Consider the following 139,834-nt stretch of genomic DNA (forward strand, 5'->3'; position numbering starts at 1 on the left):
TTGGTTAATCATCCTAAATGCAAAAGACAATCCATTATATCCTACCATGGATTGGCTAGAAGGTAAGGGAGGAGTCAAAAATGACGTGTAAAGGAATAAGGGTGACATTTAACTAGACTTAGTTCTGAGAGCTATTCAGATCCACCGGGGGTCACGCATGCACAAGACTTGGGGTTGAATCTTCCCTGCCTAGATCAAGCTGGCAGATTTTAAGCTGGAAGGTGGAAAGAGGAGTAACGCCGCCTAGTCAGCGCCTATTACATCAATTGCTCCCTGACATCCTATGGTTTCCTTATTGCGTGTGCCTGGAGTCACAGGGTGTTCCCTGCTGAGCCTGAGTGTGTGTGTCCTTTAAGCCAGTTCAACCTTGAAAAATCCTTCCCTCTGGGCCTTTCCCATAAGTACATTCTTACAGGAGTATATAAAAGACCAACTCGTCTAAGCAGAAAAAAGTTTCTGGCTGCCACGGGAGGTCAAGGCACACTGCAGGTAAGTCGTGTTAACCTTTCCTGCTTCCTGCAAAGTGGATGATGAAATCCCAAGACTGGAGAACATTTAGTCCTTAATTTGGACTTGTCTTCCTTGGGCATTTTCCGGTGCCAGATTTAACTATGAATCGGCAACTTTTTGCCCTGTCCTTTAGGGGATGACTAAATCTGCCGCAAGGCAAGAAGCCTTTTCTGCCCCTGCACACCAGGCAGGACCACCATTCATCAACTGTCAGGACTGGAAGGTCCCATGAAGCTTTCTTGTCTGTACGATTTAGAAAAAGAGACCCAAGACAGGTGTCCAGGGTCACTCAGAAAGTTGAGGAGACAGTTGTTTGTTGAGTTCGGTGTTCTTCAGACAGAGCTGAAATGATACTCCTCACTGTAGTAAGGTGTCCCTGTCGTGGGCAGGGGGTGGGGGTGGGGTACCTAAGCCAGGGCTCTCAAAGTTTCACCTCCTTCATGCCTGTTGGCTGCAGCAGATCTGAACAGCTGGTCAGCCCTGATAATCTAGTCACTGTTTTAAATATTCTGCAATCCTCTGGGTCTCAACCAAGTGCCAGACCTGTAGGTACTAGATGGGTTTCATCTGGGGAGAGCTGAGGGGTTAAGTTGTATTGCTTTTTATGTAACTGATTAAACTCAGCCCATACCCAGTGAGTCACCTCCAGCTAGGACAAAGGAGTCTTTTTTCCTAGGGGCGGCTTGATAAAAGTCCCTGAGAATATAGAAGGAAAATAAACTCAAATCTCAGACTCAGTTTCTTCTATCAGCATGTCACAGCCTGCTTCTGACTCGAGGTCTAGGGAAAAATCCCCACCCACCAGCAAGATGCACTGGATAGCTGGATGCCAGCTGGGTGTTGCTAATTCCATTCGGTATTGACAGTCTCTACCTGGAGATATCAGATCTCACAGGTGGAATGCTCAGTCCCCGAGAGTGAACCCTGATTTCAGAGCCAGTCACAAACTCCAGGCTGTTCTGCCTAGGAGTCTGACAGCCTTCCCACAACCCCTCTTTAAACTTGACCAATTTGCTAGAGATGCTCACAAGACACAGGGGAACACTTTGGTTATTTCAAAGGACACAGGGCAACGAGGTATGTCCAAAGGAACGTAGGGTATCTCTGCTTTCTCTGGGCATATCCCTTCTAGCAAGTTCCACGTGTTCGATCATCTAGAAGCCCTCTGGAGTCTTATAGCATAATACAACCAAAGCCCAGACAGCCACATAGACCTAATGTTAATAGGCTGAGTGGGAAATCCCAATAAGGCTCGTCTGTTGAGATTCTTCTTAGCTTCTCTGAGCATCATTCCTCCCTCCCTCCCAGACAAAGGGCAGGATCCCTACTGAAATGGGAGGGTTATGGTTTATTATCAGATGACATAGTTCAAAGAATTTCATGGTCCACACCAATACAGAAAGATTGTGTGTGTGTGTGTGTGTGTGTGTGTGTGTGTGTGTGTGTGTGTGGTGGGGCATTGATTAGAATTGATTAGAGAGTTTGTCCTGGGGGGGGGAGAAATCATGGTTTTTATATTTTAATTTAGGGAAGGAGCTTTGAACTAGGAATTACTGTGGATGACAATCATGTGTGGGAGGGATGTTGGATATGGGTGTGATCATATATCAAATGAGATTTCTAATATATGAAACAGGGAGCGATATGTCACCTATTGTAATATCACAGTTCTTGCCTCTGCATCCTCCTCTTTATTCCAGAGCTGCTTGAAAGGTCAAATACAGTGTTCTGCCCGGGGATGGGGTGTTCACTGGCTTTCCGGTTGGCTCTTTCCACCATCAACCTCAACAGGTTCTTGCCGTTGGTGGAAATGAATTCCAACACTTCCTTCCCGCTCAGTCTTTCGACTTGCAAGTCTGAGAGTCAAACTCTGGAAGGTCACAGTACTCAGTGTGGTCTTCCGGGCAGCACTATTGCCCAGGAGCTTGCTGTTGGTGTAGACCCAGGGCCACCTCCCACCCCGTGCTAAGCCAGAGTCTGTACTCTTCCAAGATCATTAGATGATTCTTACACGCACGACCGTATGAGAAACTGACTAAGGGCTTATCAACTGGCCCTGTACAAACTCCAGAAGTTAAACCTCTCCTTTCTGTCACTCATTCAGTATATGTTCAGTGCTAATTTGTACCAATGCTGAGCTTAGACACACACACATGCACACGCACCCGCACACATACCCGCACATGCACAAACACGCGCATGTACAAACACGCACACAGGCACACAATAAAGCATTGGCTTCCGGGAACTCATGGCCTTATTTGAAAACAGGCATGAAAAGACTCAAGTAAAATCCTGAGGTAGGATGTGATGGAAATAACCTAACTTTGCCCAGAGAAACCTGTTAAATGTTACGAAGAAGAGGATAACTGGCTGGGGTTTTGAAAGCACACAGGCGTTCATGAGGCAGAGGGGACATTGCTTGAGAAGAGGCATGGACTTGCATCTGTGCTTTCCTCTCCCTCCTCCTCCCTAGACACAGGAGGAGAAGAGGCTGTGGATCTCTCTTCAGAGCATGCTCTGAGTCTCAGGGAAGGGCTTGGGACATGCCTAAACTGAATGTGAGGCCAAGAAGGTAGGTAAATGCCTTAAACATCACAGAACTCCAGTATTCTGTATGCTTTACCCAGGCTGCCTTCAGCTGCAGACAACGTCTTTCCCAGACGACTTGCTCAAACCTATTTTCCAGTGTCAGGACCCCACGTTTGCCTGGCTTTGCTTTCAGCCCCACACCCTTGCTTCACACCAGCCCGGAACATGGCCATAACACAGAAAATAATTCAGCTTTGGCCTTGAATTCTTTCTTTCTCTTTTTAATGAGGGGAGAGAGAGAGAGAGAGAGAGAGAGAGAGAGAGAGAGAGAGAGAGAGAGAGAGAGAGAGAGAGAGAGAGTCAAAGTAAAGAAGAAATGAGAAGCCAGGTTTCCTAATCAGATATGGCAGAGGGAATGGGAGGGTTGGTGTTCCATGGGTCAAGCGCCCCAGTTTTGAGGGAGGGGAAAGTCCTGTGGAATTTCTAAGGAAAGGTGTGCTGTGTTCCCTCCCCTGTGCCACCCCAGCGGAGCCTGGCTATCAGGAAGCAAGCTATCTAAAGAAGGAGGCAAAAGAACCCCTAAAACTTGGGAAATTTTCTCCTGTCTGTGACATAACAAGTCCAGGCTCTCCAAGCAGAATGGGACATCTTGGATCATTAGACCCTGCCCCTTACTGGCAGGCCGGTGGCCCAGTGTTAAGAAATTTGCCCAAGATCATGGGGTGGGCAAATGCAGAGCTCTCTCAGGTCCTCAGGCCCTGAAGCCCCTTCCCTCCTGCGCCTTTCTGCCTCTCCCAGCCTGTGAATACTGTGAGTTTGTATAGCTAGGGCATCTGAGTTTGCCTGGGATTTCCCCGTTTTCTGAGATTCCATCGCTCTCACTAAGGCTTCTAGTATACGACCCTGGTCTCGTTTCAGTGATGAAAGTGCTTCTGCATCTCCCAGCCCTCCTGGCTTCCCTGACCTTGCTCCAGACTGCGGCATCTGCCAGCAATGGTAAGCGTCATGGTGTATTTGTTTCTTGGACTAAGACAAGGTACCATAACCTGGGTGGCTGAAATCAATGCCGATTTATACTTACACGGCCCAGAAGGCTAGAACTTCAAGACAAAGGGAATGGGAGGGCCATGTTCCTCCTAGAGACCCTAAAAGAGGAGGCTCCCTAGCCTCTCCTGGCTCCTGGTGGCTCGAGGCAACTTTATATCATTAACTTGTAGCTACCCTGAGTTTTACATGCCTTCTTCCTGTGTCCTTTCCTAAGCCCACCAGTCACTGGACTTCAGGTTCATGTCCTCATCCGAATTAATCAGATCTGCAAAGCCTGTTTGAAAATAAAGTCACAGGCTGACGATCCAAAGGGACACTGCTCAATCTGGTGCAGTCTCCTTGCCCAGAAAAGAGGCAGCCTCTCATATTCCACACCCCAACCTGGAGAGAGCAAGACGAGCATCTCTCCTTTCATGTCCTGGCTATTGGCTGGACACTGATGGGCTTGTTCAAGGGATCACAGGACCATCTCACCCGATCCCAGGCAGCCCAAGCTGCGTGGTCACACTGAATGCCCTATTGTCCTCTTCCTGGGCTCTGTACCAGAATCCCATAGGGCAAATTTGACATCTTGCTGAAGAGCAAACAGGTCGCTTTCCATTCTGTTAATCACCTACCTTTAAGGCAGTGGTTCTCAACCTGTGGGTCTCGACCCCTTTGTAGGGGTCATTTGACCCTTTCACAGGGGTTGCCTATCATCAGATATTCACATTACAGTTCACAACAGAAGCAAAATCACAGTTAAGAAGTAGCCACAAAAATAATTTTATGATTAGGGGGTCACCACAACATGAGGAGTGGTATTAAAGGGTCCGCAGCATTAGGAAGACCGAGGACCAGTGCTTTGAGGACTTTTGTAGTATATCTTAATCTTGAACCCCTATGAGTTAATGGCTGCTGGGGTCAGGGTGGGGGACTAAGATCTCAAAGGAATGGTAATTGATACCCTGCTTCCTGCTTTTCCCTCCCCAAGCTTCAACTGTCGAAACTGACATCATCATCCACAACACAGTGGAAGAGGTCAAGGTCTGGGTCAACAAGGCCTTCCTGGATTCCCGGGACAGGTAAATGAGACTCGTGTGTGTTACCTCCCCTTCCTGTTAGTGGCAGGTGCACCTTGACCAGTCCCAGCAAGCCATCGAGCCAAAGCAATTATAAAACGTGCCTTTCTACCACTCTCCACCCGCACCAAGAATGTAGCAAGCAGGAACAATTAGCTTCCGAGTTCTAAAAATTCCAGCTTCTAAAATGCCTGGGGGGGGGGCATCTAATATAATCTGATAAGGACTTCCCCTCCATGTGGCCCAGGGGTTCCTTTGGTTATAACCTACCAGATATAACAGAAAGTTTTTTCATTCAGTTAATATAGTCCGACTTGGGTCAGGCTCTCTGGAAACAGAACCGTAGGCACAGAGTCGGTGCGGGTAATTTGAGAAAGAAGTGCTCTCAAGCAAGGTTACCGCATAATGCGACATCGAATGTGGCTTGAACTCCAGCCTCAGCCTGACTGCACTGCCACCACCCACCCACAGAGACCCAGAGTGTAAGGTGCACTTCAGAGCCTTGTCCCACCTTAGAGCAAGGAAGTAGAGCTTTCACATATCCACAGTAGGTTGACATGGCCCAGGCTTGAGGCTCCGGTGGCAAGTGTTAAGTGTGCTGGTTTTACTGCTGGGAACTCTAATCAGGCAGTGGCAAAGGCTTGGGAACAAGTGACAAATAAGGCTACAGGGGTGAGCCTAGAGGCTGTACCTACAGCAGCCAGCCAAAGAACACAGAAACCCTTTTTGATGGATCTGAGGAGGCCTGGATCAACTAAGCCACCCCATGCAGAGGACTGAGGCTCATGAAACAAGCAATCCCATGATTCTTTTGGTGACTTTTAGATTGCTTTTAGTCTCCGGAAAAGTATCGTTTCAGGAGGTCAAAGATCAATCTAAGGAGGCAAAGTCCCATGCGACTGACTTTCTTGCTCTGTAGTGACAAAAGGGGCTGGGGAAAGGGGGGGGGGGGCGGGCGGCAGAAGTCCTCTCCCTTGCTCTATGATAGGCTCCTCCCACCCCACCAAGTCCTCCATAGGGCTGAGCGGAGAGAGGAGCAGGAAAAACAGGGGTGGCAAATCCACCAGTCCTGAACAGCTCAGTGCCTCAGTGGAACCCCTCTTTGGGTACTTTTCTGGGTACTCAAAGATATCTATTACCAGCTCAAAGACCTGGAAAAATTCTCTGGCCTACACTGAGAGCTCCAACCCTGTGCTTAGGGTATCTAACTTTAGACGTGAGTCCTGGGCTACTGAGCTATACTGTCTCATAAAAACAGCAGAAAGCTGGGTGTAATGTTGTGTGGCTTTAGTCCTGGCACCCCAAAGGCAGAGGCAGACAGAACTCTGGAAGTTTGAGGGCCAGCCTGGTCTACATATCCAGGCTAGCCTGAGCTGGGTTGTTTTTTGTTTGTTTGTTTGGTTGGTTGGTTGGTTGGTTTTGGTTTTTTGAGACAGGGTTTCTCTATATAGCCCTGGCTGTCCTGGCACTCACTTTGTAGACCAGGCTGGCCTCGAACTCAGAAATCTGCCTGCCTCTGCCTCCAAGTGCTAGGATTAAAGGCGTGCGCCACCACGCCCGGCTGAGCTGTTGTTGCATAGTAAAAGCTTATGGGTTTTTGGTTGGTTAGTTTGGTTTGTTTGTTTTAAGGTAGCAAAAGACAGCATGACTTTTGATATATCCTGGGAGTCTTTAGGGAGGTTAGGCTGAGGCTAGCCCTCCTGAGCCTTTTCTCTCATGTCCCTTGGACTAAACCATGGTACCTACCAGCACTTTAACTCGAGCTAGTGGCCTGCTGTAAAGGACAGGACAGGCATTACAAGCAAGATTTAAACACAACCATGAAGGCTGGGTTTGTGAGAATCTGAGCCATACTTCAGAGACTTGGAGACAGGGGCCTTGTAGATAGATCTTCACTCACAAGAAAACTGAGGCTCAGCGAGGCAACAGAGGGGTCTCATGCCGCTGGCCTCTCTGCATTGTCACAGGCTTCAGAGTAGAAGGCCTTAGAGATTCTTATTTTGCACATAGAAGATACAGGACTAAGGCCGAGCTTTCCTGAGATGTTCGGCGTAGGCTGGGTGCTTCCAGACACAGACTCCACACCAATTCTAGGCCCAGATGCACGGGCAGAACTGGAGGTCCATGTGTGTCCTCGTTCTAGAATTCTTAGGCTATAAGGCTCGGCAGTATACCAGGAGTTCTCAAGTCTGGATTCATCCATTGTAGGACCTGGGTGGTCTTAAGGCGCCCAGTTGGTTCTGACATAATCAGGCCACAAACAGCCTGGCATTCAGGAATCTTTTGGTCCATCCGCCAGCTTTACTTAAGGCCAGACTTAATGTTCCACGGCCTCTGTGGCTGAAGAGGTTTTCCGTCAGTATCAGAAGAGACAAGGGGAAGATGCTGAAAGCCCATGTTTACTCCTCAGAACCCTTGTGGCTTTCCCTGTACAAACACTACTACCTTGTGCCTCTCCCGTGAGCCACTGCCACACTTCTAAGGAACCTGCTCGCTCATGATCCCCATTGGTTCCTAGGCTGAAGAAGGCCATGACAACCAAGACACATAGCACCCGTCACCTGTCAGATTATCTCAAGCATGCCAAAGGCCGGACACGCACAGCCATCCGGAGTGGGCAGGTGTGGGAAGAGTCCCTAAAGAAACTGTCTCAGTTTCTCACCAATGTCACAGGTAAAGAAAACAGGCTAGACATTTATTTATTGATTGATTGATTGATTGATTGATTATATGTAAGTACACTGTAGCTGTCTTCAGACACTCCAGAAGAGGGAGTCAGATCTCATTACGGATGGTTGTGAGCCACCATGTGGTTGCTGGGATTTGAACTCCAGACCTTCAGAAGAGCAGTCGGGTGCTCTTACCCACTGAGCCATCTCACCAGCCCCCACGGGCTAGACTTCTAAAGAGAGGAAGGGATCATCAGTACAGAACAGAGGCCACTAAGAGCTGTTGGGGACTATTTACACAGAAAGACAAATCCACCTTCCTTCCTAAGCCCAAAGGACATACTGGCAAACCTCAGCGGTCCCTTGGGGACAGTTAAGCCAATGTCCCTTTTGCAGATGAAAGAACTCCTTGTGACAAGGTTATATTGCCAACTGATGGAGAAGGGACATCTGTGTTCAGTGTGTTATGTGTGTGTATGTGTGTGTGTGTCTGCCTGGAGGAAATACCAAAGTCAATAAACAGGGTTTCCTACCCCAAACCAGTGTTCTCGCTCCTGTAGATGAAGCCTCCGGTGTCAGATAGGTTTCCTGAGAGTATGTCTTAAGAGATGAAACTTGTATTCTCTTCTGGGTTACACCGAGCTGCCATCTCTAGTTTGTTGCCAGTATCTCTGAACTCCGACCTGTTTGGGGTTCTCTTTTGTTTCAGGTCAAGGCCTGGATTTGACTTCGCTCTCTTGGGAGGCAGGCTGTAATCCCCCTGCTCCAACAATGACTTGCAACATAAGTAGTCCTTACCGGACCATTAATGGATACTGTAACAACAGGTGACCCTAACACCCACCACCCCTACCAGCATCTTTGCCCCATGGACACTGCTGACACAACTCCTGAGTCCCTCTGAAGACAACGTATCTCCAGTGAGGCCACTTGTGACCCACTGGGAACAGTCCTTGCCACTACTCAGACAGTCCTAGGTTTTAGGGTTGGGAAAATTCAGAACCTCACAGTGCAGAGGGCCCCTCCTCCACATCTGCTTTTCCTCCCGTAGAGCTCAGGTTAAGGGATGCAGGATGAGGGCGGCAAGCCGGAAGGCCAAGTGCTGAGGCTGAGAGCCTTCTTATTGGGTTTCAGGAAGAATCCAGCGCTGGGATCCGCCAACAGGGCGCTGGCTCGATGGCTGCCCGCAGAATACGAGGACGGGCTCTCCCTCCCTTACGGGTGGACTCCGGGGAAGTTGCGGAACGGCTTCCCTCTTCCGCAGGTGAAGGAGGGCGGGGTATAGGATGGGAGGGAAAAAGCCACACGCCAGAACATTGCACTCTAAAAAGGAAAATGAGAGGCGCGACTGAGATTAGGATTTGCGCTCGAGCGATATGTTCCCCAAACTGCCGCGAGGGGTCAGCAGAACCCGGGGCCTAGGCAGGTGGTGGTGGTAATGTCCCAACTGTCACAGGCTGATACCCTGGGGTCTCCCAGGCAGATGGTTTCTTTGCACTATTCTACTTGCGCCTACTGTGTCCCAGCCCCTGGAGTGCACCAGCTGTCGTTTTCCTGTAGATCCGATCTGTTGGCCTCGTCTGAATTGGCAGCCAGTCTCCAGGGTCCCTCGTCCCATATCCAGAAACCTGGCACTTCCATCAGAGGCAGTCAGAAGCAGCTTGTCTTTGTTTTCCCTCTCCATAGTAAGGCTACTTGACTATTGTCGAGTCATGCAGACCCAGGTTTAATCCCATCCCTGTCGCCTTGCAGCTGCAGGACCAAGAGCATCAGCTTCCACTCTCTAACGTTCTATGTCCTCAGCTACAACGTGTTATCATGCACCCAGTACCTCACAAGCTCCTCTTGGGACTAGATCGTAGGTCCTCAGCAATCCGGTGTTGACTTTTAATTCTCAGCGCATGCTTTCTTCCAACCTGACCTCCCCGCTCCCTCCATGTGCAGCCCCGGGAAGTCTCTAACCAGATTGCAGCCTATCTGAACGAGGACGTTCTGGACCAGAAGAGATCCATGCTCTTCATGCAGTGGGGTCAAATCGTGGACCACGACATGGACTTTGCCCCTGAAACTGAAATGGGGAGTGATACCTACACCAAAGCCCAGTGCGACGAACACTGTATCCAGGGAGACAACTGCTTCCCCATCATGGTAGGCCTCTGCAGCCAGACGCTGTCCCTGACCACTCTCCGTGGATCACGTGTCCCTTGCAACTTCCCACGTAGCACGCATCCCCAGCCGGAAGATCAGGATCTCTTGATAGCTTTGGATGCTGCTTCATAGCTTTATATCCGTTCATGGGCTCAGCCATTCACTCAGTAATTAGACAGTAAGAGTATTTTATGTCAGGGAGTGCAGCAAGCACTGGGGATTCATGGGTGAGGCACTGTTCTTGCTCTCAAGGACAAAAGGCTGGCATGAAAGTGAGCGTGTGAACCTATTGACAGAATCGGGAACTCTGTGGAGGGTTGTCTGCACCCCCACCCAGTGGGTTCTGAGTCTCCTGGGGGCTGGTTAGAAATGCAGACTCTCATGCCTGACCACCAGCACCACCCCTGCCAGGTGTTGGGAGATGTAGTCTGCATTTTTATCAAAACACATCCATGCCGGGCGTGGTGGCGCACGCCTTTAATCCCAGCACTTGGGAGGCAGAGGCAGGCGGATTTCTGAGTTCAAGGCCAGCCTGGTCTACAGAGTGAGTTCCAGGACAGCCAGGGCTACACAGAGAAACCCTGTCTCGAAAAACAAAACAAAACAAAACACCCCCAACAACAACAAAACACATCCATCCATCCCATGCAGCCCCCTTCCAGCCAAGGGATTCATCCTATACTTAGTTTGTGAAACTAAGTAAGTTCCCTGGAGGATGGCTTCCATTAAGGCGCTTCGGCAGAGGCGAGGAGTGTCCAACAGCAGCGCAGGGGAGAGAGAGCGGCTTGAAGTGGTCTCTTCTTAACCATAAATTTTGTACTTAGTCATTTATTCACCCAAACAACAAATCGAGAGTCTGTGCTGTGGTATAAATTTAAAAACAAAACAAGACATCTTTCCCTCCTAATTTGTGGGTGCTGAGACACGTTAACCTATTGACCAATTGAGACCATTCTCTAAGGTGTAAAGGACTTGGCGGTCTGACTCACAGGCTCTTTGAGGGCCAGAATGAGATGAAGTATGCATAGTGAGTGGCTGGCACAAGGCAGTTCCAGGGTCAATATTTCGGTAATAATTACTAAACCTCATGTCATATGCCGCTTGCCCCGTCTCAGGCTCTCGAGAAATCCTCTTTGCCATCTCTGAGCGCTTACTGTGAAAGAATGAATTATTGCTTTCAGCTCTTACACACCAGGATATAATGAACTTTGGAGTATCATGGGCCCGGGAAGTGTATTGTCAGTGGGAGGCATCTAGGGCCAATGTCTGGCCGGGAAATCACCGTGAGCATCTTTTCCTCCAGCCTGACCCTGGGAAGCAGTGCCCGGGCATAGATATTTTGTGTAATCACCCCCAACCCATCTCTCTACAGTTCCCAGCTGGTGACCCTAAATTAAAGACTCAGGGGAAGTGCATGCCTTTCTTCAGAGCTGGATTTGTCTGCCCCACACCACCCTACAAATCCCTGGCCCGAGAGCAGATCAATGCTCTAACCTCTTTCCTGGATGCTAGCCTAGTGTATAGCCCTGAGCCAAGCCTGGCAAATCGACTTAGAAACCTCAGCAGCCCCTTGGGCCTCATGGCTGTCAATGAAGAAGTCTCAGACAATGGGCGGCCCTTCCCACCTTTCGTCAAAATGAAACCCAGCCCCTGTGAGGTCATCAATGCCACAGCTGGTGTGCCCTGCTTCTTGGCAGGTGAGTCTAGCCAGGGAGGGGAAAAGAGGGTCTAAGGGACAAGGGGATCACCGAAGGAGGAGGCGCCATCTCAGGATTTGTCCAGAAAAATGTTCCAAGTCACCTCTGTCTGTAGCACTAAACTAGGAGTAGAGTAGGGGCCCCATCAAAGAACAAGTGTTCACTGTAGAAGAAAAGAAGGAAGTCCAGGAAAAATACAAAGAAAATCCCTATGATCCCATCATCCACCGGGATTGGTTATTCACGTTTTAATATAAACGTTTCTAGTACTCTGTCACAGGCCCAGTTCTAGACAAGCTTGGTGGCACAATCTATAATCGCACACCATGCTTCACTGCCCATCTGGTTCTCCACCTCACTTTCCTTAGTCTACCTTGAAGGAGGGGCTTGGGAAAGAGTCGGGGTGGGTATCATCTTTCTCTGTGCAGGTCTCCGGCTCTGCTTGCTCAGAGAGAACGCATCTTCCTGTCTTTTGGGCTTCTAGGGGACTCCCGAGCCTCAGAGCAGATCTTGCTGGCCACATCCCACACACTCTTTATCCGGGAGCACAACCGGTTGGCCATAGAACTAAACAAACTCAACCCGCATTGGGACGGAGAGACGCTCTATCAGGAAACAAGGAAAATCATGGGAGCCTTTATACAGGTATGGAGGCAGGAGCCACCACTGGCCATCTTGGCTCTGTTTAGTTACTTCCGGCTGCATGCCCTCTTCCCGCATTCTGCCTTGCTCCTCCTTCTCATGTGCTTCTCTCCAAGTGTCTGACAGGCTCTATTTTAAATGTATCCCCATGTTCTGAATGTGGGGAGTTGTCCACATGTGGTCCCTCTGTGAGTCTACCCTGTCACCATCACTGAGGTTCTCTCACTCCTAGATCTGCCCCCTCGCAGTGACTTGAGCTAGTTTGATTTCTCTTCCTTTGGAATTCTTTCTATATAAGCTACACGCCATAGAAGTACTTGATTTTGGACTGCTTTCTCAGCTGAGTTAGAAGGGTTGAGTGTTTGTGTGTGTGTGTGTATTGTGTGAGAAGTGTGTGAGAGTGTGTGTGAATGATGTGTGTGTGTGTGTATTGTGTGAGAAGTGTGTGAGAGTATGTGTGAATGTGTGTGTGAGTGTGTATTGTGTGAGAAAGTGTGTGAGAAGTGTGTGAGAGTGTGTGTGAATGTGTGTGTGAGTGTGTATTGTGTGAGAAAGTGTGTGAGAAGTGTGTGAGAAAGTGTGTGAGAGTGTGTGTGAATGATGTGTGTGTGTGTGTGTGTGTGTGTGTTGGTTTTAAGACAGAGTCTCACTTAGTCCAGACTGGCCTTGCTTGACCTGCTGATCCTCCAGCCTCTACCTTCCAAGCGCTGAGATCATGGGCATCCAACTCTGTATCTGGCTTCTTAGAAGTTAGATCTTTAAAAAATAAAAATAAATAAACAAACAAATAAACAGCTGGGCATGGTGGCACACACCTTTAATCCCAGCACTTGGGAGGCAGAGGCAGGTGGATTTCTGAGTTCGAGGCCAGCCTGGTCTACAAAGTAAGTTCCAGGACAGCCAGAGCTACACAGAGAAACCCTGTCTCAAAAACAAACAAACAAGAAAGAAGTTAGATCTTTTATTATTGTCCTGTAGAATCCATACAGTCTAGTTTACTAGAGGTTCCTTTCTTGCTTGCTTATTTGCTTGTTTATTTATCTTTCTGCCTCTTCTTCCTCTCCTCTTCCTTCACCTCTTATTTGTTTGTTTGTTTGTTTGTTTGTTTTGCGACAGGGTTTCCTCTGTGTAGCCTTGGCTATCCTGGAACTCACTCTGTAGACCACAATGGCCTTGAACTCAGAAATTCACCTGCCTCTGCCTCCTGAGTGCTGGGATTAAAGGCATGCGCCACTGCCACCCACCTCCTGAAAGTTCTTCATTCACCTACTTTCTCTCTTTTGTACAGATTAGTGAAGTCTACTGATCTTTTCTACTTCTGGCCTTTGTCGTTTACACTCTACTGTTGAGTGAATTCAATCTTATTGCTGTTATCATTACTATTATTTCAAGTAGTGTATTTTTAGTAACACAGTTTTCTTCTTCGTTTTAATTTCTACTTCTTCGCTGAGACGTTTCCTATGTCCAATCCTTGTTTCAGAAAATTGTGTAATTAGTTGAGGAATTTAAAATCTTTATTGACTGTAGGGTTGGGGTGCAGCTCAGTGGTAGGGTGCTTAACCTAGCACAGTCAAGGCTCTGGATTCAATTTGAAACAGGGCAGCAAATAAGTAAAATATCTATGTGTGCGTGGGGGTGCGCACATAGGTCTTTGGCTATGCATGTACATCCGTGTATGTGGAGGCCAGAGGACAGACTTCCCCTGTGTCATTTCTCCAGAAGGCCAAACACGTTCTTTAGTTTTGAACTTACTAAGTAGGCTAGGCTGGCTGGCCAATAGGCTCTAGGAATGGACCTGCCTCTGCCTTCCATGCTCTGAGCTTGCAAGCCCATGCCACCATGCCCAGCTTTTTTTATGGGTTCTGGAGATCCCAGATGCACCGCTAATTCCACCAGATCCATGCTGCTGTGACTCTCACTCGGAATGTTGCTTTCCAGGTTCTTGGTAGTACTGAACACTTTGGTGATTTTAGTCCTATCTGAATCTTTATTCTAGCGTGTGGTTCCCCTGCCTAGGTTCTGGTCTGCCATTGTTTCTGCTCCATTAACAGCTTGGTTCTGAGTCCTTCCTATGTTCCTCTGGTTTGCTTTGCTCTTCCAAGGCATCTGAACTTCCCACTCCGCTTCTGCTAGGTCTGTCTTCAGGGCACTAAAGTGTTTTTTCTGGCTGTCTGTTGTTGCTAAGCAACCTCCTAGAAAAGCAGAAGCCATGGTGCATGGGTCTCCTTGGTGAAGAACCAAGGGTGAGTAGAAACAGACACAATGCTGCGGTGCCCCCACAGATGGCTTAGACGGTCCACAGCCTGGACTGAGGAGTAGGGCAGGGCTGGCCAGGGCTGAGGTCTTAGGGTGTGAGGCAGGGATTGGGGCTCTCTGCTAGCCTGTGTTGACTTTCCCTGGCCCTTTGTCTCTGGAAAGTAAAAGCAGGCGCGTGCGTGTGTGCGTGCGTGCGTGCGTGCGTGTGTGTGTGTGTGTGTGTGTGTGTGTGTGTGTGTGTGTGTGTGTAAGTTTCAGGCTGCTGCCAGGCTCTTCTTTCTGCACCCAGTTCAATCTGGGGTTATGAAGAACTCACATTGTTGTCCTCCAAGTTCTGGGGTCCCCAGACGTTCATATTCTTTTTCTAGCTTTCAGAGTTGAATGTCAGATCTCCTGGAGCTGGAGTTTCTGATACCTATGACCCATCTGATGTGGGTGTTGGATTGGGAACTGAACTCAAGTCCTCTAGGAGAGCAGCGAGTGCTCTTATAACCGCTAAGAAGCCGTCTCTCTTCTCTCTGTCTCTCTCTCTGTCTCTCTCTCTCTCTCTCTGTTTTTTGTTTTTGTTTTTGATTAGGTCTTATATTGCTCACCCAGCTGAGCTTGGCCTCCTGACCTTCATGCCTTCACATTGTCAGGACTAGGATGACAGATGTGTATCACCACAGCCGTTTGTTATGGCTGTTGTTGTTTTAGGATTATTTGAGTTGGAAATAGCAGTCTCACTATGCAATGCAGACTAGCCTCAAATTTGCAAACCTCCTGTCTTTGGGATGCTAGGATTAGACATGTATCACCACACAAGCTTGAAGTCCTCTTATTATTTCCTGTTGAATAATTTCCAGGCTGTTTAGTTACAGTGACCAGAGAGGAGAAAGAAAAAATGAGAATACATCACTTTGTTCTAAAACTAGACGCCCCCCATGACTATTTTTAATTATTAAGATGACCTATTGCCATATAAAATATTAGAGCCAGACATCTTGCATCAATTTGAAATGATCAATTAGTATAACTGGTGTGGAGATAGAATGAGGAATAGCTGAACGAATGCCATGATTGATTAGCAATGTCTGCCATGGCCATGGGAATGGAAACTGGGTACAAATGCTATCCACTTGGCATGCTCTTGGGCAGCAATTCCTCTCCAGCCTCCCGTTGTAGAGGCTCACACCTTGTCACATCCTTCCCTCACGAATCCTTTCTCCCTCCAGGTGGTCACCTTTAGGGACTACCTACCCATCCTACTGGGTGATGAGATGCAGAAGTGGATTCCCCCATACCAAGGCTACAATGAGTCTGTAGACCCCCGAGTTTCCAATGTCTTCACCTTTGCTTTACGCTTCGGCCACTTGGAGATTCCCTCTACTGTGTCCCGCCTAGATGAGAATTATCAGCCGTGGGGTTCGGAATCTGAGCTACCCCTGCACACCGTCTTTTTCAACACCTGGAGGCTGGTCAAGGACGGTGAGTCTTTCTTAGGGAGACGTTCTTGCCTGAGCCCTCTCATTTCTTCTAGCAGCTTGTAGGGACTCCTGGTATGGAAATCACCTTCCATACACTTCCTGTGTGGCCCTGGAGAAGGGAATTCATCTGACTGAGTCTTCATCTCCTTGTTCGTAAAATAAGGGCAATAATAGTGCCCACCTCACCAGGATATCAAGTGAAATGAGATTGATGTGTAGGGCACCCTATTTGGTTCCTAAGACCCAAGGAGTGACCAGTGAATACAAGTTACTTTCTCCTTCCAGCTTCTCAGAGCTGACATTCTTCTGCCATTTCCTAGACTATACTTCTCTGAACCCTGAAAAGAGAATTTGTGGGTGAGTAAATAGCTCTGTTCTAGAACCTCCTACCACCGTGAGGTATCATAGATTGAATGCAGTCATCTCATTCGTCAGCTGAATTTGACTTCCCTTCAAGCTTAACCAGTCAGGGATGTTTCTTCAAGATGCATGGTCCCTCTTCCTCCAGGGGAATCTGTGGAAGACAAAGGCGCTGACTCCTCCGAACTTGACCATGAAAACCCTTTTGGTATTCATCAGCCTATGAGGGCCCTTTTCTGTCACCTCAGAAAGGATAGCCTGGTCTCCTCTTACCCTGGCACAAAGGGCAGGCTACCTTGTGCTCTCCTCTTCTCTCCCTGCCTCCAATCAGAGACATTTCCTAGTCTTTCCCATTTCCTATTGAGAGAAGATGTCTGGGGCAGAGAGAATTCAGCTTGGATGATTCCTATCCTAAGGCTGGCCTCTGGGTGTCCCTTGGCAGGTGGAATTGATCCTCTGGTTCGAGGCCTGTTGGCCAAGAATGCCAAGTTAATGCGTCAGAACAAAATGATGACAGACGAGCTTCGAAACAAGCTGTTTCAACCAAATCACACCATCCATGGCTTCGACCTGGCTTCCATCAACATACAGCGGAGCAGAGACCACGGACAGCCTGGTGAGTGGGTCTGAGGTCTCACCTGGTCTGGAGACCTTCTGGGGCTCCTGGGCACTCTCTTCTGGAACCTGGAAGCCAATCAATCCTAGAGCTAGAGGCTTTTGAATGATTTTTAATTTTTATTTTATTTATTTTACACTCTGACCACAATTTCCTTTCCCTCCTCTCCTCCCAGTCCTTCCTACAACCTCCTCTCTTCCCTGCTCTCATCCACCCCTCCTCTGTTTCTCTTCAAAAAAGGGCTGACCTCCATGGATACCAATCAGCCATGGTATAGCAAGTTGCAATGAGACTAGGCACTTCCTCTTCTAACAAGGCTAGACAAGGCATCCCAGTAAGTGGAAAGTGTCCCAAAGGCAGGCATCAGAGTCAAAGACAGCTCCTACTCCCGCTGTTAGGAGTCCCACGAGAAGACTAAGCTACGACAACTGTAACATATGTGCAAAGGACCTTGGTCCAGCCCATGAAGGCTCCCTGATTGGCAATTTGATCTCTGTGAACCCTATGGGCTCAGGGTAGAGGCAAGCCCATTTTAAAACCCTTATAAGGGTTTCCTTATAAGGAATCAAGGGTTTCCTCTTCCAGGAAATGGAATCATCCACTTTCCTAATGCAGGGCTGTGAACACATATCTGATGTGATTACACGGTCCATCATCATCGTTCAGGGAAGCATGGTCTTGGGATCATGAGGCAGCGGAGTCAGGAAGCAGAGATAGATGGGTGATGCTGCAGCTTCCTTCCTGTCTGTGTTCAGACCACAGGCTGGTTCGGGTGTTCAGGGCGGGGCTTCCCACCATAATTAACCCTATATAGAAACTTGTTCGTGAGCATGCCCAGAGATTTGCCTCCTAGGCCTTTCAAGATCTCGTTACAGTGCCAATCAGTATCAACAATCACACTAGTTACAGAACTGGAGGCAAGCTTTAAAAGCTTTGCTCTTCTTTGTATGTATGGTGCTTGGAAAAGTGGCGAAACCCATAGTAAGCTGTAGGCATAAAAATTTTGCAACCTACTTTTAATAAGGGTTCAGTGTTTCCTCCAGCCTACTTTTCTAGATAAAAGTTATTAGGATATGGGGGTGTGGACCTGCAATAGTTTTTTGGGGGGCGAGTTTAAACTTCTTGGGCAGCAGTTCGGTCCTGTAGTAAACACCAAATATGATTGAGCAGCTTCATATCAGTCCTCTAGGCAGGCAGACACCAGGCACGAACCAGCAGCGGTAGTTCACTCCTGAAGAAACTGCCCGGCTACATGTGTATCTTTAGGGAAGAATAGCGAGGCAGAGCAAATCAAACCAAGGCTCTGTGCCAGTCTCCCACTGTCTGTGGGGTCATATCATACTCCTTCATCAAGCGTCCTTTCATGAGTTTGCTATATCAAAACATTCTTCCACCCGAGTCTGCTTCAGGAACACATGCTTTCACATGTTTTCTGTAGCAAGATATCCTTTCACCTGTGTGCCCCAGCAAAACATCGCTTGACAAAACTTTCCAAAGAAACTAGACGTTTCCATTTCAGTAAGCCTCGAGTCTTCCCCTGAGACTGAAGTGTCACAGATGACAGGCAGTGCACTATACTTTCCTTGTCTTAAAACTCCCAGACTTTGGGGCTGGTGAGATGGCTCAGTGGGTAAGAGCACCCGACTGCTCTTCCGAAGGTCCAAAGTTCAAATCCCAGCAACCACATGGTGGCTCACAACCACCCGTAATGAGATCTGATGCCCTCTTCTGGTGTGTCTGAAGACAGCTACAAATAAATAAATAAATCTTAAAAAAAAAAAAAACACTCCCAGACTTAACCAGCTGCTGGAGGTGGTGTATATCCCCAAGGGAAAACCGAAGTGAGATGAGCCAGCCTTACCTTCTCTCCCCTAGGGTACAATTCCTGGAGAGCTTTCTGTGGGCTGTCCCAACCAAAGACACTAGAGGAGCTGAGTGCTGTCATGGAAAACGAGGTGCTGGCCAAGAAGCTGCTGGACCTCTATGGAACCCCGAGCAACATTGATATCTGGCTAGGGGCCGTCGCTGAACCCCTGGTCCACAGGGGTCGGGTGGGGCCTCTCTTGACCTGTCTCCTGGGCCAGCAGTTCCAGCGGATCCGAGATGGAGACAGGCAAGTGAAATCATTATGGTGGAGGAGGAACCTTTCCCTTAGGCAGGGGTCCCCAAAGTTCTTCATGAGGTCTGACTTCATACCTCACTATAAAGGGGTCTTTTCCCTTTTCTAAGGATGTCCTTTGGCATTGTGGGGAAGAGCTAGCCACTGGACTGTGTAAAATGACCCTGCTGTGTCCTCGTAGGTTCTGGTGGGAGAACCCCGGGGTCTTCACAGAGAAGCAACGGGAGTCTCTACAGAAGATGTCCTTCTCCCGCCTGGTCTGTGACAACACTGGCATCGACAAGGTCCCGCTGAACCCGTTCCAGGCTAACGACTATCCCCATGGCTTTGTGGACTGCTCTTCAATTGATAAGCTGGACCTCTCACCCTGGGCCTCAGTGAAGAAGTAGGAACCTGCTGCTCACAGCTTCCTACATTGCACATGTCCGTGGTCCGAGATGCCATTTCAAACAGTTCCAGTGACCTACTCCTTTCATGTTGGACACCGAGGCCAAAGGCTGCCTCAGCCTTCCCAGCCTGTCCACTCAGCTGTCACCACCCTCGCCACCCTCTCAGCCTGACTCGAGACTTAGGCTTCTTAAGATGTCCTTCTAGCTTGTCAGACACTGCCTACCCTCTCCCTGAATGAGCACTGGCTGAGGCTGTGACCTTTGACCTTTATGGTTCCTCCCATCCTCCAAGACTAGCTCATAAGCATCCTGAGTCAGAGACCTCTGCCTGCCTTGTGAGTATGGCTTCTGGCCCTTAGCATAGTGTTGAACACACGAAATGCTCAATAAACATCAGGCTGTCCCCTCCTGGGGCAGGCCTGGAAACAGCTGTGTGTGAGTAACGAGAGGTTTATAATCCAGCTGTGTCTTATTGCTGAGTGGTCCTGGGCATCAATCAGGCTGACAAGGGAGAAGAGTAACCAAGTGGGAGATTCAAGAATTCTCAGAGCAGGGAGGAGGCAAGGGATTCCTGGTGTGTGTGGGGGGTGGGGGTGGGGGAGGGGGCAGGGGGAATAATACCACAGAGCAGTGAGAGTATGAACTTGGGGTGTCACTATTCTGGGGTCCCATGTGTAACCAAGCCTGGATTTCCCAAGAACTAAAATTTAACTCTTCTTCAGTCCTCCAAGAACACTTTATTCTTCTGGGACAGTTCTTGGAACCCTTCAAGCTTATGAAGAGGCAGTTTCAGAACATTCCTTGGGCTGTGATCCAATGTGTATTCATACATTCTTTAATTTGTCTAATAGGGTCTCACTTTATATTTTAGGTGAGCCTTGAACAATTATGTAGCCTAGAGTAGTCCCATCCTCCTAAATTTAGATAACTTCAGCCTTTTTCATGCTGGATTGTACTATCATGGCCTGACTGACATTCGAAAGAAAGAAAGAAAGAAAGAAAGAAAGAAAGAAAGAAAGAAAGAAAGAAAGAAAGAAAGAAAGAAAGAAAGGAAGGAAGGAAGGAAGGAAGGAAGGAAGGAAGAAAGAAAGAAAGAAAGAAAGAAAGAAAGAAAGAAAGAAAGAAAGAAAGAAAGAAAGAGAGGAGAAGGGGAAGGGGAAAGGGAAAGGGAAAAGAGAAAAGAAAAAGACACTCCAGGGGCTGGAGAGATGGACCAGTGGTTAAGAGCACTGGCTACTCTTCCAGGGAACCCTGGTTCAATTCCCAACACCCACAAGGCTGCTCTCAACTGTCCCAGAGGATCCTATGCCCTCTTCTGGCCTTTCAGAGTACTGCATGCATTTGGCACATAGGGATACTGCAGCCAAAATATCCATACACATAAACAAAAATCTAAAAATAAATAAATAGTAAAATGAAAAGACCCTCCAATATACAAGGCCCTGAGCTCAATCTTAACACTAAGGAAATTAATTAGCTAATTAATGAAATGATCAGTTGGTTAGCTAGTTGATTAATTAAATTTACCTGTCCGAGGCCTGGATGGTACAGGAGAATCATAAGTTCAAGACTGACCAGGGCTACAGAGCAAGTTCAAGGTCAGCCTGGCCAACTTAGCAAAACTTTTTCTCAAAATAAAAAAGGGGGGCTGGAGATATAGCTCAGTGGTACAGTGTTTGCCTAGCATATACAAGGCCCTAGGTTCAATACCAACCTGATTGGGGGGGAATTACCCTCCAGGTAAAGGCCAGTCAGGAAATCATTTCCTCAATTGCCTAGGGCAGTTCTGTGACCCTCCCCACCAGTCTCAGATGAGGCTCCGCCTCGGGGAACACCCCGCCCCCTCAGTGAGGTAATCGCGAGAGGTCCCAATCCTGCAGCTCCACGGTGAGGGGTCTGGCTTTACCTCACCATTCTCTCTTACCTTCAGCTCCCAGAGGGGTTCCCCACCTCTCATAAGTGAGAAGATAGGAAAGGAGAAGACAGAATCTGTTAATTCACTATGGACTGGCTCCTGACAAGACCACTGGCCAGGCACACCCTTCCCCTTCCCAGACACTGAGGTCTGGTCACTGGCAGCCTGAAATAAGGAGGCATCTGCCTCCTTGAGGATCCCTGGGCCTCACTGTGCTAGTCTGCAGAGACACAGAGGCCTCTATTCCCTCAGCAAAGCCTTCCCATCAGATCTCAGCTTTCTGTCTCACTGGCTAGCACTCTGTCCCCTCTGCTTCCCAGAGACTGACACAGAATGAGTATGCTGACAACATATGCCAGAACAATGAGCAAATGCCAGGGCTTAGTGGCCACATTCCCATTCCACATGAGAGATGAGGGTCTGCTGAGCGTGGCCTGGCCCCAAGGCTTCTAAGAGCTGGCTACCCTACACAAATGGACTAGCCAAAGGAGGGCACCCTAGAAAGCACAGACATACGGGCCACACTGGCACAAGTTCTCACACCAAAAGGTGCAACCCCATCACAGACACGGAACAAGATCCCCATCCACCATGTTTTATTAGTGTGAACCTCAGGTACAAATAGCACAGGAAGGCCAATGGCCTCCGTCCTTCTCCCAGCAGACTCCTGTGAATAGCAAGAGAAGAGAGTGAGGGAGAAGGAGAAATGGCCAGTTAAGCAGAGCTGGCCCAGAACTGTATCACAACCACACAGCCCAGCTTCTAGCTGCATCCTCTCCTCCAGAGGCCACCGCCTTGTTTCTGCCACCCAGAAGGTGATCGAGGATTTGGCATTCATCTTTGGTATTCATCTTTATTGTTTCTGCTTCCCATGGCTAGCACAGTGCCTAGCACATGGGAGCTGCTCCATGAGTGGAGAGTTGGAGGAGGCGATAGGCCGTCTAACAAGCCGTGGCTGCTTTCATTTATAAGGAAGGAAGAGAATTTATCCTTAGAATAATTTGGCCAAAGTCACACACAGTACTGTGCTACAGGGTGATGACTTGAACTTGGGCTGTCTGCTCACTGTCCCCACGTTCTTAATATTGTCGTAAGCAGTGAGCCCAGACTCATGTGATTGACAGGCACACAAGGCACATCAAACATTGCCCGTGCTCACAGACCAGGCACACATGAAATACTAGTTTATGTATGTTGCATATATATAGATGTGCACAAGTGTATATGCAAATATACTTGTGCACTCACAAGTGAATGTCCAGTCACTTCCCCCCACCTCCCCACTGTCACCCACAATATCCACAAAGATGGATTCACCCAGGGAAGAGAGTTCTCTGTGATTCCCACTAGCCAACCAGGTATACCCTTCTGTGTGCCAAGCCCTTACCCAACCTCTAGGTCTCCTTCCAGGAAGTCAGGTTCAGTTTAGGAAGGGTGTTACAGCTGACAAAGTCTCGGGGGTATGTGTTGGACATGAAGATGTTGTTCTTCGACACGGTGGTGATGCCAGTGTTGTCACAGATGATACGGGGCAAGGAGATGCTGGCCAAGGCCTGTCTCTGCTGTTTACTGAACACGCCTGGGTTCTCCCACCAAAACCTGCACGGGAGGGAGCATCGTGGACATTATGTCTGAGGAGGTCCCGAGTGAGGCTACCCAGGACATCCCCTGGCTTGAGCCGCCCCCTGAGTGTGAGGGGGCTTCAGAATATTCTTATCTACAGCACAGGAGAGCTCAGGTCGTGGGCAGTGCCCACTCAGCCCAGAAGACAGAAGCACAGCTGCTTGGGTCCCAGTCTGATGCGCGCACCCACGGGGTAAAAGAAAACCTGGGTGGCATTTGTGATGTGCTCATCTTGACTGGGACACCTTTTTACGATATTGCCAAAGATGTAATGCAAGCTAGGTAAGAACTAGACACGGAGATGCCAAGATCGTGATGAAATGACGTGAAAGGGGGTCAGCGGGAGACTTTTGGAACTTTTCCATGGTAACTGACATCTCCACAGTAGCACTGAGAAACCCAGAGAACGTATTAAGAGTGGCATTTTTGGGACCAGCAAGATGGTTCAGTGGGCAAAGGCACGTACCACCAAGGCTGAGAACTTGACTACCATCCCTAGACCAGACATGGTGGAACCAACTCACAGATAAGTTGTTCTCTAAGCGCCGTCTGACTGCTGTGGTGCGCATGCACCCCCTCCCGGCCCCACAGTTGTGGCACCCTGCTTTCCCACAGCTTCCTTACCGATCACCATCACGTAGCTTCCTAAACTGAGTGCCAATGAGGCAGGCAAGGAGCTGGCCTACACGGCCATTGGGCTCCAGGGGCTCGGACACACCGCCCATCCAGATGTCAATGTTGTTGGGCGTGCCATATTGTGCCATCAGCTTCCGTGCCAACTCCAGGTTCTTCAGCACCGTGCCGAGCTCACCCACTGTGCTGGGCTGTGGAAGCCCACAAAAGCGTCTCCAGGCATTGTATCCTGCATTGGGTCAGAGAACAGGTAGCTATAAATGGACCCCTCTCCTGCCGGCTAGGAGTACTGGGAAGGGCAGGAAAGAATACACAGATGTTCAAAAGCCCATCTCAGTACACAAGGCCGTAAGCAGAATGGATCCCTGAATGATTGGCTCAGGCCAAAGTAGGCAGCTGGGCTCCTCCAGACCTCTCACTCTTTTCCTCTCTCTCTCTCCTACCCTGGCCAGCCCTGTATTACCACAAATCCCGCCAGACTCAAGCACGGAAACAGCACATTGTCCCTTAGAGCAGCGGCCTAATGTATCTGTCTCTGACTCAGAGAATGAAAAACGTTTCCCGGAGGCGTGGCCACTTGTGCTACTCCACAACACAGGCACCGGGCTTTTGGGTTCCGCTGATCCCCTTAGGTCCAACCTCCACGTCTCTCACTGACGTGGCTACCGCACCGAGCCAGGCTCTGAATCGCTCTAAGCCCTAGTTTCCTCGTCAGTAAAACTGACAGTGGTACTCTTCCACCCGCGAGTTCATGAATGAGTCAGAACGTGTTAACGATGGAGGCAGACTTCCAGATCGTGGGATGATTTTCAGCTGCTACGCGGGTTGCAAAAGTCCAGCTTGTGAAGAAGCCAAGAGAGGCCGAACTTAGGCCACCAGGGGCTGGAAAAGGCAGCGCCTAGCCCCAGGTGCATCCTGAAAACTGGAAAAGGACCCCTGAGCAAGAAGGGGAGCTGCCTGGGAGGTGGGATGGGGCTGTGGCTGGCCTCTCACCTGGGAGGCCGTGATCCCGGCTGCGCTGCATGTTAAGAGCAGGCAAATCCAGTCCTATCCTCATGACTTGCTCAAACAGTCGCTCCCGGATCTCGTCCACCACAATTTGATTCTGGCGATTCAGTTTGGCAGGAGTAGCCATGAGGCCTCGGAGGATGGGGTCAATGCCACCTGAGGATAGGAGACCAGAGTGAAAGGAAAGGTTGGTTCTCTTACTAGGAGAACACACAGTGGAGTCAGGGCTGGTCCAAGTGGAATCGTAGGGATCAGAGAGAAGCTACAAGCTCATGCAACAATTGAAGGGTTGGGGGAGGGTTCACAAGGTTGGGATGCGCTAGCCTTCTGGGTCAATGAAAGTGGAAATCAAGACTGGGTTCCCCAAGATGAAAAAAGACCTCTCCCTAGCCTAGGTCTCTGCAGCCACCATCCCATCATTAGCTGCTGGCTTTTCTTAGGTTCCATTCACCTTCCAGCACGACTCTCCAGCTGGCAAAAAAGACCTTGCTGAGTGGGACTCGGGGGTTGGGCCCTGTGGGCTGGTACTGATTGTTCAGGCGGAACATGAAGGGTTGGATGAGGGTGTGGCCATAACGGAAAGCATTTGTGAAGACATTGGCGATTCGAGGGTCTACTGAGTCGTTGTAGGATCGGTACTGGGGTAGGTACTTCTTCATGGCTGCTGGCCCCAACACCAAGGGCAGGTAGTCCCGGTATGTGATGATCTAAAACAAAGTCACTTTGTGTTAGATGTCTATTTGTTCCTCCCTGTGGTCTCCAGCTTGGGGGAATTGCCCCTACCTGGCTAGGATCAGGGGTTGATTTTAACAGGACATAAATAGAACTCACCTCAGGTCATTTATTAAACTCTCTGAACCACAAATGTAAACAAGGAATAATTCTCTCTCTCTTTCTCTCTCTCTCTCTCTCTCTCTCTCTCTCTCTCTCTCTCTCTCTCTCTCTCTCTCTGGATTAAACAAAATGTCTTGTCAGTCATTGTAATATCCCCCGTGTCTTTAAGGTATTAGCGGTCCCATTTCTCCTCGAGAGCCAGGGAAGTTGAAATTACTGAGATTATTCACAGTGTCCAGCAATAGACTAGCACACAGTAGGGCTCAGTACAGGTTTATAGACAGAGGGATGGCAGAGGTCTGCTCCAGTGCGATGTCCCCCAGAGGCTGTGAGACAGTGTCACTCTGGACCCAAGGCTAGAATTGCCTCTGAGACCAAAGTGAATCCCTCTTGTGGGTGTGCGTGTCGGTCAAAACCCCATGCTCAGCACTAACCACGCCCCCTCCCTAAAGTCTAGGGAGTGTGTGTCTGTGTGTGTGTGTGTGTGATATGCACGAATGTTTACATTCTTGGGAAAATAGGGGTCATGAAAACATCAAAAACCAGATGGAGGAGCCCTGCCCCGGGGGGCGGGGGGCGGGGGGCAGGGAATGCTCAAGATGATGACAGTGGGTAAAAGAGCCAACCGTGACTCTGGTGCTTCCGCTTAAGACCCTCTCAACTCCTCAGGCCCTCAGGAAGGAAGAGGGCCGGGGAGACAGGAGGAAGGGATGTGCACTCGCCAAGCAGCTCATGTCTGCCGGGCGTTTTCATTTCGCTCCTTTGAGCCTCTTATGAATAAAAGAAGCCAATGTTCAGGAGAGATTTAAAAAAAAAAAAAAAACTGCCCAAGAACACTTGGCCAAGATGTGTTAGGACACAGCCTACCTGGACCATGGCCCCCACGATCTTCCGGGCCTCCTGGTAGAGCTTCTCCCCATTCCATCGAGGATTCAGGCGCTTGAGCTGTGTGGCCAGCCGGTTATGCTCTCGAACAAAGAGGGTGTGCATGGAGGTGAGCTCCGGCATCTCGCTGGAGCGCATGTCCCCTGAGGGAAGCAAAGCCTTTGTCACCTTTATGGTCTCCATCATCTCCTGACCAGCAAAGAGCTTCAGTGGCCCTCACGTGCCTGTTCTCCACCTACTCCCACACACCAGACTCAAGTGTGAGCCACAGGCTGACATAAGAGCTCAGGGACACTGTAGTACTCCCTGCAGCCTTACCCAATAGCCATGACATTTGACTTGTCACCTGCCTGGAGCAGACCTTAGGCACAAGATCCTTAGGCACAAGGCCAAGCCCTGTGTCTTTCTGTATTTTGCCATTTACTACATACACACATGTACACATACTACACACATATGCACACATACTAAACACATACATATACATTATATATGCATGTACACACACTATACACATACATACTATACACACACATAATAACATATACACATACTACATACACATACTATACATACACACATACATACACATGCATACACACTACACAGACATACAGACATATTACACACACATACTACACATACATATATGCATGCATACATGCATACATACATACATACATACATACATACCTGCATACATACATACTATACACACATACACTATTACACACACATACTACACATACATATATGCATGCATGCATACATACATACATACCTGCGTACATACATACTATACACACATACACACACACTACACAATACATGAACACTCCCAAGAGCAAGTACTCATTGGCACAAGCCAAAAAGTAATACGCATGTTTTCTGCTCAAATTGGATCAACCTCAGAAGCCTTCTCAAAACAGGACCCCAAACCCTCTACTATTTGAAGACAGTTGTCATTATTACTCTCACTATAAGCCACTGTACATCCTGTCATGGTGGGAAGAGGGCACAGAATGTGTACATCCATACCTAAGACTATTCAAGGAAATGAAGTCCCCGATTCCTCTAGTGCTCCATAAACCTTCAACAGGGAAGGCCAGAAGGTGGGGCCCAGGGCCTTTGCTGCAAGACACTGACTGGGCTCAGCCCTTGCCAACTTAGAAAGAAAATTCTGAGAGGAAAAGATATTCCTGAGAGTAGCTTCTCCACCCCATGAGTAACCAGAGGTCATGACTAGTCCAGAAGAGAGCAGGGTCTCCCTTAGGAGACACACCCTTGCATTGACCTTGGCTGCCCTGCCAGGGGACCCAAGGAGAGACCACCTGGACCCCTAGAAGGGAAGGGAGGTGCAAGAAGAGACTTCTCCCGCTGTGTGTGGGCTTGATGGTACACGTGAGCCTCCCAACACTTGACAGGCTAAGATAGGAAGATTGAGGAATGTTTGAAGCTAGCCTGGGCTTCAAAGCAAGTACCAGACCTGCTAAGGCTAGCTATAACCCAGTCTAAAATCACAGAGAGGTGTGGGGGAGAGGCGTCAATTTCTGGGTGTGACCACAACCCCTGCCCCAATCCTATCCCCAAACTGCCAAACATCTCTCCTTTTGAAATCCCACCTTCTGTCTTTCTAAAAAACCAAAAAGCCCACGGAGTGACACAATCTACTAGAATTTTCTGAGGTGAAGAAAACAACCACTTCTTTGCCCATGGACTACTGAGCCCTTAAAATGCAGTTACTGCAGAAACTTTTAATTTAATTTAAAATTATTTATGTATTCTTTCCTCCTCCTCCTCCTCCTCCTCCTCCTCTTCTTTTTTCAAGACAGGGTCTCACTATCACTCTATAGCCCTGGCATCTCTTATCACAAGCCCGCATGCTGCTCACATACAGGCTGTGTTCTCACTCTGTAGACCAGGCTGGCCTTGAACTCTCACTAAGAGCCTCATGCCTCTACCTCCCAAAGACTGGGATTAAAGGTGTGAGCCAGTACTCCCTGCTACAAAGAACTTAAATTGAAATAACCACATGTGGCTACTAGCTCCAGATTGGACAGGATGGTTCTAAAAGATGAGGATGCCATATTCCTCTCTGTCACTTTTAGTTCTCTGTCCCTTGTGGACATAGACTTGGCTCTCTCTTTTTCCACAGTCTACAGGAGGGAGAAGTCAGAGAAAGCTGGATCAATAATAGAGGGTCCTTAGCAGCCCTGTGACTCCATCTTCAGTTGATGGATGGAGGATTTTTTTTTTGTATGCTTATGTGGTTTCATTTTTGCTGCTATTTTCCTTTCTGTCTCTGTCCAACTCGTTACCAAGACAACCAGACTAATAATTTGTTGAGACCAGCATCTCTTATCACAAGCCCGCATGCTGCTCACATACAGGCTGTGTTCTCACAAGCTGGAAACAGCTCTACGCCACTCTAGTTCAGTCCCCGGGCTGACCTGCCAGAAAACAAGGAATGCGGGCGGAGCGGTTGGTGAGGAGGCAGGGGTCATCGTGCAGGCTATCGAAGGGCATCAGGGCCCTGCCATTGTCTTGGAATTGTGTATTGACAGCCAGCAGCCCCAGCTGGTTGGTGAGGTTGCGCAGATTCCTGGCTAGGGGGTCTTCGCTGCCGTACACCCCGCTGGCGTCCACGAAGGAAGTGAGCGCGTTGATCTGGTTGCGAATGGTGATGTTGTTCCTGGTGCATGCCGGGCAGGAGCGGAAGAAGGGGATGCAGTCCTTTTGGTTCTTGATTCGAGGGTCATTGGGTGGGATCTACAGCACAGAGAGAAGCTAGGCTGGCTTCTGTGGGTTGGGAGAGCGGGCATTTGTAACTTACACCCTGCAGAAGAGAACTCTGGCCCCCTGGAGCGGCAGGGAGGCTCTCAAGGTTCCATAGAATTACTGGGGCTCAGTCAGCAAAGAGACTGAGGTTTAAGGGTGACAAAGAATTCACTGAACTGGAATGGAGAGAGCCTTTTGGGGTTGGGCAAGGCCACTTGGACCCCTCTTCACTATGCCTCTTAATCCTCTTCTTGCCTGTGTCTGCCTTTTCCTCTCTGTTCTGTCACCCTGGCCCTGTCAGACCCCTGGCCCTTTATCTCCTCAATCTCTGCCTTTCTTTTTCTCCACACTTTCCCCCCTACACAGAAGGTGCCTCAACCCTGACCCTGAGTATGGGGCAACCCAAACACACACACACACATACACATACACACACACACACACACACACAGAGTGAAGCAGGGTTAGGGGAGCGCCCATAGGGGAAAGAGAGAGTGAGAACAGGCCAGTGCCCGTACATCGGGAGTGTGAAGAAGACAAGTCAGGTCCTCATCCCAGAATTCTCCCAGCCTCACAAAGAACCAGTCACCCCATCACACAGAGCGATGCTAAGTTCAGGGTGCATATCAGGGTGCATATCAGGTTCCTTGAGTTGACAGCTGGCTCTGCTGAGGGAGCCAAGTATTGACTCTGGACCCAGGAGTGAGGGCCAGCCTTGCTCAGGGGCTAGAGAGGAACTAGAACTCAGAAGGGGCACCGTCACTAATGTAAACCACCTTCCCTCTCTTCAGACACAGACCCTGATGGATGGAAAGAGGCAGCACCTTGAGGGGGAAGCAGGGTGGCTGCTGCAGGCAGCTGGTCTCACAGTTGAGGCCGGTGAAGAAGGAGAACCGGGTAGCTGGCTCTGGAGTCAAGGTGATGTCATGATCCAGAAACTGTCCCCACTGCATGAACATGAGTGCGCGCTCCTGGTCCTTGGTCAGCTGATCGTTGGGGAAGCGCACGATGGCATTGGAGACCTGGCGAGCCTGCAGCAACAACAGGAGTCATTGGATGCCTAGGTCCTGCACATAAGCTTAGCTGGGCTCACCTCCCTCTACTGGACACTCACCAGGGGCACCTTGAAGCCATTGCGATTGACTCTGGGCGTCCAGCCGAAGGGCATGGAGACGCCATCTTCATACTCGGCAGGCAACCAGCGCACGAAGGCGCGGTTGGAGGCCCCCAGAGTGGGGCTTCGTCTAGAGGGAAGCACAGAGCTCTGGCCCAATGGGTTGCCACAGGCAAGACCTGGACCCCCTACACCACACAACCCTGATCTACCCTGGGCCCACACCTGTTGTTGCAGTGTCCAGTGATGGTGCGATACTTGTCATTCGGTGGGCATGTCACCCCCACGTCCTGATAGGCGCAGCCACTTGACACAGACAACAGATTCAGCTGAGCAGGTGTCAACACATCTGTGAGAGTGAGCCATGATCTTAGATCCGAGCCTTCCCCCACCTCATTTCCTATGCTAGGCAACCTGGGGCTGAGTAGTCCAGTGAGGGTGATGGGGGGGGGGCAGCTCAGAGGCCCTGAGACTCCTTAGACCAGTGGTTCTCAAGATTGCTAATGCTGAGAGATCCCTTAAGCCAGTTTCTCATGGGGTGAACAGAACTATAAAATTACTTTTCTTGCTACTTCATAACTGTAATTTTGCTACTGAGATGAATCGTAATGTTAAGACCTGTGTTTTCCTATGGTCTTAGGTGGACCCATGTGAGAGGGTCGCTGGACGTATCTGAAGAGGTCGCGACCCACACGTTGAGAACCACTGCCTTGGATGAAGGCTTGGAGGCAGAAGTTGCTGGGGGAGGAGGTGGTAGCACAAGAGGAGTTAGAGTACCTGTAACATTGAAAGGCCGTGGCCACAGGGGCTGCAGCTTCCTCTTCAACAGGTCTAGGGCCACATGTAGATAATCAGCAGCCCTCACAGCTGTTCTGGTGCCCGCCACCGGCTGCTTGAAGTAAAACAGGAGCTCCATGGGGCTGGCAGAGCCGCTTTGGAGGCTCCGCTTGACGCTGTTTAGACAAGAGAGGGCCAGAGAAGGGGGACAGAGACACTCAGCAAAGGCCAGCCTGCGGTGAGCAGGCAGGAAGAACTCTGGAGAGAGCCACAGAGGAGCAGTGCATTTCTTTTGTCAAAAGGACATGGACCTGGATGTCCAGACAGAAAGCAAGGCCATTGAAGATGTTCTGACAGCCAGAAACTCAAGTAGAGGCAGACCAGGTACGGTTTCACCTGTAGGCCCTCATCCTTTCTACAACCCCCACACTGCGCGCCCTTTCTCCAGAAGACTTGAAGCAGTTTTGCCCAGGGCCACACAGGGCCTGGCACCCTCACCTTTCTCTCCGCTCCTTGTAGGCTCTGTCCACTAGCTGCTTGGCCTCTTCCATACAGCTCAGCACCACTGAATTCTCCACTTCCCCCAGGAGAGCTGCCCAGAGCATATATCATAAGGTCAGGGCTGGCCCCAAAGCCCTACATCAGGCCCCAAAGCAAAGGAGGCCTATCCAGGGAAAGGGGAGATGCTGGGCTGAGAATCCCCACCCCCTACCCCCCACCCCTCAATCCACCCTCCTTTTGGCACTATCACCTGGGGTGGCACCATTGGAGGTCTGAAGCATGGCCAGAGGGGCCAGGAGGCCTGCCAAGGCCAAGAGTAGCTTCATCTCTGCAAGACAAAAAACAGGGGGCTGGGGAGTTGGCTCAGTGGTTAAGAGTGCCGACTGCTCTTCCAAAGGTCACGAGTTCAAATCCCAGCAACCACATGGTGGCTCACAACCATCCGTAACAAAATCTGATGCTCTCTTCTGGAATATCTGAGGACAGCTACAGTGTACTTACATATAATAAATAAATAAACCTTTTAAAAAAAAAACAAAATAAGACAAAAAACAAAAACCTCAGCTCAGGAAGTATCCAGAGCTTTTGAAAAAAGAGAGGTTTTACAATTCTCCTCCTCCCAAGCCCCCTCCTCTCCCCTTCATAGTGGGCCTGGTCTATGACGACAGCCTCTAGGAGAAAGAGGTGTACAACCCAAGACCCCCTCCATTATAGTCCCCAGTCCCCAAGAGCTCAACTCCACCACTTACCTGACACTGTCAACTCCTCTCACTGACAACGGGTTTTTATGCCTGGGACATAAAAGCTGGGGGCGGGCTGACCTAAAAAGAGATGGACCTATCCCAAGACTAGACTCTCCTCCCCCACTGGGGTTAGGGGTGCACAGAGAGGGGTCCATGAAGGGGGGGTGGTGGACAAAGGAATGGATCAGAGCTTCTCCCAGAGAGCACAACCAACCAACCCCTCAAAGTGTTGGTTAAACTCAGTGTCCCAATTCCTTTGAAAGAACCAAAATTCAGGGAGCTAAAGCTGAGAAGTTATGGGGAGTAGCGTAGCCCCATGGAGAGAGGGGAGGGTCACAGGGAAAATGTAGCAATGCTTGATCCCCTTGAGGGCCTCAAAGTCACCCCCACTCCAACCCTGGTGAGGACCCCCCACCCCCCAGCTCTCAGTGGGGCTGAGGAGACAGGAAATCTGGCTGGAGACAGTTAGGCTTCTCAGGAAGGAGGGTCCTGGGGGCTCCAGGCTCGGGACAAAGGCAACTTCCTCTCTCTCTCCACAGCCCCTTCCTCTTATCTTCAGGCAGAGAAGGACCCAGAGCTGATTTCGGAGCAGGCAGAGCTGGCTGTGGTTAATGGTCAGTTGGTGAAGCAGCCCAGGGCTTGTCTGTTAGGAAGGTTCAGGTTAAAGATGGTTATGAAATATAAAAGGAGGCATTCTCCCCCAAGGAAGGCAAACCACTCTCAATCAGGAACAGTCCCATGCCTGCCTACCTCCGGAGACCCGGGGCAGGACTACTTTGGTCATCTCCTATGGATCACACTTGTCTATGCTCAGATCCCATCTTGGCTAAGGAGCAAGGGACAAAGCCACACTCACACATCTTCCCACTGTGCCCTGGGTCCTATCACCTGGGAAACAGATCCCAGACTCAGGAGAAAGAAATCACGTATTCTTCCGGTCTTGCTTTTTGTGAACTCCCCGACAAGTAGCTTTTTGAGAGTTGGAGTCTAGAATGTTAAAGCTTTCGAGAATACTTTTTGAGTCTACAGGTTAACATATTTTCATTAATTAGAACCCGCAGGACAAGAATAAGCAAGAGATAAAAATAAATTGAGCCTCAAGTGCTGGCCCAGCCTTAGCTGAATAGCTAACTTGAAGCCAGCCTGACTTACGGGAGACCTTGTCTCAAAATAAAACAAATTAAATAGAAACTACTTATAACTACTTATAACCAGGTGATTCTTTTTCAAGATTTGTCATTTTGTTTCACACAAATCAGCAGCAAGAAAGAATAAAATTTCCCATAATCCCAGTACTCACCAATACTTTAATGATTGACTATCTTTTGTATAGAAATAATATTTGTTTTAAAAGACTATTAAGGATAATTTTAGCAGGGCAGTGGTGGCGCACGCCTTTAATCCCAGCACTTGGGAGGCAGAGGCAAGGAGATCTCTGTAAGCTGGAGGCCAGCCTGGTCTACAGAGTGAGTTTAGGACAGCCAGTGATACACAGAGAAACCCTGTCTCAGGAGAGGGAAGGAGGGAGGGAGGGAGGGAGAGAGAGAGAGAGAGAGAGAGAAAGATCTATCATCTAATTATCTACCTATCTATCTATCTATCTATCTATCTATCTATCTATCTATCTATGCCAAGATCTTATAACATTGCCCAGGCTGATCTTGAACTTGAGCTCCTTTTGAACTTGTATCAGCCTCTGGATTACCAGGATCTTGAACAAATGCTGCCACCTCGCCCAGCACAACCTCTTACAGGACTCAAGAGTTTAGTCCACACACCTCCTTGTCAATGCATTTGCATTTGTTTCATTTTTAAAGTTGGTTTCATTGTATGTATTTAGTCCTCCGCTGGAGGTGCCTGCACCTGCACAGAGTTGTCAGAGGCCAGATCGCAGGAGTCGGCTCTCTTTTTGGTGCAGGTGGTTTTGGTGAATCAGCTCTCTGACATCTTTTGTTTCAGTCCTTTTTGTTTGTTTGTTTTGAGACAGAGTATTTCTATAGAGTCCTAGTTGTTTTGGAATTCACTATGTAAACCAGGCTAGCCTCCAGCTTATAGAGATCTATCTGCCTCTTCTTCCCAGTGCTGGGATGTAAAGGTTTGCACCACCATGGCAGACACCATTGGCTTTATTTTGACGCTTGCAGATTTTGTATGAACAATGTATGTGCTTTATAAACTAACCCTTTCTCGTTACATACTTGGATTGTTTCCAGTTTTCACTGCTATGGACAATATTTGGAGAAACATCTTTGGAGTTAAATCTCTAGTCACATCTTTGGTTGTGTCCTTAGGCAAGAAATCTCAGTCGGGGGCAGTTCTGCTTGCTTCTAATCCCAGCACTGGGTATACAAGGCAAGTGATGCTGATCTTGAAGCCAGCCTATTTGAGACAGAACAAGACTCAGTCTCAATTTTTTTTTCTCAAAATATCTTAGTAAAAATTGGGCTTGCGGGGGCTGGAGAGATGGCTCAGCGGTTAAGAGCACCGATGCTCTTCCAAAGGTGCTGAGTTCAAATCCAGGCAACCACATGGTGGCTCACAACCATCCTAACAAGATCTGACTCCCTCTTCTGGAGTGTCTGAAGACAGCTACAGTGTACTTATATATAATAAATAAATAAATCTTTAAAAAAAATAAAAATAAAAAAAAATTGGGCTTGCACAATTTTAAGGCTTCAGAATGTATTGCCGAATGCCCCTCGTGAGGTCTACATGCCTTCTTTCCAGCAGCGAAGCGTGACAGCACTTGCTCCCAACTCCCTTCCTCAGGCCTTTTGAAGTGATTGGAAGGAAGAAACATTTAACAGCTTAAAAAACAAAACAAAAACAAAACAAAACCCTACCAGAGATAGTAAAAAGAAAGTCCAACAAGGAAATGCTGTTGCCAAGATACCGTGCGGCACAGTTCAGAATAATCTGTCAGGCTCCCTGACTTCCAAGCCAAGCAGATCTCTGCAGCTGACCTTTGTCGGTGACTTAATTTATGGATATTTATTAAGTCCTTGCATATGCTGTGCTTTGGGCAACAGTGGACAGGGAATTACTTGCTGGAGCCAAGTATGGGCCCTATCTTTAAGGCGCTCCCAAGGAGGAAGCCAGAAGGTAGACAATGCTGACGATGCTGTTATACACCTGCACAAAGTGTCACACCTACACACCTGGCACACCCCACAGATTGTCACAGCACTTGGGTCAACTGGGACTCAGGGAGACCCCCCCAAAAAAAAGACTTCCTTGAACAATCTATGTTTTAGATGTGCTGTTGGATGATGTTTGGAATGATCAAAGAAACACAAATTGGGAAAGACATTCCCTAAACACCAGATACCATTCAGATTGTTTCAGCGCTGGGGCAGAGTGGCGCATGGTTAGGTCGAGGAGACAACGGGGCCCAATCCTCTTTTGAATGTGTGTCCTTAAGGGCCCAGGGAGCCAGAGAGTGTAAATCACCCAAGCAACGCCGGGCAAGACAGAGATTGCAGACCCAGAAGCTGAAAACACTGTGAATTCTCACCAGTTGGGATGCTGCCCTGCCTTTCCATAGGCAGTAAGCAGCAAGGAATGTTGAGAAAGAGAAATCAAAGCTGTAGTTCTCTACCCATGGGAGGGGTGAATTCTCAAACAGAAGCCTGTCTAACCTCCTCAGGGTTAAGGTTGTGGGCCTGAGTGGGCACAGGGGCCAGAGATGCTTTGTGACTTTCCAATGATCCTGACCATTTGACCCTGCCACATTTGTGGCCACTGGAAGGCCAGCAGCTTCCCTTATCTGTTCTCTGTTTCTCCCTCACCTAGCTAAGCCCTATGTGTGTTTGAGGCTCAGAGGCCTCTGAGAACTTGGGACATCTGAAGGAAAGATGACTCCCTAAAAAGAGGTTCCAAACAAGCATTGCCCCAACAGTCAAGCCTCAGCCCCCTGCCCCAGGGAACATCTCTGAAGGGTACCCCGGGAACTTCCACATCTCCAGACTACAGCCATCATGGAAGGGAATACCCTACACCGTACACACAGCTCTGCTTCCCCTTTTCCCTACTGAGCTCTCCCAAAACACCATAGGCCTTAGGGTTTAGCCCAGCTTCCTGTGTGATAACCGAACAGCTACTGGTTGCAAAAGATTGCTCTTTCTCAACTCTATTTAGGAAACAGTTCAGTTGGAATTAGAGGTGTTGGAGTCCAAGGGTTGCCTCACAAACCACTCGAACACCAATCTCAGATAGGGATAGTTTATTGAGTCTTCTCCCCAGAATTGATCACTCAGGGCCTCAGGAGCTAACTGCAATGCTCAGCTAGAATCCTGTAGAGTATTCAAGACTGAAATCCACAAATATCTATTTCAACGATCAGGATTTATGAATAGAGGATTTCGTTAGGAACGTGTCTTTGCTGTACACTTATCCTGTTCCCATTGGTGGAAGTACTCAACTGTGGCAGGGGACTTGTCTTGCCTAACATTCATGTCTTAATTTGCCAACCAGGATATTTGTTACCCACACATATGTCTCTTTCTGCCAAGTAGGATGTCAAGTCCCAGGGAGGTCTTGGGAACTTAAACTTTTATTTGACCCCTTACTCCATATGGAAGTCTTATTCTAAATAGCTTTTGATATTGGTGCAGATGTCTCCCTTATGTTGGGGTCCATTCCAGGGGCAGCTTATAGCAGCAAAAATTATAAAAGCAGGAAGTACTGCTGGGCAGTTGTTGGGGGTCCAAGCTCATTGTGGCTAGCTCTATGAAGCTGTTCTAACTGACTTCTATTGTGATTGGTTTCCAACAGCACAAAACATAACAGAATATGCCATCAATATGGACATGAGAAAGGTTCTTAGTAACAGCAGTAACAACATAAGAGAAATTTCCTTATAACAGTAGTAACTCAGCTATTGGATGGATCAAAGGGCCCCCAATGGAGGAGCTAGAGAAAATACCCAAGGAGCTAAAGGGATCTCCAACCATATAGGTGGAACAACATTATGAACTAACCAGTACCCTGGAGCTCTTGACTCTAGCTGCATATATATCAAATGATGGCCTAGTCGGCCATCACTGGAAAGAGAGGCCCATTGGACTTGCAAACTTTATATGCCCCAGTACAGGGGAACGCCAGGGCCAAAAAGTGGGAGTGGGTGGGTAGGGGGGGTGGGGGGAAGGGTATGGGGGACTTTTGGGATAGCATTGGAAATGTAAATGAGGAAAATACCTAATTAAAAAAAATAACAGTAGTAACAGCACAAAATGGCAGGCTAGATAGGTAACAGTGACCTAGGCCTTAACAAGGTCCCTGTGTGTGTGTGTGTGTGTGTGTGTGTGTGTGTGTGTAAGAAGTATCTCCAGCTATGGAAACTGGAGACCAGGCAGTGACATTGGGGGTGCAGACACACCAAGATTGATCTTGCCTTGATTTTCTTCAAAATCTTTCAGTGAAGGTTTTAAATTACACAGGGGGCTGAGGATATAGCTCGTTTGGTAGAGTGCTTGCCTAAAATGCAAGAGGCCAGGGATCAGTCCCCATCACACCATAAACATAGAACGATGCACCTATGATGCCAGCGCTTAGAAGACAGAGACAGAAACTCAAGATCATTCTTGACTACATAGCAGGGTCGAGGCCAGCGGGGATACAAGAAACCCTAGGTCCAAAAAAAAAAAAAAAACCCTACAGACAAGATTACCCTTCCCCTTACACAGGGTTGCGGTGACACTTCCAACTTTGATCCCTCTCCTCTCTTTAAGCATAAACACTTTGGCCAGCTTGTATTGGTCTCTCCAAACCATTCACCTTATCTTCACTCCTTTGTGGATCTGTGAGGAATACTTTCCATAACTGATGTCGCTCTATGCACATTGCTCAGGGACATGCTTCTTTCACCCAACAATACATTTTGGCTGAGAGTGTAGTTCAGCGGTGGAGCATTTGCCTGAACAAAGCCCTGGGCTCATTCTTCATCGTGGAGGACACTATTTCTCTTATGCTACTTAAAAAGTCATTTAGCATGCACAAGCTCAAGCCAGATAAAATCCCAGCATGGGGAGACCGGGAGAAGAGCCCAAGTCCAGCCTCTAGCTGCTGTTGCAGGGAGACAGGGAGTACAGTGGGTAATTTTGGCTACACCACTCTGTGTTCTCAGCTGGTTTGCAGGCACACACCTGTCCAGGAGCTATCTTGGATCTGCAGATGAAAGACACACACACACACACATTCGCTCATTTTAAAACTGCTTTATTGGCTCTGTGGCTGGGCTCTTCTAAGACTTCCGTAGCTAGCATGCCCTTACCTTTATTCCTAGCTCAATAATCTCTAAATCTGCCCTCAACTTAGTTGCCTTTGGTGAAGCCCATTGGTCTTGCTGCACTCGACACTTTTGGGCTGCCCTTCCATGGGCCACATTCTTTTTCTGCCTACATTTTGAAAGATCTCCCCTATAGCTCTGAGTCTGTTCACTCTCTCTCTCTCTCTCTCTCTCTCTCTCTCTCTCTCTCTCTCAAGTATCTCAATTCTCCTCCTCCTGCCATCTCCTCTCTCCTAGCCTGCAGGAACCTGGAAGTCCTGCCTCTTTCTTTCTACCCAGCCATTGGCTACTGGCATCTTTATTGATAGATCAAAAAACAACTGGGGGCGAGGACCTTCAGCCTAGGTAAATACAGATTCCCGATTAAATGAAAGCATCAGAACTACTTCTCTACGGGGGAGTCAGTTTTCATTAAGGGTGTGGCTCCTGGCAGGTAGAGCATGCTCTGTAGATGGCCCCCACCCACCCAAGAGTATGTGAGCAGTACAGACTGAACTCAAGACGTATCAAAGAGAGAGATGCACACAAAGTTGGGTGGTTAAAGAAAGGAAGTATGGAGCTGAGAGGAGTTGAGAGGAGTTGAGAGAAGGGTATACACATAGGATCAAACTACAGTATACGAATGTCTCAAAGAATTAATAAAAAACATGTCACTTTTCAAATTGTTATGTTAGGGCTGGGACCCTGGCTCAGGGGTAGAACATTTGCCTTGCACATATGAATTCACAGTTTTGCCAAAAGTCATTTGACTTATTACATATATATTTGAACTACTACTACATTTTTTTCTTCATTGAGCTATAAGGCTTTTATGTGATTAATTTTTCTCTTAATACAAGCTGACATCTTCCCATTATTGAAAACAATGAAGCAGAAAGTCTCTTTGTATACACGCATACCTGTTCTCTGGTGTAAATCAGCCATACGGACTTAGCGTTTGTGTTTCCTTTTCTAGAGATGGAACTGGGCCCCTCGCACATGCTAGGCAAGCACCCAGCCACTGAGCCTTGGTTTTGTGCATTTTCATTTTTTTAAGAGGAGGAGATAGTCCATTCCATATCCCCTGCCTCTAAGGTACTGTTCTGAATTTTCATTCCATAGATTATTTACAAACTGGTCTCCAAGTTGGTTTGTTTTGGTTTTGCAGAGATGAAATGGGATCACAGGGGGTCACATGATACCGGCTCAGTTTCATTCCTTGAACTAACTGTGAGAATAGGCATATTTTTTATTTTATTTGCATTGCAGCCCACTGTCAGTTTTCTGCCTGGTTTTGTCCATCTTTCTCTTGAATTGGCACTCTTTTTTATTGATTTTTAAAAGTTGTTTGTGTCCTGCATAAACTCTAACCCTACCATTCTCCTGTATGGTATGAATATTTCTTCATAATCGCTTTTCATTTATTTTCCACATCATTTTCAAGTCATCAGATCTGACAATCTTCTCTTTTAAGTCTTGGTTTTTGTCTCTGTCCCCTTTAAGGTAATAAGTATATGTTCTTGTGTATGCTTTTATAAAATCTTAGCCTTTTTTAATATTTAGATTTTTAGTTCATTGTAAATTTTTGTGCATGTAAACAGGAAGCTATCATAAAGATTTCTTTTCAAATAAACAACCAATTGTCTTAAAACCTGGCTTTTTCTATTTGAGACAGGGCCTCACTCTGCGGCCCTTGGCTGACCTGAATGCTCACTATGTAGACCAGGCTGACCTCGAACTCTTAGAGATCCACCTGTTTCTGCCTCCCAAGTGCTGGGAATTAAAGATGTGTGCCAGCACACCAAGCAAGTCCTCTTAATACTGATGTAATTTCTCTGCTGACGTGTGATTCTACTTTCGACACTTAACCATAAACTGAGCATTTCTAGATGTTCCAATCCACTGGTCTACTAGTTCATTTACCTCTCCTGTGTTAATATGTCACCATTGCAATTACTATAGTTGCTTAATATTTGTTAAGGATGGAGATTGGGGGAGGGGTGTTGCTGCCGCTGCTGCCGCCTGTCTAATCTGTCTCTCTGGAATGGAGCAATGGGCTGGACTTTCCCATGTACACCCTACTCCGAGGTTTTTTGAATATGGTCCCCACCGGTTTGTCTTCTTACAACTCTGCTGTTTCCAGCCGGAGGGGCCCATCTCTTGCTTTCAGGTAGGACTCGGTAATGTGCCTGCTCATCGGTTATGCTTTTCTCAGGTCTGTTATTTCTATGGACTTGGTAAGAGGGGTAGGGAGGGTCCTGTGTGGCCGGCCCACTCTCTTGAAATGATACCTTGTCTCTTCTCTTTCCTGTAATCACCTTCTAGGGTGCTTCTCCGCCACCATCCTACCCTGCCTCACAGCCCAGGGACTCGGCAACGATTCGAGAGGCACTCGGTGCTGATTAGTTTTGGTCTCAGCTGCCGTCAAGGTGAGCTTCTGGGTACCGAAGCCATGAATCCAAAGCCGTCAACGTGACCCATCCCTCTAAGAAGTCTTTTGCCCAGGCAGAGCCCAGCATCAATTTTGTGAAAATAGACTTTATTATAGTAAAATGTCTTTTTAAACAAATGCCCCCCACTATCCCACACCCCTGGAGACCAGGGTAGGGGGCGAGGGCTCAATCAAACATCTCCCACCACAGCGAAGAAAACATGCAAAGAGACTCGCCCAGACAAGGGGTGAAGGATGGGATGGTTAGAGTGAGGGGAGACACCCCTACCCACTCTGAACAGGGAATGTATGAAAATAGCTGCATAAATCCGTCCTTTCCCTCAGCCCCTGGACCCAACAGGGACTGGAAGAAAATGATGCAAGAGAGAAGTTGAATCCAATGAGCAAAATAAGGCAAACCCGACTCCCGCTTTCCGCCCCCTGGTCCCCTGGGTCTGGGAGGATGGGATCACACAGAGGCCAGGTGGCCTGGGCAGGGAGGGGTGGAGCACTATGGGGCGGGGTCAGGCCCGCTTTGGCATGGCCTTTCTCCTCCCCTGGCCTGTGCAGTGAAGCAGAGGGAGGACCTGGACTGAGGCACTGAGTATGTACATATATACACTGAGTATGTACATATATGCACTGAGTATGGACATATATACACTGAGTATGTACACGGCTCTGTCCCCGCCCCAGGGGACAGTCCAGTGCAAACGATCCATCGGGAGGACAGCCAGAGCCATCGTTAGAGTGGTCCCTGTCTCCACCCAGGGCCTATCCTTGGAGCAGGGAAGGCCAAGAAGGGACCTATAGAGCATGGTAGCAAAGCAGGACTAGATGAGAACAGACTGGGAATCCAGAGGAGTGGGTCCAGTCCTGATCTGACAGTGCTTGGTGCTTGATTACTTACTCCGGGGCTCAGTTCCCTCCTGGAAGAGCCCATCTAGAGGACTCCTCACTAAGGATGCATGTAACCCCACCCTCACCAGGTCCCCTGGGTTCCTTTGAGTGCCAGTCTGCTCAGAGATCAGGAGTTGGGTTTCCCTGTCCAGCCAGTGAGTTGATCTGGCACTTCCAGGGCCACTTCTGTCTGCAGGACAGACAGCAGCCTCAGTCTTTTCTGGAGCCCAGCCTTTTGAGAAGTTCCTTTGCTTTGGCGAGGAGACCCTGCTTCTTCTCAGCTATGCTCTGCGACTCTCCCAGTTTGGTCCTGGAGGAACTTCCAGAGCTGAGGGCACAGTGCCAGCCTGGGGGCACTGGAGGCCCTTGTACAGTGATTCTGGGGTCCTGGAATGTAAGAAAGAAGGGTAAGGCCAGGGCCAGCTCCTCCCACCCATGCCTTTGCTCCTTTGTTCTTCTGTCACAGACCTTGCTGCTACTGCAGACACATATACACAAACACACACACATACAGATACACACAGACACATACATATAGATACACATACGCTCAGACATACAGATACATATACACATACAGATACACACAGAGAAATACACACACTCACAACACACACACATACAGATACACTCACACATACACAGATACACTCACACATACACACACATACAAATAAGCACATACAGACACTCACAAGATACACACACATACAGTTAAACACAGAGAGATACAAAAGAGACACACACACTCACAAGACACACACACATACAGATACACACAATCACACATACACACACAGACAGACAGCCATACTCACAAGACATACACATATACAGATACACATATATAGATCGACACACTCACAAGACATAAACACATACATACAGATACACACAGAGAAACACCCACTCACAAGACACATACAGATATGAATGCACTCACACATATACACACATACAGATACACATAGACAGACAGACATACTTACAAGATACACAGGCATGCGCGCGCGCACGCATGCGCACACACACACACACACACACACACACACAGCATGGAGGTGAAGGGAGATGATAATGAGAACCTGCTTAAGGAAGTTCCATGGGACAGAATCTGGGCTCTGCTTTGTCATTGGTAGCTCGGGGTGTCTGGGTGTGTCCCTTCCCTTACTGGGGCCTCACTGTAGGTGCCAAGCTGACCCTCTTCTCCCAGCCCTCTATCTCTCTGCCCGGGGAGGAAGAGCAAGGAAAAAGACACTTAGAGGTAGGAACACCCTCCCAGACAAAATGTCAGGCACCATCTCCATCAAGGCAGGAGGCACAGTGTTTCGTGGGTCTTTGGAGAACCAAGCCAAGGAGAGATGGTGAGGCTCTGCCCTGAATGGCCCTTGAGGGGACTCTCAGACAGCCCCTCCCTGAGTACCTTCTTGATAACCCTCCTCCCTGCTCAATCCACAAGGCTGAGTCTCCTCCTGACTCAGGCCCATCAGGCAGTGCTCTTTGGTGACTTATGGGCAGGAAATCTGGCCAACCAGGTAATCACCAGGAAGCTATTCCCAAATGACAGTCACCTGAACCTGGGCTCAGCCTTATCAACTCTTGACAAACTGCGTTTTCTTTTCTCTCTCTCTCCAGTCCCCACTGCTGCCAAGAGCTCGAGAAGCTCCTGGCCAAAACCAACCAGAGAGCCCAGACTAGAACTGAAGGACTGGGTACACAACCAAAGCTATCGCTGCTGCTGCTGCTGCTGCTGCTGCTGCTGCCGCTGCTGCCGCCGCCACCATATGGGTGACTTGGCAGAGGAAACAACAGGACATACAGAGTGACTCTGTCCAGTCCGGGTCAATAAACTTACAGCCAAGGCTCATGGGAGGAAGAGGGGGATGGGGAGACAAAAAGAAGGGTTCACTGAGCCCCAAAGAAGAATAGCTTGAGGTTGCCGATAGATTTCATCTATTCAAACTCTCCCTTTTATCCTCTAAGCAAAGAAACTTAGGAGACAGGAATAAAAGCAGATGTCTGATAGTCTAATAGTTTGAATCACAGAGGACCAGGGTGGGAAGACTATTATTACTGGTGACGTGACTGTGACACTTTCCTGTCACCAATAATAATCACAATATTATAATACCACAGCCATATAGTATCATAATACCACTGAGTCATAACATGAGTATCACATGATGTTCTAAAAGCTGCATGACAGACAGAACAGGAGGAGTCAGCTAAGGTGCAGTGTCATATGCTAGGATGACATGCCACCCCATGACAGCTACCTGGCACTGCCCAGGGTAATGGCAAGGCAGGGAGAGCGGAGGGCCCATACCCACACCTGGCTCATGACAAGATCCCCCTCTCCCACTCATTGGCTCCATTTGAGGCGAAGTCTAGTGGGGTGAGGTGGGGAATGGAGGTTACATGAGACACGGAAGCCAGTCCCCCACTTACATGTTGCTCTCTCTACACTAGCTCCATCTAGCACTGGACTCTTCTCCTTCTCGTTCTCTGAGAACAGGGAACAAAGAGAGGAGACGGGTTACCAACAGGCCTGCATGCTCTCCGTCAGTCATCGAGTGGCACAGGTACCTGGTGGCCCCAGCTTCACACAGCCTTTGCGTTGGTAGCCACTGTGTGGGGTTTCTGGTTGAAGCTCAGCCTCTTCACACCCTTCCTGCTCTCTGGGTCTGGACACTTAGTTGCATTCCACCCATCCCAAGGAGACCCATGTAAAGAGAACCCAAGAAGTCGGACCTTGCAGGGCAACTGGTTTCAAATGGTACCTGGGAGGCACCCAGCCCTAGCAAGATAGGAGCACCCTGAATAACTGGCTAGTGGCAAGGGTCCTTTTCCACAGGGCTCCTCATGTGCATCAGCCCCTGGGAATCATCAGTTAGGTCAGACGGCCTGAGAAGCAGGGTCCCCGCCATTACTGATCTGCAGACAGGGGCATATAAGAGGACAGGGTGGCCTAGTGGAGCCCTCCTCTGCTGAGCACTTAGGGTTCCTTGGTATCATGGACTCGGATCTCTGAGACTCTCTGCCATTCTATCCCAGCCCCAGCACACCAGCAGGACAGAGCTGAAATGCTGAATTGGTAGCCCAGCTCTTCACTGACCTGACTCTCGGCTTGAGATGTCCCAGACTCTAGGCTGCCTGCCTCAGGCCCAGGGCCTTCCAGGAAGTTGGATGGAACCAGGCCCCTTTGTCCATTCAGCTCCCCCTGAGGAGGAGATGCTGATGAGACTGAGAAGTCCCCAGTCCCGTCCCCTTGACCCTGAGACCCTGGGGAACAGCCTGAGGCCAGCATCCCCACTACGGGAAGTAATCCAGCTCATCTCCAGCCTTCTGCCAGGAAGGCTTGCCCGTACACGTGCCCAGCTGGTGAACCAGAGCACAGTACACCTTCCTTTCCCCACGAGGATCTTACATAGTAGAAACCATCATCGTCCATGTTCCCAAACACAGTAATGACATCCCCTGCTCTGAAGGGCAGCTCTGCCTGTGACGAGAGCAAGGAGCAGATGTCAGACCTGGGAAGGCCTTGTGACCCCGCTCCCCATCACTAGGTATCATCTGAGGGCCCTCACCTCCACATCCATATTGGGGGAGTTCTCCCGAGGATTATAGTCAAATGCGGCCACCATAGGTCGGGAGGTTTTCTGGGCAGCAGAATGAATCAGCTTAGGAGGACCTATCAGGGAGGGAAGAGGCTCCTGAACTCTTCCATACACCGCCCCATGGTCACCACCTCAAATTGCCCCCACCACCCCACTGCCAGCACTCTCGAAGAGTGCAGCCTCCATATCCTACCTCTTCCCAGACACTTGCCCAAAGATGGCTTCTCACCTGGACAGAGCTGTGTAGGACCTTCCAGCTCCACTGTGGAGAGAATGTGCCTCTGAGTCCAGCCTGCCTTTCCCTCTTTGTCCCAGGCTGGGGTGGTGCAGGACAGAGTACTCACCCTCCCATGACAGACACAGGAGGAGAGATACTCGGAACGTCAACACAGGCCTTTGGTTCAGCACTGAACTGAGACCCAGAGCCAGTGAAGCACCATGCTTCAGGGTACACGGAGCCACCAGAGCCAGTGAAGCACCATGCTTCAGGGTACACGGGAGCCACTGGCCCCCACTTGAGGGGGTGGATGTGGGTGAGAGTCTGCTTTAATCCCTTCAAATATTCAAAATCCTGCAGATGTCCCTTCAAAGGGTCACATGGTGCTGCCACACCCCAACCCACACGAAGGGCCATAGGTACCATGGGGGTCTTTACCTTTCTTGGACCGACGAGGCTTGGGGGGAGGCCCGGGTGTGTTGTGTGCTGAGGAGTATACAGAGGGACCATTTCCTGAGTGAGAAAGGCAGATAGAGCTAAGAGAGAAATTGAGGCAGGGGTCGGAGAATAGGGCAGACTAGAGGCCTCTCCCAGGGCTCCTGTGTCCTTGTTGTCTTGTTTTACAATGCTGGGAATCCAGTGCAGGACCTTGCACACTAGGCAAGAACTCTAAGGCATGCACCTGTCCTCTAAGCTTTCTGAGCAAGTTTCTTTCCTTATTTTATTTTATTTGCATTCATACTTGAGTTCACTTAAGGACCTGCACCTCATATGTGCAATAAGAGCTAAACTGACTCTCAGGACCTAAATTACATCTTTGCAATCTCTTCAACAGGCAATACCCTGGGGCCAGCTGCAGAAAGGCGGGGCCAGGGGAAGGCATGCCAGGTTTCAGTGGCTCCACTAAACTTAGGACAAATGAGGCACCTTGAGCCCTCACAGACATCTGAACCTCTCAGGATGGGACTCGATTAAAACCAAGGGTGAGTGGTAACGGGTGAGGAACAGCTGCAGGGTCATACCCGAGGCCTCGGTGAGAACATTTGGGGGCAAAAAACCCCGCTGGAGCAGCTGTTGTCTCCCTGCTGGACTGTCCACAGCCACCTCAGCCACCATGTTGCAGGGGATGTAGCCTGTACGGCCCCCACTCTCGCCCCGGTAGAAACCATCAGCGTCTTTGTCTCCAAACACCTGGAAGCAGAGACCGGTTGTCTCGATACTAGTTCTGCCCTATCTGTGCACCTGGTAGCACCGCACTTAAGAAGAGTGCTCTCTTCTGCAGCCTGGAGCAGAGGAGAGGGCAAGCAGCTAAGACTTAGGACTCAGAGGAACTTGAGAAAGTCATCGCTTCTGTACCCTCCCCCAGCTGCTGTCTACCCAGCCTTTACCTCAAAGCACCCCAGACTGGATCTTTCCAGCCCCAGAGCACGACAGTCTTCCATCAATACTTGGGGGAATAATAAACATGCTAATATTAACCAGCAGATAGTCCCACTGTGCTGACCATATGGCAGATTGAAGTGCTGTGTGTACCTTGAATCCTTCACTCTACAGGCAACTCTGGGAAATCATAAGGACCGATTCCCATTCTACCAGAGAGGAAACTGGGGCCCAGAGAGGTTCTACAACCTATTCAAAGCTCCCCGCCCCCCGGGCAGAAGCAGAAGCAGGGCCCAACCAAATTCAACCATCGGGCTCTAGAAAGCCATGCTCGCTGAGCCTCGCTCAACCTTATGCAAGAGGAAGCTCGGAGAAGATTCTGGCTAGAGACTGGAGCTCTGGCCCCACGGAGTGAGTTAGTCACCTTGAGGAGTTGGCCCTCCCTAAAGGGCAGTTCCTCTTCTCCAGCATCAGGGTTCGGTGACATTGATACAGGGTCATAGTCAAACAGAGCCACAAAGACCCTCACAGGTAGGTCCTGGTGAGGTGGTGCTTCTTGGGGGATCCTTGGAGGGGCTGTGGAGAGGGCTAGGGACACAGCAGTGACTTAGCTCCATCCAAAGCAGGGAAAAAGCTCCCTTAGATCCACCCGAGCCACAATTAGATGCTCACCCAGCTCAGTGGTACCAGACCTAGGCACCCGGGCCCCTCTCCTCTGGGGTCCTCTCCGCCCAGAGTTGTCCTGCCCTCTGGACTCCCCAGTTTCTGTTGCCTGCAAAGAGAGGGCAACAGAGGGCAGAGGTGACATTCTATCCCCTGTGGTGGCCCACACTCCCCGGCTCTGGCCCCTGCAGCAGCGTAAGCAACACAGCAGAACAGGAGCACAGAATTCCTCGCCAGGGGCCTGGCCCAGCCTCGCTGAGGCACCAGACACGCCCACGGTGGAAGGACGGGCGGAGGCGCCTAGCTCCCCAATGGATGAGTGCAGTAGAGGGGCCTGAAGTGGCCAAGGAGAGTGTGAGAGGACAGTCTCCCGTCAGCATCAGGGCTGGTGACTCTCTGGACATGGCATCACAGTCAAGTGTTCTGAAGACACAACTAACTACTCAGAGGAAAGGGCCACCCGGCCGGAGGTGGCGTGTGGCAGGCAGCAGTGATAACAGAATAGTGTGCATCCCAGTTCCGTTCAGCAGAAGCAGAAAGCAGTGGAATGTAGGTGGGAGGAGACAGGTGAGGCAGCCCGTAGGCCCCGCCCCAGCTCTGCCGATGGAGGTGGCAGCGTGGAATGGGAGTGGCTGGTAGGCAGCAAGCAGAGCCACCAGGCAGCAGCAGGCAGGAGGCCGCCCAAAGCGGGGAGTGGGCGGGCACAAAGCGGGGAGTGGGCGGGCACAGACCCGGGAGGGTGGCTCCTTGGTTCTGCCAATCGCACTGCGGCCTCTCCGCTCTGGTTCCCCTTTCTCCCAGGCTGGGAGGCGCAGGTAGGCGTTGGGGCCTGGATTGACTTTCGGAGGTCCCCTGGGCCTTCCTACTGCCGCTGTGCCCCAGGCCTCCCCATCTGTGGGGTAGCAGGAGCTGTTGATGCTGACACCCGCGCTGCCCGCCTCCTGCTCATCCTCAGAATCATATTCAATGCTGATCTCCAAACACTTTGGAGAGAGGCAGCTGACTAAGCTGGATTCTGGAGCAGGGCCACGGGGACACCTCCGGGAAAGACCCGGCCGCCCTCTCCCACCGGGCTCCTGTCCAACCCTGGTGCCCTCAATCACAGGGAGGCTGCCCCTCTCCCGTGGAGGGACCGGCCGTGCAGAGGTCTGGGGCCCGCCATTGCCAAGAAGCCGGCTGCAGTGTTCTCGGGGGTCCTGAGGTCGCTTGCGGTTTGGGAGTTTCTCCGGAGAGCCACCTCCTCTCCTCCGGTTGTTTCCACCAACGACTCCCAGCACATCCTCCAGGTGCTCCCTGACCCCGGAGAGCTCAGGAGACAAGGGACACAGGCCAGGTCCCTGGGGCTGACTGCTATCACAGCCCGGCCCTAGCAATGCAAGTTCAGGCTGGCTAGGGTCTTGGGAAGAGCAGCTGGGCCCTGGTTTCTCCAGCCCTTCCTCCTCTTCCTCCTCCTCTTCCTCCTCGGGGATGCTGAACAGCTTCTTGCTGCAGAGCCGCTGGAGAGGCAACTCCAGTATCTGCTCCAAGATCTCCTCGTCGCTGTCAGTCTCACAAAAGGGGTCTGGCTGGGGCTGGGAGTGGGGAGAAGAGAGCAGCAGGAAAGAGAAGTCCACCAGAAAAGATGAGGGGTCTGCGACCTTTGCCCTCAAAGGAGGACATGGGGTTGGGACCACACACCCAGCCCACCCTTAGCTTCCTGCCAAGAGGAAAGAATCAGAGGGGACAGTGGCTGGACCAAAGTCACACACGTGTCCAGGCTGAACAGAGGAGGGCATAGGTCCCTGTGGGTCAGGAGCATGAGGGAGCAAGCTGCAGCAGTCAGAGAGAATTCTCCATTCCCTCTGCTGAGTCTCCGGCACAAGACCCTGTCTGAGAAGCTTCCCCAGGACTAGGATGCCGAGAGATCTGGGAGAGTAGGGGGAAAAATGAAATGTGGTCCCCTCTCCAACTCCCTAAGGCAGCCGCCCTGAGCTTCTTCACATCCACCACTTAGGATTGGACCCAGGCCACACACCTAGACTTGCTGGAGCAGCTGCCATGGGAATGGAGACCTGTGGAGCGCCTGAGGTCTGGGGCCCACCAGCTCCTCCCCACCCCATTACCTTGGCTCCATTCTCCCTGATGCTGTTGCCAGCAACCTGCTTCTGGGAGGAACAAGGCCTGGAACCCAGTTCCTCTTCCTCTTCTTCCTCCTCTTCCTCTTCTTCCTGGATGTCTGATAAGTCTGAGTTGCGGCTGTGATCCACGAGGGAATTCACCAGGCGAACTCCAAGCTCTGACATATCTTCTTTCTGTAAAAGTCAAGGCAGTGCTTAATGGCTGCAATCCTAATACTCAGAAGGCTATGGCAGGAGGGTGAATAGAAATATCACATTGGGGAAAAAAAAGAGCAGAGTTAAAGAAGGAAAATCGAGAAGGACTCTAAGAAGGGTCAACCCCAGCCAGAATCATAAAGGGTCCCTTGACAGAGGAGGACAGAGCCATGGTCAGAACTCACAATGGTAGGTGTGGAGGAAGGTAAACTAGAGAGTATAACAGGTAACAGAATCAAGAGAAATGTAACAAAGAAGCAGCTATACAAAGCCAAGGAGGGCACCTGAGGCAGGCCAGAGCAGAGGGAGCCAAGGCAGTGTAGAGAGGTTAAGTCTTGATTCTACACAGCATGTCTCCAGTTCTACCTCAGATCTAAGTTTCAGCCCGGAGTCCAGATCTCCCCCATGGCAGGCTTCAATACTTGGCTCCTTCTGGGTCAGCTCTCCTTGGCTGGAGCAAGGTATAGGGCCAGCATCTCCTGAAGTGCACTCCACTTCCTGCTTAGCCAAGGAAGGAGCCACAGGGTCAGGGCCTTCCTGACCCAGAGTTGGCTCGATAGCCCTCTTCTCTCCTGAGATGCTCCGCACAGCTGCCCCAGCCTCTTCCTGCAATGGATGGCGTCAAGAAGGAGCTCAAACTCCAGCCCTTCCTTCAACTTGCACGTCAAGCTTCCCGTTGAAGAGACAGGTACCTGAGAGCAAGGGGCTGGCAGTTCCTCCCGGGGTCCTTTGGCCATCTCTATGGAAAGACTTGCAGGGAAATCTTGAGTTCCGTGGGGGACAGGATGCCGGAGGGGAAAGCTGCTATCCCCAAGCCCTGGGGAGACTGAAGCAAGGGGTGTTCTGACCTCTGGGCTTGGCCGTGGTGAGAGACAGGACATCCCGGCTGGCTGGCAGGCAGAAGCCAGGGCTGGGGCAACGGGGGCCGGGATGGAGTCACTGGACTCGCCATGGGGTGACATAGTGCGTACAGTCACCTCATGGCAGGCCTGCAACAGCTGCAGCTGGGACACCTCCACCAGCACACTGCCTGCTGTGGGGGAAGCCACCTCCATAATCTATAGGGAAGAAGGAAAACAGGGAAGGGAGACTAAGAGAGCCAAGTGGGGCATCAGGATGGACAGCGGCTGGCATCCTGACAGCATTTTTCCCAAGCCCCTTTCTTGGTCCTCCTAACCACATGGCTTCAGAGTACAAGTATTCCAGTCCTTCATGGGCTGCCAACACCCACGCTCTTCATGGGTTTACTATACAGAGCCCCAAAACCAGGACTGTGAATCTCTGCCAGGTCAGGAAGATAGGCTTCTGACTAAGCATAGCGAGGAAGGAGACCCATAGGCTGCCCCTCAGGCTTCAACAGCTGGAGTCCCCAAGCCATACCTTCTGCCCATCAGCATAGATGGCATAGCCTGTAACCCGGACGCCATTGGAGGTGCCAGCAGCATCAATCGTGACAGGGAGCCAACTGATCATCAAGATTCCAGGAGAGGGCCCTGGTTCAGCCTGCACATCCAGTGGGGCATCAGGCAGACCTGGAAGAGGTGAGGCACGGGAAGAAGTACCGTAGGATTCTCTCTGACAGAAGTGATGGCCACATCCCTGAGAACGCATGCAAGGCCAGTCTCCCTTATGGCCTGGCTTCCTGGGTTTGGAGGACACCATTATCCCCACATACATACCTGCTGGAAGTGTGGTGAACTGCAAGGTAGCAGCTCTCTGCTCTGGCCTCTCCCAGCCTGGTTCCCAAGACCCCTGAGATGGGATCTGAGCCTCCACTCGGGCCTGATAGAGTGTGCCAGGTCTCAGGTTACAAAAGGTTGCCCAATAGGTGCTGGGGCGAGCAGGTGGGCACTCTTCTCCGTTGAGGTAGATGGCATGGGCCAAGTTGCTATTCCCCGGCACCCAGGCGATCTCAGCAGATGTGGCTGTCAACCGATGGATCCGCAGCTGGCTGGGTACCACCCCAGCCCCGGCACCCACAGCCAGGCAACAGCGCAGAGGGTCTGAGCTGCCCTTGCCGGTTAGGGCCTGGACAGACACATGGAGAGGCCCAGTCCGCAGGTCCATGTTTTCAAGCACAGCTTTGGGGGGCACCCCAGGCCCCAAGGCCTGACGAAGTTCCCCATTGACAAAGATATGGAAGCCACGCAGATCTACTCTCTCAGGAGGCAACTCCCAGGCCAGCACCACACTGTGGGCTAACTGCTTGAGAACTGTGATGTGTCGGGGGTAAGGCACAGCCAGAGGCTCGCCCAGTCCCTCTGGTGGGGGGCTCAGACTGAGTTCATCTCCTGCGGCCTCCTCCTCTGGTCTGGGCTGGCTACGTCCCCCGCTGCTCTGGCCCCCACTACTGCAACCACCCCCGCCTCCACTCAGGAAACTGAGCTCGGGGCCTGAGCTGTGCGACGAATCAGCCAGCTCCCGAGGGAGGGTGGACAGAAGGTCATCATCAGACACGCGCTCTACAAAGTTGGAAGGGACCAGGCCCCTTCGGCCATCCATGAGCTCCCCTGACAGAGGGAAGGTGGGGGAAAAGCAGGGGAGGGAAAGACAAAGAAGAAGCAAAAAAGAGCTGATTTGGTCATGCGGTTTCTCAATGGCTACTTCATAAGTATCTGATGCCAGCCAACCTTTACCCGCCGGTGAGTTTAAGAGACGAGGGCAATCAAGGTTTTAATTAGAGAGCCTCTCCTGACTTCTGTGGGTGTGGTGACAGGGTTTTCATCCCTCGGGACATTGCCACTTAAATCTTACTGCATATATGGATCACTTAAAATATGAATCATTAGAATTCAGAGTCTAAATAAGTCCAGTCTGGGAAGTAGTGAGTTTGGGAATTTCTATGTGGCTTCCAAAGCAACGAATACTGAACTATTTCTAGGAAAAATGTCATGATGTCCATAGCCCATTTTAAAGTAGTTCTTTTTTCCACTTACATACAGATCAAGCAAACATGACAAGGTGTAGACGACTGTAAACCTGGGTGGAAGGCACGTAGACACTCTTAGCCCTGTGCTTTGATGTTTTGTTTTGCTTCATTCTGTTGTGATTTCATGTTGCCCAGGTTGGCCTTGAATTCACTGTGTAGCCCAGGATGACTCTGAGCTTCTGATCACACATAAACACAGACCCCTCACAAACACTAGGATAAAGAAGGTTCATCGCCCATGCTTTTACACAGTGTCAGGGATTGAGCCAATAACTTTGCACATGGTAGGCAGATGCTCTTATCAAATGAACCACACTCCTACCCCTCTGGATGTATTCTACATATTTAGAAACTTTCATATTAAAAAGCTGAAGTATCTGGGAGTAGCAATATATATCTATAATCTCAACTCTTAGCAGTTCAGGTGGATGAGAAGTTAGGACTAGCCTGGATTACTTAGTGATATTTTTTTTTTTTTTTTTTTTTTTTTTTGGTTTTTCGAGACAGGGTTTCTCTGTATAGCCCTGGCTGTCCTGGAGCTCACTTTGTAGACCAGGCTGGCCTCGAACTCAGAAATCCACCTGCCTCTGCCTCCTGAGTGCTGGGATTAAAGGCGTGCGCCACCACGCCCGGCTCTTTTTTTTTTTTTTTTTTTTTTTTTTTACTTAGTGATATCTTATCTCATAGTGATATCATATCTCAAAAGTGAGGGTGGCTCATGAGGGGGTGGGAGAGCTGACTCGGCAGTTAAGAGAGCTGGCTGCTCTTGCAGATGACCCAGGTCCTCCCAGCACCCACATGGTGACTCACAACTGTCTCTAATTCCACTTCTAGGAGATCTGACGTCCTCACACAAACAGAACATCAATCCACCGAAAAATAAAACTAAAACAATCATTTTGCTAGGCAGTGGTGGCACACACCTTTAATCCCAGCACTCAGGAGGCAGAGGCAGGCAGATCTCTGTGAGTTTGAGGCCAGCCTGCTCTACAGAGAGAGTTCTAGGACAGCCAGGGCTACACAGAGAAATCCTGTCTTGAAAAACCAAACCAACCAACCAAACAAACAAACAAACAAACAAGAAAAAATGTGATGGCTCATCAGTTAGGAGCACTCGTTTTCTCTTGCAAAGGACACAAGTTCAGCTCCCAGAACCCACAAAGGCTCCAGAGAATCTAATGTTATCTTCTGGACTCTACAGGCGCTCATGTACAAGGTCCTAGGTACCAACCTCAGTAAGAACAAAGATCAAAACAAATACAGAGATAAATTAAGCACAATTCTCCTGGAAGCCGTTAACCTAGCTCTTCAGCATCTACCCTTCTGGGGAGGTTAGCTGTTAGGAATACAAAGACGGCCTTCAACACACCCAGTAGCTGCTCTTGGAGCCCCTGGAAAGGAACTAGGCAGGCTTCAAAGTTCTCGGTGTTCACTCAGATCCGACCCATTTTCTAAATCTCTGCACACAGAAGTGGTCTATGCCATGTTCTAAGCACACCTCACTCCATGATCTAACCTTCCCACTGTCGGAGGATGCAGCTTGGAGTGCCAGCCAGTGGCACTCTGGAAGAGGCTCCTGTGGCCATTCATTCCTTCTGAACGTTCTAGCAGCTGATATAGTCTTAGTGAGTCATAGGCCCCAGCTGCATGCTGAGTCCCGTGGTTGGCTCCCGTCAGAACCTGGACAAGAAACTCAGTCCTGCCCCGGCCCTGACACCTACCTACCACCTGCTCAGACCATGTGAGATCTGAACATGACCCCTTCTCCCCATATCTGACTGGAGTCCAGCCCCCAGTGCAGACAGAGGCCTGACCGCAACTCTTGCCAGTGTTAAATACTGCCATTCTCTGCCTATGAGCACTAAAATGAATCTAGCCAAAGTATCCTGTGACACTCTTTCTACCATCTGGACTGTTAGACCCTGGCCTCCTCCAGACCAATCACTTTCTCTTTCCCTGCTGGCTACCCCAAATCTCAGGGCATCCCTTAGCTGGGCTGGATTGAGTGTGCTGAAGAGTGTAACAGGAAGGACCGAGGTCTTCAGGAGCAGGAGAATGGACAGGGTGATCCCTACAATCGTCCTACCTTCAAAAAAGCCATCCTCGTCCATGTTACCATAGATGTAGATATACTCGCCCGCTGTCAGAGGAAGCTCGGCCTCTGGATTCTCATTGGGACCCTCAAAGGGGTTGTAGCTGTTGGGGTAGTAGCAGAGGAGGAAAACAACCCTGGCTGATATCCCACCTCCATACCCAGATTCTCACCGTCATGCAGCAAGCCTTTCTAGAGGCACAGCTTCTACTGTAGCCAAGTCGAGCACTCACGGTATCCACCTGGCCTCAACTATGCTATAAGTACAGGGTTCAGCCGGGACCCATGGACCACCTCCGCTATGTCCAGGGGTCTCCATCTTCATCCATACCTGTTCCCCATGCACCCCAATTCTGAGGGTGGCAGAGTGAGTAAGAGGGACCCACCTATAGCGTGCTAGGAAGACCTGGATTCTGGCTCCTCCCGAGTGACTCTCCGGAGCTGCTGGGAGCAGGGAAACACTGTCTACCTCCAGTTCCTCCACCTCACTGGCTGTGTCCACCTGGGGCGGGAAGAAAGAGTTAGTTCCTCTCAAAGGTCTAGGGTTCAAGGACACTGCAGGCAGAGTAGCCTGGAGTTTCCTAAAGGAGACTTGAGACAGAAGGTCTGTGACGCACACAGCTTTCCTAGTCCTAGCTTTCCTAGCTTTCCCTGAGTCTTTGCTCCAACCCAGGAGATAAAGCACCTCCCAGCCCAACTGGTAGGCAGGTCAGAGGAGAGCAGGCGTCTGTGACAGTTCACTCCCTAAGTTCGAAACTCAGCAAGTCATCTCACTGTAAAGAACTAGAAGCAAGAAGGAAGACACCCTTTGATTTATCCCCATGACTGTACCTCCTGCTTCAACCCCACTGGAACTCAGAACTTAGGGCTCCCCTGAGGCTAGCCCAAAGTCAGTGCCATCTTCCTATCCCACCAGGGGGCAGCAGAGGGCCAGGGCTGGGTTCTACCACTTTTCTGAAACTCCAGGTTAGTGTTGCTTCTGGCCTGTCCCCTCTACTTTGCAGAAAGGGGTAGAAATAGGTAGAAAGGAGATCAGAAGAACTGTGGATGATGTAATAATAACCACAGCTGTCATACGTTGGACATCTCCTGGTGCCCTCATAATAATCTTACAAGGCAGGTTTGTCACCCACAGTGTACAGATAGGGAAACCAAAAGCCCAGAGACACTGTGTGTGACTTTCCTAAGACAAAGTTGGGATCCGAATCAGAAACCTGTGCCCTTTCTCACATAAGTGACTGTTTCCACTGCGGTTGTGCATATGAACAGACTCATTATGTGAACCAGGCGCCAAACTGTCTCCTCCACCAAACTCAAGACTCTAGGGCCTCTCTGGACTCCAGAGAGGTACTGATGGTAGGCAGGCCCTGGAGAGCAGGCTCCACCTGAGTTCCTACCCATAAAAGGAATCCACAGGCCTTCTATGCTAGCTTGGAATCACGAACCACCTAACTCCTTCCACAAGTCAGGACCCACCCCTGCCCCTTCCCTAAGCCAACACCAGAGCCCAAAGTCCCTGATCCGGCACTAACCTCTGGTGTGGGACATGACTTGGGGCTGTTGTGGATGGACTCTGAGCGAGAAGAATTAGAAAGAGACTCGGCCTTCTTAGCTGTCCTTCGAGGGACTCCAGTAAGGGTGGTGAGAGCAGGTTCAGAAGATTTGGGGGTGCAGCGTCCTGGGGAGCCCGGTGGGAGGTCGAGATCTAAAGAGAAGATGCCAATGGGTTTGGGATCAGTGGTCTGAGGAGGGACTGGGCAAATAAGGTGAAGCTTCCTGGATATGGGTACCTGGCCTGTATACCCAGATTTCTTAACAATAAGGGACATCTTTGAGGAGAAGCTCACTGTGATTCCTATATATCCGAATCCTCGATCAATCATCAATGCTTGATGAGACGCATCGGCTTCTTCCGACCTCATGGCTTAGAAAATGATCGCTTAAAGAGGTTAAGCACCAGGCTAACTCCAATTGACTGGTAAGAGGGCGGAGCTAGGGCCACTACATCTGACCGGCCTTCAATTCTCCACTCTTCCTAAGACCCTGATACTGACTGATAGCACTCACCTCCCAGTTAGAGGCCAGTGGCCTGAGATCTTGGATTTAAGGAGGTGTGTCTTTAACTTGCCGTGTGACTTTGTATGAGTGGCCGGCCTCTAATCTTGAACTCCTTGCATTATACAAAGTGCCCAGATCTGAGGATTCCAGACCAATGTCACTAGAGGACCCCTTACCTTTGGGGCCGGACCCCTGGCAGGGCTGAGGGATAGAGCAGCAGCAGTGGGGGGGCGGGTGGTCCCCAAGGGCATTACAGCCCAAGGCTGAAGTAAGCAGATCCAGAGGGCCTGGGTGCAGACGGAAGGCCTGGAGCTCCTGCGCCAGAAGGCTGAAGCGCTCAGTCTGGCTTCGGCACTGGCCCTCAAGCTCTCGAACCCGGGCCTGAAAACAAGATCCACTATGATTGGCCAGGCCTAGCAGAGCTGTACAGCGCTAGCCAACTCAATGTAGTGCCACATCAGGCTTTCGTTTACACATGTGTCTCTGCCACCCCCTGAGCACCAACCTAAGGTACCAACTCTCAGACCCAGGCCAATGGCACACTTGCCTCAGAATACTTAGAAGCCAAGGGGATCTCCTCAGCCCATAACCACCACCAACAACAACTCAGGGGTTTTCTTAGCTCTGTGCCTCACTGTTCTCCCAGAGGCAATGACCCTGCCCTCAGAGGAGTGGGCAAAAGGTTCCATGGGAAGCTATAGATGTCTTTATATAGAATGGGCCAGGCCTCAATTACCAGGCAAGTCTCTAGATCAAGGGCTCACCCACTGACAGTGTCATAGGGAACACAAGTCAATGGGTGAAAACTTCCTCATGGTCCTCAGTGGTGGTGCACGCCTTTAATCCCAGCACTTGGGAGGCAGAGGCAGGCGGATTTCTGAGTTCGAGGCCAGCCTGGTCTACAGAATGAGTTCCAGGACAGCAAGGGCTACACAGAGAAACTCTGTCTCGGGGAAAAACACACACACACACACACACAGGCAGGAAGGCCCTGCATCTGCCAAGTTCAGTAGCAAGTCTGGGATAAGGCCAGCCCTCATGCTCTGTAAGCTCTCTGGCCTATCTCTGGAGCGATGGCCCTTCTGTTGGATATCAGAGTTGGTCCCTGGGGGAAGAGATATGAAAGTGGTGGGGAGGTGACACTCAGGATGTGGAGGGCATAAATAGACTGTACCTGCATGGAATCCAAGGTAGACTGGTGAGGAGAGAAATCATGGAGAGGTTAGAACACTTAGTTCTGTGGGTCAATAACCCAGAAAGGGATGGTAATGAGGGGCCTCTGGAAGATGGATAGCACCCTGTCAGTGCTGTGAGCTGAGAAGGCTACAAAGGACATTTCAAAGGGAGAGCAGCTTCTGAGATCAGTGGCAATGGGTGACCACAACCACAAGACTGGGGAGCCCCCCGCCCCGTGTACCCAAGCCTAAGAAATAAAAGGGATTCCATCCGGCCTCAGAGCATTAAGGGCCCTCCTTCCACCACCACCCCACTCCCGTTCACTTCAAGGCCCCTACCTCCAGCAGCTGAACGGCTCCCTCATGTTCCCTCTTGGCTTCTGCCTGGGCCTACAAACAGAAAGAGGCAAGGTGCTGAAATGGAGGCTTGCACAACAGACCCAAGGTAGAGAATACAGATGCGTGAGGGAGGAGAAGAGTGAGAGGCAAGGAAGACAAGGGAGACACAGGGCAGGGAGGAAAGGAGAAAGAGTCTGGGGAGCCAGGAGCCACGGGGTTTCCTCCAGACTCCTACTCTGAGCTATACTTTAAACAGGAACAACCTCCCCTTCTGGTGGATGAATCCCCCGAATCTGTCTATGACTCCTTCTGAGCCTCTTTCCCCTGACTCCTGTCTTCTATCCCTTGGAATGTCAAGGTACCCCTGGACACAAGTCACTTTATCCTCTCTGCTGTCTCCTGGGCATCTCATTGATGGACCCAAATACCCACAAGGTAAGTCTTCCCATAGATCCAAAGTCATGTCCCGTTGTCTGTGATGTGTCTGTGATGTTTTATGATACCCCCAAACCTGCAAAACTTGAAACTTGAGGTGTCCTGTCCCCCAAAGTTGTTGCCCTGTCCAAATTAGTTTTTGTCAACTTGACCCAACCTGGAGTCTCCTGGAAAGAGGGACTCTCAATTGAAGGGTTGTCTTGATCAGACTGGTCTGTGGGAATGTCTGTGAGGTGTCGTCTTGATTGCTAATTGGTATAGGAGGGTCTAGCCCAGTGTAGGCAGCACCATCCCTAGGCAGGTGGCCCTGGGCTGTATAAGAAAGCTAGCTTAGGGACAGTTGTGGTGGTGCACACCTTTAATTCCAGCATTCTAGAGTCAGCGCCAAAAGGAGCTCTGTAAATTCAAGGCTAAATTCTGCTTCACACAGAACATTCTGGAACAGCCAGTGTAATATAGTAAAACCATGTCTCAAAAACGGAAAAAGAAAGAAAGAAAGAAAGAAAGAAAGAGAGAGAGAGAGAGAGAGAGAGAGAGAGAGAGAGAGAAAGGAAGGAAGGAAGAAAGGAAGAAAGAAAAGAAAAGAAAAGAAAAGAAAAGAAAAGAAAAGAAAAGAAAAGAAAAGAAAAGAAAAGAAAAGAAAAGAAAAAGGAAAAAGAAGGCTAGTTGAGCATAAAACATTGGGAAAGCTAGAGAGAGAGCCAGTAAGGGGCATTCCTCCATAGTCTCTGCTTCAGTTCCTGCCTGGACTTCTCTCGATGGTGGACTATCTATCTATCACCTAGAAGTGTAAACTAAAATTAACTCTTTCCTCTCCTAGCTTGCTTTTGGTTATTGTATTTGTTACAGAAACTACCATAGTTTACATTCACCCTTCCCATGCTGGGGTGAGGGAGATGAAAACCTATTCTTCCCAGGATTCAAGTAGACAAGGGGTGACACAACAGGGGTCTTATGATTTATCCCCAAACTATATTTCTGGTCCACCTACCTGTCTACCCTTCACTGTTACTTGCACCCTCCTAGACCACTGTCATGGCTCTGTTATCTGCTCACCTGATGGAGGCCACACCCAGTACCCCTCCCACCAGCATGATCTTGTTAAGTTCTGTGCTGTTTCCTGGATGGAATCAACCTGAATTTTTCCCTTTTATTTTCAAAGTCAGGATCACACTATATCACCCACACTGGCCTCCAATTCAGGATTTGGGCACTTAATTGGTCAAGAACCCTCATTTTGCTCCCCACTGTCTCCCTAGTGTTTAGCCCATGGCAGTGGGTAGACGAGAGATGCTCATTAGATGAATAGGTGGCAAAGCTGGGGTTCAGCCACCCAACATCCACCCTTGCCTGGTTCCTGATCCCACCTGCTGCAGCCTCCGGACCTCCTCCTGCTTCTCCTGCAGGCTGAGCCTAGCCTGCTCATGCTCCACCTCCAGCTGCTGCCGCCGCTGGGCCACCTCCCGCATATGCTGAAACACAAGACGGTGTGGGTCAAGGCCAGAGTTTTCCCACCCCACCATTTCCACGGAAGACTGAAGGCCAGGGAACCTCAGCTACCACCTGCTCCAGATGCCCTCTGTTAAAACGAAAACCCAAGCTGGAAGTGACAGAAGCTGGCAACCCCTGACCTCCCTCAGGCCCTAAAGCTCCACACATGGCCTCTTGTCCCACCTTCTCTTCATGCCACAAGTCTCTCACCTTCAGCACCTGCTCCAGGCTCTCCAGCTTGCTTTGCAGGCCCTGGCTCTTAAGAAGGGCTGAGTCCCTCTCCTGTGTCACCCCCAGGAGCTGTCCCTTCAGCTCCGAATTCTCCCATTCCACCTGGAGAGGGGGTACATTGACAGGGAGGTGGGTACGTAAGCTCTGTCCCACGAGCAACAAGCCAAGGGATGGGTGGACAGTTCCCTTCAAATTCCACCCCAAAAGGAGACCTTCAGGCCTCAGTGAGGCACAACTGTCTCCAGAGGCATGGCAGAAACCGAACCTGCTCCTTCTCTGTGGCTCTCCCACTGAGCCGAGAGTTCTCCTCCACCAGGCGGGCATTTTCATTCTGGGCTGCCCTCAGTTGTAGCTCCTGTGGGGTGGAGTCACACAAGCGCTGAGGAAGGGACTAGCACCCCCTTTTCTCAGCCTCTCATGTGAAAGAATCCTCCCTCCCAGGCAAGGCCTCCTGTGGAAACCTGCCATGGTCAGGAAAGGAAAGTTCGAGAACAAGAGGATTCTTTGAGAACCGGGGATGCCAGCAGAGCTGAGGGAGCCTGGGAGGGAGAGGGAAGCTGGATCCTGGGTGATGGGAACTTACTAGCTCCTCACATCGCCTCTGCTTTTTCCTGGCTTCCTGCTCCAGACTCTCACATTTCTTTCGCTTCTTGCAGAGCTCAGACTCCTGTGGGGTCAGAACCGAGGGCTTCTCATGGGCAAAAAGGTACAACTGCCCAGAGCAGGCTGCCCCTGGCCCTCAACCTCGAACTTACCAGATGCTGTACCCTTTGCTGCTTCTCTGGTTCCCTTAGGACTACCTGTGGGCTCTCCACATCATCCTGAAGTACAGCCTGCAAATAGCCAGGAGCAGGGGGCATGGCACCAGAGAACAGAGCCTCAGAGCAGCCTGTCCCCAACCTAGCCTGCCAATGGGAAGATCTCATCTCAACGAGGACATCTCTGCCTAGGGAGTGGGTGAGGGGTGCTGTCTGCCCACCGCTCCTAACATCTCCAGCCGACATGGAAGGATAAAGGTTGCAGCCCTTTATCTGTGACTCATAGTGCTTTGAGATCCCAGGACCCATGTGTGCCCTGGGAGATGGGTCCTTTATCCAGGCCAAAGCTTTCCCGTTTTAGCTTCCAGCAGCCTTACTGCTCTGCACTCAATAACTGTCCTGGACGTCCTTCAGTGACTAGCCGAGAATTAGGAGGCTGCTTGGATTCCCCAGGGATATATGTGGTGTTCTTAGAGCTAGGGTTCTGGATCATCCTGTCTGAGCTTGGCCTAGAGTAGTGCAAACCTAGACAGACCCTCCTGGCTTCCGCCAGGCCCACCCCCATCAGCTTCCCAGTTATTCCTGCAAACTTTAGAGGACAGATTTTGATAGGCGGTGCATCTTCCTCCATGGGTCAATCAGACTGAGGGACAGAATCTGAGCAAGCAGCAGCACCCCTTCCTGCACCCTGACCCCGTGGTCACTATCAGGTCTTCCTCCCTTCCAGCCTTCTTTCCAGGAGGCTAATCTAAACGCTGCCCACCTAGGATGGTGAAATAGGAGCAGGCCCCTGGGTCCTGAACATGGGGTCCAGGCCCTCCGAGCAGGAGCTATCTAGCCCCTCACTCAATGAAGGTCTCCCGTACCTGGAACTGAGTCGTATGCACCGCCCCGCCGGGATAACCCGGGCCAGGCCTGGCCGCCGGGCGGACGCTGAAGGGGGCGTCCCCGCTCTACCGCAGTTGCGGGAGGAGGCGGTGCGGGTTGGGCCCCGGGCGGCTGCCAGGGCAACCAGGGATTTGCGGCCGGGCTGTACCACTATCGACACGGCAGGGGCGGCCAGGCTGGCCCCGTGGGGCACAGGCCTGCGGAGGGAGGAACCCCGAAACCCCCAGGGGTAGGGCGCGGCGCAGGTACCAGCGCGGGAGGCTTGGACAAGTTCCTGTTCTCTAGTCAGGAAGCCTCCCTAGACCCTGGGAAAGCGAGCATTTTACCAAGGGGTCCCCATCAGAGTATCGGGCAGGGGGAGATTCCCGGATCGCCCTGACCCCCGCATCTGAGCACACTCACACACCTGCCCTTGCGCAGGCGCTCACCTCTCCCGGGGCCCCGGGGGCCGGCGCCCCTACTCTAGAGGGGGCAGTAGGACCCGGGGACCGGGCAGGCCGGAGCGGCTCCCGCTGGTTGCGCAGGGCGATCTGCCTCTGCAGCCGCAGCACCTCCCGTTGGGACTCGCGCAGCAACCGGTCGAAGTCCCGCATATGCAGCCACTGGGGACCTTCCTGGGGTGGGGCGACCAGGAGCCGAGTTAGTCCTAACCCCTTTTTGGCCCCTGATCACCTCCAGCACCACCCGCTCTCTACCATACTGGGTCGGTTTGGCTGCGCGGGAAAGTGCTCATCCTCCCTTGCATATATGCTTGGTCATATAAGCATGAGTATGCAGCCACATGCCTTCCCTGGCCCGTGGGCAGACATTCACAACAACTCGGTCACTGGGCGCTCGCCGTGTGCCTGCCCTGTGCTAAATGCCTCGTGAACAATCCTTCACACAAGTGTGAACTATGTGTGGATTCCTACAGACAGATCCATGGGCACACAGCTTCAAGCCTGGAGCACGGAAATGTCCAGGTCTTGGACTCAAGCATGGCTCCACCCCCTTTGGTTCAAGCGCCTTCTCCCCACTCCCACCTGGGCCGTTGCCAGGGGAACCTACTCCCGAGCAGCCTCCACCTCTCCGTTTCATTTGCATCTCATTAACATCTGGTCCACATCCCACACGCCAAGCCGACATCCTTGCGTAGGATCCAGCAGCAAGAGAAGCCAAGGGCCCCTTCGCACCTTGCCCACCAGAGAGAGTCTGGCCTGCAGCTCTCTGCACTCCCGCTGCAAGGCAGCAATCTGTTTGTCCTTGGCCAACAGTGCACTGGCTGTCTCACTGAGGTCTCGGGCTCGCTGGCGAGCTAGAGCCTTACGGCACAACTCCAAACTGGATCCGGGTCGGGGCACAGGGGCACTCACCTAGCCAGAGGTGGGGGTAAAGCCAGTGGTCATCTGAGGGTTTTAAGGTACACCTCCCATTCCTCATCTTCCAGAGAATTAAAATGAAACCCAGTCTGGGGCCTCAGAGAAACTGAATCCTCATTGAACCCTATCCAGGCAGTCCCCAACCAGGATCGAAAGCGTTAACACTATATCTCAGTTTAGGCTTTGAGGACACTGCTAATTCAGGGCTGCCACTATGATGGGTCTTCTCCCTGCCCCCCACTCCAGCTCCACACCCCAGATGAGCTCAGCAGGAGGCTGCAACCAGCTCCAGCACGAGTTAATCTAGAATTGTGCTCCCTGGCTTCTCAGGAGCCTCCTCATCCACTCCCTTTCCCTCTGGTAGCTCCAGACACCTTCAACCTTCCCCAGGGCCAGCATTTCTCTTTCTTCCAAACCCCTGAACTCCTGGGTTCCTGGGTAGTAAGTCTATGACTCCCAAGCCCACTCCTTGTGACCCAGCCTTGGTTCTCCTCTTCCCAAGTCACCCAAGCCTCCACCCTGCCGTCTGTCCGTCTGTCCTCACCACCCTCATGTTCGTTTCCTGCAGCTTCTGTGCCCTCTCCTCCAGGCGCTTGGCAATGACTGCCAGTTCAGCATTCTTCCGCTTCAGCCTCCGTACCTTCTCCTCCGTCTCTGGGAAGCTGCTTTTTCTCTGACAAGGAGTCAGCCAGAGTTGGACTGTGTAGGAAGAATCCCACAGACCCATTCCTACTACCCAAAGCCCTAGGCTGGAGCCTGGGCACACAGTGAGATCCTGGCAGTGCTAAGCAAGGGTCCACTGGGGTTGGGGCATGGGGTTATGTCACCCGTGGGTGACTCCCTCCTTGGAGAGAATGTTTATAGGCTGATCGGGGGTACTGAGGGAAACCTCACTCCCCAGGCCTCACCAGCATCTGGTTTTCCTCCTTCAGGATGGTACAGCGCTGCTGCAGTTCTCCCAGGGCCCTTAGCAGCTCCAGATTAGGCCTGTCCCCGAAGCCTATGTTGAACTTGGCCTGGCATAGGGAAGGACCAGGTACGGTGTCTCAGAAACCTACTCAACCTAGCCAGAGTCTTCCGTGTGCAACATCTCCACTCTATAACCCAAGGGTGAAGAAGGTTCTCTCTTGTGTCCCAGGCCTTCAGAGAGGGGTGCCACCAGGACCTAAGGAGAAGGGACAGTCCCATCCTCCATGCCTTCAGCGGCAGCCTCACACCATTCTGGGGCATTTCCTGCTGTTCCTCTATGCTTGCCTTTCTACCCCACAGCCTTCTAGGTAATGCCAGATCAAACTCCCTCCCCATCCCTCTAGACATCTTGGGTCTGTAGAGTCCCCTGCCCTCCCCTAAAGTCCTGCTTCCTTCATCCTCTCCAGTAGCTAGCTCACTCACACCCACCCACAACAAAATCTTCCTTGGCTCAGCCCAGAGCCCACCTCCACACCCCCCAGCATACCAAGATCTCCCCAGACAGACTCGTGGTGGAAGAGACCTAACATAATCAGAAAGAGACACATGTACCCACACTGAGAGCCAGAGCCAGAGAGAACGGAGCGAGGCCACTTAGATTCCCGTCCAAGGAAGGAAGGACAGATAATCACACAGACAGACTCAGACAGAGAGAGACAGAGACAAGAAATGTGGGCAGTGGGACTACAGGCTATGGCCAGACCATCTTGCAGCCCTCTCCATCCTCTCTTACCTTATAAGCCTGTGCCTCCTCTTCCTCCAGCCTGTAACAGCTGTACCCAGGGCTCTCTGCTTGCTGCCCCAGCTTGGGCAGCCCGGTCTCTGTTGCTTCAGGATCAGTATTCCCGACAGGTCCAGGGCTATGAGCTTCCTCAGGCTTGGAACTCTCTTCAGACCTCAATCCTTTAACCTGCAGAGCTGTCGGAGTACCAGCAATGCTTGGAGATGCATCTCCAGGTTTGCACCCCTGGCCCTGAGTCCAGTGCTGCCAGGCAGGCAGTGCCCATGGCTCCATGGCTCCAAGGTCTCCAAGCCGTGGGAGGGTTGTCAGTTGCTCCATGGTTTCGGCAAGGGGTCCCAGAACCTGGACCTGGGGACATCACCCAGGCAAGCGGGAAGACTGACAAGGGTCATGCCAGACTACACCATTCTCCCTGTAAGCGTTTGGCTTCTCTGAGGCTCCATCAGAGGTTGGCTGAGCTCTTCCCACCCACGAAGGAGGGTTCAGAAGGTATCGGGGTTGCCAGACTGGAGCTGGGGTTTGCTCATGGTTCTCTCGTGTGTGTGTGTGTGTGTGTGTGTGTGTGTGTGTGTGTGTGTGTACGGGGAGGGGGGCAAGGGTGTCCCTGGGTTGGGGGGGGGTGAGAGGCCACCACCAGGAGTGTCTGGCTGAAGGTATATGTACATATGCCTCCAGGTCTGTCCCTGCAGGTCAGTGATGTTTTAATGTGATTGGAGGATGAATACCCCGACTTCTGTATGTTGAGAAGGGTGGTGCTATGTGTCACTGTCTGTGCCTATTTAAGAATTACCAGTTGTTTAGGCGTGGGGTAGGGGCTGTCTGTATTGCAGGGCTGTGGCAGTGTGTGATGCTGTCGCCGGTCCTGTCTCAGTGTTGTAAAGCCCCGTGTATCTGTAGTGGTGTGTGTCTTTCAGTGTCTGTGAGTCTGGCCACCCATCACGACCCCTCTGCCTGGAAAGGGTCCTCAGGAGTTCCTGGGAATGATCCCCAGTGATCCACTGTGGTCCTTTATCTCCAGCTTTTCTCTCCGCTGGCTGCCGCCGATCAGTTGCTGGGTGGCTGGGCGGTCCTAAGGAGGCCTGGGTCGATGGGCGGCTTGCCTCATAGTCTCTGCCTCGGCTAGTCTCAGCTCGAGGGACTGCAAGGGTCCCTCACGGTCCCGGAGCTCCCCAAATGAGATGGTGGGCACGAAGGAGGGCAGAGCCTCAGAATGGGGAGTGGGGAGCATCATCATCCCTCCCTTCCCCCTCCTCCTCCCCTCCTGCCCACCAATAGGAAGTCAGCTGCTGGTTTCCATGACGATGGCGCTGGACTGGTGGGCTGGACCGACTGGCAAGCTGGCAGGGTCGGGACAGAGGAAAGAGCAGGTTCCTTGCTGGATGGTAGCTTAGAAAGCTACCCCCTCCCGACCCTCCAACATGGCCTCTTCATCCCCTTGACCCCACAGACCCTCACTTCCAGGGTGCAGAGGAAAGGGAATAGAGACAGTCCTCTCCTTTCAGGCAAGACTGATGGAGATAGAACAATGTGACAGAGACCTAGCTGTAGAAAAGGACAGAGCTGAAATGGTGGGATTTGGAATAAAACAAAGAAATAAAAGTCTGAAAATAGAAAGACGAGCAAAAGGACAGAGTGTTGAAATAGGCTGAAAAACGACTTCAGCTTCCCCATGGCAGATCACATTTGGGGGACAGCCCAGCCTTCACAGGCTAGCAGGGGAGATCATAAGACAGGACCTGTTGGGCTGGTTTTACCCTCAACCATCAGGAAGTTCATCTTCTGTCTCGCCTTAGGCTTTATTTATTTGCTATGAAAAAAAAATGGCTTTTGGGAACAAGGGCATAGGAATTGCCCCAACCTAGGTGTCTGCCTGTATGTGGGGCACCTAGATCTCCTAGATCACCTAGAGAGAGAGAAGAATGTTGCTCCTAGACGCAAGACAAGCCAAGGTCGAGGGCCCTCATGTGGCACCCCTATGGAATGGCAGCTAAAACACAGAGAACACCCCCACCCAGACAGTAGGCTCCACTCAGGCCAGAGCCAATGGAACTGGGTAGGGGTGGGAGTTGCATAAGGAGAAGATAACATTCATTTCTCTAAAGCAGTCTAAACATCAGCACATATGCTATGTCATGGTTGTCATGTAACTTTCAGTCAGCATGTATATGCATGTCATATTACATGTATGTATAGAAGAGTATGTATAGTATGTCTGTGCATACATGGAGATCATTGCATTTATGTGTGCTATGAATCTCATTGGATATGTGTCTATGAATCTCATTGGATATATATCTATGCATGGATTTGTGTAATTGTATGTCTACTTGCCACAATGTCTATGTGCATGCAATTATGTATGAGTTTATCATTGCATTTTGCTATAAATCACAGATATCTATGCCATTATACAGCACTAACACCTTATGACATACATTGTCATGTAATAATGTACAATAGCATACAATGATCTATGTACATAATGATAAACTTGCCTGGCATGATGTACATGCTGTCTCTATATATATTTTCAGCCCTCCATGCCTAAGGGGGATTGAATATAGGATCATCTCAGGATGCCCCACTAAGTTCTCAAATGCTTAAGTCCTTTTATGTAAGGTGATGAAATATCTGCCCATGGCTCATACACATCCTTCTGTATACCCAAGGTCTCTTGCATGCGAGGCAAGCCCTCTACCACTAAGCCATACCCTCAGCCCCCCTTGCTTTAAATCATCTCTAAATTGTTTATACCTATTTTATAATACCATGTAAATGCTAAAATAATTGTACTATACTATTGAGGAAATCACAAGAATAGCAAACAAAGTCTATATATTATAAGAGACAGCTTCCTTTCTGATAGGGTCTTAGCTCAAGCTGATCCTTCCTCTTCCAGTTGCTGGGGTTGTAATTACATCTACAATTGGCTTGCAATCAAAAACACATTTTTTTTTTCAATCTGGTCAGTAGGATGGCTCTGTGGGTGGGACATTTGCCACCAAGTCTAACCACTGGAGTTTGATCCCCAGTAACCATGTGGTCAAAGTGGAGAACTCCTCCATGCAAGGTGTTCTCTGGCCCTAAATGCACACCACAGCACATTGGTACACTCACCGGCATTCACACACACAAATTAAATGTTTTTCAATTCATCAATGTGGCAATCCAGAGAGATCTTGATGATCTCGCTGTTAGTGTCTTATGTACATGAAGCCACATGTGAATGTCACTAATGGGTATATTCTTTGGCATTATATGTGTAAGTACTAATGAACATGTGTTTGGCCTAGGTGACTGTATACCCATGATACACCAGCCATGTCTCATGTCTATGTCACAAGTCATGCATGTGGCTGGCATCTGTGTACAGGCCCTGATGAAATGCACAAGATGATGAAAGTGTTTTATTAACACCAATGGCCAGTGTCGACATGAACAAGGCAGGTGGGCACACACTGTGCTAGCGTGGTTTTGCCCAACTCTTACACTAATAAGAATCCTCTTGGAGCCAGGCAGTGATGGCACACCTTTAATCCCAGCACTCGGGAGGCAGAGGCAGGCAGATTTCTGAGTTTGAGCCGGCCTGGTCCAGAGTGAGTTGCAAGACAGCCAGAGCTACACAGAGAAACCCTGTCTCAAAAAACAAAAAGAAAGAAAGAAAGGAAGGAAGGAAGGAAGGAAGGAAGGAAGGAAGGAAGGAAGGAAGGAAGGAAGGATGGATCCTCTTGGGCTGGAGAGATGGTTCAGCAGGTAAGAGCACTGACTGCTCTTCCAAAGGTCCTGAGTTCAAATCCCAGCAACCACATGGTGGCTCACAATCATCTGTAATGAGATCTATCTGATACCCTCTTCTTGTGAGTCTGAAGATAGTTACAGTGTACTTAGATATAATAAATAAAATCTCTTAAAAAAAAAAAAGGTTCCTCTAGACCAATGGTTCTCAAGCTATGGGCTGCAATCCCTTGGGGGGCAGACAACCCTTTTACATGGTAGCTCAAGATCATCAGAAAACACAGATATTTACATTACAATTCATTACAGTAGCACAATTACACATATTAAGTAGCAACGGAAATAATTTTATGGTTGGGGGGGTCACGACAACCATGAGGAATTGTGTTAAAGGGTAGCAGCGTCAGGAAGGTTGAGAACCACGGCTCTAGACTTTCTTAGATCAAAACCAGAGGCAAACAGTCTTCATTTTGAAGGTATAGAGAGTAAAAGGAAGCTGGCACAGAAATTAGGGCCAAAGGTAGAGGTCACCTCATACCCTTTCTTCACGTTGCTAGAAAGTCTACTTCCGGTGGCCCATGCCTTCCCACCCCCAGGCTGTGTCTTAGTCAGGCCAAGGTCTTCTGCTCATGTCAGCGAAGCCTGTCTTTCTGCATCAGTTCTGTTCCCGGGCATCCGGGGAACTCACACAACCCCAATAACAGAGTCAGACAAAAGCGAAACCAGTCCATTCTTTATTAGTGTTGAGGGCCCTGTAACCCTTACCCACCCATCCGTCTCCCTTCTGGAACCCCCAGTCTGCCTGCGGTGCAGGACCAAGGCCCCACACATCCTGCCCCACCCCATATCCTCACAGCATTCGAGAGAGCGGCTGTGTTGTCTCCCCAAGTATCAGGGGTCAGGAAGCACCGTGCTTTGGGGGAGCCATGAAGGTCTTTTGGGGAGCCTGGCCAAATGAGGGCGTGCGAGAGATGCTCACCTGTTTCCTTGATGTTGGGGTGGAGGACGGTGGCAGGGGGCCGCGGCGTGGCGTGGTCTCCGAAGCCCACAGTGCACTCATCCATAAAGTAGGAAACACTACACCCTCCAGTGCTGTTAGTAGTGCTTTCTACTTTATGGGTGACTGCACTGTCTGTCTGTCCACGGGGATTCTTCAGGCCACCTGCTCTTCTTGACGACTCCTGCTTTAATAAAGGCCCCTGCCCCCTCCCCTCCGTGTAACTTCCCAGGGACCCCCTCCACCCTGCCTGTGGCCCCCAGAGGGCCCGCCCTGGGCCTTGTGGGTGGTGACTCAGCATGGCGCCGGACGAGCCTCTTCTTCCCCCGCCCAACTTCCTCTTTGTAACCTTCTTCCCTCCACTCCCCCCCACCTACCCCCTCGGGTTTCCACCCTATTCTCTCCCTTCTCGGAGACACTCAGGTAGAGACCACTGCCACTCCAGAAGGCTCATCTCCATCTTTAGAACTGCAACATCATGGGTGGTGCTTCCCAGCCGTATGACCCACACTGTCTTGAATCCAACGGAGGCAGCCATGGCCTCCTCCCATAAAGGCCTCGGTGCCCAGTCTTCCCATTAGACAAAGGCCTCCACTCCCACACGCCTCTGCCTCCCCATTGGAACAAGGCCCCTGACTCCCTAACTCCTGCTCCTCAAGCTGGAATCCAAGTGTGTTGGCAGAAATGGTGGCCATGTTATGTGGAAAAAAATGCCTGGGCCCCGCTTGCCCATACCAGTCTCACTGTTTTAGCCTTTGCCCACCCTCGCAACTCCTCCCTACTCTCTAGCCCGCCTCCCTAAGAGCTTTAGAGTCTTTTATTTTCGAGAGGGGGGGCTCAGAAGTCAATTTTTTTGGGGGGGGGGGTTTCGAGACAGGGTTTCTCTGTATAGACCAAGCTGTCCTAGAACTCACTTTGTAGACCAGGCTGGCCTTGAACTCAGAAATCGGCCTGCCTCTGCCTCCCAAGTGCTGGGATTAAAGGCGTGCGCCACTACCGCCTGGCTAATTTTTCCTTTTTTAATTCTGCATTTAGAAGATTTAAAAGATGGGGTTGGGGATTTAGCTCAGTGGTAAGTGCAAAGCCCTGGGTTCGGTTCCCAGTTCCCGCAAAAAAAAAAAAAAAAAAAAAGATTTAAAAGATTGTAAAAGCTGTCCCCAATGAAGGCCAGTGGATCCAAGAGTCATTGCTCCTATGCCTAAAACTTTGTTAGGGAGCTCTGGCACCCAGCCCCTCCTGCTGTCCGGAATCTCCACTTAGAACCTGCACCCCAAGCCCTTCTCTGAGCCTTGGGCCCAGAATTAAAGAGCCCTGGTTGAGGCCAGAGTCAAGATTTAGGTCTTACCTGATGCTGCAGAGCTGAGAAGAGCTGGATCCAAAGTGGGGTTCCCTTCAGGGTGGGTAGGGCTTATAACCCCGAGGCCACGTGAGTCGGATCTCAGGGCGCCCAACGGTCTTGGAGCCCGCCTCCACAACGCATCAGCGATTAGCCGCCCCTCCCCTCCCTGGGGAGTGCAGACTGACAGGAAACCAGCGACAAGGCTGGGTATTGGCGGGAGGGGGGCGGGGTGGGGGGGACTGAAGAGGCCATCTCACATGCCCTGGGCAGGTGGCTTCCTGGCTCCCAGGCTTGCCCTTCCCCAATGGCTCCAGCCACAGGAGATGGTTCAAGAGTTGACACTGACTCGTTGGAGGTGACCCCAGGAGACAACAGTTCCCTGCTAGGGCCTTCAGTGAGCGCCCAGAAAAAAAAAATCCTGAATCCCAACACTAGAAAAGTACATTTCCCTGAGCCTAACCCCACCGATGGGCCTTTCCTCTGGTCACTGCCACCAAACAAAGCAGGGCTGCTCTGTATGTTCTCCTGAGAGGCTGTGGAAGGTTCAGAGGCATGAAGGGGAGTTGGAACCCATCCACCAACATCTTTCTTAGGTTCAGTGTCCTCAACATCTCTGAAAGCCACCATTTTCCCCAGGGGAGCCTCGCTGTTCAGGTGACACACACTATAGGGGTGTGGGTCACAATTGGATTGGGTCTACATGCTGTTTTTAGGGTCTTCATGCTTGTTTTATGCAAGAACAAAGAACTTCAGGATAATGGCCCTGGGGTAGAGCATAGGTACCTAGGAGTCTTTGGGGGAGGGGAGGAAAAAGGCTCTGACAGGAGGTTCTCTTGGCCACCGGATGTGGGCAGGGTCCCGCCCACCTGCATGTCAACCCCCACTTTCCCCATGGGGAAGACAGGAAACTGCTCAGCCTAGGCCTGTGGATGGGGGATGGGAGCAAGGTGGGAGTCTGGGCAGGAGTTTAGGGGGGCCGAGTATGAGCCCCATATATTTCCCCGGCTTCCCCAAGGCTCTCAATGAGCTAGGCTCTGGGGTCAAGAATGGTCTTGAGGGGCAGTTAGAGGAGGCAGGAGGAGATAGGAAGAACCACTAATTATCTCCTTTGGGAAAGCCATGAGTGTCTGGCCACAGCTCCACACTGGCTTCAGGGTCTACAGATTCAAGGCCAGAAGGGAACTAGAGGAGGGTCAGACAGAGAAAAGAAGACTGCGCCACGTGCTTTCCTTCTGAGAGGTGCTGCCAACCTGGAAAAGAGTGTGTCTGTTCCAGTACCGTCCAGTGAGAGTAGGAAAGGAAGAAACTGACCCTTCACCCCTAAGGTCTAGAGGAACAGTGGTGAACAGTCTTGCAAGGCTAGCTGGCCAAAAATAGGTCAGTGTTCCTTTAAGAGACCACCACCAGGCCTCAGACCTGGGTGGAGGGGAAGTGGCTGCCCCAGGAGATAAAGAGGATAAGAATATCAAAGTTGTGCAGTAACCTGGGTTTCTGGACCCCTATCCTTTGGGGCTTAGGACAGCCCTAGAGCTATCACTGGGAAGACACCCTGTCCTAGAGACGACGTGCCACAGAATGAAAGACGACCTGGCTTCTGGTCCCTGTTGTGCCGTAGATGTCTGAGTATGTGACAACTTGTAACATGGCAGCCCTAAATCCAAGAAGCACTCCAGCTCCTCTTCTGTCCTGATCAGGATGGTGGGTGCTCCGCCCGAGAGGCTGTGTCTCCTCTGTGGACAGTTTTTAGTGTCCCAAACCACTCGGGGCTCATCTCTAGCCATAGAGTTTCGGGGATCAGGGAGTTTCTTGGAGGGTCTGGAATTTTCTGTGGTTCCCATCTTAAGGTCGGGGCTCAAGAATCAAGGAACTGAGTTCAGGGCCCCTGTGCCTTGGGCTTCACCACCGCTGAGCCTAAAACTCCCTAAAAATGAGAATCAGAGAAAAGAGAATGAAAGGCAAGGAAAGAGGCAGAATCTTAGGACAGTGTTAGAAGAGGGGGTGTATGCCGTGAGGAATGGGGTACACACCCGTGAGCTGTAGATGCAGCCAGCTCAGGACAACAGCTCATCTAGAGGGCCTCCTATCCACTCCTGGACATCCCTGCCTCCTGCAAAGACATGGGCCAGTGACGTGACTGACAGTTGCCCTGGAGCACACAGGTGTCACTAAAGGACAGGGCTAACCCCCTCTGTTGCCCCCAAAAGCTTCCTGCTGCCCGAGCTCCCCAGGAAGAGACAAAGGAAACCATCGGTGGAGGTCTGGATGTGGAAGGGGAGGTCTGAATGGCTTTCTTGGTTGAGGAGAGAGAGATTCAAGTAGACGATTTGAAGTCCACCCTTGGGAATGGGTCCAGACACAGGCACACACGAGGCAGCTGCCACCGTTTAAATTCTGTGGAAAAATATCCTCCAAGGTCCTTTCTGGTTTTCACTTAAATGACAGGGTTTCTCCGTGTAGTCCTGGTTATCCTGGAATTCACTATGTAGAAGAGGCTGGTCTCAAACTCACAAAAATCCTCCTGCCTCTGCCTCTCCTGTGCTAAGATCAAAGGTATACACCACTATACTTGGCTGGGTTTTTTTGTTTTTTTGGATTTTTGGGGTTTTTTTGTTTTTTGTTTTGTTTTGTTTTTTTCCGAGACAGGGTTTCTCTGTATAGCCCTGGCTGTCCTGAAACTCACTTTGTAGACCAGGCTGGCCTCGAACTCAGAAATCCGCCTGCCTCTGCCTCCCAAGTGCTGGGATTAAAGGCGTGCGCCACCATGCCTAGCTGCTTGGCTGGTTTTTTGTGTTTTTTTATTTTTTTTATTTTTTTATTTTTAAATAATTTATTTTTATTGTAAATAATTTTATTTACATTGGTGTTTTGCCGGCATGTTTGTCTATATGAAGGTGTAGGATTCCCCTGGAATTAGAGTGATAGACAGGTGTGAGCTGCCATGCTGGTGCTGAGAGCTGAACCCAGATCCCCCTGGAAGAGCAGCCAATGAGTGCTCTTAACTGCTGAGCCATCTCTTCGGACTCATCCACCCCCTTTTTAAAGATTGGATCCTATGTAGCTCAGGCTGACCTTGGATTTGCTAGATAATCAAGGCTGACCTTGAACTTTGATCCTCCTGCCCCTCCCTTAAGTGCTGGGACCACAGGCTTAGTGCATTCTAGGCCAGTACTCTACCAACACAGCTGTATCTCCAGCCCCTGGTTCTGGGAGATTCTTATTTCCTGGCATCTCCCCTAAGTGAAAGTAGGGCTGAGAAAGCTCCAGAAACCCAGTCTTTTCCTCCCGTGCCTTCCTAATTAACTCTGAGGACAGCCACTGTGGATGCTGAGATGAGGGCTGCAGGCCTGAAGAGAACACACAGGTCTGCTATGGAGGACTCTCAGTTTCTGGGAGAGGTAGAGTTGAGAAGGGACTCAGGGTCACTGCAGGGGATGTAGGGGAATTTTGGGTAGGTACCTCCCAACATTTTGGGTAGTAGTCCTCCCTTGGTGCTGACCCAGGGAGAGAGGTAGGGCAGATATCAGCAGAGACCTTCTGGAAGAAGTACACTCAAGTGAGAGAGGGCATGGAAGGGGTAACTCGGCAAAGAGAAGAGGCAGAGAAGAGGTCTCTCGAAGGCCTTTGTCTAAGGCCTTTGCCTTAGAAGGATTGAAGGCCCAGAGTTTTGAAAACATTGAGATAAAAACCAAGACTTCACCCCAGCTGCACGGGCCTGGGGCCTCACTCAGTGGGCAGACAGACAAGCAGGCAGAGATGGCAGGCCAGATAACCTGCTTCTGATGAGAAAAGCCACAGGAGCTAACCACTCACAAACAGGAAGTGGAGAAGGCTGAGAGGCCCACCCTTGAGGGAGCCAGCGTTGAAGCAAGAGTTCCCACAAAGGAGGGAAACTGACCCCCCAGCACCACAAAACCTGGTAAAGTCAATCACAAAAGCAAAGCAAGGGTCAGTGGCTAGAAGTGCCCCAAATGAGTCCCCAGCAGAGGTCAGCTCCGCACCTAGGAGGACCCTGGGTCACCTCAGTGCCTTGAGAGCAAGAGGGTTGCTCCCTAATCAGGCCAGGAGAATGGACAGGCAGTCTCCCTTGGCCTCTGCCTCCTCTGTCCAGACATCTTTCAGATTCAACCTTATGCTCATATCTTGTCAGATAACGGGCCGCTCCAACACATGTGACACATGGCTCGGTCTGGGAAGCTGTTTTGTAGGGCTCTGGCTCAGCTGCTCGGGAATCACAGGACAGGGGATTCAAGCAGCACACCGGCCCTTAGGAAGCCAAGTTGCAAGCACAGAGAGAAACAGAAGGCAGGCTGAGGTGAGGACCAAGTGCAGGGTTCTTTCCACAGCGTCTGGGAAGAAGCAGAAGGTCTGGGGGGGGGGTGCTTGTGGAAGGGAGAGAGGCACCTTCGCCACAGCTGTGGGAGTGGTTACAAAACCAGAAGCAGCATTCTCCCCTGGGATCTCCTAGGGATGCTGGCAGAGAAAAAGGAAAGTTCTGAAGTTCTGTCTACACATGGGTGCAAGGCCTAATGTGTATAGCTTTCCGGCTCCAGATTAAACAGTATTCCCCCCCCCTTGGTGTGTGTGTGTGTGTGTGTGTGTGTGTGTGAGAGAGAGAGAGAGAGAGAGAGAGAGAGAGAGAGAGAGAGAGAGAGAGAGAGAGAGAGAGAAAGCCTGCCATGTGTAGGATCCAGCCTGGGCTCCACACATTCACCTCTCCACTCCATAAGAGAGGCCAGGACACACAGTGAATGTGAAGAGTATGTATGCTTGGGCTTCGTCTCCTCTGATCACACGACACAGGAAAGCAAACAAGGAGAGGGGGTTGGGAGAGAGGGAGAGAGTAGTGCCCACTACCATCTGTCAACCTAAATCCTACCCTTGATAAGATGACAGCCAAGAGCACAAAATGGAGGGGCAAGATTCTTGGAGCTTTTACATAAAGTGTAACTTAAGGCCTATTACTGAATCCTGCCTGCTTGACTATAGCATGGGGGAGAGAGTTGACTGAAGGACCTGTTTCACTCTGGAGTATCCCCAAGGACAAAGGTCCAAGGCCCTTAGTAGTAGGAGGAAGCAACAGTATCGTGCTCTAAACCCACCAAACCACAGGGCAGCTGTACGTCTTCAACCATAGATGTACAGTAGACATCCTAAAGTCCAGAGAGGCTTGGGGAAGAAGGGCTCTCTCGCTCACCCTGCCTGCCACGGGATTCCTCACGCCCAAGACACAGCTGGAAATACAAGATAAGGTGAGGGAAGAGGAGACCATCGTGTGTAGGAGCTAGCCTGGCTTCCATGTTGCACTCTCCGTGCCGTAGGAGGGTCCACTGCATCTCATTTGATCGCGCTGACCCAGTAAGACAAATGTCAGTATCCCCATTTCGAATTGAGGAACTGGAATCTCGGCCAGGTTAAGTTTCTTCTTCCTAAATGTCAGACCGACAGTCTGCACCCTGTTTTTCTGTCCTCCCAAAAGAGTCAATTCTAATTGCCCCCAAAGACGCAGTTCTCCCATGAGGACCTGTCTGTCTTCCCAAATCCCCATTTAAGGAAGAAGCTGGAAAAAGCTGGAAAAGCTATAGGAGGGACTCAGGGCCCACTTCCCTGCCCCAGGCTTGTAAGTAGGGACAGTGGATGTGACTAAATGGGTCACCGAGTGGTCTGCGAAACCTGCCCAAGGTCATCATCCACCCAGCCCTCTTCGGTGGTCAGGTGGGGGAGGGTTAGCCACCAAGCCTAGAGGGTGCCTGGGGACGGAGCAAAGAGCCCCAGCCCCAGCCCCAGCCGTTCATAGCACTGAGCCGTTAAAAGTGACTCAACCAGAAAGTGCGTTTGAAGTGACGCCCACTGGGCCCCACAGCCAAACCTCAAAAAGACGAAGTGAGAGAGACACAGGCCTGTGGGGGCTGGGCTGGAGGTGGAGGCCCAGCCTGGAGCTGGCCTAGCCAAATAAGGGCAAATGTGCTCCACGTAGACCAATGGAGCATGGGTGTCAGCGTCATGGGGCTGTGGTTCCAAGAGGGGGAGGTGAGAGGCAGGAGACAAATGGAGGTGGGACATGGGGGACGGGGGATCCGAGCTCACCTCCCCTAAGAGTTTGAGGGTTAGTGAACATAGCTGTGTATTGGGGGGCCTGACTCCCAAAGGGACCTTGATGCTGAGGTCTGCAAACTCACAACTACACACTCACCCCCGCCCCCTGCCCCAACTGCGTGTTGGAGTTCCTGGAGGCAAAAGGAACCCAAGGAGGACTGCCCTCCCCTACCCCTGAGCCTGTAAGCACACTGCGATGGGCAAGGGGAAAGGTTAATTCCTGTGCTGCTCAAATGTTCTCATCTGTGAGAAGGGAACTGAGGACCCGATGTAGTTTTGAACCTGGAAATTACCACATGAGAGTCTACTTGCTCTGAAGGAACCACAGGCCACTGGCAATTTCCCACCATGTTTTTGCCCCCAGTGGTCAGGAAAGATCCTTTTGCAGGGCATTGGTTCAATTCCAGCCCTGGTACTTCTAAGAGGAGAGAGTGGGAGATTCTTCTCTCCTTCGGTAGAAGAGACTGATAATTGCTTAATCCAGGGACATGACTTCCTCCACTAACTCTTGTAGCCCAGCAGAAGCCTGGATCCCAGGTCATGCCCCACCTCTCTGTCTGAGACCCGCCCTCCATCTTGCTGCTTCTCTAGGGGGCGGAGCTGAGGAAGTGAGTCTTTTCAGCTGCCCAGAGAAAGTGGGGCAGCTGCCTTTATGAGATGGGGAAGCTGCCAGGTTGTCTCTGGGCTTTCCCGTCACTCCGTGGTCTCAGGTCATCCAGTCCCCATCAGGTCCAGAGTTCCAGAGAAAACTAGGTTGTTACTGGCACCCTCTCCCTTCTAGGGCTTGCTTCCCTCCCCAGTACGGAGTTGTGTTTTCCCTTCGAACTTTTGCTATTCAACCCCCGAGGGAGGGAACAGTTACATCGTCCCATCACCAGCGCCACCAGCACTACCACCCTTTTCTGGTTAATGGCCCTACAGGTTTTTTGTTTTGTTTTGTTTTGTTTTGTTTTCAGAGGAAAAAAATTGAGGGTGGCAGATGCTGGGTTTGGGGAGAAGGAAGGAGAAACACTTTTTGGAAAGCAATTAGGGGCCCTGCCTTGGTGTGTGAAGCTCTTCCCTCTGTTCGCAGGCAGGAGGTCCACATACAGAAGCAACACACAGAGCTCTGTATGTGTGAGAGCCTGTCCTCTCCCCAAAGGACCTGTTGAGATGGAGTGCCAGAACTCAACGGGATGAGAGTTTTCATCCTAATTTTCAGGTTGATGTCAACAGCACAGGGCAGTATGGTGTTCCCTTGGTTCCTATTCCTGGGACATTCACAGAGTATGGCAGCACCTTGAGGCAAAAACCTCTGAGGACACATCTCACAGCCATGGTTTCTCCTGGAATCAGGCTGATGTGGTCTGGTCCTGTCCCTCATAAGGTGGAGGCCTTAATAATTCTCCACTAGCCCCAATATTCTCTCTGCCTTCAGCGCTACAGCCCCAGCAGTCCGGAGCTTACCCTCCCACAGATGGAGGTCTCTGCACTCAACCAAAGACCCAGGCAAGCAGCCATGTGCTTTTCTTGATCTAAGCCTTACTCATTCACCCACCACACTACAGCATGTACCAAATGTAGCCGTCTGTTCCTCCAGCTCAAGAAAAACTAGAAGGGAGACAGCCATGAATGAATGACAGACGGGACAGCTGACAGGCTGTGAATCCAAGGGGTAAAAAAATTAATTAGTCCTGAAATCATTTTACCACAAATATGGAGGCTTATAGCAATGACTTTGAGTTAGCAGAGGTTTAAGTCGCATCCTGATTCTTGTGTGTAGATGGCAAAGTACATCATACATTGAAAAATAAGACTAGGTATAGATCTTACTGGTAGAATATTGCCTGTTATGCACAAGATCCCTGATTCAAACTTCAGCAACACACACACACACGGTGGGGGAGGGGAGAGGAAGGGAGAGAGGGAGGAGAGGAAGGGAGAGAGAATGAGAGGAAGGGAGGAGAGAGGCAAATTGAGATGTGCAGCACTGCAATGCCAGCTACTTGTTAGGATTAAGAGTTCAAAGCACGCCGGGCGGTGGTGGCACACATCTTTAATCCCAGCATTTGGGAGGCAGAGGCAGGTGGATCTCTGTAAATTCGAGGCCAGCCTGGGCTACAGAGTACCAGTTTGAATAATTTGACGAACTGTCTCAAAGTTTACGAACGCGGGGGAGTGTAGCTCAGTGGTAGAGTGCTTGGTTGAGAGAAGCGAAACAATACATCTTCCCGGCACTTTGGTATCCTGCGTTCTCTCTCCCACTCGGGCCTAACACAGGCACATCTGTCTTGCCAACGGGGCCAATAGCTTTGTCAGCTGGGTTTTGTAGAGAAGCTCGGCACTGAGCACAGTGGCACCTACTTTTAGTCCCAGCTCTTGGGAGGCAGAAGAAGGTTGATCTTGGAATTCAACCGCAGTCTGTTCCAGTGAGTTCTAGATAAATCAGGAAAGGTTACAATAGTGAGACCCTGTTGAAAGAAAGAAAGAAGAAAAAAGAAGGAAGGAAGGAGATAATAGAAGGAAAAAGAAAATTAGAGAAGAGAAAGGAAAAGAAGAAAATGTGTAGACACCGTGATTTGAAGTCATAGGGCCATGGTTGGCAGAGGTAGCAGGTCGGGGACGCAGGGGTTCTTGCCCTCAGCAGGGACATTTTTTCACCATACACAAGGGTCTGTGTCCCATCAGGTTGTGGTGGGGGCCACAATTAGGCTCAGGTGGAGGGAGGCAGAGAAGACAATGGGGAAGAGGATGGGAAATGTGGGCACAGGTTGGCAGGTGCTTAGGACTTGGAAGTTGAATGGACGATGCTGCTGAAGAGAACTGGCCCAGTTTCCCTTTGGCCTCCTCTCTGGCCTAGCACTCCATTGCCTCGTGGCTAAGTTCAGATTGGGGACTAGAGGCGTTAAGTAGGGAGGTCAGCAGGGTCTGTGGTGGGGGACTAGGTGTTAGGACCTCAAAGAAAAAGCTAATGCTCACACTTCTGCCTCACCCTCATATAGGCAGTAACCAGGTGAGAAACATCAGTGCTCAACAGTGTTTATTATATTGTTTGAGCTAAGGCCCCACGACTTAATCGTAGCTAAGCCACTTTAACCCTCACAGCTTGTCTCTTTGTTGCTAAACAAGGACTATGTCCCAGGAGTTTCAGAGCAGGTGAGATCATGGATGTCAAAGACTTTTGTCAACTACCAAATACTATTTACATGAAAGTCTTTATAGGTACTGAGTGGGAGCTAGACTTCCAAAGTGAAGTCTGTCTTGACCATTGCCCACCTGCCTCTGATATCCTCAGAGATCAGTTGTCTGACAGGTGCCAGGCCTGAAGACTGAGCAGCTGGCTGGAGACAGGCTGAGGGGAACATGATGGCTACCTCAAGAACAGGGTCTAAGCCGGGCGTGGTGGCGAGCACACCTTTAATCCCAGCACTCGGGAGGCAGAGGCAGGCGGATTTCTGAATTCGAGGCCAGCCTGGTCTACAGAGTGAGTTCCAGGACAGCCAGGGCTACACAGAAAAACCCTGTCTCGAAAAACCAAAAACAACAACAACAAAAAGGACAGGGTCTGCCCCCACCTTGGCAAGCCATCCTGTCACCCTTATTCTTAGGGAAACTGCTCTCTGCTGAGACATCATGACTCTTGCTCTACCAGCTTCCGGTCACCACTGCGCTGCTACTGTGCCCCTAAGCTTTGGGGAGACCAATACCAGCTTTGGGCAGAACCTGAGGATCAGGCAACAGTCTCAAAGCAGCTTGCCAGGTGCTGTTGCTAGTTTTGTCTGAGCTGAATCTACCCGTTGAACAGGAGAGGAGCCTTGTCCCCCTCAAGGGACAGGGGTCAAACCACTGAACAAGACACCACGAGGATCCAGGCCTCGTGATGCAAGCCTACCATCCCAGTTACTTGGGAGGCAGGGGGAATCCCAAGTTCAAAGCCAGCCTGCATTACAGTTGACTTTCTCACCAGTACAGAAAATTAGTGAGGTATGACCCCAAAAGTGCAAGGGCTGGGGATAGCTCAGTGGTAGGCTTGCCTAGCATGCACAATGAAGCTTCAGGTTGAACCCCCAGCACTGAAGGAGGCAGAGGGAGTGCCTAAACCACGGTCTACTCAAAACTAAGCTAGGGTAGGTCTAAACTTTAGCAAGCACTGCACCCTTGAGGAGGTAGAACGCAGACAGCAGTCCTGGAATTTGAAAGGCCCCTGTGCCACAGGACAGCCCACCCTGAGAGTCCAGAACCAAACTCCTGTCTCAAGCGTCATTCAGCTCAAAGGGTAGGACTCTAGCACTTTCTTGCCTGTCTGGGCAGCAGCTAACTAGTACCACAGGATGAGAGGGATGAAAAAGCAGCTCCCAGGTGGAGGACGCTTCGACAAGACCCATGCCCCCCATGGCTGACAGCCGCCATCTTTCACTTCCTGTGAGATTGACAGTTGGGGCTCAGGAGGTGTGGGACTCAAGCAGCCCCACTGTGGTTATTTGTGCAGGCTCTTCTTGCCTCCCCTCCCCACAACTGTTTCCATTCTCACCACACAGTCACATCCGGGTCATGTACACAGAACAGCAACTGGGGCTTTCCAGGGGACTTCTGAAAAAGCCAGTGAAAGCTGAGGTGTTGGCTCCATAGCCTAGACCCTGTTGGGGAAACTTTCTTGTTTCCTCTAGGAGGTAAGTTCCACTCTGGCTAGCCACCAAGGCAAGGCCCCTTCCAAATGGAACTCACTGGAGAATTCACCAGAGATGCCATCTTTGAGATGGCTGGGCTTGAGAACTCCTTCAACAGCTCCGTTTAGAATTGAGGGTGATGATCTGTTCCCTCAAAGCTTGAGGGTGCAGGTGAAACCACTCCTAGTGGGGCCCTGTGACTGGATGAGTAGCCTGGTCACTACCAGCTCGCTTTCCACAGGCTGAGATGGCACGCACAGGGTCAGCAGGTGACACCAGCTGAGACAGAGCCTAGTGCAGGTACCTTCGCTAGCAAGGTGGTCCTCCCCCAAGAAGGTTCTGGGCATTGTCCCCAATTTCGCCTAATAGTGAAGACGGAGTAAATACTGAAGAACAGCAGGATCATCAGACAACAAACTATACACAGTACTCTTTACAATTATTTGGTTTTTTGAGATGGGGGTCTCACTGTATAGCCCAGACTTGACCTAACCCCCAACCTCAGATTCTGGAGGCTGGATTTCAGGCATGTGCCACATCTGGCCCTTTTAGGGCAGCTATGTACTTTTCTTATTCTTTATTTCCAGTCCTTACAACCCTGAAAAAAACAGACAGGGTAAACAGGAATAATCACTCCTATTTTACAGATGAAAACTAAAGAGAAACCAAAACGGGGATACAATTTCTGCAACTTCAGTAAGGATATATGGTAAATATTTTATTATAAAAACAACACACCTTGGCCAATGTGGCATTACCCATGGATGGCTCCCTTCTTAGCCAGAGGAGGGCCTGTTTTCCATGGAAACACAAAAACCCAGATCAAGACCCAACAGCCACTAAGGGTACTAAGGGAATGTGACCACTGAGGCTGGCAGAGGTACAGCAAGAGCATAGAAGAGACACAGGAAGTACGAGGAGCATCAAGGGTGAAGACACTAAGGAGCCTTGGGTTCCTTCAGAGGAGGGTGTGCACCAGGTCTAGAGGACAGAATACTGACTTCCATTCAGCACGGTTTCCTGCCTTAGGACAGCAGGCCTTCCCACGATACAGCAGCAAGCACAGCAGAGCAGCCGTATCCCTCAAAGGCAGGCCAGAGAAAGGACCTTAGCTGAGCTGCCTCAGAGCTCACCAGGCAAGTGAGGCCTCACTGTGAGAGGAAATGGAGCACAAAGCACGGGTCTCAGTACCCTTTAAAGTATGTTCCAAAGGTTCGTTTTATTGGTATTTGAACCAAAGTCCTGCCCATAGACAAAGGCAAAACCCTGAACACAGGTGGGAAATCACCATCTTCCTCTCCTGACACAGCCTCTGAGAATCCGCCCAGACACTCCCACTTCACCAGTGGGCAGAGAAAGTGAGATGACTTAAGGCCGATGTGCTGCGTTCATCGAGTCTGCTGATTCTGAGATGGAGGGCGGGGAGTCTTTGGGGTCCCACCTGCTTAGTTCCACAAGAAAACAAGTACAGAAGTAAAGAACAAGATGCTATGGCCTGCACCTAGCTAGGTCTTTATTGCTGTGTCTCTGGATTTGTAGGCCACTCCTCGACTTTTCAGCTCCCGCACGATTCCTATGACAGAAAAAGAAACAGTCCCATGAGACAGTCACAAGGATAAATACGCCCACCACGACATCCCCAGCATTGGAGTTGCCTGACTATCACCTAAGATCCAGGGGAAGAGGTACTGTGAGACAGAGGCTTCCCCTGGGCCTGGCAGATGCTCACTGCTGCTGTTACAACTATTACCTTGGGGCAGGCGACCAGTGACGGACACAGCATATACACCTGGCTTAAAGTTACCTGAGGAAGAGAGGAGATTAAAATGGGAATTGAGTTAAAACTGAAAACCAAGGAAGAATTAAGCCAAAAATGGAAGAGAGGTAGGATGCATGCGTGCGCAAGTGTGTGTGTGTGTGTGTGTGTGTGTGTGTGTGTGTGTGCGCGCTTACATGTTCATATGCATGTGTAAGAAAGACACTTACTGACGCGCTGCCACTTGGAGACCCAGCTGTCCTCTGGACTCATCATCGCAATGATTCTAGAGAGGAAGACAAAGCGTCAGCCTGAGCCTGCCCTGCTGGAGGGGGCCACAGCAGCTCCCCAAAGCAACAGCCCGAGCAAGGCACCTGAGAAGAAAATCACCACAGAGAAGCTGGGAAGCAGTTCTAACACTGGGAAGGGAGTGACACAGCCTTTCCGCCTATGTCCCTGGACAGCCAGTAAGAGGAGGGTTTGGGGTTTTTTTGACACAGGGTTTCTCTGTGTAGCCCTGGCTGTCCTGGAACTCACTCTGTAGACCAGGCTGGCCTCGAACTCAGAAATCCACCTGCCTCTGCCTCCCAAGTGCTGGGATTAAAGGTGTGCTCTGCCACCACGCCGGGCCAGTAAGAAGAGTTTTACCTGTGGATGTCCAGCATTGATGACAACCAGCCCAATCACTAGGGGTCTGGCGCTTGCTGCAAAGGAGTCACAACAATGAATCCTTTTCCAGGAAGCGAACTAGACTTGGACAACCATTCCTTGAATGAGCTGTGCAGTCTCAAGTCCAGTTGGAGACATTTCACAGAGTTTTGCCAGTGAGACTCAGGTTGAGATAGTGCATGCAAAGTACCTAGTACAGATACGGACAGAGCAGATGCCAAGTGTCCCTTCCCAGTCCATCAATCCTTTGGCAGAGAGCTCTGCTTCCACAGGCTGAGGAGCAGAAACCCTACTCAAGGGCTAAAGCCACTATGTGAGCAGGCAGGTGCTAGGAGGTACTATGAGGCTATCTGTTAATCATCCAATCAATCAAATAGTTTTCTAGGAACCGACACTGCTGACTGCCTCCCCCATGGCCGCCCCCATTTTCCTGGCAACAGTGCTGGCGTCCGGGGGTGGAAGAAGGGTAAGATAGCAAGCGGCTCTGCAGACTGATCCCGGGGCTCTGCAGACTGAGCCCGGACATGCAGTTACACAGCCCACCCCCATCCCCGTACTCTCTCTGCCCTTCATAACCGACCTTCTCAGTGATAATATTTGAAATGTCCTTTCTACCTCTTCTCAACTTCCTCTGAGATCCTACAATTCTAGTCAGGCCTGATCAGGTAACCTACAATTTCAGTTAGTCTAGAGGCAAAGCAGAAGATTTCCAAGGTCTATTTGGCCAACTTAAAAATAACCCTGTTTCCAAAATAATTTTAAAAAGAGGGTTGCTCTATTATGGTAACAATTATAAAGATATAATCCACACTCAGCAGGATGGCTCTTCAAAAATAACAAACAACAAAACCAGGAATAATACACACCTATAATCCCAACGCTTGGGAGATAGAGGCAGGTGGATCTCTGTGAGTTCGAGGCCAGCCAGGAGACAGAGAAACCCTGTCTCAAAAAAAACCGAAAACAAACCAATAACCAACCTACTAAATTAATTAATTAAAATAAAATAAACAACACAAGAACAAAAAAACTGGAACCTTAAAGTACTCCTTTTAGGGGCTGGTGAGATGGCTCAGCGGTTAAGAGCATTGACTGCTGTTCTGAAGGTCCTGAGTTCAAATACCAGCAACCACATGGTGGCTCACAACCATCTATTATGAGATCTGGTGCCTCCTCTGGTGTGTCTAAAGTCAGGTATACTTACATATAATAATAAATAAATGTTAGAAAAAAAAAGTACTCCTTTTAGGTTTCTCAGATGACTAGTTATTACATTATGATTCATCAATTCTACTAACAAACACCCAAGCTCTGGTAGTTAATCTGCATAGTGTATTCTTCACAATGGCCAGAGGTAAGAAACCATGGCATCTTAAAAATCCCTGTTATATATATAATAAAAAGAGCAAACTTTAAAAAGAACGAAACCTTTGGAAACTGAAGAGGCAGCTCGGTGGTTAACAACACATACTGTTCTTGAAGAGGACCCCAGTGTAGCTCCCAGCACCCATACAGGACAGGTCACAACTGCCTGCAACTTGAGCTCCAAGGGGATCTGAGGACTCTGGTATTCATGTGCACACAACCACACACATATACATAATTTAAAAACAAAGCATGTCTTTGAGATGTTTAATCAGGTTAAACTGGTAAGGATTCAAAGTGACTCTTGCTTATATTTTACTGTGTAAATCTTAACATCTTTCAAAGCAGCTAGCACAGGTGTTCACTTATAGATGAGAGCGACTCCATTTTACATTTTATATTTTTAGATGGGGGCATCTCATGATGCAGCAGAAGGCTACCTGACACTTGTGTCCCCTGCCTCAGCTTGAGAGCTAGGACTGAAGGCTGCATCAACACACCCAGCTTCATCATTAATTGTCAGCCTTGAACAGCTTGAGGAAACAAAGGGATGGAAATACAGAAATATGCACTTGCACACACAGGAGCTAAAGGATCCAAATCAGCATCTCCATCTCTCTCTCTCTCTCTCTCCCCTCCCTTTTAGATTTAGCTTACTTTCTGTTCATTTTCTTTGTGAATAATTTAGCATTCGAGTACTTACGAACTAGTGTATTGATAAATACATTGTAAGACAGCAATTGATTAGCAGCAGTTCATGACAAGTACTTGTGAAAGGGTAAACTCATATACTAACAATGGACTACCCAAAGGGAGCCAAATCAACATCTCTTTGCCCAATCTTTTATTCTCCTCTTAAGGACACCAGACCCACTTTCACAGAACTTTAACAAACACTAGGCGTAAGTCCAGCTTATATGAGGTCTTTAACTGGACTGCTGACCAAAGGAAACTTAGCAATGCTGCTGCCTTGAGCAAACACCAGACCACTCTTGCTTCTCCCATTTTTTGTAGTTAACTCTCTTGGGGTATGTGCGAGCATGCGTGCAAGTGTACATATGCATGCCAGGGTGAATGTGTTGAGGTCAGAAAACAATTTTAGGAATTTAGTTCTCTCCTGCAACCTTGTGGGATCCAGGGATTGAGGTCAAGGTTATCAGGCCTGCCATCAGGTGCCTTACCCTGCTGAGATATCTTAGCTGGTCTTGTCTGAGACAGACAGGGTCTCAGGTAGCTCAGGCTGGCCTCAAACTCACTATGTATCTGAGGTTCCCTCAGAATTCCCAATCCTCTGGTGTCTCTCTCTCAGATGATGGGATTATAGGTGCAAGCCACCATATTCATTAAGATACTGTAAGAGGGAGTAGGCTACTGAAACTATACCCCTTCATTTCCAAAACAGATCGTTCATGTAGCCAACACTTTTGGAGGAGCATTAGGAATTAAACCCAGGGCTTTGTACATGGTAGTCACGTGTTCTACTGCTGTATTATGCTTCCACCTCTCCAACATTAAAGATCTACACCTCGTACACCCCATGTCAGGCTGTTAGGACACAACATAAACACAGTCTCAGCTATAATGGAGCAGACAAGAGTTTGAAGCATTGTTAAATAGGACTACACAAGAAGTACACACATTAAAAACGTTCTCCTAAGCAGGGCGGTGGTGGCTCACGCCTTTAATCCCAGCACTCGGGAGGCAGAGGCAGGCAGATTTCTGAGTTCGAGGCCAGCCTGGTCTACAGAGTGAGTTCCAGGACAGCCAGGGCTACACAGAGAAACCCTATCTAGAGAAAAAAAAAAAAAAAAAAAGTCCTCCTAGCCACTATTTAAGACAATAAAGATGAAAATAACTTCAATATTTACTTTTTAATTTTTTTGGTTTGAAATCCACCTGTCTCTGCCTCCCAAGTGCTGGGATTAAAGGCGTTCGACACCACTTCCCCGCTTCGATATTTATTTTAACCAAATAACCCTAAAGCATTGTTTCAATATTTAACTAATCTTTTAAAAATTCAGATCATTTGACATTCTTTTTCCTCACCCTGAATCTTTGTTTGCTGGCATGTATTTGACACTTAAGCATATTCGAATTTGAACTAGCCACATGTCAAGTACTCAGTAGCTACAAAAGTTTACAGCTACTGGGCTGGACACATAGACTAGCTCTCAGAAGAACTATTGAGACCAGCTAGTCTTATGACCTCAGAAATGTATCCCATATTAACTTTCTGGGTCACAGTCAAGATGGTGCAGAAGTAAACAAAGGCGCGTGAAAGGGGCTTACCCATCAAATGAAGAGCTGGTGCAGTCATAAACCATCTCTCTGTTGCCCTTCATTTGTAGATATGCATCGCAATTGTCACACCCATCATATTCGAACTGGTCTATAGTCTGGAAAGAAAAAAAAAAGCAAGTATGAGCATGAACAACGTCTTAATATTTCGACAAAGCCAACCTCTTCGTTTTCTATATAACCCAACACCCTCTGCTCTCCAAACTGTTCCTAAACTCCACCCTCATACCTTTTTGCTCGCGTCCCTAATTAAGCTTACATATTTTCTAGCCTCTCCTGCTACTCTCTCGGCTGCTCTGGCTCCTAGTGTCTTTCCAGTCCAACACAGCAAGTTCACCGAACGTCTGTCGGGGAGACAAACTTGTGCTCAGTTATGCCGAGAACTGCAACGCAGCCCCCAGCAGGCACAGCCACCCGGCTCGCGTTCCGTGGACGGAAACAACGGCTCCCTTAGGCTTTCGGGCTTCCCACTCCCCGAATCTCAGAGCCTTCCTTTGCTGTGTCGGGCCCCATTTCACCCTCTTTCTCCGGTTTCGCCTCCCCGATCGCTCCTACAACCAAGGTCCCGACGGACACCTTGACTAACGAGCACAGCAAACAAGCCCGCAGATGCCGCAGGTCCTTCGGTACCGTCTCCAGGGCCATCCTCACCGATGCGACAACACAGGTTCCTCCAGCCGCAGGAAGTAAACAGACCATTACCCAGAATGCCAGCCGCGTCCGGCACGCAGCTTCCGCTTCCGGTGCCGGCCATCGCAGGCCCCGCCCCTCCCTCCCCGCGGAGAAGATGGTTCCTCCCGCGGGAGCGCTGGGCCGGGCCGCCCGGCCACCTGGGCCGCGCGCGCGCCCGTCACCTGGCTCGCGAGAGCCAGCGGAAGACGGCGCGCGCGCGCTGGGAGCTGACGCGCCCGTAGGGGCGGGGCAGCTGGGGGAGGTTGGAGCATGCGCAAGAAGAATGGAGCGGGGCGACTGGCGGGACTGCGCCCCGCGACGCGGGCCTTTTGATGGAGCCGTCAGGCCACAGGCCTGAATGCTCTCCAGACTCCCGAGGAGAACCTAGATTGTTTTGTCTGCTTGTTTTATTTTGTTTGCTCATTTATTGAGACAATGCTAAATCCTAAGGTGGCCTCTGAGTACCGGACGGTGACCTTGAACTCCTGATCTTCCTGCCTTCACTTTCGGAGTTCTGGGGTTATGGGCGCGCACCACCACGCCCGGGTATTTGACTTTTTGACACAAGGCCCTTGTCTCAGTGTCCGGAATGCTCAGAATACAAGCTCGCCGCTTCGCGCTAGGTTGTTTTAAGGCTCGAGGCAATAAGTCTTGCCTTTCTGGATGCCTGCAGAGACAAAAACCCGACGAGGCCCCACCCCTTCTTGTAACTGCGAGAGCGTGATAGGGTTTCGTTTGCGGTCCTCAGGAATGCTATCTTGAGCCGCGCCGACGGGGAAAGGGGAGGCGTGTTGGATAGGGGGAAACGCGTATTTAATTCCTCCTAAAAGCCTCTCAAATGCGCGCCTGGCTCATAATTTACGCTTTGTAAAACTCTCGGCATATTTAGACATAATTCCATGGGAACATCTGTGGATTAGGTATCTCACTTCTCACACTCTAACCCCACCCCACCTGCCAATGTGCTTACTGTGTAGGACACAAAATTCCTCCTTGTCTCCTTAAATGGCACGGAGACAATATCCTGAGCAAACCATACAGTAGTACGAGGTCTGGTGCGGTGTGAACAGAGCAAAGGCTCTTCCTGACCCTAAGATAATTGTGCCGTTTGCAGGGGCACCTCGCCCCCCCCCCCCCCAGGAGTGGATACAGAGAAAGCACCATTTCTCTTGGAGTGTAGGCAAACCCCTGGTCATTTGTGTTTATCTGAATTGGAGCGCTGGGATATAAATAGTTGCAATCCCGCTGTCCTGTCCTTCCAGCCCTTATTGAAACTGAGCGACAGCAAGACTTGATTCTAGGCTTTATCCCAAACTGCATCCACATGGGGTTCAGTGACTGGGTTTTAGATACTTTCTAGCACTGGGAAATCTCTTTTCAGTTTGGAATATATTTTCACTGTGCTATCTCATGTAAGCCTTCTATCATCTCTGAAGGAGGATCTTTTTTTTTTTTTTTTTTTTTTGGTTTTTCGAGACAGGGTTTCTCTGTGTAGCCCTGGCTGTCCTGGAGCTCACTTTGTAGACCAGGCTGGCCTCGAACTCACAAATCCGCCTGCCTCTGCCTCCCGAGTGCTGGGATTAAAGGCGTGCGCCACCACGCCCGGCTGGATCTTTTTATTTATGGTAAAAGGCAGGTACCCTGCTGAGGAGCTGGCTCAGGACCCACCACATATAAGTGGGACATGATGGTCTGCTACTCTAACCATAGCACTGGGGGCCAGAGATAGGCAGATCCCAGGGACTCCAGGCAAGTTCAAGTGAGAGGCCCTTGTTGTTGTTTGTGTGTTTGTTTGTTTGTTTTGAAAGTCTTTATTCTGTAGCTCGGGCTGTCCTGGCACTTGTTGTATGGATTAGGCTGCCCTCACATTCCTGTGAGTGAATACACGTGTATGCACACATTCCAAGGTTCAGTATTTGCTTACAATATTGTAAGGTCAAAAAGTCAGTCAATGAAGCACCAGAGTCACCAGCAGCCCAGTACAGATAAATGACTAAATCATGATGAGTACCAGGCACGATGCTCTCTCTGACCTTTCTGGGGCTTTAAACCTACCCTATCTGACCAGCTTTGATATCACCAATAGCATACGAAACCAGAGGGAATAATGGTAAATGCCTATGATCCCAGTAATTGGGGGGGGGGGAGAGAGGACCAATCTGAGGTTAGATCTTAGCTGTGCAGTGAACTGGGAGTCAGGCTGGGCCTCAAAAACCCAACAAAAGAAAATAGAGAAGATGGAATTGTTATCCTGAGTGAAAAAATCATAATGAAACAAAACCACAAAGCCAGATCATATTTATGGATAAATATATTAGCAAATAAATACATTTTTTCAACATAGTGCCTGATTCAAGCATCTTTCTGTCTGGTTCAGATATAAATACCCATGTGGGTGCCTGGATGCCAGTCTCCCCATTGACTCTGAGGAGAGAAGGTTCCCAAGGAGGATCCCATGTCCATTTTGCCCCCACCTTCACATTGCAGGCAAGGATACTGCCTGAGGGGCTGACAGTGGTCAGGATGCTGGAACTAAGCCACAGGAGGCCCATCAGCCCTTACCCATGTGGTACAAGCTGCCCAGGCCAACTTCCTGCTCCACTTCCACTTGCACACCTTCAGTTGGGTTGCTGGTTTGTATGGCTTACACTGGGAAGGTGGGCCTCCGGGCCCTGCAGACCCACGAGATTACATGTTGCCATTCTCCATCTCTGCTCCAAGAACCTCTCAGAGAGGACTCCTGTAGTTGTGCCTCCTCTGCCTTCATCCCATTCCCCCTCTTCCCAGGTGGAGTTTAGTAGACATTCCTTTCTGCCTGCCCTGGACTTGAGGGAGGAAAGCTTGGAGGATTGATTCCCCTCCATTCCTGGTCTCTACCTCAGAGGAACTGGAGTTACCCGAGTGACAAGGAGTTTGATAATCAAAAGATTCATCCCAGGCAGGTCTGTAACTGTCTCCACCTCTGGGACAGAACTCTATTCCTTGGCTCCCCCAAGCCTGCAGGCTAAGATTGGTTTAAGAACAGAAAGGAAGAACTGCTCCTCCCTGAGCACCAACCAGGCAGGTACCGGCTGGAGAAGGTACAGAGAGACCTCTCTTGGGACTGGGGCTCACCTAAACTCCTTCTTCTTTTGTAGATGAAAGGAAATGATAAAGCTGAGGTTGCCCCCAGTGAAGCCTTGAAAGGAGGTGAGACGTGATCTTGCCCTCAGTGAACCCACTGGCTTGTGTGAGCTTGAAGCTGGGGCAGAGGAGACCCAGCAGGGGGAGACAACCCAGCGGGGCTTGAGGAAAGAGCAGCACCTTTAGGACATCGAGATATTCACTTATAGCTTCCTGTCAAACACTCAGCCTTGAGGAGTCTACCTCACAAATGCATACTGGATACTGGCTGGCTGGCTGGCTGGACACAAGACTTTCTGCACTGTAGGTGTGTTCTGCAGACAAGCATGGGAGCTGGGGCAGGAAACAGCACCTCCCGCCGGCACTCGCCATCAGCACTCTCCTTCTGGTGGTCCCAGGAAGCATGGCGAAAGGAGATGCTTGCTGTGGTCCTGCTCCTCCCAGGAGCGGGACCCCGGGCCAGGTCGAACCCTGAGCCATCTGGAGCACACTCGCCATCAAAGCTTCATCTGACCAGCTCACATCACACAGCCTGCTCGCACAACTCCTCCAGCTCCTCTTCTGAGCCTGCGTGAGAAGAGAGGGGAGAGGAGAGGTCACCGAGGGTCCAGCGAATCTCCTGCTTCTCCCACCTGTAGAGGCTGTGGCAGGGAAGGGACCACAGAGAGGGAGACGCAGGAAATAGGTCTGCGAAGGTGATTAGGTTGAAAACTGAGAGGGCCCCACCCCCGGGAGAGAAAAACAAACCTAAAGAAGTACTCATGGCAACCGCTGTGATCAGTACTTACTATTCATGCATTTGCCCGATAAATATTTATTAGGCATTCATTGTGAACTTGGCTCCCTACCACTTGCTGGACAGAATATCCAAAAAGAATAGGCTAGCAGAGAAGGCATGCGTATATTATGACAGTGGGAGAGAACCAGGGTCCTGAGAGACACATTGAGGGAGGAGCACAGATCTTGCACAGCAGTGAGGAAAGACTTTCTGACAGTGAGGATGTGCGGGTTAGTTGTACAGAAATGGTTGAGCACTAGGTTTGTAGAGACAGGGAAGTCAGTGGGACATTCAGGGCAGCAGGAACGATAATTCGTGTTCACCCAACTCAAAGCAGAGGGCAGAGGAAGGGCAGGGAGCTAGATGGAGCTAGACGGTGCTGGAGCACTGAAGGCCACAGCAGGTTATGTTTCTCTTGCCTGTGGGCATAAGACAGCATCTGACTCTAGACCTTTGAAAGGCTGATGACCCTGACAGGGGCGTGGAGGGACAGAGGGGCCTGTGCTGCACAACTCTATGGGACACAACACTAGGTGTGCAGGCCTCTCAACTTTGAGACCCTGTCAGAGGGAGGCTCCTGCTTTGACCTTCAGGCTGTACTCCCTATAGGTAGGGGCCATCAGCATCGGACCCTGAGAAGTTGACAGAGCTGGCAGAGGCACAGCAGACTGTGAGTGTCGGGATCAAGGAAGAGGGAGGCACAGACCTCAGAGCAAAAGGTGGTCTGATTCTGCCAGCACTGGACGTAGTTTGACAGAGTCCCAAGGGAACCATCAAACACAGTCGGTGACCATGGACATAGCGATTCTACATACTGTTTTCATGCCTGTCTCCCCATGAACCTGGGTCTCCTGTGTGGCAAGCTCTACATCCTCAGAAGCCTGCCTAGGACCTAGCATATAGCTAGCATGTAATCAGGAGGAGGAGGAGGAATGAATGAATGAATGAATGACAGTAGCTCTCAAGCCCTGTCTGTAGGATTCTAGGATTTGTGTTTCAAGATCTCTGGGGCCTTCCTTTGAGGTGAAAGGGTCCTTCTAGCAATGGCTATAGCAAAAAGGTGTGCCATCAGTGTCTCTCAAAGGTGGGAGGGACTGGGAGGTAGTGAGTCTTGGAAAGGATGGATGGTTTACGTAGACAAATGTGCAAAGCTTTGGCTTAGAGCTGAGGATTTAGAGTTCCCATGAAATCATGGCTGGCCTTATTAACAAGAGTGCTTGGAAGAGGAGTCTTAGTGCTCGCTCTCTCTCTCTCTCATTAGTTGTTATTGTTGTTGTTTTGTTTTTGAGACATGGTTTCTCTGTGCTGTCCTGGCTGTTCTGGAACTCACTCAGTAGACTAGACTGGCTTTGAACTCATAGATCTGCTTTTCTCTGCCTCCCTAGTGCTGGAATTAAATGCGTGTGCCAACACTGCCAGGTACCTTAATGGTTCCTTTACCAAAACCCAAGGGCCCCCGGGGAAGCTGAGAACCACCTATGACTTCTGTGTTTCAGGTAAGTTATAATCTCCTCAATTCACCAACCCCTCGGCTGTTTTCACCTGCCTTCCAATATCCAGACAGAGTCTCCTCTTCCCAGAACAAACACTCACCAGGCTGGGCTGGCAGCACCTGGCAGTGTGAGTAAGGACATCTCCTGTCCTCTGCGGTGTTAAAAGTCCACTTGGAATGTCCCTCTCCAGGTAAGCATGGTCCCAGAGGCTGGCGGGGATTCAGATACAACCACACTGGCTGTGAACTTGAGTAACAGGGGCCTGGGACTTCATGTAGCAGCCTCCTATCCGGACCTGGAGGTCTGAACATCAATGGATGAACCTCTGAGGGCCAAGGGTATGCCAGACTGGGACTGTAGTGGGGGAAAACCGGGCAAGCAGTGTGCACAGTCAAGTCCGGGGGCAGAGAGGTTGGCAGGGGTTCTGAGGGACCACCCCGCCGTTTTCTGTGTGGGTGTCTGACAGTGAGGCTGGATTTCTGCAAGTTCAAAAGACTGCTGGGGTTGGGGTTGGAGCTGGGACTGGGGCTAGGGCTGGCAGCTTCTGCTAGGCCAGGGGCTGGCTCTGTAAGGGCCCTGGGCCGTTGTGGGTTGGGAAGCATTGAAGAAGCTGTTGGGTTGGGTGTGATGAGCTGCTGGTCAGGGAGAGATGGCTCCAGCTGAGTGTGAGAAGCAGCAGGCATGGACTGTGGGATCCCAGTTTCTGGGCCAGGCTTCCTGCCATGCCACCGGAACTGCCTTTTGTAGTGGTGGTGGCGGTGACGGTGATAGTGTATGTGGCTGGAAACCTGGGTCTCTCCCGTGGGTACCACTGAGTCCAGCGAGCGGGGTCGAGAGGTCACACTAGGTTGTATCCCTTTCCCTTGGAGATCCCCTTCAGGACTACAGTATACCAAGGGGTCAAAGTCACTGCTCAGGGAGCTTCGGAAGGTGGAGCTGCTGCCATGGATGCCCTGCAGGCTGATGTCTGTGCAGTTGACCACCGAGTCACTGGATGAGCCATGACAGGGCCCTGAGCTGGAGTCACTGGCTGGCCCATCTGCCAAGTAACCGCTGCGTTCTGTACAGTAGCTTTCTCCAGACCCGCTGCTCTCATGAGGCCTGGCCCGTCGTAGGGCCACTGGGCAAACTGCGGGATGCTGAGAGGTACATCGGAGGCGATTCAGCCCCCAGCCCTGTGCATAGGGGTGCGGAGATACTGCCAAGTGCTGCTGTTCTTCTGGAGCCCGGAGATGTGAAGTCCTGGGAAGGCGCTGATGCCGAGAGCCCATGCTTGGCTCCTGGGAGGGCAGAAAGGGTCTAGGTCTTGTGGTCCGGGCTACTGAAGTCCTGGAAGGGCCCAACAGATAGGCAGAAGGAAGATGATAGTGGGCGTGGCCAGGATGCTGGCGAATGAGGTGGAGTCTTCTGCCTGGTTCCTGGTAAGATGGAGAGGCTGCCGGGGCCTGTGAAAATGAATCTCCCTCTGGGAAAAAGAATAGAGAACATGGACATTTAGTTTCACAAGTAAAGACTACATACAGAAAATGAACTAAGAAAGGTGTAGCTACCCATCTGACCCTGTATAGCTTCTGAGCTCAGTTTGGGGAACAAAGAACATCTACTCTAAAATCTACCCACTCCACCCACCAGCCAATAGGGCTCTCTCACAAGGGGCCACCATGAGCTCACAGTGTTCTCTTGGCTGTAGCACAAGGTTCTTCTTTTTTTTTTAAGATTTATTTATTAATTATATATGAGTACACTGTAGCTGGCTTCAGACACACCAGAGAGGGTATCAGATCTCATTACAGATGGTTGTGAGCCACCATGTGGTTGCTGGGATTTGAACCCAGGACCTCTGGAAGAGCAGTCGGTGTTCTTAACTGCTGAGCCATCTCACCAGCCCCTAGCATAAGGTTCTTCTTTCCTTAAGATGTTGATTTCACCTCCATCTTTTAGAAAATTGCGATGCCAATTTTACTAGAACAGGGTCCTTTACTGCCAGAACATTCAAATAACAAATTTGCAAACAAATTAGATTTAGAAGCTACCCCACTGTGAAAACACACTCTTTAAGAAAACAAAGATGGCTTCAGTATGGACAACCTTCCCCGACAGACAAGGTGCTCTTGAACAGTGCACTGCTGAAGCCAACATGGCGGCAGCTGCTTCTCCTCAGCCTCACAAGAGAAACCCTTTCCCACTGGGGCAGCTCTGTCCTACATCCATCTGTACGCACACAGGAGAGCCCTTGAGTTCACCTCCTACCTACGATGTTGAACATGCAGAGGGGGCAAGTCCGATGCTGGTATAGCCAGGGGTCCACACACGTTCGATGAAACTCGTGGAGGCACGAAATGACCCGGAGCTCCTGAAGCAGACAAGAGTGCCCCAACCAAAGGTTACAAGGACCTCCCTAGCTCCCTCTTGGCCTTGCCTTCCTGCAGTCACCTACTTGCAAAGGAACAGAGAGAAGTGGCGGTGTGGGCCTTGGTTGCTGGTGGATTTGTGTTATGCTGCCTGACTCTGGACAAGTTTGGGTTTTACTCTATTTTTTTTTTTTTTGGAGACAGTTTTACATAGTTCTTTTTCCTATCACCCCTACGGCTGGGTGAGAGGCACCACAATGCCTGGTTCAAGTTTCTCAACAGTTTCTGCTGTCCGCAAGGATAAGCACCCAATCTATTCTCCAACCTCCTCTGCCGTGCGGCTAACGTGAGATAATAATGTGTTTAAAGTGCCGCCGCTGCTGGAGCCCGACATGAGGCTCCCTCTCAACAATAGGAAACCTTGTTCTTAGAAGCCCAGCAAAATGGCCAGATCTTAGAGTGATCCCTGCCTTGGAGGACACATAGACCCAGATGTAGTTATGACGTAGTCATACCTAGACCTCTCCACCCCCGTCCCAGGTACCCTCCCCATTCCCAGTCGGGCCCATCTCACCTGCCCCTCTGAGAACTCTTCTAGACAGATGGCACACACGGGGCTCGAGCTGCAGCTACTTCCTGAGTCTGGCCACTCGGCTCGGGCTCGTCTACAACTGGGTTGGTACCTCCTGGTGGCCAACTGGCTGATGGCCCGGGCTGTCCGCTGCTGAAGAGGATCCTGGGGACAGGGATGGAGGTCACACTGAAGTGAGAGCTCTGCTTTCCTTGTTTCTGGGCCCTAGCATGCCCTCAGTTCTGAGTGCCCTTGAGGGCACATCCCTTCTGAGCTCCTGCACAGCTGTGACCTTCCGTCCCACCAGCTCCCTATATCCCTTTAGGCTTTTCTTCCTTTGATGACACATGATATTATTACATGGGGCTGGAGAGATGGCTCTGCGGTTAAGAGCACTGACTGTTCTTCCAGAGGTCCTGAGTTCAATCCCCAGCAACCACGTGGTGGCTCACAACCATCTGCAATGGGATTCAATGCCCTCTTCTGGTGTGTCTGAAGACAGTGACAGTGCATTCACATAAAACAGATAAATAATTGTTTTAAAAAGTATAACTATTCTAGTCTGTGTGGGTGGGTATTTTGTCGGCATGTGTGTCTGCACCTGGGGTGTGCCTAGTGCTCCACAGAGGATAGAGGCATGAAAGGGCGTTGGATCCTCTTGAACCAGAGTGACACAGTGACTCCCAAGCTCGCCCATTGCTCACCCATGGCTAGTCTGTGCTATATCATCGTTTTCTTGATGCAGACTCACCTGTGCTGGCATAGAAAAGGCTAACCCTGTCTCTCCAGCATGCCTGCTCCTCTTTGCTATTTCACAGTTTTCGGTAGCGAGCACAAGCTACCTCCAAAACTATTATCATCTTACTTGCTTCATTGTCTGCTTCCCCTGCCCCTGCCCCTGCCCCTGCCACTAGGACGAAAGCTGCTTTGTGTTTGTTTGTTTGTTTGTTTTGGTAAGTCAGGCTTTCTCTGTGTAGCCCTGGCTGTCTTGGAACTTGCTCTGTAGTCCAGGCTGGCCTCAAACTCAGAGATCCACCTGCCTCTGCCTCCTAAGTCCTGGGATTAAAGGTGTGTGTCATTACCCTGCTGGAAGAAAGCTTCATAAGAGTGGAGGGTTTTGATTGATTGATTGATTGATTGATTGATTTTTGGTCGTTTTTACTCATGGTGCTGTTGCCAACACCTGAAACTGATAATATATATATTTGTCAGTATATACGATGAATGGGTGGGTGGACTGATGGATGGATGGAAGGATGGATAGATAGATAAACAAGGAATATGAGGAGAGGCTGCTAAAAGCAAAAGAGAGCATAGAGTGTTTATTTAAATGGAGGTGGTTTCATGGCCATAAAGACACATGCCTGTCTCACATTCTCCCTTCTCCCTCCACGTTTACACCCATACCCACTTCTATTAGGCAGCCCACACTGCTCACCGGTCTGCTATGGTGGGGGCGGCACCTGATGCGCAGCACTGAAGCCAGGATGATCACAAAGACGGTTCCCACCACGGTCAGGAGGATCCACACGTCATAGTTTGCCTGGAGATGTGGATGGGGGAAGCAGAGAAGAAAAGGGTCATACTCTAGAAAGAGCCAGACCAAGTCAGGAGGGAAAGGAAAGAGACAACTAAAGAGCGGGGAGCTGGGAGCCCCTGGGCCTCCCACCCGAGGGATAAAGAGATGGAACTCAGTGAACTAGGCAGTCCTCTCTGCTTGGGGCTGCAGGAGAGTGATCTCTAGATGCAGCTATGAGAAGTGTTATGTGGGAAGCTATGTGTTTGCAGGCAAAGGAGGACACAATCCCTTTGTGAGGTGGGAGCTACTCGCTGGAGAGCACTGGGGTGGTCAGAGCCTGGGAGCCGGGCAGGCAGACTTCTCTCCTCTGTGTCATTAAACCACAGAGCTGAAAACTGCTTCAGGACCCACCAGGCCCAATCTGTTTATCTTGTCGATGAGGCTCAGAGAGTGGGAGAAACATGTGGCTAGGAGCTGAAGTTGGACTAGAGGGTTTCCAGGGGGGTTGGTGGATAAAGTGGAGGTGGGCTGCAGACCCAAGGCTGAGCCCTGAGACACTTACCCCGGCGGGGGGCTCCTTCAGCTCAATCCACACATAGGCCTTCCTATTCTTGTACACAAACTCCATCAGCTTCGCGGCATCACTACCCCAGATCAGCACTACTGGCTTCGTCAGCCCCAGGGGCTGCTGCAGCTGCAGAGAACAAAGCCCCAGCAGGGCTGTTTGACTTCTGCTACCACCCCAAGAACCCTACCTTCCTCCATCCAGACCCCTCTCCTGGAACACCCTCGAGTCCCTAGGCACCTGCTCAGCAGCTGATCGATCCTCGGTGATGTCAAAGAGTACTGCGTTGGCTCCTCGCTCACCAGCCATTCGGGCCTGCAGAAACAGAGCAGAGGCTCGTCCCACCCTGACCACGGCTGGCTCTCAACCCCAGGTGCTCACACATTCATCTCTCCCTAGGACGCGTACCCTGTCCACTCACAATTCTGTGTGCAAGGAGTCGGGGAACTCACGTTGTATGTGTGCAGAGTCGGGAGCCTGGGATCCCTGGCTGAGCCAGCCCACTGCTTTCAAAGAATAGCAGTCATTCTTTCATTTTGAAATGGACCCCTCACCCAAGGTTCACTGGGTGCCAGATGGTGGCTCTGGCTCCAGGGTAAGACACAGCCCCTGCTCAGGGCTCGAGCAGTGTGAACCAAGGGTAGGCAGTGACCAGCAGTTGGAGGAAGAGAGAGAAGAGCAGAGGACCCAGCCCTGCCTAGCCAGAGGCAGCTATGGACTGCTGTCCCTCAGGAGTGAGACTAAGGCAGAGTGCTGAGAGCCTGGGACAACAGCTCTGACCACCACAGGAGGTCTCCCCATCAGTGTGTCACCCAGGGGTGCTCTCCCGCTGCCACCTCCTAGCATTCCAAGCTCTTTGGTTCCAATTCAGGGCCTTAAAGAGTGCTTGTCCAGTGCTTGATCTCTTTCTCTAGGGTGGGCAGATTGAAGAGGGACTAAAGGGCTGCTCCTGCAAGGACACGCCTGTGCACGGGTACACATGTTCAGTCACCAAGGGCTCCAAGGGCCTGTCTGAGGCAACACAATCTAGCCAGCCATGCAGCAGCAGCAGAAGCAGCGATAAGAGTCGAAGACAGAGCGAGAGGAGGGAACCTGGGGGCCTGTGAGGGGGTGAGAGGAGAAAGATAAGAGAGAAGCAGCCACAACCAACTGTCAAGTACAGGCGCTGTGAAGGACGTCCCAGACTGTAGGCTGAAAGCTTGCCACCTCTGGTGCCATCTCCCTCCCAGGGACCCTGCTGAATCTCTGAGGCCTTCCTGCAGGCAGTGAAGGAGTTAACTCTTCTGCAAGTCACAGTGGCAGGAAGAAGAGGAGCCAGGGCTGGGACTCACTCACACTCCCAGTTCTTTTGATCTATGCTGTCTTCCCAGGGAGAGCCTGTTGGGGCAGGTCTCCTGCCAGGCAGACTGGGAGCAGCTTTGTCCTCCACTCTCTTGCTCCCCAGTCCCCAAGCAGTGGCAGGGGCTAGTGGGCCCCTCAGATCCAGTTGCCTGCAGGCAGGGGACAGGGAGAGGGCAGTGAAACATTTAAGCAGGTTGAGTGTGTGTGTGTGTGTGTGTGTGTGTGTGTTATTTTGGTTAGGAGAAGTTTCTTTTCCTCTCTCTAGCTCCAGGGAGTTGGGCTGGTCCCTCTACAGGGCCTACCTAGGCTAATTGACTCCCACCCCAAGCCCCGAGGAAGTTCTTGGACTCTGCAATGGACTGGGGAAGAAACTGAGAAAGTGCAGTTTCACAGGTCTATCAACCACTTCCTCCCAGAAAGACCAGCCCAGCTGAGGTCCTCCAGACAAACCTTCAGGGTCTGGCAAACCAGGGCTTTCAAGTAGCTAAGAGAAGCACCCCCCTGACCCCCCCTTTAGGGGTGATCCTACTGGTAATGTCAGTCCAGGGATGGCTGAGGAGTGGGAGAGGTACCCTAGCAGTCACAGAACAAGAGTCTCAGGGTCTCAAGTTTCCCATACCCAAGATTCTAGGCCCAGTGTGGCCTGGCTTGGGGACTCCCTTCTTTGGAGATATTCTTACTTCTTTGAAGAATTGGGGTAGGAGGGGTAGAAAGCAATCACTGATGAAGTTCAAACACCCTAGCCCATTACAGCCTATAATTATAAAGTTGTAAAAGTGATCAAAGAACTGGGAGAGTTTGCCAACAGGAGAAAATAAACAGGACTTTCTGGTAGTGGGTTCCTGAGTCCAGTGTTCTAGGGACAGAAAGCAAGATTTAGGGATGAGTAATGGTTCAGCCGGGACCTTCTGTACCCCTGCCCACTCGCACCCAAGAATAGGAGCTACGGAGTGTCTGAGGTATAGAACCTGGGAGACAGAAAGGATGGGTAAGGTCCTACAACCAGAAACCCAGGCTTAGAAAGACAGTGCAGAGACCTCTCTGGATACCTTGGGCCAGCAAGCAAGCAAGGCTCCACCAGGAGCCAATTCAGGGTGTGCATAGAAGGAGCCGAAATCCTGTCTCTTGATCCACTAGACAGCAGTTACATTTTCCTCTACAGAGCACAGTGGCTGTTTCTGTACATCATCTGCTTATCCATTATATAACAGTGCCTACTACGCCAGAGGTGCCAAGGCATTCAGAAGGTTAAGACCTCCCCATGCACAAAAAACCGATAATGCTCACAACATATTTTAGAGCAGTGGTTCTCAACCTTCCTACTGCTGAGACCCTTTAACACCGTCCCTCATGTTGTGGTGACCCCCCAACCATAAAGTAATTTTGTTACTGCTTCATAACTGTAAATTTGCTACTGTTATGAATCGTAATGTAAGTATCTGCTATTCAGGATGGTCTTAGGTGTCCCTTGTGAAAAAAGTTATTTGACCCCTCAAAGGGGTCAAGACCCACACATTGAGAACAACTGCTCTGGGGCATAAATGAAAGGAACATTTCTCACTTCAGAATGTTCTTCCTTCTACTACCTGGTCCCAATTCGACACAAATGCTTAACGCAAAAAAAAAAAAACAGACAAAATCGAAGCAGCCCCCTCTGATGGTGGAAATGGCCTTCTTCAACCTGCTCCTGGCACCTCCAAAAATCACAGCCTTAGCAGAAGATCCTGTTGAAAGTTCATTTGGCCAAAGCCCCACATCTGCTGGGAGGAAGGCTAAAGGGAGGGATTTCTGCCTTTACAGAGCTGGGTCAGGCTGCAAAGATTCCACAGGCCCAGTGGCGCCAGGCTGCCCTTGAGGAAGGGCAGAGGGAAGGAGAAGGTGTATGTTTCTCACTGAGAGCTACCCTTCCCAGAGTGCCAGAGTGCCAATCACAACTCCACTCCCGCTATTAGCTGTGAGACTTTGGGGCAACTCCTCCGGGCTTCCATTTTCCTCCCTGTAAACTGGGACAATAACGGACCCTGCTGCAGAGAGCTACTGTGATGACTACATTAATTAGTCCACGTAAAGGATTTACACGTATGCGTAGTGCATGCTGTTAGCTATTATATCAACGGTTATATATGGTTTGTATATGTAAGTTCATTTATTCCTTAGGATTCCCTAAGACAGCCAGGAACCCAAGACTCAGAGGATCTGTGGACACTGACACTGTGTCTGTGGACATGGCGACAGCTGTGAGCATCCAGAACTTCAGCCTCTACAATACCTACTTTCTGGTCTGTTTTGGCTTAAGGTGTGGTCTCACTATGTAGCCCAGGTTAGCCTCAAACCACAGTCCTACTACTGACTTAGCATTCCTGCATGCTGTGATCATAGGTGTGTGCTACCATGTCCAGCGTGAGAGTCCCTTCTCTTAACCACTGGGTAGGGGTCATCTTGGGACCCAGCTGCGTGTGTCTGAGTCTGATTCCTCCCATTTGTCCAGCCATGATGAGGGAGGGGAGCTGTAAGGAAGCAGACACCAATCCAGGTGCCGTGGCAGGAGCAGTCACAAGAACGGAAAAGTCAAACAGAATTATGGTGAGGGTTCCAGAGAAGAGCGAGAAGGTAAGATAGAAAAAGACAGCTTTTGTGAACTGTAAGAGCACACAAGAGAAGTCTGTCCAGTGGTGGGACATACACTTGGAGTGAGCAAGGCTCTGCATTGAATCCCCAGTCCCCAAAAAGAACAAACCAAAATGAAACAAAATAAACCAGCAGCACTGAAGGGTATTGAAGGGTGATTGCTGTGTGAGACAACAGCATGGTCACTGTCATCATTTACTGAACGATTGGCACTGAATAATGCATTTGCATCTGGGCCGTCCCTTTAGATCCCCATAACTAGGGCAGGAGAGATGGCTCAGTGGTTAAGAACACTGGCAGCTATTTCAGAGGACCCAGGTTCAATTCCTGGCACCCCACATGGTGGCTCACAATCATCTATAACTTCGGTTGCAGAGGATCTGATGCTCTCCTCTGGCCTCTGAAGACACCAAGCGTGCACGCCTATGGTGCACAGATGTGCATGCAGGCAGAACACTGATGTCCATAAAAAATTAATTAATTAAAACTATCCTCATGGTTATTCATGTATAAATCCCATTACTACTCCCCTTTCACAGATAAGGAATCAAAGCCCAGCTCAGATGGGCAAGCCAGAGTATATGTCACACTGAAGGGTGGCTGCTGAGTCTTGTGACTGCTCCTGCCACGGGCACCTGGATTGGTGTCTGCTTCCTTAGCAGCTCCACTCCCCCATCACCTGTTCTAGCGCTCCAGTTCTGCCAGGGATGCGGCCTGCTCTCCCCCTCCCTCCTCCCTCCCCCTTCATTTATTCATTTTTAAACATTTTATTTTACGTGTATGAGTGTGCTGTCCCTGACACACCAGAGGAGGGGATTGGATCCCATTACAGATGGTTGTGAGTCACCATGCAGTTGCTGGGAATTGAACTCAGGACTTCTAGAAGAACAATCAGTGCTCTCAATCACTAAGTCATCTCTCCAGCCCTCCCCCCCCCTTTTTTTTTAATTTTGAGAGGGTCTCATATATCCTAGGCTAGACTTTAATTTGATCTGTAGTCAAGAATGATCTTGAACTTCTAATCCTCCTGCCTCTACTTCCTGAGTGCTAGGATTATGAACATGTACCACACCTGACTTCCCATTAATATTAAGAGAAAACAGAACAGAAACCAACCTGGGTGAGTGATTTTCAATATTTTTCTTTATCAAAGGCCTTATCGTTCCCTTACACTTCCTAGGAACCATAGTGTGTGTGTGTGTGTGTGTGTGTATTATATAATTTGTATCAAAACACTGAACTTAAGAAAATTCTATAAAGCCAAAACAAAAGTAAGTATTTTAGATTTTGGTTTGGCCTGTGAGATTTTTGAGACGTTTGCACACCTCTTTTGAGCTGGGATTCCTAGGAACACTCCATTTGGCTGGGTCAGGTGATGGGACCTGACTGGCACGCTTGGGAAAGGACAATTCCCTTAGCGGTGAGAGAGAAGCCAGGTGTGATGGCTCACCCTGACCGGCAGTGTAACTGGGCTGAGAAGCACCTAAGGGATTAGGAAAGGGTACCTACTGCTGGATGTGTCTGTGAAGATGTTTCTGGAGAGCTTAATTAAAGGGGAAGCCCTGCCCTAATGTGGGCAGTACCATTCCACAGACTGGGCACACACGGGTGCAGGGCTTCCTGGGCCACTATAATATGAGCTTCTCTATCCACCATGTCCTCTTCCATGGGTACCTCAGCATGGGCATAGAAACACTGAAGCTGTCTACTATGGTCTGAAGCCTCTGAAGAAATGAGCAGAAAATAAACCCCCGCTCTCTTAAATTGTTCTCGTAGCTATTTTGCCACTTCCACCAAAAGTCTAATGCACTATGTAAGGGTTGCCTTCACGGAAGAACAGGACCTATGGTTACCAGGGATAGCAGCCAGGTGCTCTTTTAAATCTCTAACATGGGGCTGGTGAGATGGCTCAGTGGTTAAGAACACTGACTGCTCTTCTGGAGGGCATGAGTTCAAATTCCAGCAACCACATGATGGCTAACAACCACCCATAATGAGAGACAAAAAAAAAAAAAAACCAAAAAAACAAAACAAAACAAAAAAAACAAAAAACAAAAAAAAAACCCAAAAAACAAAAAACAAAAACCCCAAAACACACACACACACACCACAAACTTTTGGGCCAGAGCAAGCGGGGGCCTGTGCAAGAGGGAGATGGGAAGGGGAAGAAAAATCCCTAACATGCTTTCTGATGTTGTTTTATCTTTACTTTTCTTTGGACAGGGTCTTAATGTAGCTCCTGGTCTAACCAGACACTGTGTTAAAACAACTGCAGGAAGCTGGGTGTGGTGCTGTACACCTGCAACCCCAGCACGGAGAGGCGGAGGCAGGACAGGGACGTTTAAACCAGGAGACTCTGTTTTAAACATCAAAGGAAGTCGGGTGCGCTGGGTGGGAGAGTCAGAGTTAGGTGTCTCACTTTCTGTGAAGTTTCCAGAATAAGCACGTGTCCCTGTCCGCTCCCAGCTTGCTACTCCCGCAGAGCGAGCGCTGAGCCCGTGCTTCCTGAACAAACATTTCTCCAGATTTTGTAAAGCAGGAGAGACTAAATACCCAGAAGTAGGGAGGCTCCAGTCAGAAGAAAATCTGCAGCTGTAAAGGACTGTGGCCCGTGGCCTATGGTGCTGTGAATGAGAAAGGCTTTCTGTGGGCTCAGGTGCTCAGGGGGTCCCCAGTTGGCAGAACTACGGAGGAGAGCCAGAGGCCAGCCTGGGCTACAGAGTGAGACTCTCTCTCAAAATCCAAAATAAATACAAAGGATCTGGTCCATGTTCTCCTGGGTAAGACGTAAGCTATACAGAAAACCGTAACTGTCATTTTCAGTGAAGGATCCCAGGTGTCAGGTAGCAGGCCAGCAACCCAGAGAACTTAGGAAAGTCGAGCAACTGCATCCATGAGACAGGAGGCGGTGCGGTGAGCGCTGCTGAGCAGTCAGGCTCTCATGGGCTTTGCTTGAGTGGTTAGCTTAGTTTGGTTTTTGGAGACATTTCTCTGTGTAGCCCAGACTGGTCTCAAACTTATGATCTGTCTGCTATAGTCTCCTGAGTTCTAACATTTTAAATTATTTTAAGCGTTTATTTATTTATTTATTTATTATTTTTGAGACAAGGTTTCTCTGTGTCACCCTAGCTGTCCTGGAACTCAGTGATCTGCCCACCTCTGCCTCCCAAGTGCTGAAATTAAAGTCCTGCATCACTACCCTCTGGCTTATTTTCAGTTTTTTTTTTTTTTTCCTGAGACAGGGATTTTCTGTGTAACCCCGACTTTCCTGGAACTCAATTTGTAGACCAGTCTGACCTCAAACTCAGAGATCTGCCTGCCTCTGCCTCCTGAGTGCCGGGATTAAATGTGTGCGCCACCATGCCCAGCCTATCTTCAGTTTTTTTTTAAAGTGTGGCAATTAACTGACATTTTAGTGGGAGATATTTTTGTTTGCTTCTTTGAGTTCTTGTTTTTGTTTTGAGACAAAATCTCACATATCCTAGGCTGTCCTCACAGTGTGTGACTGAGGTGACTGAATTTCTAATTGTCTTGCCTTCATCCCGGAGGGCTGTGATTATATAAGCACCAAAGCCTGGCTTTGGGCAATGTTAGAGAACAAACCCAGGGCCTGGTGCAGCCAGGATCCCCAGCCCTAATTTACACACACATCCCTTGTGCAAGGGATCTTGCAGTGAAGTAACAAAGCTCACAGGAAGCGCGTAAGGGCTGTTGCGGAGAGTGGTGGCTTCCTTCCACGCAGTATTCCGTTCTCCCTGTCTGCGTAGGGGCTTTCTTACACAGCGCTGACTGACCTGGTGCTCTCTATCCAGCCCAAGGCAGCCTCCAACACTCAGTAACCCTGGCTCTGCCTCTTGAGTGCTGGGCTCAAAGGCGAGTGCCATCATGCCAGGCTCCACTTCGCTGTTCATGGGAAAGGGGGCTCAGATGTTTCCGAGGCATGGAACAAAGTGACACCCCACCCCCTACGTCCCCTGATTGTTCTTGTACTGAGGAAGGGAAAATCCTCATGAATTTCTAAGAGGTGGAGTGGGGTGAGGGAGTAGAGGGCAGGGGTGGGGTCAGAGCTCATGCTGGGATGAAACTCCAGAAAGTTCTAGGACTGGTGGGTTGACTAAGGACAAAAGCATGCATTTCTACCTCTCTTGGATGGGTTATGAGCTGGGGGAACTTGAGAGAATCAAGCTTAGCATTCTTTTTTGTTGGTGGTGGTGGTGGTTGTTTGAGACAGGGTTTCTCTGTGTAGCCCTGGCTGTCCTGGAACTCACTCTGTAGACCAGGCTGGCCTCGAACTCAGAAATCCGCCTGCCTCTGCCTCCCAAGTGCTGGGATTAAAGGCCACCAACTACCTGGAAGGCTTAGCATTCTTAAAACTATTTGTATTATTTTATGTGTATGGGTGTTTTTGCCTGAATGTGTGTTTGTCTGTGTACCACCTGTGTTCCTGGTGCTCGTGAAGGTCAGAAGAGGGCACCAGAGTCCCTGGAACTGAGAGTTAGAGATGGTTGTGAGTTATCATGTGGGTGCTAAGAATTGAATCCAGATCTTCTGGAAGGACAGCCAGAGTTCTTAACCACTGAGCTCAGCCACCTCTCCAGCCTCAAGGGTATTGCCATTGTCTCTCTCTTATTTTTTTGTATGTGTGTGTGTGTGTGGGGGGGGGTGTTTTCCCAGACAGGGCTTCTCTGTATAGTCCTGTTCCAGCTGTTCTAGAACTCTCTCTGTTAACCAGGGTGGCATCAAACTCAGAGATCCTGTCTCTGCCTCCCAAGTGCTGGGATTAAAGGTGTGCGCCACCACTGCCCAGTGGGCTTATCATTCTTGAGACAAGGGAACGAGAACTAGGGGTGCTCACGGCCCATGCTGGATGCAGCAGAGGAATGTGGCATGAGGCCCTACCTTACTGGCCAGTGACAGGCAGGGGCGAGGAGCTCGTCGAGGGCTCTCCAGCTTGACGATGCTGATGAACCCAGGCTCAAGGTTGTCATCGTCACTGGCGTTGCACAGGTACAGGGGGTGAGACTGCAGAGAGACAGACAGACATCTGGGTTAGACAAGCTCTAGCAGGCAGCTGTGAGCCATGGACAAGAATCAAACACAGCTATAGTATTCTAGGCAGGTTCCAAGTTGGCCTTTGGTTTTTTGTTTGTTTGTTTGGGCTTGTTGTTGTTGTTGTTGTTTTCTGAGACAGGGTTTCTCTGTGTAGTCCTGTCTGTCCTGGAACTCACTCTTGTAGACCAGGCTGGCCTCGAACTCAGAAATCCGCCTGCCCCTGCCTCCCGAGTGCTGGGATTAAAGGTGAGGGCCACCACGCCCGTAGCTGTCCTGGAACTCTCTTTGTAGACCAAGCTGGCCTTGAACTCACAAAGATCCTCCTGCCTCTGCTTCTGGAGTGCTGGGATTAAAGGAGTGGGCCACCACATCCAACTTAGGCTGGCTTCTTTTTTTTTTTTATATTTATTTATTTATTTATTTATTTATTTATTTATTTATTTATTATATGTAAGTACACTGTAGCTGTCTTCAGACACTCTAGAAGAGGGTGTCCGATTTCATTACAGATGGTTGTGAGCCACCATGTGGTTGCTGGGATTTGAATTCAAGACCTTTGGAAGAGCAATCGGCGCTCTTAACCGCTGAGCCATCTCACCAGCCCCTTAGGTTGGCTTCTTTAAAAATTTTTAAAAATGGCTGGAGAAATGGCTCAGTGGTTAAGAGCACAGACTGCTCTTCCGAAGATCCTGAGTTCAAATCCCAGCAACCACATGGTGGCTCACAAACATCCGTAATGAGATCTGATGCCCTCTTCTGGTATGTCTGAAGACAGCTACAGTGTACTTACATAATAAATAAATCTTAAAGAAATTAAAAAAATAAATTTATTACTATTGTGTGTGCATGTGACAGGCAGGGGCAAGGCACACATGTGCTGTGGTGTGCACTTGGTGGCAAGAGGACAAGTCTCAGGAGCTGTTTTTCTCCTTCTGTCTTGGAATCTGGGGATGCACACTCAGGTTCTCAGGCTGCCCCTACTTGCTGAACCATCTTCCTGGCCCTGAGGTGGCACGTCTCTTGGTACTATAAAACAACAGACATTAGCCAGGCATGGTGGCTGATGGCCTTGACTCCAAATTCAGGAGGCAGAAAGTTTGCCAAAAGAATGAGGCCAGCCTGGGTTACATAGTGAGTTTTGGGGCTATCCTATCTCAAAAGGGGTGACCCTTACTACTAGATTGCTTCATATTAAATAGAAATCATCATTTGTCACTTCAGAGGTCCTGGAGGTAGAGGGGATGGGGGCAGGGAAGGAGAGGTACCACCGCGGGGACCTAAATGAACCTGTTGTCAAATAGCTATAGGAACCTTAAGGCATACCCCTCCAAACAAACCAAATAGAGCCCGCCCCTTTCCTGACCACAGTGTCTGCTGATTCCTGATCCTTCTGCTTGCTCCCAAACCTCTAAGCTCTGAGAGCACTCCCCTGCTTCTAGGTGCCAGACTCTGCGGATGCTGAGTGCCTCTGAATCTGCGCCTGCCTTCTGCTGCATCTGCGCCTTCTGCTGCATCTGCGCCTTCTGCTGCATCTGCGCCTTCTGTTGCATCTGCGCCTTCTGCTGCATCTGTGCCTTCTGCTGCATCTGCGCCTTCTGCCCTTGATCCCAAGGCAGTGCCGGGTGCTACCGATGCCTCTTTGGTTTGCCCCAATAGCTCTTGTTCTGTAGATCCTGTCCTGTGTCTTCTAACTCTGTATGCTTGTCCCTGCTGCTCTCACTTTGCATGTGTGTGCCCATCATGGGATCAAGCAAGCTGCCGGAAGAGGCTGTAATCAATATTGACTACCTTGCTTTGCATCGTAGCCTTGATAATAAAAACTTTGGGTAGGGGTTCCGGGATTCCAGAACTTAAGGATTACTGGACTGGTGGTAATGGACATTTAGTGTTGGAAAAAGGTTATATATGCTCTTGTCTCCAGAAAATGGAAGGCATGAGGCTGACCTCCCTCTTCGGTGAATACACTGGCTTTAGCTTCCCTATCCAACCATCCATCCATTCATTTCATATGCGCATGCACCCATTTGTGTGTGTGTGTGTGTGTGTATGTGTGTGTGTGCATACATGCTCAATTTTGTGTGCATGTGTACAATACCCAGAGACTGATGTTGGAATTATCAACCCATTAATCTCTACCTTACTTTTTGAGATTGGGTCTCTCATTGAGCCTGGAGCTTGTCAACTAGGCTAAGCCAGCATGCCCCAGGGACTTGCCTATGTCTGGCTCCCTGTCTCCTCAGTACTCGGATTACAGGTGTACACCACCATGCCGATCTGAGATTAGGCTGGCTTCAGACACAGAGATTCACCTGCCTCTGCCTCCCAAGTGCTGGGATTAAAGGCGTGAGCTATCAAGATTTATATTCCTATTTTGTATATATGAGTGCTGCCTGAACATGCACAACTTGGGTACCTGTTGCCTGAGGAGGCCAGAAGAGGGCATCACATCCCTTAAGCTGGAGTTATAGACAGCTGTGAGCTGCCATGTGGGTGTTGGAAACCAAACACAGATTCTCTGCAAGAGGGGCCAGCGTTCTGAACCGAGTGGTGTTTCTTTAGCTGGTACCCAGCTTTTTTAAACACAGTGCTGGGGAAGTTAAACTCCAGTCCTCTCTTTGTGTGACAAGCACTGTAACTGACTAAGCCATCTCCAACCTTCCCTTCATCTCTTCATTCGACCAAGCTGGAAGTCTCCCACCGTGCCATGTAAACACACCACCTAGTGTGTACGTGATGCTAGTGTGTCCAAGAGACCGTGGGGGGTGTGTGCAAGAAACAGAGACTAATAATTCCATATAAGGAAGAGAGCGTTTGCCATTAAGGGTGACTCAGTAGCCTTGCTGGGGACTGATTAATGGTGTCCATCCGGAAGACCAACAGAGGAAGTGGGGTGGAGAGGTCATTCCAGCGAAGGAAGCTGCAGGTTGAGGTGGGACTCTAGGAAGATGGGACAGGCATGACGAGATGGCAGGAGATGAGGCTGGAAAGAATGCAGCAGGGACCACAGGCTCACACAGGAGGAGTCCCCTGGTGATTCAGAGAGAAACTGTGTGGAGGAGAGGAAGACATGGCCACTCAGACACAACAGAGACTCTTAGGGCATAGAAATTAGCCCCAGAAGTGCACTGCTTTGACTAGCTTGCCCTTCCTTCATAGGCCAGCGCTCTAAGATCCCAAGACCCCCTCACACTGAGCACAGGGTGGATCAGGAAAGGGGAAGAGTTACAAATATTTACCCAAGACTCTGTCCCCAGCCTTAACTCAGAATCGCTGGCCAGAGCAACGCTGTTGGGGGATGCCCCTGGCGAGGTGGAAGGGGAGGGGGACCTAGAGAAGAAGTCACCAGATTGTCTGACTCTGAACCGGCAACCAAGGGTATGAGAACCAGGGGCAGCTGGCCATTTTACGTGTCCCCTGCCTTTCAGGACTTCAGGCCCTATCTCACAGAGACACAGGCACTGCCACCTGGGGCACATGAAGTCAAGGTCATATAGGACTACAACTTAGCTTACCTGACTCCATTCTCTGCTGTCATAGGAATCACTATGAATGCAGGGTCAGCCCCCATTGACTGGGCCAACAGTGACCATGAAGAGGGTAATAGTTTGCACTGACCGTTCAAAGCACCTGCAGATCACTATGAAGTAGAAAGCTGTTGTCCCTTCTTTGAAGATGAGGAACACGTGCACCAAAATTTGGCTAAGTAAGGTCCCCTGTGAGGACGCAGCTGGTCCCAGCACTCAGGAGGCAGAGGCAGGCGGATCTTTGTGAGCTCAAGGCCAGCCTGGTCTATATAAAGCCAGTTAGTTCCAGTTCGGAGCAAATACATTAAAGGGGAAAAGGCGAAACAAATGAAGATGCTGAACCCAGGTTCGCAGGCCTGCCGTCACAGCACTGAGGGCTGAGACAGAAGGAAAACCAATGGGGTCCAGCTTGGGCTACATAATGAGTTTCAGGCCAGCCTGAGCTACAGTGTGAGCACCTGTTTGTAAATGTTTACATCTGACTTTGAAAGCTTGCTATCTTCCCCCCAACTTAAGACCAAATTACTTGCCTTACTAATTTATATGGAGTCTTTTCCATTTGTTCGTTTGATTGATTGAGACCAGGGCTCACTATGTAGACCAGCAACTTGCAGCAAGCCTCCTTGTCTCTGCCTCCCAAGTATTGAGCTAAGTGTGCACCATCGTGCCCAGCCAATCAAAAGTCCCAAGTGCAAAGTCCCTAGAATGCTGGTGACCCCAGGATGTTGTCCTAGGTGCTGTCTATCCGCACACACTCTTTTTTTGCAGGGGTTTTGGGGTGCAGGGCCTCTCTGTGTAGCCTTGGCTGTTCTGGGCTTGTTTTATAAACCAGGCTGGAGTCAAACTCAGAGATCCTCGTGCCTCTGCCTTCTGGAGTGCTGGATTAAAGCCGTGTGTCACCACCACCGGGCTTACCCAGTGGGTGGGCTGTGCGTGACCCAACCGACCCACAGCCTCATCTTCTCTAGATCCCTATGTCCAAATGCTCTCTAGATCCTTCTGAGGGAAGGATCTTAAGTGAGATACCTCAAACCCAGCCGGCTCAAGCCTGATTGCATCACTGTGTAGTCTATAACTGACTTCCCAGTGTTCTCTCTCAGGGGTCAGAAGCATGATGCCACCCAGCTAGGGGCTAACCTCCCAGTCTCCTCAGTTCCTTCAAATGTCAACATGTAAGAAGCTGGTATTCTGTCTAAACTCCACCCACACAGTTCCTGGCAGCAGCCAGGTAGGCTTGGCCCAGTATAAAAGTGGCTGTTTGACCCCTTCTCTTAGCCTCTTGCTCTCTTGCCCCCTTGCGCCCCATCTCTCCCATTCCCTTCCCTCTCTCTCCACGTGGCCATAGCCAGCCTCTGCGTCTCTACTCTCTCCTTCTCTTTGCCTCTCTCTGCCTCTGCTACCCTCTTAACTCCCCTCCCCATGTCCTAAATAAACTCTATTCTATACTATACCAGTGTGTGTCTGGTACTTCAGGGGGAGGGGATGCCTTGGCATGGGCCCACTGAGACACCCCCTTCCCCACACCCCGCCAGAACATATTCTTATAGTTCTTTCTCTTTTTATGACCACAACATAAGAAATCAACAAAATGCCCAGCTTCCAGCATTCAGGAGGCAGAGGCAGGAGGATCTCTGTGAGCTCCAGGACAGCCAGAGCCATGTAGTGAGACCCTGTCTCAAAAACCAAGAAAGGGAAGGAAGGAGGAAGGAAGGAAGGAAGGAAGGAAGGAAGGAAGGAAGGAAGGAAGAAAGAAAGAAAGAAAGAAAGAAAGAGAGAAAGAGAGAAAGAGAGAAAGAGAGAAAGAAAGACATTCTCCAGATTTGATCAGTTCTGTATAAATGCTTCTTCTCCGGATCCTTCTCACTGTGGCTCCCCTGGAGAACCCTCTCCTGCAGCCCCAGGCATAGAGCAACCATCAGTCCTTGTTCCAGGTTCATCATAAGGTGCGAAACTCAGGAGACCGACAATTCAGTCCCCTGACGACCTCTATACTCCGGCTTCTTCCAGCTTCGCCCAGCTCCTTAGTTACACCTGCCACGGCCATTGCTGCCCTGAGTTACTAGAAACTTAACCAGGGTTGCCTTATCCCACCCATCCCTTCATGCAGTGGCAAGAGTGGCTTCAGCACTAACTTGAGCATGCTTGTCTCTATGGAGAGCTCTCACTAGGCTCCTCGACGACGCTCTTGGGATGAAGTCTGTTCTCTTCACTGCCTGGCCTGGGCTGGGGGGGGGGTCGGGGGGACCGGAGGAGGGGTCATGGCTTGGTGGGTAAAGGCACTTGGGTGAGCCTCAACCCTGGAACTCACAGAAAGGTAGGAGTTAACTCTACAAAGTCTGACCTCCGCGGTACTGTGTGGCACACGTGCCCACACATACAAATCATGTGTGTGAGCCTGCACAGAACACACAGACAGCCACACGGACACGTTTTTCAAAGGCTGTGTCTGGACTGGGCGCACCTCATGGTTTGCTCTCTTCCTATACACCTCCTCCCTGCGACCATGTCCAAAAATAACAACCTGCTTCACTTCCCTAAACACATTTTTGGCATTTGCCAATCTGCCCTGCATTTCCCTAACTAGTCTTAACCCCACTGTAGTGCATTTGTCTGCTGTCTTTTCTTCCCAGCCCCCAAGACACCTGCCCCGCCCCATCCAGCCTCCCACTGTCCTATCAGTGCCTGCCATACATGGGGTACTCAGGATTTGCTGAATAGTTGTGGAAGGTCTATAACCAGATGGCTGATGGATAATTGCGTGTGCATCAGACCCTGGCAATGGCTGCTCTGAGGAAGGCTGGTGAGAGGGGTGGCTGAGAGGAGACTCTGGAACTGGAGGACCAAGAAGTGACAAGAGCTTTCTTACTCTTTCTCTCTTTCCTTTCCTTTCCTGTCTCTTCTCTCCATCTCCTTGCCTCAGGAACACTTGCCAAAGACCAGTGCTGGCTAACGACCTCTCTTCCTGGTTTTGGCGAAGAAAAGTGACCTCTTTGAGGAAGTGCCTCTTTGAGGCATCCTGGAGGCAGAAGAAAGTGGGAGTGTGGAGGGAGGATGCTAGCTCCAGAACCTTAAAGGGCTGGGCAGGACCTAGATGCACTGGCAGTGGGAAGCTGAAGCCTGGGCCCCAGGAGGAGTCTGGCCCCTGCAGAATGACCAGACAATAGATGCGCACAGACTGGTCCCAGCAGAGAAGCATCCATTCAGATTGTTCTGCTTTCTCTCCCTCCACTTCTCCCTTCTCTCTGAGACAAGGTCCCATGTAGCCCAGGTTAGTCACAAACTCAGTAAGTAGCTCAGGATTGACTGCACTTCTGATTTTCCCTACGTGCTGAGGTTACAGGCATGCGCCCCAACATCTGGTTGACTCAGGGCTGGGGTGGAACCAGGCCTTATGCTGCTGGGTCAGCACTTTACTGACTGAGCCACATCTGCAGACAGTAAATATATCTAAACCTTTCTTTTCCTTCAGTGCTGGAGATGGGGCCCAGCACCCTTGTGCGTGCGACACAAATGCTTTTCTCTGAGCTACAGCCCTGGATCTTCCTCCTCTCATCTCAAAGAGCACTTGCGACTGGATACGACATTTGCGGTGATGAGCTTGGGTACCAGAGGGTTGCCTAGCGAGTCTAGGTTTCAGAAACCCCCAGGTTTTTGTGCTACTTTGTGAAGGGATGCTCTCTTGAACCACACGTCTGCTCACGTTGAGAGATAGGGCCTTGGAATCAGATTGAACAGAAGATGTGCCATTTCTTGTACAGTCTCCTCAGTAGTGTAAGAAACACACTTGCCATGTTCTTCATGGTGTGACTTAGTTACAACGGGAGCTCTGCAAGTGCCCTCGGATGAAACATGGAAACCAGTCGTTCCCACCAAGACTCTTCAGTACCTAGCTAGGAAGCTTGTTTCTGGGGGGACATCTTCCAGGCCTTCCAGCCAAAAGGAGGGCCCCTGGGGAGACCACAGATCTAGGGGACAGGGGCTCCTTAACCACACATAGGAAAGTGTGCACCCGCCCATTCTTTCAGCGACACTAGACGATGAGAGCTTTTAAATCCAGTGAGGGTGAGGGCATGGCTGGGCGGGGCTCCCAGAAACTGGAGGAAATTAAGGATTAGCGACTGGTGTGTTCCTAAGGAAGGCCATGAGTTAGGACGCACCTGTGCTACAGGTACCACGAGGGAGAAGTCAGGGGGAATACTTGCCAGGTGCAGATCACTCAAGCTTCGAACTGCCTTTGCACACACAACCCCTTGGCAAAGCCATGTAAACTAGTGCACGTGTTCACGCGTGTGTGTGCATGTCTCTTGTTAAAATCCTTTTGTTCTAAGAGCCATGGTATGGCTATGTTGCTTAGGATTGCCATGAACTTCTGGGCTCGAGTGGCCTTTCTGCTTTAGCCTCTGGGGTAGCTAGGACTACAGGTGTAGAGCAGAGCTCCTAGCTCCTGGTTTCCTGCTTTGTTTCAGAGTCTCGAAGACTAGAGATAATGACTAGTCAGTGCTCGGCACAGACCAACACCTAGCAAGTGCCCATTAAACGGGAGCTGGCTTTATTATTGTCCTTGCAATAATAATCTCTTCTTATTCCTGGAAGAGACAAAGCCCTTTATGACTCCTTCCTCCCTTGGCGGTCAACAGTGCCTCTCAAAGCTAGCATTCTGCCAGGTACAGTCTGGGACGGCTCATTATCCTCGGTCACTTCCCTCCTGTTCTCAGCCCAGCAAACCCCACCAAACGAGCTCTTCCAGTTTCCAGCCCGCCTTCTTCCCACGTGACCTCATTACGGCCCCACTGAGGGCATTCCAGGGCTGCGCTGAGCTCTGGACTTTACTGCTGGTCTTAGTTCGTCCTCGGGCATCTCTCTCTCCTCCTCTTTCTTGGGCGTGGGCTTTTGCAAACCCTTCTGCACTCTCTCTTGTCTCCTGGCCCTCTCCTCCCCCCTACCTCTGCTGCAATAATCTTTCAGTTCTCTGATTCCACACTCAGACCTTCACCCAAGGCCTTGGACAGGTAACTTCACCGCCCCGCTACAATTTTGCCTTTGTAATCGGGAGCATTGGCCAGACATCAAAGGCGCCCTTCTCCCTACTTCCTCTTTGCAGGTTTTATAATCATCCTGAGCAGTGCTACCTCCATTACTTGAACTTAGAACTGCCTGACTTTTATCTCGGGCGGCAGGACACACCAGCGTCATAAACTAAGGCTCCTGCTGCTTGGTGGCTGGGGAAAGCAGACCCAGCCTGTGGGTTTGGCTCTCCTGGCTCCCACACTGCAGCAACTTCACAGAGGCTCCGGGTTTGCTCACCTGGCCCTCTCTTTAAAGAGGTTGATGCTCACCTGCTGCAGACTAGATCCTAGCCGTGATTGGATCTGGAAACTTTGGGAACTGTTTCTCGTTCCCATGAGAACCCGTCTCTGGGAAGGCAGAGTTCCCCAGTGAAGTTGAAATGCTGGGGAATTTGCCAAGAAGGGTTTCTCTTCGTTTTATATTTTATTTATTGTGTTTTGTTTTGAGGCAGGGTTTCAGATAGCCTGGGCTGGCCTCAGATTCATTATGTAATTGAGGCTAGCCTTGGATGATCCTCCTGCCTCTACTTCTCAAGCGCTGGGACGGCCTGTCTGGACACTGTGTACTTCTTTAAAGCTACAGAAGATCATGTTGGCGGGGAGGGAAGCTCCCTATGGAGCAGAGATGCTAGTGAGTGAGAGGGCAGACCAGACCAGCTGAGCAAAAATAGACTAGTAAAGTGGAAAGGCCGAAGAGGGGAAGGCTGTTCACAGGCAGTCTGTCTGGTTTGCAGTTTTACATATCACAGGCCTGGTGTAAGAATGAAAAGAAAACGGGACTGGAGAGATGGCTCAGTGGTTATGAGCACTGTCTGCTCTTCCAAAGGTCCTGGGTTTGAGTGACTCACAGCTGCCTGTAACTAAAGTTCAAGGGAATCTGACCCCATCTTCTGGCCTCAATGGGTACCAAGCACACATGTAGTGCACATACATACACACAGGCAAAACACCCACATCCATAAATAATAAAATAATTTTAAACAAAGGAAGCAATGAACTGGATATAGTTTACAAAGGGGATACAAATTGCTGAATGTGTAGCCTGGATCCTGCCTCTCTGAGATCTTCAAAACTTGCTTTCAGTTTGCTGTGGCACAGGTCTACAGTTCCAACTGCTTGGGAGGATGGGGTGGGAGGATCAGTCACTCGGGCCTGGGCAATACGACAAGACCCTACCTCAAAGACAAACCTGCTTTTTTTTTCACAGAAGAAAATGGAACTCTAGTTAAAGGAGGTTACATTCTAGACTACGTCTCTACCCTGTCTGTATCACCATGCCTCCAGGACTACAAGTCAGAGAGGTGTATGCCCCAGTCCCATGTGAATAGCTCCTCACAGAGCTGCAGTTACAGGCAACTGGGCAAGAAAACTTCAGAATCTAGGCTTCTCCACTCAGCAAGCCAGAGCCTGGATCTGTCTGCTTTGTTGCCTCTGGGCCTCTCTCTGCACTCGGCCTCCCAGGCTCAGCTTCCTTCTTCCTGATAGGATTTAATATCATCTCTTCTTACAGCACCCCTCCCCTAAGAGACAGGGCTCTTCTGTGTAGCGCTGGCTGTCCTGGAACTGGCTCTGTAGACCAGGCTGGCTTCGCTCACAGATCTGCCTGCCTCTGCCTCCCAAGTGCTGAGATTAAAGGGGGCACTACTACAGTGTGGCTTGCTTCTAGCCACAACAAGGGCAGACTCTGTGCAGAGATGCTTTTCCCGTGAATAGTCCCTGTTAGTTTGGGATGGGAAAGGTGTGTCCTGAAATTAGAGGTCACAGAAGCTCAGACTGAAACAATGGTTCTTCTGGGCTCTCTTCCCCCCCCCCCCCACCTGCCCCCACCCGCCGGCTCCCTCATCCCCTAGGAAAGACCTCATTCTTCCATGTGAAAATGTATCTGTCCCTATCTCTATGTCAAAGCTCCATGATGTAATTAGACCTCTTGATGTGAGAACAGCTTCGGTGGGGTTTTCCTACCCCATACTGTGCCTAGTCTCTCTGTGTGTGTGTGTGTGTGTAAGACTCAAAAGCAGAAGAAACAGGAGCTGGTTGCTTGGGGTTGCTTCAGGAATGCATTGAATGTAAGGGAAGACCATGTGGCAGGGTCAGGGCAGAGGGGGAGCTCTCAGCCGCCACTCCGTATGCAGATCTTATGCCATTACTGAGTCACACACCCACACAAAGATGTTCCCATCATTGCTGACTGCCGTGTGACAGCGGTCCACTGAGTCTGCCATGGAGGTTACACGGGAGAGCAGCCCATCCTAGCGTTCCCGGTAATGCTGATGGAAATAAATCCACGGAGTTGACAGTTGTAAAAGGTGCACCACATAGGCACACAGACAGACACTGATGATAAGCCGCTCTGCTAACGGCCCATGCATCTCCTACACCCTGGGGTTTTTTAATCATTATTTTAACATCTTGGACTTACAGAAAGTTTGCTGTAAAACTGTGCCATGTTAGGCTGGCGGCAGCTTGCTACATTTTCTTTTTACCTTGTCTCTTGAGCGCATCAAGAAACCATGCTGAGCAGGGCATGCTGGTGCATGCCTGCAATTCCAGCACTCGGGAGGCAAAGGCAGGAGGAATGATGCTACAAGGTTAAGACTAGCCCACTCTACATAGTGACTTTCAGGCCAGCTAGGACTATATAGGAAGATTTCAAAAAAGCTCTCTACTCGTATGCTAAGGAAAAGAAAGAAAGAAAGAAAGAAAGAAAGACCCCTTGCCTCCAGAAAGAAGCCACACAAGTACACATATAATCCCTATAACTGGTAGGCTGAGGCAGGAGAATAACCATGAGTTCTAGTCTTGTCAAAAGCTGCACACAAGATGCTGGTGATGTAGCTCAATTGGTAGAGTTCATGCCTAGTGCACACAAAGCCTTAGGTGTGATCTCCAGTACCATATAAAACGAATCATGGTGACATATGCCTGTAATCCCAGGACTCTGGGAGGCAGAGACAGGAGGATCACCAGTTCAGTCATCCTTGGCTTCATCGAGTTCAAGGCAATCTGTGGTGGTTCAAAACAACAACAACAACAACCACAACCACAACAACAACCAGTATCCTCCAAACAAGAGTCGTTGCCCTATGTACAAGCTGGGTGTGGTGGCACTCCAGGAGACAAAGACAGGAAGATCAGGAGTTCAAGGCCAGCCTCAGGTACATAGTGAGCTTGAGAACAGGAGACCTTTGGAGGGGAAGGAGGAGGAAAAGGATCAGCCTCAAGGGACCGGCTTGTAGCCATGTTGGCACAAAGACAAAAGTGCCCACCACAATTCTCAGAACATCCTCTCTGTTAGGAACGACTTCCAGGTACAGAGGCACTAGGAAGTTACAGGTATGAGTAAATAAGAAGGGCCTATCAAGACTCAGTGGTTACATCAAGTATCTTGAAGGCTGAGAAAAAATACTATATTTGAAGCTCACAAAGGTTAAAACCTTAAAAGATGCTGGGCACTTGGGGCCTGAGGCAAGAGAATGGTTAGGTTTGAGGTCCATCTGGGCTACAGAGTGGCCTTTTCCCACCACACACATGCACAGGCATGCACACATACTTCTTCTTTTTTTTTTTTTTTTTTTTTTTTGGTTTTTTGAGACAGGGTTTCTCTGTATAGCCCTGGCTGTCCTGGAACTCACTCTGTAGACCAGGCTGGCCTCGAACTCAGAAATCCGCCTGCCTCTGTCTCCTGAGTGCTGGGATTAAAGGCGTGCGCCACCACACCCGGCCACACACTTCTTAAAAGGCACCCTAGTCACGTGATTTGGACACCCATCCTTCACCAGGTGAAGTACTCAAGACTCAACCTCCAAGAACCCCACGAAGCCCTGCAGATGGCTGAGTTCTGACACAATCCTGGGACTCTGCGGTACGGAAAGCAACCCCGAGGCCTGTGAGGTCTGTTCAGCCCTATCCCAGGAGGCCCTTTGCAGGGAAGCCAAGGTCTAAGTCAAGTGACTGTTTTTAGGGGAGAATCTCAATCCTTTCATTTCCAAGATGAAGAAAGCTTCTGGAAGCTTTGCCCAGGCCCTTCTGAGGCAAAGAAAACCCAACAGACTGTTCCAAACAGCTTCGCCATGGTCTGCCTTCTGCTTTCACTCTTTCTATTCTGGACATACTCAGGTCCTGGGTGGTAGGAATATAGAAAGTGATGGAAGTAGGTGGTGTTTGCTTCCAAGTCATCATTAAGGTTAAAACTTTGGCTGGGCGTGGTGGCACACGCCCTTAATCCCAGCACTCAGGAGGCAGAGGCAGGTGGACCTTGTGAGTTCAAGGCCAACCTAGACTACAGTTGAGAGTTCTAGGACAGCCAAGGACTACACAGTGAAACCCTGTCTCAAAAAAACAAAACAAAACAAAATGGTTAAGAAGACTTTGAAGTTTAAAAGGCCCAAGACAGTTACTTATGAAAATACTAAAAGAGCAGGGTGGGGGGTGGGGGGGGAAGGCCTTTAATTCCAGAAGGCAGAAGCAGGCAGATCTCTGGGAATTCCAAGACACCCAAAAATCACACAGAGAAATTCTGTCTCAAGCCAAACCAAACCAAACCAAACCAAACCAAACCAAACCAAACCAAACCAGCAATAAACAAACAAACAAAAGAAAGAAAAAAAGAAATGAATGAAATCCAAGGAAACCAGTGTATCTATTTAAATGTTCCAGAGGCTCATCTGAACTTCCGGTGGCACCAGTGAGCAGAGCTTCAGTGCTAGCAGGTGAAAGGGCTTAACTTTAACTGGTCAACTTCACTCTCGTTCAGTGTCTTCCAGCCTAGTCTCCAGCTCCGTTCGTTCCAGCTGCTGGTCTACAGCCAGCTTCCTTTGTAGCTGAAAAAGCTCAGAGGGGCAGGTGCTGTCTCCAAATGGACCCGTGCAACTAAGTCCTCTCAGGCCATCGTGTAGATGCCATCTGTTGAATGGGGACGGGTAACACTCTGTGGTTCAAACTTGGTTGCTCCCAGTCTCCCCACTCCTGGGCGGTATCGTGGATCACATTTACATTCAGAAGGGAAGAACTGTGCAGGATGGGCCTGAGCTTCACTAAAGAAACAATAGATGGAACACAGGGTAGTTGCACTTACAAATTACATCAGGAGGAAATACACACAAATTATTCAAGTCACCAGCCAACTCCGATGCTAGTGTCCCTCCAAAGCTATTGCGAGGCTGACATCAGGCCAAAGAGGCTTCTGTTCAGAAGAGACAATGGCCAGGAAAGGCTTGTGTTGGAGACAGCCCAAAGGCTCCAGCCCGACAGCCTTTGACCACAGCTCTGATTCCTTGTCCAGGGGGTGGCCCTGGGGGAAGAGGCCTGCCTTGGGGGGACTGTTTAATGATTTGCCAGCAAAGAACACAGCAAACAGAGCGCTGGCAGCTGCAGGGACAACATTGGAGAGTAGATGCCTTATTCTCACCCGCAGTATAACCTTCCAGACATGGAATCAAGACAAAAGCGAGATGGCATTGGGAGAGCCTGGGGTGTGGATGCCATTTGGTTGGGGCTCAGCATTTCACTGGGTCTTTCTATGTGCGTTGGTGCCTGGATATCACAGCAATTGAACCAGCCAGTGTCCATCTTCTGAGTAGTTCAGAGATGTCTAACAGCATCTCTTTAGCTCCTAGGAACTAAAACGTAACATACGCAAGATGTTTTCATTCATTTAACACTCCCTAAGATAGCTATTATGTGCATGGGCCTGCCCAAGTGGTCTCAGAGGCCAGAGGTGTTAAATCCCCATGGAGCTAGGTGGTTGGGGAGCTGCCTGGTGTAGGTGCTGGAAATTCAACTCAGGTCTTCGGAACCACTGAGGCATCTCTCCAGCCCAGTAGGATTTTTTGTTTGCTTGATTTTTTTTTAAATGGTAGAATTCTAAGAACTAAGGAGAAATAAGACCAGAAAAGCAGTCTTATCTCATGTGTACAGGAGTATATGGTGGGCAGCTGGAGAGATGTCACAGGGTTAAGGGCACTTGCACTTGTCGCTCTTACAAAAGACCCAGGTTCAGTTCCAGCACCCATACGGTGGCTACTTAATCACCTGTAGTTCCAGAGAAGCAGACATACTCTTACTGGCCTCCACAGGCCCTTGCACGCCCGCGGTGCAGAGATGCTAACCCGTGTGCATAAAATTAAATCAAATTAAAGTCTCTCTCTCTCTCCCCATTCTCTCTCTCTCTCTCTCTCTCAAGATTTATTTGTTTTATGTGAGTACACTGTCACTCTCTTCAGACACACCAGAAGAGGGCATCGGATCTCATTACAGATGGTTGTGAGCCACCATGTAGTTGTTGGGAACTGAACTCAGGACCTCTGGAAGGGTAGTCAGTGCTCTTAACCACTGAGCCACCTCTTCAGCCTCTAAAGTAAGTCTCTTTAAAAAAAAAATTTAAAAAGTATGATGGGAAAGTTTGTTGTATACTAAAGTCCCTTTTCTTTCACTTTCCAAGGGCCTTGCCCTATCTCCTTTACTGATCAGGGACAAATGGCACCCCCACTATGTCCTGTGAGCCCAAACCTCCCATAATCTTACACTGGTTTTTGTCCTCAACTCCTCAGAACAAGGTCCTTCTCTGTCCCCTGACCAGCTCCTCGTTCCTAGGTTTGAGCACATTCCATTTATTTCCCTGGGCTCTGCATCTAATCCATTCAAAATCCTTGGAGGACAGAAGACGTTGGATCTCCTGGAGCAGCTGGAGTCGCAGGCTGTTACAAAACACCTTGGTGGCTGCTGGGAATTGAACTTGGGTCCTCTAAAAGGACAGCACGTACACTTTAACCACAGAGCTACCTCCCCACCCCCTATTTAAAATTCTTAAGTAACTGTTAGTATTAATCAGCGTTCCACCTCGGCCCCTCCCCATATCCATTTCCTCTATGAGAGGTCCTGGTTATATAGTAGGTGTTCAATAAAATATTAGTCATGTTCTCCTTCCTGCAGAGTACATCCTGAGTCCCTCAGAGTCAGAGGCAAGGCCTCATGTCACTGCTTGCACAATGCCAAGCATAAGCAGGTGTTAGGACAAACAGATGACATGAATTTGGTGAGCGCCTTCTCATTTGATCAGGAAATGACTATTTTTCAGATTCCTGCTTTCTCTTCAGAAACCTGTAAACCTCTCCAACCCTCCACATTGGAGTCTGGCCTTGACCTCCAGGAGGGCTGTTACTGTTATACAACAAGCACGTGTATGCGGTCTATGGACTCCCTGTAAACTCAAAGTCAGCTCTACAGTTTTGGCCCTCATAAAAAAAGAGAGAGTTCTCACCTTTCCGTTTACCCAGCATGCCTTCTATTCCTGTGAAAAAGACTCACCTTTTCCAGGAAGACCTTCCTCTTAGTGACCTAGTCCTCTCTCAGGATCCGTGTGGGGAACCAAGCAACATTGCAAAAAGCACCCCCCAACCAACACCTATCAAAGAAATGGCTCTGCTCACCAACAAGTCGTTCTGAAGCCTATTATTTACCGCCCTGTGTACGCATGCACACAAGGTCTTAAAGCCACATGCTAGTAGCACAGGAAATGCAAATTCAGAGAGGGAGAGGTCCACTTTGAGATTAGAGGAATGTGGAACGCATGCCTAGACTAATTTGGTCTCTGTCCACCGCTTTGGAAGCACTCTCTTTTTTTTTTTTTTTTTTTTTTTTGGTTTTTCGAGACAGGGTTTCTCTGTGTAGCCCTGGCTGTCCTGGCACTCATTTTGTAGACCAGGCTGGCCTCGAACTCAGAAATCCGCCTGCCTCTGCCTCCCAAGTGCTGGGATTAAAGGCGTGTGCCACCACGCCCGGCTTGGAAGCACTCTCTTGTCATTTGGGGCCCTGAAGAGAAATCTCCAGATTTGACCCGAAAGCTATCTTGAAGGAGAAGTCACTTAAATACTATTAAATCAGTTTAGAAAACATCCCTTTAACATCGCCCCAAAGAAGCTCTTGCTTCCCACAGGGACAGCCTTTAGCTTTAGCTGGCTGAGTGTCTTGGGTGAACTCCAATCCTACTAACATTTTATGACACCCAGGCCCAGTGGTCTGCACGGGGAAGCTCTGAGAACTTCAGTTCGGTCCCTGCACTATTCCGAATTTTTTCACCCAACGGAGTCTTTTTTGCTTACCTGTGAGAGATGAATTAATTTCTTTCTCTTTCCTTTATACTCAAAAAAGTTGATATGCATGAAGCCCATGATCACCACTGCCAGCCTCTGTTTCAGCTTCCCAAGGGCCTGCAGCCCACCCAGCCTGGAGGGTGTCTATATGTGACCTCATGCAGAAGGCACATGTATGTACAAATATCCCAAGCATCCCTTAGCTTGTTTTGTGGACTCTGAGCTCTCTGTTGTTTCCTAATTGCTCAACCCTCTCTATTTTCTTGCCAGGCACAGATAGTTAAGAGATACTGAGAAGATAACCGAGAGCTGGTAACCAGTAACTGGAAGAGGACTCTACTCAGTGATCAAGCTGGCCCCAAACAGAAGTTCCTGTTGACATTGGTCAGGAGACTCAGAGAAATGCCATGGGCATACTGAGTGGGTAGAGGTCCTTTGAGAGTCAGGGAGGGGAGCCAAATTCTTAGGTTGGAGAGTTCACAGGGCAATGGCGATCAATACGGCACTTTTGATCTGCACAGTTACTCAGGTACAAAGCGCCACTACCCTTTGTCCTTCTTTATGTTTTTCTCTGCTAATGGAACTCTTTACCCTAAATTAAGATTATTATTTAGCTTTGATATTGCCTTTATATTTGCAAAGTGCTTTATAATCCCCCATTAGCTATTTTATTCTCTTCTCATTAGCGCCACCCACTTTGCAAAGGTTATCTCAAGACTGAAGAGACAACACAGTGAGCTCTGAGCTGGTGACTGGATCCTGCCCATTGACTTCATAGACTCAAGCTAAGGGCGCTTGGTAGACCACACAGGGAAGCACAGAGTGAAAGAACCAAGAACTTTACAAGAGTTTTCTTGGAGGAGTGGGAGAGACCTAAAGGCCAACCAACTGCTCTCCAGTGATTTGATAAAAGCCTGCGTATTTTTACTTTAATTTGTTGGCAATAAAATTGAGAGTCTCTTGTGAGACTATGCCGGGGCCTGGCAAACACAGAAGTGGATGCTCACAGTCAGCTAGTGAATGGATCACAGGGCCCCCAGTGGAGGAGCTGGAGAAAGTACCCAAGGAGCTGAAGGGATCCGCAACCCTATGGGTGGAACAACATTATGAACTAACCAGTACCCCGGAGCTCTTGACTCTAGCTGCATTATGTATCAAAAGATGGCCTAGTCGGCCATCACTGGAAAGAGAGGCCCATTGGACATGCAAACTTTATATGCCCCAGTACAGGGGAACGCCAGGGCCAAAAAAAAAAAAATGGGAATGGGTGGGTAGGGAAGTAGGGGGGAGGGTATGGGGAACTTTTGGGATAGCATTGGAAATGTAATTGAGGAAAAGATGTAATAAAAAAATATTAAAAAAAATTGAGAGTTTCTCACAAGTGCAAATTAAGAGTATGGTAACTAAACGCATCTTTATTAGGAAAACGGCCCTCTTGACCGACTCATTGCCTCCGTAAACAGGGCTGAGAACAGAGGAAAAAAAAGTGCCTGAACATAATGGTGTCCACCCATTGTTTCTTGAGAAAGAGACCAACACTAATTGCAGAGACGTGTCCCTTGGTGACTCTGAGCCTGGACTCAGTGCCTGGGCTGGTGCTGCTCTTCTGACTACCCTCTCTTTGTTATGTTTTCCTCTTTCTTTCTTCCTTTCCTTTGCCTCTCATGGAAATACACTCACACTTCCTGAGGAAATGCGCTCTCATCTCTAGTAGGCACTCTCTTCAGGAGTTCCCATACACTCTAGTGTTTTCAGATGATTGCTACATCAGGTCTCTAAGGTCAATCTGGCCTGTGGTTCCATAGGCCCACTAGACATCATTTGTTGTCTTAATGGTACCCCCGAACTCAGGTTTAAGCACCACCTCCTCCCAGCACGCCACCCTAAGTCAATAACCCTTCATGTCTGACTTACCTTTGTTAGTGTCTCCACCCTTTCCCTGGAGACGCAGACTGAGCACCCCAGAGCCGCTATGAATCCTCCCTGTATCTAATCACTAGTCTTGGAGAACTAACCTTTCTGTCCCTAGAGTCAGAGGCTCCAGCCAGTCTCTCAACATTCTAACAGTCTCTCTGTAGCTCCATCGTTGCTCTGTCCAGATATGAACAATCTTCTGAACTAAGTTTCAGACCTTGGCCTATCAACTCGAGGTTTGCTGTACAGCCCCCGGAAGCAGTAAACTTGGTTTTGCATCTCAACTCTGGCACTTCTAAGATGTGATGGATCTTCCCTATCTGAATCTCTATCAAAGGGCAGGGGGTGGGGTGGAGCAGGCCCAGAGAGATGTCGTAAGCAGCTAAGAAGTGTGTGTTTGCAGAGAATTTGAGTTAAGTCCCTAGTGCTGTGCTGGGCGGCTCACACTGCCTGTAATTACAGCTCCAGGGAGATGTGGCGCCTCTGGTCTCAGAGGGCATCCACACTCACATGTGTGCACCCAAGTGCAGGAACACATACACACAACTAAAAATAAAGTTCATTGGTTAGGCATGGTGGCGCACGCCTTTAATCCCAGCACTGAAGAGGCAGAGGCAGGTGGAACTCTGTGAGTTCAAGGCCAGCTTGGTCTACAGAGTGAGTTCCTGGCCTGCTAATAATAATAATAACAATAACAACATCATCATCATCAACAACAACAACAACAATAATAGTTATTATTATTATAACAACAATAATAAAATAAACCAGCAACAATAACTGTTTGGTTTCAGACCCTGGAACAAGGGACTGAGGTGCAGATTTCAGGCTTCAAAGCAGACCTGGAGCCTCCGGGTTCTTCCTGCATCCTTCAATCCCTAGCTGGCATATCCTGCTCCCAACCCTGAACTTTCCAGCCCAGGGGCTGGCTGTCCTTCCCCCAGCTGTTCTTCCCTATATAATCCAGACATTTTGGGCTTCTCTTTCTTTCCCTTCTCCCTCTCCTCCTCTCCCTCTCTCTGAGAGTTCTCTTTCTCGATTTCTCTCTTTCCACTTCTCTCTCTCTCCTTTCCCTGGTGACTTCTCTGGCCTTTGTCCTTGGGGCCAGTGAACCCTCCTGAGAGCAGCTTCCCAATAAACCTGCAGTTAATATAATCTGATTTGGCTTGAATTGGCTCATTTCACAATAAATAAATTAATAATAATAATAATAAATAATAAATTTTAAAAGAGAACAGTATCCAAAAAGCTCACTGTAGAGATGAAATCCCATATTTAAGGCACTAGCTATTTCCACACACAGTATGGCTACAAAGTATGACTTTTGTTTGTCTCCTTGGTGTCATCCCTGTTTCTTTCCTGAGTGTACCTCTTGTCCAAAACAAATGGTATGACAGTTCTCACACTCTGTTGGAATATGACCTATGCAAGCCCCACTAAGCCTTCAAGTGTATACACATGTATGCACTGCTTCTTTCATGGGGAAATCTCAGAAATGTCCCAAATTTCTTGTGTCCTTTTAAACTATTATATACTATTTTTTTCCCTTTCTGCTTTATTTCATGAGAATATCACTTTAGGGGAGGCTTGTCTTCATATCTCACCCAGCAGTGTCCTAACATAATGACCAATAAATGAATGCTTTATTGATATTAAAAGCTTGAGCTTTTGGTCTCCCAAGAGTGTGTTTGCTTGAATTACCCACTAAGCACTTTTTAAAATAGCAAACAATTGAAAGAGAAGCTAAGTGAGTCTGGAACTCAATCCAGTGCTACGTCAGCCAACAGGAATGGTCCAGACCTTGTTCCCACTTAAGATACAATAAGTTGGTTATTGGGCGAAGCCACAGAAATCTATTTGCATATCTTCATTTTTATTTTATTCCACTTTACTTTGCATGGCAAGGCTGAAGGTCAATGTTGAGAATCTTCCTTGGTTACTTACCACTTTATTTTTGAGATAACATCTCTCCCTGAACCTGAATCTAGAACCTGAATCACTGGTCAGTGAGCTCCAAGAATTTACCTCTCAACTCCGGACTCACCTCCCAGTGCTGATGACCTAGATGGATGCAGCTGCATCCAGCTTTCCAGCTGGGTGCTGGGATCCACGCTCGGGTTCTTATGCTTGTGTGGGAAGTCACTTTCTCAACTGAGCTGTCTGCCAAGATCCATTTGAACACACTAAACATTATTTTTAGATTGACTTAATGTGTATGAGTGTCTTGCTTGCATATATGTATGTATACTATGTATGTGCCTGGTGCCCATGGAGGTCAGAGAGGGCATCAGGTCCCCTTGAACTGGAGTTTGGATGGTTATGAACGACTGTGTGGGTTTGGGGAACTGAATCGTATCCGCTACAGGAGCAACAAGTGCTCTGAACCGCTGAACCACCTCTCCTGCGTCTCCCCCGCCCCCACTTGAATACATTTAAGTGAGAACATATTTGTCATAGAAATGGGCAGGACAAAATGCGCAGGTCATCTGTCCTAGGAATCAATCTCCATTAGGCTGACAGCAACTCCACCCATGCAGAAAAGGAGGTTCTAGCAGCCATGTGTTCTGGGTTCTGACAGTGCTTCAGCTAAGATAGAAGTCTACCTTCCTCTGGCTGTCTTCCAATACTTTCCTCTTGGCCCAGTTAACAAGTGGGTAATTATATGACATCAGCTATCATGGGGTGGCTGGGACATAAGGCGCTCTCAGAGAGCCATATAATCTGGCACCAAGTTTCTGAATCACCAGCCACAGTTGCATGGGCTCTCCCCACACACTACACCCCTGCTTCATAAAAGCCGCCTTATCTGCGATTTCTGTTGACACAGTGACTGCACCGAGGGGCGCTTTCCTCTGCTCTTCTTTCTTACTGTTTGTTCTCTGTCCGGGCGGGTACTCCTGTGTTCAAGCTCGTAAATGGATTCTTAGGGTGCAAGAGCGGCACCCAGTCACCTGGCCTCGCTTCTCCCCTCGGGTAGGCTGACCTCGGGAACAGCAGCATAGCTGGTAGCTTGGTCAACATCCACCTGGAATACTTCAAAGGTTGAGTCCCCCCTCCTAGCCAAATCACTAACCAACTGTTTGTCACTAAGCCGATGCTAAGCCTGGGCATTATCAGACCTGTGTCTGGAGCTGTCTTTCTCCCCACAATAACAGTCCCCGTGCTTCCCTCCAAGCCCTCTGTAAGGAGGAAGGATCAAATGGGACCCAGTGTTCCTTGTTAAGATGCAGGGAATCTCCTGATGTGACCACAGAGCGGGTGGAGACGGACAGACATGCATAGAGACATCCCCTGTGGACGCGTCAGGATGGTTCTGAAATGTGTCCTATTACAAAGTTGGCAAGTATTTGATGAGCAGCTACTTTCTTCCCAAATGGTGCTGGGTTGCTCTCAGTCTCCTTGAGGCCAGAACACACATGGCTTACCCAAGGCCAATGATGATGCCAAAGGGTATAATATCTAGGACTACAATCTGTGGTACAGCCAATAGGCTTTGCAGGATTGTGAGGGTCTTCAAATAGCTCTTAAAGAGGGAAGGGTTTGGATAGGAGAAAAACAGCCATATTTAAAAAAAAAAAAAAAGACTGGCTCTGGTCTATTGACAACTTTCAAGTGGATTTTTTTTTTTTTTTTTTTGGCACATCTTAGCTTTAGCCTTGAGAAGAAACAAAGGGCTAGGCCAGAGGAAAGTGCCTTTTAAACTGTTTCTCACAAGTCTTCTTTTGAAAAGAAAAGCAGATCTGAGAGCATCTTAGCTAGGCCACTGAGGTGGCTCAGTAGGTAAAGCTATTTGCCATGCAGGCCAGATAACCCGAGCCTGCTCCCCAGAATGCCCAAGTGGAAGGAGTCTCCCCCAAGGCTGTCCTCTGACCTCCACACACTTGCCATGGTACATGCATGTCTACACTCACACACACAGTGATAATAGTAAAAATAAATAATTTTTAAATGTTTGGAGAGCTGGGGTAGGGTCAACACTGCGAAGGCAACTTGAATATGAAGAGCCAGGGTCTGAATGTGCGGAAAGTGAGAGATTTTGGAGCGCTCCATCCTAAATGGATGTCTTCATGAAATCAACCCCTCCCTCCCTCCCTCCCTCCCTCCCTCCCTTCCTCCCTCCCTCCAGGGCTCAAGGATCTAAGTGGAGAGGAGGCAGAAAGATTCTCAGGAACAGAGATCATGCATGACTCACGCCAAGGAAACAGTGGCTTGCAGACACAACAGGGCTGATGTCCATATGGACTCATACACATGTGAACTCACAGACTGTTGGCAGCACGCACTGGACCTGCACAGGTTCAAGCCAAATGGGGTCCCAGCTCAGAGAGGGGGAAGAAGGCATGGGCTCACACCCCCAATTAAGAAGCTATCTATAACCCAGGCAGTGGTGGCACACCTCTCTAATCACAGCACTTGGGAGGCAGAGGCAGGTGGATTCCTGAGTTCGAGGCCAGCCTGGTCTACAAAGTGAGTTCCAGGACAGTCAGGGCTACACAGAGAAACCCTGTCTTGAAAAAACAAAAGAAGAAGAAGAAGAAGAAGAAGAAGAAGAAGAAGAAGAAGAAGAAGAAGAAGAAGAAGAAGAAGAAGAAGAAGAAATCTATTCTATAGTGGACAACTACTTATAAGGGGAAAATTAGTTTTCTCCAATAGAGTAAACTAATTGATGGGTATATCGACCATACTTTAGGGCAGGCCCCACACAGACCAACACAGAATGAACTAGATGGTAATTTGGGGCGGGGGTAGATTTTTCGTCTCATTTTGCTTTATTTGGGCATTTTTCTGTCCTATAGGTCTTTTGCTTGTATATTTTTGTTTCCATTTTTAGTGGAGATTTTTTGTGTGTGTATTTCCTGAGATTTTTTTTTTTTAATACAGAGAAAGGGGGGATTGGCTAGGTGTGGAGGGTTTGGGAAGAATTACAGGGAAGAAAAAGACAAGCATTTGTTCTCCCATACGAGCAAAAAGAGTCGCCCTAAAGTTCTGAACAAGTGGTACTTATTAATTTGGTAGGGTTCTGTGGCTCGCACCTGCCATGCTAGCACTCTGAGTGTACCCCATGCTAGGAGTCTGAGGCAGGCCGAGTGATCATGAGTTGGAGGCCAAGCCTGGGCAACACAATGGGTTCACGGTGACCCTGGGTACATCGAGCAAAATTCTTTCCCAAACAAACACCCCTCTCCCCTCAAAAACAAAAACAAACAGAAAACATTCAGTGCTGTGAGCACCTTAATTTTACTCTTAAGATAAAAACGAAAATGGAATGAAGGAAAATGAGGAGTAGCAAACCCCAGCTCTCTCAGAATCAGGCTCCATGGGGGCTTGACCTCAGGCAGCAGCAATTATAGGGGGGGGGATCGAAAAAGCTGGGGGAGAGGTACTGAGAGCATCTGCTGACAGACTAGACTGCAGGGATGAAGGAGAGGGAAAAGCTGGGTGTTCTAAACCTGAGAAATGGGGCGGGGGTGGGGCGCGGGGGGCTCAATTCAATAGCTCAACTACTAAAATTGGAAGGATGCAGGGATTAGCATGACCTCTGAGGGTGGCATACAAATTCGAGAAGTGTTCCATATTTTTTTTTTTTTTTTTTGGTTTTTCGAGACAGGGTTTCTCTGTGTAGCCCGGGCTGTCCTGGAACTCACTTTGTAGACCAGGCTGGCCTTGAACTCAGAAATCCGCCTGCCTCTGCCTCCCGAGTGCTGGGATTAAAGGTGTGCGCCACCACGCCCGGCCATATTTTTTTTTTAAAACAGGACAAAAGATGTTCATTAACCAAAGGGGTAGCTTTCAACAGGGAATGTCTCAGTCAGTCATGGAGAGGCTGAAGGAGAGACAACATTTAAACCTGGTAGGCAGTTGGCGATGAGAACGGCAGTCTGAGGCGGGCTCCGTGATCCATGCTTGTGTGGCCGGGACTTGGGAGGGTAAAGCAGGGGGACTAGAAGTTGGAGGTCATCCTGGGCAACCTGGGCTACATAGTGAGTTCTAGGCCAATCCGAACTGCACAGTGATATGCTATCTCAGCAGCAACAAGGAGTTAGAGTGTGAGTGGATGAATTGGAGGTACAAGCTTGCAAAAACACTGCTCATGTCTTTAGACATGGTCATAGGATGGAACATTTTATTTTATTTTTTTAAAAATATTTACTTATTTTATGTATATATGAGTACACTGTAGCTGTCTTCAGATACACCAGAAGAGGGCATCAGATCCCATTACAGATGGTTGTAAGCCACCATGTGGTTGCTGGGAATTGAACTCAGGACCTCTGGAGCCAGTGCTCTTAAACACTGAGCCATCTCTCCAGCACCAGAATGGAGCATTTTAAATGCTAAGTGTAACATATGAAATGATCAGAAGGAAAAAGTTCCAGAAAAGGAGTTTGTGGCTCTTTCTGGGTTCATCAGAGCTGGCTTCGCCACAGTGAGTCGGCAGGGATGGGGCTGTGTTGTTTGCCTGCTATGATGCCACTGGGCAACTCAAACCAGCTTGGTTTTTCCTTTTTTCTTATTTAAAAAAAAATTGAATGTGATTATTAGTGTGTGTGTGTGTGTGTGTGTGTGTGTGTGTGAGAGAGAGAGAGAGAGAGAGAGAGAGAGAGAGAGAGAGGGGTGTGTGTGTGTGTGTGTGTGAGTGTGTGTGTGTGAGAGAGAGAGAGAGAGAGGTGTGTGTGTGTGTGTGTGTGTGAGTGTGTGTGTGTGAGAGAGAGAGAGAGAGAGAGAGAGGTGTGTGTGTGTGTGTGAGTGTGTGTGTGTGTGTGAGAGAGAGAGAGAGAGAGAGAGAGGTGTGTGTGTGTGTGTGTGTGTGTGTGTGTGTGTGAGTGTGTGTGTGTGTGAGAGAGAGAGAGAGAGAGAGAGAGCGAGGTGCACATGCCACAGCCATGGTGCTCACAGCCATGGTGCTCACATAGAGGTCACCGAACAACTTGGTGGCATCTGTCTCTCCCTCTCTACCTTCATGTGGGTTCTGGGATAGGACTCAGTGTGTCAGGCTTGTAATATTAGCATCAAGTGCCTTTATCCAATAAACCTTCTCACTGGTCCCAACTAGATTTTTGTTTTGTTTTGAGTCAGGGTCCTACCAAGTAACTTGGGTTATCCTGTGTAGACCAAGCTGACCTTGAACTCCCAAGTGCTGAGCTTATGTGACATCATGCCCAGGCGCTCAGTTGGTTTTAAAGATTTATTTATTTATTTACTTATTTATTTATATGAGGATACTGTAGCTGTACAGATGGTTGTGAGCCTTCATGTGGTTGTTGGGAATTGAGTTTTTAAGAACTTCTGCTCATTCCAGTCAACTTCGCTCACTCAGTTCTTGCTCAATCTGAGCCAAAGATTTATTTATTGTTATATGTAAGTACACTCTAGCTATCTTCAGACAGCACCAGAAGAGGGTGGTTGTGAGCCACCACGTGGTTGCTGGGATTTGAACCCAGGACCTTCGGAAGAGCAGTCAGTGCTCTTACCCACTGAGCCATCTCAACAGCCCACCAGTTGGTTTTAATACCACCTAATGCATAGACTACAGGATTCACTAGCTCAGGAAAGTGGAAACTCTTGAAGGTAGGGCAAACTGTAAGCCTTCCCTCTGAAGATGACACAGAGACTGGGCCAGAGTACCGTCCTCCGGAGCCACATTGCCAGTTCTGTAGTCTAGCTAATATTTTTTTCCCTAATGCAGGTTCCCACATGCTGCCTGCTGTCTTCAAATCAATAAGACATTGAATGGCTGCTGGTGGTAGGTAGGTAACTGACCTAGCCTCGGGGACATGACCTCTAAGGCTACGTTTTATCTCGGCAAGCAAGACAAAAATCTGTCACAACCAAGTGGTCACTTAGGAAACATTAAAGCCAATCTGTCTTAAGCTTTGTTTGGCTGTTGCCTTGTGATAACAGCAGAAAACGGTTGATGCCACAAAGACTGTGAGGTAGGAAGTAGCCTAGAGCAGTGGCCCTCAACGTGCAGCTCCAGGCCAGCAGCACCAACCCCACCTGGGCATTTTCAGAAAGTTTCAGGTCCTATATCAGAAGTGCCTGGCCAGAAACCCTCGAGGGAGGGCTGGACACTGGAAGCCTTCTAAAAGTCCGTGGATACATTGTAAGGCTGTGCAACTGTGACTGGAAAAGGAGAAAACAATTTCTGGTATTTTCTCCACTAAACACAGAAGAAAATCAACCGGAATGGAAAGCCAAAATTCAAGATTGGTCACGTCTCAAAAGGCAGGTTCTGTATTCGTGAAGAAAATTAGAGGATTCCTCTGCCACCTCCCCACCCTCTGTCACCTCCCCACCCTCTGTCACCTCCCCGCTGCATTGAGGCTGCAGGTAACCTCAGAATTGACCAGTGCGTGGCTGAGCCAGTCAGGGAGCAAGTTTCAGTGTTTCCTTACACAGGTACTGTAGGAAATCTGGGATTCTATAATTGTGCTACATAACTAGGCCCTAACATGCGCTTTCAAATAACCACGCTCCCATCTACCATGAACAAGTAACAGTGCTGAGCAAACTTGATCGGTTTAGTGCCTGTGCTCTTATAAAGAGATGCACGGGTTTCTTTAAAGATAGAATTGCTGCTTTTTCCATAAAATGGGGAAAATATTAGTTGTCTCAGAGGCCAATCCCTGATGGATGCTGGGTTGTACATCCCCTGATCTCTCTCTCTCTCTCTCTCTCTCTCTCACACACACACACACACACACACACACACACACACACACACACACACACACGAGTTTACTGAATACACCAAAGGCTGTGGGCTGGGCACTAACAAGAATGCCTTCAGCAGCTCTATCTTTTTTATATCCCAGTTCCCTAAAGCGATCTTCAGAATCAGCACAGAAAAATCCAGAGGGAGAGAAAACAGACAAACCTCAAATGCAAAATAAATAAGACGACCCAGAAATCTGAGCTAAGTGCAAAGTAAACAACTGAACTAGGAGTCAGATGAGGGGCTCAGGTCTACAGCAGCCTGTGCCTTCCTCGGGACGAATGTCTCCTGGCTCTCTGTTTTCCTTTAGTTGGGAAGAAGCAAGGCAAATGCAAATCTCCTGTTCTGCAGAGGAAGCGTTTAGCTGCTTACACTTGAGCTTTTGGTAGAAGGAGCAAACCCTGGATCTTTGGTGCTCAACTTCAGCAATATTCAAGTGAGGTTTTAGTACACATCTATTGAAACCTATGGCCTAGGTTAGGCATCTGGACATGCCGGTAGAGCGCTTACCTAATGTGCAGAAGGGACCTGGGCTTGATTGCCCAGCAGTGAAGAAACCAGACATGGTGGGTCATGCTTATCATCCCAGAGCTTGGGATGTGGAACAGGAAGATCACAAGTTCAAAATGATCCTTGACTACACAGAAAGTCTGAGGCCTAGGCTGGAGACACTCAAACAACAAACAAACACAAACACAATTAGGACACAATCTAAATTCTGCTACTTGGCTTTATCAAATGAACTCTTTCTGCTGGTATTAGTCTCTGCACTTGAACATTTTCAAAGATATTAATCAGAAAAGGATTTCTCTACATTGGGCGTGGTGGCTAATACCAGTGGTTCCAGTATCTGGGACATTGACAGGAGGGTTGCCTTGACTTTAGAGCTAGCCTGAGCAACATAGTATATTCCCGACTGGCCTAGGTTACAGAGCAAGACTCTGTCTAAACTGAAAAGGTGAGGCCGGGTCAGAGTGTCTTTGGTAATTAAGGTGCTTTGGTAAGTTGTGACTAGATTTTCTGGATCATTGTCAGGGTCCAGGATACCCAGTGAGAAAACAGGTCTCAGGACTCCTCTGCCAAACTCCAGCCCGTTCTCTACAGGTTAAGGGGCCGCTTGGCGCAGCTCAGCTGGTAAGAGTGCTCGCTTAGTATGAACTAAACCCTGCATCTGTTCACCAGCGCGGCGGCGGCGGCGTACCCTGGGTGTGGTGGGTCACTCCTGTGATCCCCGAGCTGGGAAGGTGGAGGGCAGAGGATCAGAAGCTCAAGGTCAAACGCAGTCTGGACTATGTGAGACCGTGGTTTCAAAAAAACAAACACGCAGCTCACAGGCTTAATGATTTCAGTTAAGTGCCGGAGACACTCAATAGCTCAGCAACTTTCAGTAGAGAAAGGAAGTGAAAGAGAGACTTGAATGAAGCTACATTTTTTTTTAACGTGCTGAAAAATATTTTACTTTTCACAGAATGCCATGGGGTTTCCCCCATTGGCCCTGGGTGCACGGCTACTCTCTCACTGTGAGCGCCCATAAAAGCCACTGTACAGCTTACTTGGCACTTACTATAAACTCGGACAGCTTATCTCTCCTCTAGATCTCGTATTGTCTTAAGGTCTCAGTTAGCTGGCACCCCCAGGGCAGGAATGTTTGTTATCTTTGGCTCCAGTCGGGGTGGGGGCTCCATAGCATAGCATTGTACCCTAAACTAGGGTCTGGGGATATTGAGCAATTGTATAGCTAATTGGAGACATCAAATACTCTGAGGACCAAACTCCGCATCAGTGTGGAGCCAAAGGGGCAGAATGAAATGTGAAGGGGGGCAGGGGAGGGGAGGTCCCAGAGTTTGCAGACACGAGTGTGGGTGGGAAATGGGAGTTTCGACCTCCTTCCCAGCTGATTGTTCCTGGCCCCACTCCCCACACTTTGCCTTCCCAGGATCAGCCAGGTGCAAGGCAACAGGAAGTCCCATAGTTACTGCTCTAATGCCTGAAGCTTGAAAGGCAGTCATTTGGAGAAGGCTCCATTATATGTTCCTGCATGTCCTGGGTCTTGGTGCTGTGCACAGAATACCACGGCTGCAAAGCCATTGAGGAGGCCAATCCTGGATGCCTGGCTCCTGAGCAAGGGAGATGAAAGGCTTCTTCTAATGTAATAAAGGACGGCCTCTCGGTGCCGTTTGAACTGTTTACAGACTGAGTTAACGATTACAGGCAGTGTGTATCTTGGCCAGGTGCCTGAAATTCTTACCCACCCGTCAGATATTATCAAAGAGCCCTTCCATGCCTGGCTGGAGTCTTTCCAAAGCACCTCACAGAGATGCCGACACAAAAGGAGTGTTCAGAATCTCTCTCTCTCCTCTCTCTCTCTCTCTCTCTCTCTCTCTCTCTCTCCCACTCTTTCTCCCTCTCTCCTTCTTCCCCTCAACTCCCCTCCCTTTCCTTTCTTCCCTTTCTCCTGGACCCGAGCGAAATAGTAAAAAATCAGCCGTGAATCAGGTGCTGAGGACATTGAATACTGAAGACTGCTTTGGACAGAGGAAAGGGTGAAGGTCTGGATCTAGGAGACTCCGGATTAGGTACAGGTAACAGTTTTTGCAGCCAGGAGCCAGAGGATGGTAGGGTAGACAAATAAGATCCTAGACATGAAACAAAAATCCATACTATGTGATATGGCAAACAGTTCCTAAGCAAGAGACCTAAAAGAATTGACTACACATAGAAACACTGGACAGAGAAGAGAAAGGGCAATGTACAAGCTGGAAAAGAAATCACCTCGATGCCAGAACAGAATAGGGAACTTAAAAAAAAAAAAAAAAAAAGTCCAACCTAGCATTGGTGGTGCCTGCTCATAACCCTAGTGCTTTGGTGGCTGATTGGGTGTGAGTACTGCAAAGTCATAGCCAGCCTGAGCTACACAGACAATATCATACCTGGAATATGCAGTAAGATTCCCAATTCAAAGGCCAAACAGGCCTGATGTGGCACATTCATAATCACAGCCCTTGGAAGGTGCAGGTAGGTGGAGCCAGGGTACAGGAAGACCTTGCCTCCAAAATAAAACAAAAGGAAATAAAATTAGGAAGAACTAAGATGCCTCTTTCTGGGGATGAGTCCCAGGAGCCTGGATGGCCTGCGTCTGGGAGAGTTAGAACGCTGAGTACAAATCACGTGATCAACAGAGATCACGGAAACCAGCTAGTCTATGACAAGAAAACCAGACTTATCACCAACATCGGTGGAAAAAGCTTTACTGGGTACATAGACAGCGAAGAACACTCAAACCAGAGAGCACTGAGCCTGTCAAGAGGAAGCTAGAGGATTTTATGACCTATTAAGTACCTGTTGGTCTCTGAATACATTTGAAAGGGGAATAAATGTCAGCCTGCATGGAGGACAGAGCTCTCTAAGGTTGCTATGGGGGATGTTAGTTATCACTCACTCCAAAACTTCTTACCTCAACTCTCTCACAATCTAAGGAGAAATTACCTGATTTTTCAAAAAATTTCCATACGTGGAACCATGTGGAAACACAATCCACTAGAAACACAAGTCACGTGAGCCAGAACGGGCTAGCATTGTAATTGTGATGGATGCAGGCACAAGATCTTCAATAAGCTTCCTCATACGGTGTGGTGTGCACTTACTGCCCACGGCCTAGAGACCCTACTAGTAAGACAGATCAGTACACAGGAATTCAAAGAGGCCAAGCAGAAAGGCAGGACTTGGGCCAACAATCCACCAGGGACCGGCAAGGGACTTCAGAGACTAACAACCGAAAGGGCACAGGCGACAGCTACTTCTCCACTAACTGGGCTGCTCCAGATGCACTGGCACCACTGAGACACCAGCTGTGTCTTTGAACTTCAGGACAACTCGGGGAAAAATAGGCCCTTTCATCCTCTCATCCCTTCTCTCCTCTAGAGCTGGGGGAATCCACGGAGGCACAGTGGCTCCCCTATT

The 139,834-nt window shown here is 49.7% G+C and overlaps 5 protein-coding genes, 1 long non-coding RNA gene and 1 pseudogene across 11 annotated transcripts in view; 3 read left to right on the plus strand and 4 right to left on the minus strand.

Moving 5' to 3' along the window:
• The first annotated feature begins 381 nt into the window (after positions 1–381).
• Positions 382–19,974, plus strand: Lpo (lactoperoxidase). Of its 2 annotated transcripts, XM_029483090.2 has the most exons (14): positions 386–489; positions 2,987–3,085; positions 3,961–4,038; positions 5,063–5,153; positions 7,669–7,823; positions 8,529–8,646; positions 8,954–9,083; positions 9,764–9,967; positions 11,340–11,664; positions 12,149–12,309; positions 15,777–16,029; positions 16,831–17,004; positions 18,880–19,117; positions 19,305–19,974. In XM_029483090.2, exons 3-14 carry the CDS (start codon positions 3,963–3,965, stop codon positions 19,510–19,512), a joined length of 2,133 nt encoding a protein of 710 aa, XP_029338950.1. In that variant the 5' UTR covers positions 386–489; positions 2,987–3,085; positions 3,961–3,962; the 3' UTR covers positions 19,513–19,974. The 2 variants fall into 2 exon arrangements, with proteins under 2 accessions (XP_021033833.1, XP_029338950.1); XM_021178174.2 differs by lacking the exon at positions 2,987–3,085 and having other exon boundaries at positions 382–489.
• Positions 19,975–22,821: 2,847 nt separating this feature from the next.
• Mpo (myeloperoxidase) lies at positions 22,822–32,557 on the minus strand. Its single transcript, XM_085829247.1, has 13 exons — positions 32,542–32,557; positions 31,831–31,908; positions 31,578–31,671; positions 31,080–31,255; positions 30,528–30,651; positions 30,303–30,432; positions 30,013–30,219; positions 28,861–29,179; positions 26,393–26,553; positions 25,143–25,398; positions 24,677–24,847; positions 23,675–23,912; positions 22,822–23,026 (listed from the first exon to the last, which is right to left on the minus strand). Exons 2-13 carry the CDS (start codon positions 31,904–31,906, stop codon positions 22,822–22,824), a joined length of 2,157 nt encoding a protein of 718 aa, XP_085685373.1. The 5' UTR covers positions 31,907–31,908; positions 32,542–32,557.
• An 8,068-nt stretch (positions 32,558–40,625) lies between these two features.
• On the plus strand, positions 40,626–43,949 carry LOC147001430 (uncharacterized). The gene is made up of 3 exons (XR_015045004.1): positions 40,626–40,758; positions 40,914–41,017; positions 43,555–43,949. It is a non-coding gene; the product is annotated as an uncharacterized LOC147001430 (long non-coding RNA).
• Tspoap1 (TSPO associated protein 1) lies at positions 41,130–66,751 on the minus strand. Of its 3 annotated transcripts, none has more exons than XM_085829689.1 (32): positions 65,565–66,751; positions 64,771–64,878; positions 64,407–64,535; positions 63,677–63,856; positions 62,933–63,118; positions 61,614–61,691; positions 61,442–61,525; positions 61,124–61,213; positions 60,838–60,960; positions 60,504–60,608; positions 58,702–58,752; positions 58,362–58,382; positions 57,364–57,568; positions 56,662–56,834; positions 55,516–55,631; positions 55,124–55,233; positions 51,788–52,618; positions 51,489–51,640; positions 50,801–51,166; positions 50,475–50,714; positions 49,899–50,087; positions 48,528–49,367; positions 47,806–47,905; positions 47,558–47,721; positions 46,776–46,944; positions 46,192–46,266; positions 45,730–45,798; positions 45,507–45,610; positions 45,347–45,418; positions 45,035–45,139; positions 44,368–44,424; positions 41,130–42,306 (listed from the first exon to the last, which is right to left on the minus strand). In XM_085829689.1, the coding sequence occupies exons 1-31, from the start codon at positions 65,889–65,891 to the stop codon at positions 44,395–44,397; spliced, it is 5,592 nt and encodes a 1,863-aa protein (XP_085685815.1). In that variant the 5' UTR covers positions 65,892–66,751; the 3' UTR covers positions 41,130–42,306; positions 44,368–44,394. The 3 variants fall into 3 exon arrangements, with proteins under 3 accessions (XP_085685815.1, XP_029339923.1, XP_085685814.1); XM_029484063.2 differs by having other exon boundaries at positions 41,131–42,306; positions 45,766–45,798; XM_085829688.1 differs by lacking the exon at positions 44,368–44,424 and having other exon boundaries at positions 41,131–42,306; positions 45,766–45,798.
• Positions 66,752–83,583: 16,832 nt separating this feature from the next.
• Positions 83,584–89,204, minus strand: Supt4h1 (SPT4 homolog, DSIF elongation factor subunit). The gene is made up of 5 exons (XM_021176992.3): positions 89,048–89,204; positions 88,463–88,569; positions 84,370–84,425; positions 84,134–84,187; positions 83,584–83,956 (listed from the first exon to the last, which is right to left on the minus strand). Exons 1-5 carry the CDS (start codon positions 89,168–89,170, stop codon positions 83,889–83,891), a joined length of 408 nt encoding a protein of 135 aa, XP_021032651.1. The 5' UTR covers positions 89,171–89,204; the 3' UTR covers positions 83,584–83,888.
• Positions 89,205–91,436: 2,232 nt separating this feature from the next.
• Positions 91,437–139,834, minus strand: part of Rnf43 (ring finger protein 43) — a 72,852-nt gene continuing 24,454 nt past the window's right edge. Inside the window, exons 1-9 of one of the 3 annotated variants that reach the window (XM_029483266.2) lie at positions 125,254–126,484; positions 108,412–108,534; positions 99,784–99,858; positions 99,541–99,672; positions 98,898–99,002; positions 97,463–97,624; positions 96,788–96,890; positions 94,638–96,002; positions 91,437–92,833 (exon numbers count right to left, since the gene is read on the minus strand). In XM_029483266.2, the coding sequence (XP_029339126.1) occupies positions 92,790–92,833; positions 94,638–96,002; positions 96,788–96,890; positions 97,463–97,624; positions 98,898–99,002; positions 99,541–99,672; positions 99,784–99,858; positions 108,412–108,534; positions 125,254–125,322 (2,178 nt within the window). In that variant the 5' untranslated portion in view covers positions 125,323–126,484 and the 3' untranslated portion in view covers positions 91,437–92,789. Of the gene's footprint in view, positions 92,834–94,530; positions 96,003–96,787; positions 96,891–97,462; positions 97,625–98,897; positions 99,003–99,540; positions 99,673–99,783; positions 99,859–108,411; positions 108,535–125,253; positions 126,485–139,834 lie in introns of those variants that run through there. The other 2 variants (XM_085829691.1, XM_085829690.1) reach the window with 2 other exon arrangements.
• On the plus strand, positions 132,639–132,738 carry LOC115032617 (U6 spliceosomal RNA; annotated as a pseudogene).

Source organism: Mus caroli, unplaced genomic scaffold (assembly GCF_978045245.1).
Source record: "Mus caroli unplaced genomic scaffold, Mus_caroli_1 scaffold_13, whole genome shotgun sequence".
Classification (NCBI taxonomy): Eukaryota; Metazoa; Chordata; class Mammalia; order Rodentia; family Muridae; genus Mus; species Mus caroli.

Excerpts from the sequence above, each read along its gene's own strand:
- Mpo (XM_085829247.1), bottom strand. The coding sequence starts at position 31,906 with ATGAAGCTACTCTTGGCCTTGGCAGGCCTCCTGGCCCCTCTGGCCATG. Across the intron at positions 30,433-30,527 it reads ACTGGACACTGCAACAACAG|ACGAAGCCCCACTCTGGGGG; the intron begins GTGTGGGCCCAG and ends GCTTCCCTCTAG. Across the intron at positions 26,554-28,860 it reads CATTCCTTGTTTTCTGGCAG|GGGACATGCGCTCCAGCGAG; the intron begins GTCAGCCCGGGG and ends TGCTTCCCTCAG.
- Lpo (XM_021178174.2), top strand. The coding sequence starts at position 3,963 with ATGAAAGTGCTTCTGCATCTCCCAGCCCTCCTGGCTTCCCTGACCTTG. Across the intron at positions 9,084-9,763 it reads ACGGCTTCCCTCTTCCGCAG|CCCCGGGAAGTCTCTAACCA; the intron begins GTGAAGGAGGGC and ends CTCCATGTGCAG. Across the intron at positions 19,118-19,304 it reads CGGATCCGAGATGGAGACAG|GTTCTGGTGGGAGAACCCCG; the intron begins GCAAGTGAAATC and ends GTGTCCTCGTAG.
- Tspoap1 (XM_085829688.1), bottom strand. The coding sequence starts at position 65,891 with ATGGAGCAACTGACAACCCTCCCACGGCTTGGAGACCTTGGAGCCATG. Across the intron at positions 55,234-55,515 it reads GTCTTCCTAGCACGCTATAG|CTACAACCCCTTTGAGGGTC; the intron begins GTGGGTCCCTCT and ends CTACCCCAACAG. Across the intron at positions 42,307-45,034 it reads CATCTCAAGCCGAGAGTCAG|GACCCCAGAATCACTGTACA; the intron begins GTCAGTGAAGAG and ends CTTACATTCCAG.
- Supt4h1 (XM_021176992.3), bottom strand. The coding sequence starts at position 89,170 with ATGGTCTGTTTACTTCCTGCGGCTGGAGGAACCTGTGTTGTCGCATCG. Across the intron at positions 88,570-89,047 it reads TGCTGTGCTCGTTAGTCAAG|ACTATAGACCAGTTCGAATA; the intron begins GTGTCCGTCGGG and ends TTTTCTTTCCAG. Across the intron at positions 83,957-84,133 it reads CACTGGTCGCCTGCCCCAAG|GAATCGTGCGGGAGCTGAAA; the intron begins GTAATAGTTGTA and ends TTTCTGTCATAG.